General features: G+C 41.8%; 1 protein-coding gene across 5 annotated transcripts; it reads right to left on the bottom strand.

Annotated features, from left to right (window-relative positions):
* Positions 1–44749: 44749 nt before the first annotated feature.
* Positions 44750–120401, bottom strand: trrap (transformation/transcription domain-associated protein). Of its 5 annotated transcripts, none has more exons than XM_020083093.2 (73): positions 120321–120401; positions 119557–119740; positions 118393–118442; positions 118132–118242; positions 117712–117816; positions 117284–117367; positions 116951–117007; positions 116540–116665; positions 115823–115900; positions 115354–115442; positions 114767–114863; positions 114361–114499; positions 113896–113974; positions 113145–113379; positions 112708–113044; positions 112504–112601; positions 112137–112331; positions 111822–112013; positions 111575–111740; positions 111202–111458; positions 110867–111067; positions 107639–107790; positions 105702–105901; positions 105216–105433; positions 104624–104821; positions 104164–104424; positions 103819–103980; positions 103612–103708; positions 103106–103227; positions 101416–101586; positions 100912–100980; positions 99296–99316; positions 98628–98747; positions 98211–98330; positions 97750–97914; positions 97402–97583; positions 96725–96923; positions 93395–93523; positions 91427–91693; positions 90799–91005; positions 88224–88382; positions 87423–87587; positions 86638–86748; positions 85729–85875; positions 83359–83572; positions 83004–83132; positions 82014–82163; positions 80438–80637; positions 79876–79997; positions 78148–78361; positions 77776–77955; positions 77421–77567; positions 76910–77029; positions 75465–75752; positions 74715–74852; positions 74319–74431; positions 73682–73817; positions 70860–71051; positions 68398–68593; positions 67571–67689; positions 67281–67427; positions 66108–66208; positions 63920–64121; positions 62401–62562; positions 59002–59092; positions 58522–58727; positions 56793–57054; positions 51611–51836; positions 50960–51177; positions 50074–50258; positions 49263–49466; positions 47529–47723; positions 44750–45836 (listed from the first exon to the last, which is right to left on the bottom strand). In XM_020083093.2, exons 2-73 carry the CDS (start codon positions 119654–119656, stop codon positions 45552–45554), a joined length of 11580 nt encoding a protein of 3859 aa, XP_019938652.1. In that variant the 5' UTR covers positions 119657–119740; positions 120321–120401; the 3' UTR covers positions 44750–45551. The 5 variants fall into 5 exon arrangements, with proteins under 5 accessions (XP_019938652.1, XP_019938654.1, XP_069373545.1 ...); XM_020083095.2 differs by having other exon boundaries at positions 87450–87587; XM_069517444.1 differs by lacking the exon at positions 120321–120401 and adding an exon at positions 120014–120032.
* Between the last annotated feature and the right edge of the window lie 2253 nt (positions 120402–122654).

Raw genomic sequence — 122654 nt, 5'->3', positions numbered from 1 at the left:
ATTGATGCTAAAACTGGTTTGAGGGCTCATAATGGGTGCAGTATTCCATTTACACTGATTATTGTGCAAAGCATAAACTTCTTCCTGTGTTAGACTTTATCTGTCACCTGCAGGAATTACAATCGAAATTGAGAAAGCCTTCGTGGAGACAGAGATACTAAAGCAGTAATACACCAGAAATGCACAGACATTGCTCCGCTTTGCTTTTTGGCCTTCATGGTCGAGCGGTCACAGGTATTGATTAACAACCCTTATCGACCTTAATCAGGACATTTTGTTCCATGGAGCGAGAAGTCCTACTTGTTGGTCCTTTTAAGTAGAGCAAATTGATGCCAGGACAACATCTTACGCCACCGCAGAGCAGCCATGTCTTGATTCCCTGTTCAGTGTGGTGTACAGCAGGGGCGGGGGGCGTCCAGCCTCTAGACGGAACGCAGCCTGAGAGATCGTTTGATCGAGCTCACAAGGAGAATCATAAATACAAAATATGAAACAGTTCTCAAAACAACAATTACTTATTTTCTGGAATAAAAGAAAACAGCATAAGACAGTAGACTAACATGTCCCTCAGGGGTGAACACATGCACTTAGCTGTCACTGCTGACAAGAAAAGTAGATGCGGATCATCGTTTCTAAAAGAAATTGAAATTTTTTGTCAAACAGACAAGCCAGTGTGTGTAGTTTGAAGGGAAGCACTCTCAGTGATGAAAAGGGCTAATATTGTAGCATCATTACAAATCCAAAGAAACTAAACTAGAGTTGCAAGGACAGATGTTGGATGAATAATACTCTTTAGAGGTGATGGAGGGCCCCAAAAGCAGCTTTCACAAAACCACATTCTGATGGAGACAATGTCATGTGGGCAAGTTTTAATTAACAAGCTGCAATCTTATTCAGAGGGAGAATTTCCAAGGGAAGCATTGCTGCTGCCGTGAAGCTGCTGCTGGAACTGGATGAAGCAAAATTGTCAAGTATGTTTTGAAGAACTAATATTAATTTTCTCTCTTGACTGTGTTAAAATAAAACATTGAAACAATACCATCCAGTCAGCCATTTTGTCTGAATGAGGGAAAATATGAAGGCCTTGGTTTTTGAAAATAGACATAAATAGACATTGAAAGTGCTTGAATTTATATATTGTGCAAAAATACAAATTGTAATTCTCTTAATATTTGTACTCAGTATTAGAAAATAGGTTTTTGTGTCTATATATCACATATTTGTTCTGTCTCTCAGCTCTTGTCATTCAATCTCTGTCTCTAGTGCTTAACATACACAACACATTGCTGTTGCATTTTGCAAGAAAAATCTGCTTAACAACTAAATATGCTGGTGAGTTTACCCTTCAGGTATTTGCCGAGAGGTTTTAAGGGATGAAATGTACACAAAAGGAACTGAAATATTTGTTCAACTGCTTCTTGTGGAACCAGTTGATGAAATAAAGTCACTGAGCTGCAAAACAAGTTCTTCTCTCTTTATGAACATTTTTCACATCTTGAGGAGTTTGCTTCTTTATGTCCTACAACCTGCAACTGTGAAAGTTTAAAAGTGCATCTTACAAAAACTCAGCTTCACTCAAGTCTGACTGAACCAAACCTTGAAAACACCTCACAAAGAGGCAAGCAGTTCAAGCTATCGCATTGCAATTCGTAAACAGTTAACAAACAGTAAGTGCTCAGTCATTATCTTTCAGCTTTTACTCATATTGCCTGTGTCTGACACCTGCTTCTGACCTCTCTTTCCTCTCTGGTTGCTATTCATGACGAGTCTCTCCTCCGTCCCCATAATTATGAGGGCGTGATCTGGTGTTAAAAAAGGAAAGTGACTCGATAACTTATTTAATCTCACTGCCAAGTTTCTCCAACTGCTGGAGGGATATTGCACATGAACATGACTTCTTTGTGTGCCTCTGAAATAGATAATTTTAAACGTTTACCCAGGGTACATAGAATTTCATACGTGGATGATTTGGGTTTCAAATCATTCATTTTTCACTGGCTTTGAATAAAACTTTGAGGCTTTATTTTCTCTGGATGTTGTAAATTAAATGTGAATTATTGATCCTGAGACTGGGAGTCCAGAGAGATGACATCCGTTGATAAATTGATTTACAGATCTATGGTAAACAGTTTGTTTTCATTAGAATGGAGCGTAGACACATAAAACCTGGGGCATCTGTTATTTGAAAGATAGGCGCATGGAGATGGTGATAACATACATGAAATATTGCCGTCATTATTGGCCACCCAGCACATCTGACAGATGGTGCCCATCTCAAAATGTTGTTGTCTTATCTGGACAGTGGCAGATTGAAATGTTAATGAGGCCTTTTGATCAACAGCAGCGCTGTCTGTCAAGTTATAGCCTTTAAACCGATCGCTTTGTTTGTCCAGAGGAGGATAAATCAAGCCTGGAGTCTGCTGCCCTCTTCAGCGAATTAAAAGATACAAATAGTTTTGCCTATAGCAGCCGGTGGTTGGTTCTTTGCTTCCTGCTGTGTCCAGTTATTGATTTGGTTTTGAAAAGAAATACAGAAGAAGGAGGTCTTTGATGGGGGGGAGGAGGATTTGTACAAGAAATCCCAAATGGAGATGAGTTTCAGAGAGAAAACTGGCATCATCAGCAAGCTGAGAGCAGCGACAGCAGAGATTTAAGCCTGAAAGGGAAACAGAGCAGAGAGGATCTGCCAAGAGAGAAAAGGAGGAGACCGAGAAGGAAGAGATGAATATAATCATCTGGAGTTGAGAATGAACAAAGAACAGATCTTTGATGTTTCTCAATCACCCTGGTCACAATGAAGAGTATAATTTCATTATGACTGACAAAAGAGACAGGGATGAATGGTTCTAGCATGTCTCACTATGTGGCAATCATCATAACTGAAACCATCATTTAGAGAATCTACTGCAGTCTTGTATGCTGATTACAATTTGCTCCCCTGAGAGTAAGTTGTCAGACATTGCCAGAAATTATGTTTAAGAATTTCTATACCTTCCCACAATTTGCATAGATAAATTACACAAACCACAATCTAAATATTTCAGTGGCATTTCCTCAAGCACAATGTTATTCTTTTATTTTGTATAAACTGCCATCTTTGATTTAGTTCATGAAATCCCGAGTGACTTCACGTGGAAAGACACATCTGCCTCCTTCAAATAACAATCACTCATTTTTCTCCCATCTTGCACATTGCGCTGACAGTTGATGTAGGAGGTACAGTGACAGTGAGACAACAACGTTTATACTTTCTGTCGAATACAAAGACATAAACAAGTTCGTTTTCTTGCTTTGTAAAATCTCAGCTTTGAGTCAGCTGTCAATCTTAATGTTTCTCCTAGTTTTCATAGTGCCATAATAGCGAGCATTTGCAATGTCATTCATCAACCCGACCAATTATCACTCTTCTTGCCTTAACCCAACCAGAGGCAATAAGAGGGGCTGGGTCTTTGTCCACCTCCAGTGGGAGAAGGATAAAGCACCAATGAAAAAAGAGTTAAACCTTGTGGGAATCTGTGCTTATGTTAGCAAGCAGAAGCATTACTTTGCTTCAATAGCTTCAAAAAATGGGTAAATATACAGATGAATACTAAAGCTAAAATAACTATTTCATTACTTTTTATTATTTGACTGCCTGAAAAAAGGAACAAATTTGAGCTTTCTTTTCACCTGACAGTGACAATAATATATCTCCACACATGCCTGTGGGCTCAAACATGTATACAGCCGCCTTGGGCTCGTCTGATTCTCATGACTCTAATCACAGGTCTGGCTGGATTTGCAGGAGTAAAAAATAAAGCAAGAGGACAACAGTATCATTGCGAACTGTGAGGATTGTAGGACAAAGATCTAATCAGTGCTAAAAATAAAGCAATAATAACCCTAATTATTATTATCATCAGCGCTGTTAGAGCGAGGGTCATGAGGAACTTAACTACTCCAAGTGACCCTCGACTGCACATCCAACATCACTCAATCATTGTTCCAACATGAGATATACAATGTCTCATTTAGCTCACTGTCCTCTCCTCATTAACGATGCTATACTCAAAGACAGTCCCGGGAGGTCTAATAGCTGCAATTAGGGAAAGAGCTGCTTGACTATCATGGCACCCAAGACCCTCCACACACACACATGCACAGACGCAGGGGCAGGAAACCTGTCAGAGGGAATTGTAGCCCTGGTGTGTTGAGTGGGAGTTAAGATGGAGGGAGTGACAGACCCAGCAGGCAAAGGCAAGAGTTTCTTGTGCATTTGCTAATAATGTTGGGCTGTGTGTGCCAGGCTTGATTTTATTGGCTGTCAGGATGAGGACCGCTGGGCCTGGATTAGCACTGGGAGTAGAGGGAGGTAAAAAAACAAAAAACTGTGTTAAAGTCTAATAAGGGCTCTTTTTAATTTCAAGTACCTCCATTAGCTGTATTTAAACCTCTTTATCCGTTTAAATGTAATCTCAGCCCTGGTGGATAAACAATTGACTTTTACGAAGGCTGCTGGTGCAGACTTTCCATCATTTTAGTGTCATTAGTTAATCCACATTTCACTAAGTGTTTTCTAATGTACAGTGAAGGAAATTGACAGGTCTGGGTCGGAGGAGGGCCGTTACATAATCCGATTACAGGAGCCATGGCCTGGGCTTTTAAGCGAACAGCAATTTCACATTTTTATTGTTGGGGATTTGTTGGTTTATCTAATGTTAAACCATTTGTTTTGTGTTGACATCCTACATATAGTAAATGTATCTATGAATGGACTGTAGCGTTGGTCACATGATCCTTTGTTGATATAAAAAAATATTGATTGTAGCATCTAATAATTTGCTGATGTCTGAATTTGAATTTTAAGTGTCTGTATATTTCCTGAATTTTCCATAGCACATACAGAGACAGCGAATCAACAAAAGAGCCTCACATTAAACTCCAACTGGATGATATTTTTCCTGGTCTCCATTGCAGTACACCTGTAAAATGTATCATGGGACCGGGCAGAATGTGTGTTTGTCCCCATCTGAGCTGATGTTCTCTCAATGAGGACAGCTGTCAAGGTCTTATAAAAGGAGAGGGAAAGTGTGATAGGGGGAATAGGAAAGAATGATGAGGAAGAAATGACAAGAACGACAAGGATGAGTGGCTGATTTCCCTCTTCTTGAAACATTAACCATTCTGGAAATGGAGAGTAGTAGGTAGAAGATGAGGAAAAAGTTGGAGAGTGAGCAAAAGAAAAATAAAGAAGGTGACAGGGACAGACAAAGAAGGGTGGGTTTAATTTCTTGCCAGCTGGGGATTAAAACAATATGAAACTGGAGACAAGGAGAAGCTGATGGCTGATGGAAACAGAAAGAGGTCTAGTAATCTTCCAGAGAAGCTCGCATTATCTGCCATGCTGTCTCTGAGCCGGGAGCCCGATCCCGGGGGTGCAGACATACACACACACACACACACACACACAGGTGAACCCACAACTATACAGTGGAAAACCTGACAAGCAGAGAGACACGCATGCAACCGAGCAGACAGACGGCCGTGCAGGCAGGTAGACGTGCAGGCAGTGAGTTAGAGGAGGACAGGCAGACAGGCAGGAGGGCAGGCCAGCCACGCTCAGGCACCCAATGTCCCCAAGCAGCTAGAGATATTGCTGCTCCACTGAGCAGCATAATGACAGTCTCTTCTACTTCACATGGGCCGGCCGATGTGAAAATCTACTCATAGTCGTCTTTTGCTTCAATTTCATCAGGAGAGTACACTGCAGCGGGGGCCCTAAAACGAGCAAATATGGGAGTAAATGACTTCAGGGCTCAGGGGTGTAAAACATTTTTTTGACTAAGTAAACTGGTTCCAGAGCAGGTTAGTTTGGATGGTATCTACATGAGGGTGTATGAGCAGGAATTCTCAGTTCCTTTATTTGAGCACTGCTGGCTGCAGTGGTTATAAAGTCAGTTTGTGTGCGAGGGGTTGTGTAACTCAGATCTATTTTCAGATGAGCCACAGACCCACACACTGCGCTCTGCAGGGAGGTTGGAAGGGAGAGTGAGGTCTTCTGGTGAGGTTGTAACACACACACACACACACACACACACACACACACACACACACACACACAATCAGAAACTTGTACTCTCTTAAAGTTGGAGCTCCTCCTTGATTAAGACAGATGAACACATCTTGCAGGCTGTTGTTATAGCTTCTTTGTCAAACCAGCTCAAAGGTTTGAATTATAGCTGTGGATTCCTGCTGCATTTCATTCTCACACATACACACACACATTTAGCCACCCCCTCCCAGTCCGACACTCTCCTGATTTCGTTATCCAGATGATTCACAAGGAAATTATATCATCTAGCCCAATGATGCAGACTCCGGAATATGATAGCGCGTTTTATTTGGTCTGATAGGATGGCAATTAGCTACGTAATGGGTGGGCAACCTATCATACAAGGCTAATTAGACAAGCGCTCACGCTACAGTTGTTGGGTTTTTAGTTCAGAGAGCCGTCCAACCCATTTCCCCCACTGGATCAAGGTGCAGATACAAGGTGCCACATCATCATTATATAAAATATATAGTTTTCTGTCATCTTTTTTATTTTTGTCTCATACTGAATACACACTAGTTTTTGCTGCTCTGTTTGGTTTGTCTTGTTTGTGTTGAACTTAAAGGCGTGAGTGTTTTTTTTAGAGGAAAGCGTGCACTTGTGAAATAACTGAAGAACAGTGAAATGGATCAATTAGGCTCTATCCAGATAATTGAATGTTTCTTTTTCTTTGCTTTGTTTGAATAAAAATAAATTATGTGCACAACACCCGTAGCCCTTTATTTTTCATTTTCAAGATTGCATGGGGGCTATTGTGGTCTTTAAATTACAGTAGTTACAGGGTAGTGTGTGTGTGTGTGTGTGTGTGTGTGTGTGTGTGTGTGTGTGGGTGTATTTTTGTGCTGCACAGTCTCAAACTTTTAATGCACTATTCATTAATGTGCTTCTTCAGCAGATAGTGAGGTGGAGATAACCTCAGTCACTCACAGCTATGCCTCCTCCTTTTGGGAGAGAACCGAAAAAGACAAGAAAGCAATTATATCTCTACCACCACGCTCATTTTCAGGTGCTCTCTCTCTCTCTCTCTCACACACACTCTCTCTGTTCACCCAGGCTGGTGACAAATGGAGGAAACGGAGCAGAGCTGCAGGTGCTGAAGGTGTGCGTGTGTGGACAGGAGTGTGTGTGTGGAAGGGTCACGCTCTATTTCAGCTCACGTTATGTCGGGGAAGCAGCGCTGACCAAAAGCACTGAGAACTTTTAGTGTTGTTATCTGCCACTCTCCTCTCCCACAATCTTAAGACTTAATGGCGACATTTTGAGTGACATGGTGGCAGTGATGGGGATCCTCCTGAGAGAGACGCATTTTTTTTCTGGCTGAGCTACACGTGTCATAAACTGCAACTGATCCTGTAACTTTTAGATTTGTACACATATTTGATCCATTTCTTCATCAACAGACACATAAGCAGTTGACAAGTACGGGCCAGCTCTTTTTAGGGGCTGTCACTTTTAAAAAAAAAGTCAGAACAAATTTTTATCTGACATTTACCGTTTATTTCATTTGAATACCCCCCCCCACACACGCAGTCAGACAAGGCTGAACACTTAGCGTTGCACTGTTTGTCTCTGTTGGGTGGAAAGCAGGCGAGCTCCCACTTAGAAATGAAGCCAAAATTTCCCTTATACAACATTTTTAAGCCAGAATCTGCGCATCAGAGACCGGGAATGGATCCACACTTGACCAATGGTCAGCTGTGTGATTCAATCTCAGCTGTGAATCGCGACATCTCACCCTGTTTTTATCACATCAATTGTCACCAAAACGAAACATATCAGAAACACTTGAACAGTGATCAGTGAATAATGTGATGAGAACTACCTAAAAGGACAAAAACTTTACATGGAGGAGACGTGGTTTATGACCTACACTGGCCTTGGAGGAGGTATGAGTTCTCAGAGCACCGTTGTTGTTGAATTAATTTACTTCACTTCATCATTGTTATCATGCAGTGAGAGGGAAATAGTGGGTCATATGATGGTGGCATCAACTTGCATGAACACACGCTGTGTAAACCATCTGACACCATATCTGGACCATCATTCAAACTCAAACCATCAAAAACGTTTCCTGAAAGCACCACAGTGTGTTTGTGTAGATCATGGTACCTGACCCCATGTTTACTGTGCATTATGACATAAGCGAGCAGGTGTACAGCAACTCGTGCAGGTTTATCTCGCTGCTTCTTCACTTTTGTTGACATAAAATGCTTCAATCAACCACCAAAGCAAAGACTGAATGATATGATCAAGATCATTTGATTGCTTTCTCCGCTGGCGATGAACTGAAAGCTGATGTGTTGACGCTCGACTGTTGGAATGAGAATGAGAAATCTGCTTTTGTCCATGTCTGCGTGAAATCGAAGATCCATTGTTTGCATTGGCTGCAAATTTCAGGTGGTAAATCAGCCTCTATTTGTAAACTGCGGAAAAACAATTGGGTTTCTTATTATCCTTCTGCAAAACTTATAGTATACAGAGTCTAATAAATGCAGATGCACAAGTGATGCTCGTGATTGGAGCTTTCTTCTCCATCTAAGCTCAGAATCTCTCACAATCAGAGGCAACATTTCGACTTTGTTGGTGAATAATGTCTCCTGGCTGCTTTGCAAACACGAGCAGTTGCTCGTCGAGCTGCTTTTGTTCTCGTCTGTAACCGAGCTCAGCAACAACAGAGAAGAATCAGCCTTTTGGATGCTGAACTTTCATTTTATTTGCACAGACGCCGCACACCAATGCCACAGAATACAAAGCACTCATCCAACGGCAGCCCGGCGTTATTAGGAATGTAAAGAAGATACAAGCTATCACACGCGTGTTCCTGTAACAAGAGCCGATTGCTTTTCATATCTGCTGTGACAGCGCAGTGATACTCCTTGGCTTTCAGCTCGGAGAGAAAAGACGGCTGGAAAACATCTCTCTCGTCTTGAAAGGATTTCAGAAAGCTGAGACGATGACTAAATTAAGCGATATTGTCTTTCTGTGGTTCCTCCACTCTCCCCTTCTCTCTAATCTCTCTCTTTTTCCCTCTATCATCTTTCAATCTGTCTCTATTTTTCTGATTGATGCAGCCATTTCACGAAGATTTCACGCTTGACGAATCCCAAATGGGTCTGCTCTCATGACAAACAGATCAATTTTTATAGACTTGAAAGTTGCTGGTCTTGAAAATTGTTTGACTATCTTCAAGACGCCGTAGAATTTTACGGCGACAGCCTCTTTCTCTCTCTATAGGTCCTTGCTAAGTCATGGGCTTCATGTGCTGTTGTTGTGTGCAGGTGTCATAAACCATTTAGGAAGTGGCTAATATCTTTTTCGCCGCCCAGATACATTTCACACAACCTTTCACACTGAAATGAATTTGCAAAAGGTGAGCGACAAAATGTGTCAGAGGGGGCAAAATGCTGCATTTGGAGGAGGCTGAAACATTGTTAAATATGCTGACACAAAGACCTGCATGCTATGCTTTATGGCCAGCAGGCTTGTAAGGTAAACAGCAGGTGGCTGAGCCTCCGAGCACCGAAGCTGCTGCTGCAAAAAAAGATGTTTCTAAGAGATCCACCTGCCTGTTTGAGATACCATTGGCAGCCTGGAGTCACACGTTCGCCTGCTCACATACGCACACACACACTGAGTCAAACACACATAGAGAGCACCAGAACACACAGCGAGGCACGCACAAACGCAGGGACACGCAAACAATGTAATTAAAATGCCCGTGTCTCTGCGTGTGGTGATATTACCCAGAGCAGATTTTCACTTTGAACAAGAGCAGTCATGTTTCTAAAAACACTTTGATCGCAGCGGGATCCTGCGGTGCCAAGGTGAGCAGCACATTTACATCTCATTCACAGAGTACACGGCAAGGTGAGCCTGCCCCCTGCCTCACTCCTCTGTGTGTGTGTCTGCATACTTTTCCCTCACATACTTTCATTATATCTCTTTTCTTGTACCCTTTGTGTGTTTGTGTGCAAGTGCATCAGCAGCAGTTTAAAAGCAAACCGGTTTTCAGGAGACATTTTTTTTAATGATGTAATATACTTGTGCAGTGGCCGCCGTAAACTAAACCTGCCTGCCTGTCTGGAATGCTGTTTGCTTTGCCTGTGGTAATGTTGGTTGCAGACTTCTTTCTGAAACTGGAAAAGTGACCTGCAGTAACTGAGCCACGGCAAATAAAGACCTGCTGCACAGAACCCCCAAGCTGCACAACCGCTGCACCACCGCTGCTGCACACAGGGCTGTTCACCTGGTAGTTCAAAGTTCAGTTGAGCTCAACTTAGTACGCAGAACCCCGAACTGGAGAGTCAATTGTTGTCAGCGTTGCCAGATGGGAAATGAGGCTTTGTCAAACACAAGTCATATCTAAGACACAATAACAATACGTAAACAGGAAATTGCTTATGAATAAAACAATACTTTCATGATGTGTCTTCTACATCTTCCCCCTGTGTGCCAATTATGATTGGTTGTAAAGAAAAGAGATGTGTTTGGTCCATATTCATGTACATCATCAAAGCAAGCATGTGTATACACTGATGTAGATCCATACCTACTGATAATTCAAACTCCTAATTCTGCCAATAAATTGTACAAATATTGTACACATTGGAAACGTTGGTATTATAGATTGTGCATCGAGTGTATGTTGAACGTATCTGTGCCCAAATTGCACCAAATTTCAACAATTTCCTTTAATACACATTCCAAGTGTGAAGTTGATAAGATCAACGGTTCCTGAGATATCAGTTCTTTATGCAGAACAACAGAGAGACAGAGATTTCTAGGATTAGGAGATAGATTCAGTATATGCTTGTCAAAGCCCCTCTGCCTACACCTGTATTTTATAATAGGATGTTGTTTGTTTCTCTCTGCTACCAACCATGTTTTTGCCGTATTGGTTTGTTTTATTTTTTGTAAAAAATAGATGGTTCAGAGTTGGCACTTTCCTCGACTACAATGGTGCCTCAGACTGCATATTTATTTTCTGATCAAATAAAAAAAAAACACACACCCAGACGAACAAATCTATGGATATATGTCTCTATATATAGAGAGATGCATCACCTGGTGTGAGCATTGACAGCTCAGTGACTAAAAAGTGAACAAGCAAACTCTCGACTTTAAATGTGATTTTTTTTTCAGGCTTGACTCAAAACATCTTATTGTGGCTCCACCTGTGAGTTCGGGACTGTAGCTGTGTTCTCTTGCGAGCGAATGCTTCCAGAATATTCAGGGCTGTAACTCCACCTGTCTGACTAACAGGACTTTTCGACATAAGGCCTTGAGTGTACATGCGCGGCCACTATGGGTGACATCATTTCCCAGTCTACTAAATCCCGAGCAGGCAGCCACATAAGCAGCCTGAATGGTGGAATGGGCTCCGGAGGGCAATGACTCGTATCATTGATGAGGGGGACAGTAGGTGGAAGGACAAGTTGAGTTTGATTTACTTCTTAGCCAATGGAGGAGCCGCTTTGCCTGCTGAGATGTTAACAGCTGTCATGTGCGTATTTGCGTTTGTTGCATTTATTCCAGGAAAAGTGAAATGAGGATGATTGAAAGGTTGTATGAAAAGAGGAACAGTAATGAAGGACAAAGCAGTCACCTAACCAGCTAAATGAAGGAGCGGCACAAAGTTATGATGCGGTTGTTACCTGGCAAAAGAAGCAGGTGCAGAGCCCAGCGGTGACCATATGCAGCCATCCGGGTCTAATCAGACCAGGTAATGAGGCGCTGCTCGGTTTGTCCAGTCCCAGACGGGGCCGGAAACAGGCGAGTCTGATTAATCAGGAAGCAGATACACGGCATTGGTAAACAGCAAGCGGACACAACTCATATATCAACGCGTGATTGTTCTCAGCTGGACAGGATGGAGCCTCACTCACCCATAATCATTTCTGAAATATGTTCCTGTTACAATACGGAGGTGGCCCTTCTGAAAATCTTCTCCCAACAGGATAGTGGTTGTGGAGAGTGATTCTGTTTGAAGCGTTTTCATACACAACTTTTCAGATAATATTTTCCCCTTGTGCAAGTTGATTTCTGAAAAAAAGAAAAAAAAAAATCTCATCAACTGCTTCACAAACCACTGACATCCAACGCCGCCCTTCAAGGCCTGTGGTGCCGAAAAAAGTCACACAAACCTGATCTCATCAGCACTTTTCTTCTCATAATGTAATGAGCTGCAGACAGTATCAACCTGAGGGTATTTTTTATGTTGTTTCCAAGGACGACAGCCTACATGGCATATCAACAGCATCCATCCATCCATCAGCTATAACACTTATCCTTTTGAGGGTCACGGGGAAGCTGGAGCCAATCCCTGCTGACATTGGGCAAGAGTTGGTGTACACCCTGAACAGATCACCAGCTTATCGCCGGGGCAACATACAGAGACAAACAACCACTCACTCTCACATTCACACCTTTGAGCCATTTAAAATCTCCAACTAAGTACCCACAGTAAAACCAGAAGACACGGAGAGAACATTCAAACTCCACACAGAAAGAACCCGGGCGAAACAAGATTCGAACTGTCAACCTGTTACAGTGAGGTCACAGTGCTGACCACCGCACCCCAGATCTCTCAGTTCATCTGTGAGGTGACAAGAGCAAAGGCAGTGGTCAGCGGTCAAAATGTTTAGTAAGACGTGGTCGGGATTGATTTTGTTCTGTATTGAAGTGCACAGTCACACTGAGGGGGTTAGGCCATAAGCTGATGACCGTGTTTTGTTCAGAATCGATTGGTGTGGTGGGGGCTTATGGACACAGGGGTCAGACATGCATACACAGTATAGGAAATTATGGTTGGAATACAAACACTTCACAGATACTTGATCTACATTTTGGCGCGGGTATCACTTCATTTTGCATGGAGGCACAAACCAAATCTGACATTTCATTAGACACAGTAAATTAGGCAACCTGTCGCACATTTCATCTCTCAGTGAGGTGCTGTGTCTGTTCATTTGGAAAGAAAAGGCTTTTGTTCTGCAGCAGGGTACTAATGACACATGTCAGCAATGAAAATCTGAAGGAAGTCCGCAAAGGTAAATGTGAGGGTTTTTTAATTAGATGCATTTTATATTCAAAAGATCACATGAGCTAATGATAATTCTGTGATTCTTCATCTCCTTGTATAGACGACCACAGAAAGACATTTTATGTTTGTACATGTGCGAATCCCTATGTGCAAATGAGGGACAATTAATTTTCCCAAAGGTTCAGTGTGTACGATTTATCGAAAGTGATCTATTGGCAGAAATTGAATACAAAATAACCATAGTGGTGTTTTCACCAATGTGTAAAACCTAAATTGTGTGAATTGTTGTTTTCTTTACAGTAGAATGAGGAGCAGGTCCCCCCATGTTTTTTACTGTAGTTCAGTGTGCAAACAAAAGGTATTGTGATCAAGACACTATGTTGTCATAGATGGTGTATTATAAATAGATATTGAGAATATCTTATCATGTGTGATAACTGTGCTATGACGATGGTGGAAGTAGGATTGGTCGAGCGCTAACAGGAGGCGAAGGCAGATGAGGTGAAGAGTTGATGGGACGAGAAACAGCACCTGAGCCCCACTATCTCTCTGGATGCAAAGCATGTTGCTCTGGTGTGTATCTAGAGGTGCAGAAGCTTGGAAAGAAAAAGAAAACTGCAGGTTGTGACACAGGTTATTATTAAATAACACATCTGGGGATTTGGATTTTTTATGGTTTAAAAAAGCATTTTCAAAGGTTGCATCATCTTTGTTAAAATTAGCAGTAAAATCTCTACAGTGTAACAACAGTGTTCCAGCTTTTCCCAGAGAATTAATTCAATCTATGGCACGTGCAACTGCATCCAAGTGACAAGTAAACAGAGTGAAAGACAAGTTCTTGCATGAAAGAGGTCACCGCATTGCATGACAAACGCGGGTGTGCACACAACGGCAGCTGAAACTATGAGGTCTGACATCTACGTGGAGGGTAAACACTTTAAGGACTATAGCACAAGCATGTGGCCAATAGTGCTGTTCACAGCTGAAAAACTGCATCATAGGATTTATTAAGAGAAATTAAAAAAATACATATATAAAGACGTCCAAAGGCTCATTTTCTCAATGCAATGGTTTACAGTCCAACACTTCCTGTATTCATGTGCAAAATGGTTTAGCCAAGTACAAGACGGTGCGCAAATAGACCACAGTGATGCACAAAAGCAAAATGCTGCCAAATCACATGCAAGTAGCATTTCAGCATCAATAACAAACATTTTCCATGCACTTACTGAAAACTTTGCCACATGATCTCACAGAGAATCTTCCCCACATTGTTCAGATATGACTGTTCTCCATTTCCCAATGATTTTCTGTCCAGGTTGGTGCATAACACGACTTCCATTATCTCCTGAAACTCAAGAGCTCAACCATAAATGCCCAATCGATACAGTAATTTCATACAGGAATATACAAGGAGTTACAAAAAGGGGGGAATGGGGGGGGCTGCGCATGGAGCAATGTCACATTTTATCCCCTGGACACCGTGGATAAAAGCAGACATCATCAGAGGATCTGTCTGGCGGGGGTGAGTATCACTAGGAAAATGGACAATTGGACACTTTTATCTGCAGGCTTTGATGTTTGTGGAGAGACTGATGGAGGTTCAGGGTCCACTGCAAAGCTGGGGGGGGCAGGTGTGGATGATGCATGAGGTGGTTGGAGGGGAGGGGGTATAAAACATTTTACATGTATGCAAAAGGAAAAGAGCAAGGGCTGAGTGGGATAAAAGTGAACCATAACAAGGAGAGTGAAAGAGGAAGAGGCAATTTCAGCAGAGACTGGTCTTCAAACATTTACCTGTGCTGAGAGGAAAAATGGCTGTTTGATTCCATTACACTTCTATAACAGCTGTAGTTAATGGCTGTGTCACAGTCTATTAACTGCATTCATCTCTGCCTCTGATATATAACAGGACATCAGCGTTGAACAAAGACAGATGACTGTGGCTCCCAGCTATGCCATTACCACTAGCACCTTATTTCCATGCAACGTGAAGGAGGACGCCGCAAACACACACACGTGACATTTACCACAAAACAATGTACAGTTTACTGTAAACTGTACAAAACAAACTGAGTAATACAGCCATTCATCTGGCTGTTCTCTCCACACTATCGGAGCCGTGACAGCCAGCAGACAGCGGTGATGAAGGAAAATGGAGCGAGGTGGTTTTAATCTAAATATGTCAGTATCTGTGGGATCAGAACACATAAACAAGAAAAAAGATAGAGCTGTGCACATGACTGACTGTGTGTGTGTGTGTGTGTGTGTGTGTGTTTGAGTTTTCTCTCACAGCTCAGCTCTTGAATGCAGCTTCTACATGACTGCTGTGAATGACTCGATGTGCGTATCTATTCAAGGATGTAATCTACCTAATACTTTGTATACACGGACTGTGATGCTGGAAAGAGGTGTGCAGTACATGACTAACAACTGGTGTTCAGGCTTTTTCTTTCTTTCTTTTCAATATCACCGGTATAGTACTGTATGTATGTAGCAGTGTAGTAGTAATGCATGTATTATATACCACCACCATATGCCACCAAAGATATTACATATATCAGGAGAATATACCACAAAAAAAAAACTTGCTCAACAAAAGATAAGCCAAAGCATCTCAATGGCCACATGGTGACTGGCTGCAGTAAAGGTCATAAACTCTGCCTCCTTCATGTTAGTGGATGGGAGGTGTTTTTTGTCATTTTAAGTAGTTATTCCCACACTCATGTTTGTTAAAGTTCTCATTATTTCGAGTAGGTTTGGTTTTATTTGATGTAAAAACAAGGCGGGAAGACATGGTTGACAGCTGGGCCTGACTCGTGATTGGTGGAGCATGTGTATCAGCAAGACCTCACAGCTCCATCACCCAATTACTACTGCACACTCCAAATTACGTCATCGACCCAAGATGTATCCAGGGTATTTAGGTTTCATTTAGGCTCACCCTAACCCTGCTGATAAATGATCAGATACACGTGCACATTAGTCTGAAAATACTCTAAATACTATTCTTCATACTAACAATGCAATAACTGAATGTAATAATATCTGAGGTATGAATAATGTCCAAAATCTAAAACTACTGCAAGACAATCCACTGTGTGTCTGTTACATGTGGTGAGAGAGTGAAAAAGGGGCTTTGGACACGTAGGTTGTTTATGTAATTATTCCATTTTGGATCCACCGTTCTTTTGGTCCAACATCGGACTGGATAAACTACAGCTCAATGCATCTTTTAGCTTTTCACACTGACGATAAAACCTAAAACATGAAACCATATTGGCAGACTAAGCAGCTCGGTGCTAGCAGCACACAGAATATATGTATTTGTATGAGACAAAGCCAGACATGGATAAATGAGCTCCTTGCACGTTTAGTTAATTTCATAAGGGGATTATACTTGGTCTCAATAGTGCCTTCAAATGAGCCGCTCTGAGATGAGACTCTCACCGCTCATCTCGTCCCTGCTGGCTCTCATTGCCCAGCATTAACCTATTTAGGGCAGCTTTTAGACCTCTCCATCGCCCCTATATTCTTTCACAATTTATGAGGTCTAATCAATACGGAGCGGAGCACCTACATGAAAAAATGGTTCAATGGAAGCCCCAAAGGAGAGCACATCAAAGACAGCCCCCCCCCCCTTTTTTCTGCAAGAGATACCACTCTCTAAATTAATACAACCTAATACACAACGTGAAGAGCCCACACCCCACAGTAAGAGGACAGGGCCCAGAGGCTAATACCCCGTTAAAACAGTTTCATTCTTCCCATCCTGCTTCCTGCCTACGTCCACAGCCCTTTATAAAGCTTTATCAAAAGCTAATTATACTCAAAAACAATGAAATACTCATAGGATGGCAGCCTGTACAGAGCTTTTTGTATGAGCCTCTTGGCAAGAGTACCCCACAGAAATTATATGTCACTTACCTATTAATGAAGACAAGTTTGCAGGCGCTCTTTGAGCCATTCTAATTTATATTAATTCTCTGTCAGCCCTTGTTATGGGCAGTATTAAGCTGCACCCGTAAGCAAAACAAGGCTTTTGACCTGAGCAGGAGTTGGAATAAATCTCTCTCTATCATTTAGTGGCTGTGAGCAGGCAAAATACCTAACAAACAACCTGGCAGAAGGAGGTGTGTGAGGTGAATTTAGAGGAGCCAAAAGAGGTTTCTTCAATATATTCAGGTGTCCATGTTATGCAGATTCAAAGTAGGACGTGGTAAGAAAAGAATAAAGTAGAATGAGGGAAACAACTTGTGGTTCATATCGCCAAGTTAATTATGGATAAATTATTTTTATTAATATATGAATTTATTTTTGTCAAGGCATAATATGACAATTAAATATAATGTTACTAGCGGCACCTGTAATTTCTACTGAGACACGTCAATATGTCTGCGGTGAAAAAGGCCCATTAGGCTCAGAAACAGGACCAAGATGCACCAGTCAAACTTTTATACTATTATAATTGTGATTCAGTCTCAGCTGTCATCATGTTTTTACAGCGCCAAACTTCCTGGAAAGATTACAAATCAAAAAAACCTCAGTGTGATAAGACCTAATCTAAAATGACAAACAACATCTCGAGGAAAAATGTATTTGATGTGTACTTTTTTAGTTTAGTGATCAAGAGGCTTTGCCTTCCCTTCTGGGCACTAATTATGTTGTTCATCTTTATATTTGTATGTTTGACATAATTGTTACAATTCCATCATAGCAGAAATATAAAAATGTCCATGCTTGTAGCCTCAATGAACCACAATGCACTGTTGTATTATTAATAAGGATGTTTGAGGTGAATAACCTGCCTTTTCTACTCTGCTACAATTTCCTTCTGTGCCTACTGCACCAAAGTTACAAAGGTGATCTATTATAAGGATGCCTGCGTTAATGTTGCTGAAGAGAGGGTCATGGGAACTCTGCATCACAACACCTATTCTAACAGAATTAATGGGCAGCGATTGACTAATGAGGCCGAAACTGCACCATTCCAGTCAATTTAACCAAACAGTCGGCCCTCGGTTTGCATGGTGATCACGTAAATTATAAAATACACCTCATAGCATTTGAGGTTGTCACCGTTTTCACTAACTAAGTCAAACCTTCCATGCGCAAACCCCAAGTGTTCATATTTGCAACCTTGCCACCCCCCCAATTCCAGGATGAGGAAGCTATTGTTAAATGATCCGTTCTTTTCCTGTGGCTCCGTTGGCTCAGCCACAGATTCCGGTCAGTGGAGAGTGGCTAATCTGCCATTCTGTCTGTGTTCGAGAGGCTGTAACGGCACTGACTGAACGATATTTGTATTCCCTACACAGCAGCACTACCTACCGATCTCACTGTCCTGCCTGTCTGTCTCTCCGACTGGCATAAATATCTACCGCACTGTCTGCCTGACTGCTGATCTGACCACCTGTCTGAACACCTGATTGTGCCTAACTGACTGCATCAATATCGAATTTCCCAAATGTCCGCCTTTCTTTCTGGGAACATGACTATTTGAATTTCTGAATTAAGGCTTAGCTGTGTGACTACCTGTCTCTCAAACAACTTGTCTGCCTGACTATTTGACTAAAATGACTTGCACATCTGTCTGTCTTCCTGCCTGCTCGTCTCAATAGTTGTCTGCTTGCGTCAGCCCAAAAATGAATCACACAATCAAAAAGAGTGACAGGAAAATGGTTGCGAAAGGAACATCTATTATTGACAGCTTTATTTTGGCAAATGCTTTCACACAACCTGCCATCGCCCATCAAATGGTAAAACTGAAATGGCAGAAAGATATAATACATACGTGAATCTCAGTTCACTGCAGATGTGAATGGACATTCAAGGTGAAAGGCTTAGTGCCACTGCGACAACCAGAGCGGGGGAAACTGGCCAAAGCTAGAGCCGGAATGGATCTCTTGCTAGGGAAAAAATTGCATGTGGTGCATTATTATCTTTTTTTTTTTTTTTTTTTGTCAGGTCAAAAAATGCTTTGTCGAGGGTTTATTGCAGCAAGAGGGAATTGCAGATGAATTTCTCACTGGGATAATGTGCAGCAAAGCTTCTTCCTCCGCGTGTTGTCTCTATAAATATGTCCAGTGGTCATGTTGGGTGAAAGGAAAGTAGTGGTTATCCAAACTGCTGGTATGTTTCATAAGGTCACGGGTCTTGCTGACTCAGTGAACATTATAAACACTATTCAAAAGTATTTTTCATTTGAGATGTTTCTCTTCTCTTATTTCTAAACATTACATCGCTGAATCTATTCACATCTTGTTAGCAACAGTCTCAATATTGGTATGTCTTGGATTTGCTGTCAGAAATGTTTGTTGGGATATTAGTATTTCCTCAGCCTCTCCAGTTGCACACAGATAACTTTGTCACAATTCAACCATGTCTATCCATAAAGTCAATCAACTCCTTTAGCAACTTCCCCTAACCACAATGTCGGTGGTTTGATCCTCCAGTATATATTCCAAAATGTTCTTTGGCAAGATGCTGAATTTCAAACTTCCCCTGAGGGCTGTGCCCACAATGTGTGAACGGGTGAGTGTGACAGGTACTGTAAAGCACTTGAATTGGTCAATAAAACTAGAAGGGCGCTGTGTAAAAAAAAAAAAGTAATATTCACATTATTTTTCACATTGACATTATTGTATAAACTCATCAGCCCAAAGGTTCAAAGGTTGCTACAAATCCAGAGGTGCATTGCAACAAGAAATATCCGACCAAAACATTTAGAATGCTACATTTACACAGAATCATATTATGTCTGTCAAATATTCATGTTTAATGGCTTTAAAGCAGTGTTTATCTGATATCACAAAGGGATTCAAGTCAAAGGCTCACAACATGATGCAGGTTACAGCTCTGGAAAATAACTGATGTCTCAGCTCTCAGTTTGGTGCCGTATTTACAGTTTCTCAGAATCTGCGGTTCAGCTTCCCATAAAAATCTGCAGTATATTCTTACACTCCTCCTCCCAGTCCCATTGTATTTTGTTCCTCCATCACCCTTTTTTTTTCCCTCTCCTCTATCTTCCCTCAGAACGCCCCGGCCTGTTCAATTAACCATCAGCTGGCAGCGGTGTGACCGGACAGTTTGATGGTGCGACCCCGGGAGTCAGGACAGGTGAGTGGGCCGCAATCAGCCGCTCTGATTATTCCTTTAACCACTACAGAGCAGCCAATTTATCATAGGGTTACCACTGAACCTATTAACCTGTTAGCCTGCACAGCCACTGCACGGAAATTGGATGCTGGAGGAAGGATGTAACGTGTGTTTTTTTCAGATGGAGATTGTGTAATGTGTGCCCTTCAGGTGGAGCAAAATAACATCGCAAAATGGTGTGTTTGTGTGTGTGCATGGAGCTCCGGGACACAGGGATGCCTTTGTTACTGTCACCAAACGAACACTTACTGTAACATATTCAAAACGTCACCTCAGCCTCTTTATCTCTCTCTGAGCTGCTCACATTCTATTTTCTGCCCTGAGGCCAGGTCTTCACTTGTAGTCTGGTTGTTCTTGCTATCCAAACTCATTAGATCCTGGCCCCTGTTCACCGCTGCATAATGGAAAACACATTAAGTCACATGTAAGTATATCTTTAACAGGGTTCACTGTACTGACTGAGTTTAGCTCTGTGTGTGTGTGTGTGTGTGTGTGTGTGTGTGTGTGTGTGTGTGTGTGTGTGTGTGTGTGTGTGTGTGTGTGTGTGTGTGTGTGTGCGTGTGTGTGTGTGCGTGTGTGTGTCCTAACAAGGTCGGCATGAATCCTGTCAGCAATTAGTGAGCTGTCAGTAGGCCCCACTGATGATACTGCAAATTGTATTTTCCACGTAACTAGATGTACTTTTACTTTTCCTCAACATGTCTGTTCATCATCTGGCTTCACAGTAATTATGGGTGTGTGGCTCAGGAGTTAGAGTGGTGGTTCGATTCCCCAGCTCCAGTCTGCATGCTCATGCGTCCATGGGAAAGATACTGAAACCCAAAGCCGGCTGTGCCAGTGTGTGAATAGTGTCTGATGGAAAAAGCACAGTATATTGTAGTGCTGAGTGAATGTGGCCTGTAGTGTGACGTCCTTTAAGTGGTCGATAAGACTAGAAAAATGCTGTACAAACACAGCCCATTCACAATGATAATATTACAGGAATTAAAAGTGAACATATACAGTATATCATGTTATATGAGAATCTTACAGGACAGTAGGCTATTGCTCAGTGGATATAAGTTGAAATGTTATACGCTGACCGTATCTGCAAGGTTCCTTTCAGGAATAATAAAAGGGGGCAGAATGAGCTCAGGTCAGGGGGGTGAAACCTCCTGTTATGAAAATCACAGCAATCATCTGAATCGTAAAAAAAAAAAGCAACCACTTTCCAATCCATGTCATTCTCCCAGTACAATACAAGCAATCTGTGAATAATTTCAGCTACTTTGCACTTGGAGTCAATTAAACTAAGCTGCAGTCCAATGGGATAGATGAGCCCACAGAGGAAAAAGATGTCGGCAGAGGGATGAAAGGAAAGAAAGGGATGGATCTGTTGGTTGTAGCAACACAGTCTGTCCTCAGATCAGTGCATTGTGGGATTTCACTGAATGGCAGATAATCTTTGAATGCCGGTGTCCTGGAAAACACAATCCTGCTGCTCCGCTGTTCTAACAAGGTCCTGGAGTGAAGAATGGAGAAGGAATGAAGCTGCAGAGGGAGTTTGAAAGCTGCCAGGCCACCTGAAGTTTTCAGAGCAGAAGAAATGGTTTGTTGAGGGAAAACTTTCCAGAAATGAAGCCAAAGTAACCCGGGTACGAACGCTGCCATCTTGGGCCTTGTAGGAGTTGGTTCAGTAATGATCATAGGATGGAGATGCTGTATTGAGGTTCTGATGATACACTCAGTCGACCAGTCATGAGTCAGTATCAGCTGTCAATCATCAACTATAGCATCATTATGATAACAACTACCTAAAATGACAGAAACCTACTTTGAGAAGAACATATCTGACGTATACTTGTGCAAACACTTAGAAGTCGGATTTAACAACTCAGGAAATGGGACCCTGCCAGGAACATGTGGATGCACAGACATAATAATGAAGGGTGCTATTAAATTGTTTTTGTGTAAACATCTAACTATTCCTTTAAAAATCTGTCTCTTGAACAGTGTGGAGTTGTGATACCTCACAACTAGAGTGCCTCTTAAATTAATTAATCAATAAATAATGCTAAGTTCAAAAATAACCTTGAGCTCCAAGGTCACATGCAGGTGAAGCTCAACACCACTTCAACACAACCCTCAATCCTGATTATACTGTCGACCATTTCCTCCAACCCAGGACACAGATCAGCCTCGATCACTCTGCTTCTTTAACATACTCTCATACATATGCTATTTTGACTTATTAACTCTGAGTATCCTGATTTATACATTCAGAGAGACTCCATCCACTGTATGCATGTCATGAATCCATAAGTGCTTCTAATTTGAGATGGGGGAATGAGAGCAGGAGCAAGGTGACCCCAGCTGTGTTCTTAATCATCAGCTGGTCTGGATGAGGTTAAGAATGGAAATTGGTTTGGCTTTTCCTGAATCTATTATCATATCTCCCCACCGCCCCCACCCCTCCTTCTTTGTTGCCTGTCTCTGACACTTTTTTTTTTACATCTCACTCATTCTCCTCGTCTTTTCTTCTCCTCTTTGTCATTCACTCTTTCTCTTTACATCTTTTTTTGCCTCTATGATGTGAAAACTGCCTCAGCATATTGATAATAATGAGATTTATTTAAATAGCCGCCCCATTAAGCGAAAGGACATTCTCTGTGGCATCTGCAGTTATTTAAGTGAACCAAGTCGGTGTCTGGATTATTCCTCTCCTCTCACTGGTCGGTACAATCCCTCAGAATCATTAAGACATTTCTGGTGGATTTCTATCAGCTCTGTCTTTGTCATTTAATGATCTGCTTTTTTGCAACATTCTGCAGGTAAGACAAACAGAACGAGGTATAAAAATAAAAAAAAACTCCATTCATAAAACTGAGAGACAGCTCACACACACAGAAGAGGTTTCCTTGAAGACAAAACCTTGTTGGTTCATTAGGAGCCTGATTAAACCATCATAATAAGGGGCTGTATTGCAGCTCAATTGCTTTAGCATAAGAAAGACCAAGGAAACATAAGCACTAAAATCCAATGATCTGCCTGACACCTGAGTCGTTCCTTGTAAAGTTCAGGCATTTCAACACCTGGAAGTCCAGACCAATGCTGTGTCAATGTCCTGCAGTCAGTCTGAAAATCCAAACTATCCAAATACGTATTTTCACACATTCCAAATCAGAATTCATTTTGATCTGAATCAAGACCACCTCTCTTGGTTGGACTTAATATTGATCTGTTGGTCCAGACCATGGTCCAATAATACACCTTTCACACCTGCTACTTTGGTGTCTAAAGTACAGCAAGACCTCTTCCTCCATTTGTAGTTGTGCCTGATAATCACCATTAATCCCTTAAGCGTGAACACTGTGGATAAATTAGGGTTCAACTCATCCACTGAGTTTATCGTACTTATCAGTTATTTCCACTTTATACACCTTGTAAACACTAAATGAGATAGAAAATCAACAAATCAAGCAAAAGCAACTAATTATAGCAAGTGAGAGGAATCAGAAACTGGCTGTAGGACCAAAATAAAACACTGATTTTTAAAAACATTTCTTACCTGTGGGCATATGTAAATGTTTTTATACTGACTGTAACTAAGTAAATGAAAGTGATGGCAAGAATTAACCAAATTATATCAACCAAAGCAGCTTTATACAGCAACATAACTCTGTGGCGTGAACTTCGTTATGCTGACGAGAAATTATACCACAGATTCCAGCAACACTTCAGTACTGAATAATTGTGTAGTCTCTGTCATCGAATAGTCAAATCTTCCAAAAGCCCAGGGTGACATACTCATATACCCGTTTTTGTGCGCAAAGAAGTAAACAATTCAATCAAACCATCCGGGCGACCCGTCCATCACAGGACCAACATGCAGAGGCAAAAATCCACGTCCACATTTACAGCTACAGCCAATTTGAAACTAAGCAAGAGTACATGTAGGGGATGAGGACAACATGCAAACTCCACAGAGAAGGACCCAGCAAGCTTTATGTTCATTTTAATATTAATTCATGACTGAGTCTGAATCCATGTTGGGTGTTTCTTCTTCACCAGTGGTGCTGCTGCTGAAGGAGGCGTGTTTAAACGTTACCTGCCTGCTCCGATTGGATCCTTGAACCAATTCACCACTAAAACAACAACATGAACGTGTGACAGAGTGCATTGTAAAAATGTAGTGGAATAGAAAGTATGGATATTTTTACTGATATATGTAGTAGAATAAATGTGGAACGTACCTTAAAATAAATCTGCGTTACTGAAGTGCAGGTACACAACAAATGTAGTACAGTAATTCAAGAAGTGTACTTTGTTAGATTACACCACTGCCTCCATGATTCATTGATGCAATATCCAACAGCTCAGATATACAACAAACAATAAGCCCAGGACAGATGATAATAAAGATCCTTGATGTTTGTGTAGCTTAGACTGCAGATGTTGACTGAGGAAGAGGAAACACTCATCATGTTCAAACAACACAAAAGTGTTTGTGCAGACCCTTGTACATGGAAGGGAAAGAACAGCTGTGTCAAACTTAAAACACAAATCTCACACGGCAAAAGACATCCTCTCTTTTTCTTCTCGAGTGTGTCTTCTGCACAACACCAGAAGAGTGTTCTCTGCAAGGACTTCTATATCGACTTGGCACTCTTGGATGTGATATTCACTTGAGAGGGGCCTTTGAGAGCTTTGTTATAGAGTCTACACCTCTCCTGCATCTGCAGCGGGGTTTCGCAAACGGTTTGGCAGCAAAGCAGCGGGGCAGGAAGTGGACGGAGCGCAGAGAGGTGTTCACGGTGTCAAGTGGAGGCAGCGTACAACATTAACCTTCCGTTGCCTTAAGAAGCAGAGCTCTGGAATGTGAAGAAGGTTACATAAAAAAATTGAAAGCCTAAAATGCAGTCAGCGCACACATGTTTATTTATTTGTTAAACCAATCATCTTTTACTTTTTTTTATTTTTTTTCCATTTGTGTTTCATTTTGGGTCCGAGTGGTTGCTGGGCAGTGAATTCACTTTGCTCCGGTTCTCTGAACAGCCCAGGAATTTAAAAACGCCATAGAGGTACAAACTAGTTCAAAACAGTTCCTAGACATGTTCAAACTTCATCCAGACACATGATGGGATAGCCAGTTAATAAATACTTGACCAGGTATTGTTACAATGAGTCATAGATGATCATGAGCTCCTCATCCCCACACTGCAACGGAATTCAGTGAAAAAGCGACTCAAAAGGAACGTAAAGGATCAAGTCAGTTCAACAACCCACCAACAGAAAGAGATAAAAGGTTTTTACATAGAACATAATATCTGAATGAGATGTAATTGCAAGGAAATAAATAACATTTCTATTCTGTCCAATTTCTGTGTCACTTAATTCATCACTGTGATATCTGTGTAATTGGAAAATAAATGCGCGAAACAAAAGGCAAAACACGGTGACCTTTGCGAATCTGATTAAGTTGACGCAACATGTTTCTCTCTGTTTTCTAAGATGCCACCATATGTTCCCACTGTGAGCAACGTGATCAACAAGTCACTAGAGGCCCATTCATTTCCAGAGCTCAGTGAACAGAGAAACTCAGCCAGCATGATGACAGACAACAGACTTGTTGGCCAAAAATAGTTGGCTGCCACGAGGGGAGCGACTCCATAAAGTTAAATGATAAAAACAGACCTGACGGAAATATCACTGAACTGAAGAGCGCACAATTAGGGAGAGGAAGATGCAGCATTTGATAAATGTTAACACAGCTGTCATGTATCATTAAATATGGTGCTGTGTCACATTGATACCTGAAATGTTTAGGCCAAGTTAGCCAAGCAGCATATTTTGGCAGGTAACAATTATGGTCACATGTTGGAATTGTCACAGGGTACTACATGTGAAGGACATATTAAGACACAGAATACTGTCTTTAATATGGGTTAAAGATTTTTGCAATTCCCCCAACTGGCTAAAAACAATGAATGCAGATTTAACACATTGACAGCAAACACTTTTTTAGCAAATAGGCCTTTTTACACATCTATGATCATAGTAATGGTGGCCAAATTCAATTTAGCTGCTTCACACTGTCATATTTTACTGGGAAACTGACAACAAAGCAGAAACCCCTGAGCTTTTCCTCCTATTAATTAATGATCTGATCTACTTTATTGTTTTTCTGCTTGTGTTCCAGTTTCTTATTTTCATCTTAACTGCCTGTCTGGTGTTATTTCTATGTTAGAGTGTTTTCTTTAAGAACAAGTTTACAGCATCAATCTACAGCATCAGCTTTACACAGATCTTGCGTTCCTTCTTTCGCTGTCACTGACGTAATCCCTCGTACAAATAAACAGTTTCCACCTGGAAAGCCTCCAAAAAGGATGATAGGTTAATTACAGCCTTTTCAAATCCTCCACTCCAGTGTGAGATTACACCTGCAATGCAGAGTCAATAAGATGCTTAGGGCGGGTGGATGCTACACAGGGGGTTGATGCCCGCATGTTAAAATCAAGTAATGGAAGAAAAAGAAAAAAGCGGCAGTAAATGCATGATATGTTGAGAACTGTGTGGCTGCGGACCAAACAGATGAAATTAGAGCATCCCCCACTTTCCCTTATGGCAACACATTAGAGAAGAGTGAATGCACAGTAAGAAATGATCACAATTAATCCATTCATCACTAAACTACATTATAACTGCATCATTATCCAAAGTCTTTTATTGTCCCAGCAAAAATAGTCATGACCCAAAAATTTTAAAGAAAAAAAACTTTAATAAAGAAAACATGATTACTCAAACAGATGCTCCTAGAAGCATCAGTTATGCGCAGTTTTCCTTACAATCTTCTCCTGCAACTGAATGAGCTCGCGAATGAGTCAGTGAGAAGATATCAATAGCAGGAAATAACATGATTCACTGCACTGTAATTAGAGATTCAGCGAGATGAAAAGAGAAGATTTGCTCTTTGACACGGTTCACCCACAGAGAAACACAAATACTATCTAAATGTCATCAGGCACACTGTAGCTGCAGAGCCTTGTGTGGGAACGTGCACAGTGAATTCATTATTTTCATCTATTTTCATCTCGTCGCCATTATAACTCTGTCAAAGGAGTGTGACTCACAGAGGGAGAGGAATTGGAAAGCAAAGTTAAAAGTCATAGCCGAGGATAGTGTTGTTTTTTTTTGCTCCCCGCCCTCTTGAGAAAGAAATGCTCTCTAGAAAAAATAAAAAAAACAAGAGAGCAATATTAATTTGTTAAAAGAGATTTCTGTGATGATCAAACGCGACAATCTCTCTGTTATATTTGACCAAGTGGTAGATTGAAAACTATCTGCTGCTTTATCGCTCCTCCTCAGACTTGGTGGCGGAAGCTATCAGGGCACTGATCAGTAATTACTGCAGGTTGTCAACAATTTATCACCGGGGTCCCATGGGCTCCTGCGCTGAGGCTTGACTTGTGATTGCATGAACACACATGCACACTCACACGCACGTGAAAGTATGGATGCAGACGCACACAAAGTCAAACACGTGTTGGGAGCCTCAAAGACATACAGGTGTCACCGTGACAGGACATTACCTCTCTGTCCTCCGTGATAATGCAGAGTACCTTGAGGAACGATTTGTATGGCTCGCTCGCTCACTCACACACACACACACACGCACACACACACACACGCACGCACACTGAGAGAGGTAGAGAAGCAGCAACACATTCATTTACTTAATTACGTGTGGAGTGGCCAGCAAATTGGTTTCTATAAATATCAACTTTTCCTCCATTATTCTATTAGTTTTCATTTTGCAGGTTAACAAAGCTCTGACTTCTCAGCGTGATGCAACATTAAGATAAAAACCAATCAAACAAATACGTTTTTGTCCATTTTTTAATTATTACAGATGCATATTTATCTATTGAGTGAAACAGAGAGTTAAAGAATGCAGGAATCATCTTTTCCATCAGACTGCCATCAGTCATCAGCAGCTCCAAAATGAATCCCGCTAAAGATGCTGAACAACACTGGAAACCAAGGTCACATCGTAAGTCATATACAAGCATGAACATGCACGGCGATGCTTACACAAAAACCCTCCATCACCATACTGTTAAATTAGATTTATGAAAAGTGACACCAGCATTGGTGCTTTTAATTATTAAGAGGGAAGAGTCAATGGGAGTCATCTCTCAATCCGCCCACAAAGGTAATGGGGTTATTTGTTGTGGCGGAGGCCCTTAAACTTTGATTCATTTGACAACTGTCCCTTGTGTCAAGTGAAACAGCAACGGCAGGTAGATAACAAGGCTATTCCCAGTGTTCTGGTGACATTGACCCGCCCTACTGGAGGGGACAAGCGCTCACACACGTGCACATATGCACATTCACAAACACATACGAGCCCATTTCTTTCCAGCCTGTGATGCAAGTCTTCCTGCTGAGATACTGACACTATTACAGGAGCTGAAGATCAAGGGGTGAACCTTTTTAGATTGCAGCTCAGCTGGACTGAATGAAAAAAAAAAAAACACATTAAGAGGTGAAATGAAAAGGTTAAATGATCCTGCTCACACTGTAATATCCTTCCATAAAATCAAATGTCAACCCTCCTCGTATTTCCTGTTTATTTAGATTTTATAATGTAACTGTAAATGCAAGGTCGCATGTTTGAACACTGTGTTTATCATTCAAGGCGTCGGCCACGCTGCACAGGGGTGGGGAAGACACAGCAATTCAATCGGTGCTAATTACAACCCTCCTGTGAAGGTAGACTGTACTGCAGCACCTTGTCACGGCTCCCCCGTACGACTATAGGGGCCCAGAACAAATTAGTCTAATAGCAGCACACCGCTACGAAGCAAAGACAGAGGTCAGTGCAGCTGGAGAAACCTCAGGGACACTGGACAAGGACAAAATACTATATGGCTTTGGATTTGTCTGAAGAAGGATCCTGAACTAATGATTGGTTACATATCAAGGAAACAAACTTCACTTTGGAGATTTAAGTTAAAATTTGGTAAATAAGGGAAATATTTCCAGTATCCTGCCTTTAGGCCGCCCTACCACTCCCACAGGTTGTCCTTTTAGTCGGGTCCATTTCCCTGTCACTAACATGGAGGAGGTGGGATTTAGGCCCTATTCTGCAGCCAGCCACCAGGGAAAGAGATGGAGTGAATCCAAAAATCACTACTGGGCAACCACTTGTTTTAAAATACTAAGAAGGAGTGGGTGTAACTGCTTATAATATAAGATAAATGACTACATTTAGGTGTCATATTAATTAACCACCTAGATGTTTAAGAATATATGCACACATCACTTATGATGCTCACTTGGGATTGTGAGCTAATGCTCAGTGAGAGGAGAGGAGGAGGGAGGGAGAGTGACCGTGTGGCTGAGGATACTGTTTAATTCATGGTGGAGTTCTCTTGCATCAGTAAAAGACTTGTGGTACACATTGGTCACAAACTGTCACACAGGTCAACAGCTTCTGAAGAGTGTATTTGTGAGCTGGACCAGCGTGTTTAATTTAAGATGACAGCAAAGTACAAACAGCACGCTTGTCCAAAGCTATTCTATCTTCTGTACCAATCTACTAGTGCCCCATACTAAATACACTTCCAGGCATTGCTGTGTGGAATGCATTAAGCCTTCATTAGTCTTGTCAGCTCACTGAACCTCCAGTCCTTGCTTACAAGGCCTCAGGATCCATCTATTCTGTCTTCTTGGGGGAGTTGTTTGCTATTTGTCACCTAGCAGTCAATGAGTTCCTCTCTCAGCCTATCCTCATTCAGGCTCAAGTGAGGGAACAGCTCCCCCAACACAAAATAACACTGTTTTACAGTTGATCCGAACATACAATTATTAATAACACTCAAAGTTTGTCTTGCCAATTGTTTCTGTCAACTGAAAAATGCCCTTTATGTCTACGTGTCCCTGGAGTACGGTTACACACGGAAGCTCTGCATTCACAATGAATTCCATTGACCCTGTTCAGACCTGCTATTGGCATCTGTCCTAAGTGATCCAATCACAAGTGGACAGCGCTAAGCTCAGATCTGAATGCATCCAAATGCATCCTGGATATGTCTGGAGATCCCATCAACACATTCTGAGGTTGTCTGGGACGCATGTCAAGATTCAAGATTCAAGATTCAAGCATGTAATGAAACTCTTATTTTGTTTTTCAATCTCCCAGTATTTAAATATTTTAAAAGAAAGATTAGAGGGGGAAAAAAATAAATATATAAAAATAGAAAATAGTGCAAATTAAAAAATACAGTGTACAAAGTTTTTTCTTTTCCTTTTTTAGTGCAAAATACAAAAACATTTACAAAGATGCAGAGTAAAGTTAGATATTTTTTTTGTTTTGTTTCTGTGACCACATTGTTTTCACTGTGTGAACGCAAATGTGTCCTGAGTAACATACTGTATGAAGGACACCCTACTCAGCTGCTTGAATTTGTCCACCTGTGATCGGTTCTCTTAGGATGGATGTAAATACCAGGTCTGAACAGGGCCTCTCTGTGTGGAGATGCATGTTCTCTGGGTCTCCAGCTTCCCATGTGTCTAAAGACACAAGGTTAGATTAATTGGTGACTTTAATTTGCCTGAAGTATGTTGGCCTGTGATAGACTGGAGACCCTGTCCAGGACTCAGCCATCCTGTGACACCAAATGGATAAGCAGTGTGGCTAATAGGTGGATGGATTAAACAGGGTGCTATGCAGTAATACCACAAACTAAAAGTTATTTTATCACATACTCTTTGACTATTGACATTAAGCATGGTTACTAGCCAGACATGCAAACCTTTGCAGCTTATGTTAATACAGAAGACACTGTTTAACACGTTATTTACACTTGTGTTCACCATTACACTCTTGTTTATGGCTTTTTGAAGAAAATCATTCACACTAATACTGCTCCGCATAAACTGATGCTTCACCAGCTACAGCTTAACAGATGTGTCCGTGGTTACAGTTGTTGGGCAAAGATTGGACCGTCGCTTGTAGGAGGGGTTTCGCAACCAGCTGATAAACCTACCTCATCTTCTGCAGGTAGCTTGAACATACGTAAATAATAACTGCATTTTAAAAACCTCTTCGCATAAGCTTTGCTTTCCCCATCTGGACATGTAGCTGTATTTGAATGTCATTTCAGCAAAAAAATCTTATTACCAGTCTGTTACTACATGCTACACAAACAGGATCAACTGTGAAAAAGAAACCAGGAAATCCATCTCCTCCTGTCAAAGATCAAACCACTATCTATTTGTTTATCCCTCAGCATGCATCAGCAAACCAAATTAAATGTCCTATCTTTGTGCGACAGGCTGCGCAGTATTACTTCCAATCGAGGGGAGAATTATTCATCACCATTTGAGTAGTGATCTGTTATATTTGTAAACGGTGAGGCTGCATTACCGGCATGGGAGGGTACAGTAAGGATAAGATTAAATATTAATTGCATAGTTATTTATACTGCTCATAGTTATAAATCTCACCTGCTGAGATGCATGCTGGGCAAGAGCACTTATTTCCATGGGGCAACTATCAAGCCACAAAAATATGATACGTGTGTGGGTGTAAGGGTGTGTGTGTGTGTGTGTGTGTGTGTGTGTGTTTACTGTAAATAAAATAGTCTCTGGCTGAGTCAAAAATCATCTTGTTTACAGCTTAAAGATATAATTTGCAATAATTCACGCATGAGTCGCTTCAGCTACATTTTGACAATGATGGTAAAGACTCCCATGATCCCACACTGCCTCACAACATCATGAAACTTTTCTTTTGATTGAGACCCCTATCAGCCAAAGTTACATGTAGTGTCTGTAGAATAACGTCTAGTCTGTAAGATAAATAATCATTTAGAAAGAATTTCACCCACATGGTCCAGTTTCTATTCGATCAATATAAAAAGAAGTGTCAGTGTTACTCAAAATAAAATAAATTCCACTGCAGGTCCACAAGTCTGTCACTTTCTCATTATTTCCACATTTTCTTCTCAAACTATTTTTTGTCAGAGCCTTTAAAGGCTGAAGGTCTCTTTTCATCTGCAAATGTCAGCATGAAGCGTATTGTCACCACCTGTTCTTTTTCTACGCTCTTCTCCTCACGTCTCTTGCGCTCTCTCTCTGCTTCTCACTGCACTTGCTTTGAAGGGCTGCTGAGCCAAAATTATACACCAGGTCAAGACTAATGAGTGGGTTTGAAACATTTTCTCATATTTATCAAGATGAACTTGCTGATCCTCAGGCCCCCTTCTTATTCAGCTTGTTGTCTCCCTGGTGTAGACGGGGTCGTGGCGGTGCTTGCTCTCACTCAAACTGCCTCACGGTGACACCCAGCCTTCAAATTTGTAACATCACAGGCAATGGACATTTTGGAAGTATATATAGTATAATATATAAAAACAATGGGCCTTCTGGAGATTTGCTTCATCCACGATACGAGTCCAGCATTTCTTTGGTCTCTACTGCTTTTACAAGCACGTAAAAGTTTTGATCGAAATAGTGAGTATAATAAATATTAGATTCAAGCCTCTTGGCCTCGTTTGAGACATTTTCCATGTTACTAAATTTCTCTCTGCCCTACTTGGTGAAGAAGGGCCCCCCCTCAAATGAATAACACAATTGTCTTATACGAGCTGTCTTGCATAAGAGACATTCATTGACTAGCCTAACATGGAAATCTTGTAAAACGTTTCACTGAGAGAAGGGAAATGGGATTTGAGCGAGAAGTGAACATTGGTGCGTATATTTGTAACATAATGGATGATATATCTCTCCACATATCAGGGAGATAAAGGGATTTGCTTTCACTGAAAATCTTTCCGACCTCGTTCCGAACGCATTTGAAGGTGTAAATTCACCACGCTTCACTCTCACAAGTCAGATTTACCCCAACTCCCCTGATCATTTCTTCTGATCCATTACCCAGCGTGCTGATGTGTTGTGTTGTTTGTAGCTACCGTGCAGCTGCGGCTGCCACAAAACATACAATCAACTGGAGGCACCCTAACAGACACAGACGAATTTATTTGGTAAGCCGGGTTTTATTTGATTTCCTGTTGTGCTGCGGAGTAGAGTAGTTCAAAAACGAAATTGTGTTCATTAGTTTATGTGCATTAGCAATGGAATCTAATGGTTTATGCATACAAGGCCACCAGCTGAGCGCTCGGATGATTTAGGATGATGCTCATTTTATGGAAATCAAAGCAAGAAATAAGAATAGTTCTCATGGCGCACAAACACTTCCCCTCCTTCTGTTTTTTTTTTTTCAAGACAATTCTGCGCCTTCCTCACGCTCCTTCTCCTCCGATCTCTCTCTTTCACCTTCCCTCCATCCCCTGTTCTTGTTGCTGTCAGAACGCATTAGGACGTTGCTAACGAGTGACTTAAATTAGGATCCCCTGCAGTCCCAGCCAGGTGTGGGTAATGAGGTGGGAAGACAGGAGATTGGGGCTCCTCCTCCATTCTTTTAGTCATGAAACAAGAGAGGAACATCACTCGGAGTGTGCGAGCAACACATCCCTAATGGTGGTACAAGGTTATAAGCTGGTAATATGACAGAATGACAATGAGCTCAAGTTCAGTGATTGAAATATTCCTATGGAAATAAACCTACAAACAACATGGGGCACTGGATTTGTGACAGTTGTTATTTGTTATGTATCACTGTGGCTTTATGCAAACCAGCACCGAAGTGCACTAACACAGACGCTCCTAATGATATGGAAATTGAAGTCGTACGTTCGTGAAATGCAGTCATAAGCTCTCTCCTCAACGCCATCAGTAAGATCTGAGCTCAGACGGCGGATGGGCTGTGATCTGTTATCGTCCCTGTGGCCTGGCCTCTCACAGACGGGCTAAATAGGTGGTCTCCCTCCACTGGAGGTGGAAATGAATCTGGCCTCAGATCCCCACTCTTTTCTGCTCCCTCTAACACCCTGCTTGTCTCCCTGTCTACCTATCAAGACTTTGTTTGACGTGACATGTGTGATTGGTGTGTGTGTTTGTGTCTTTCTATAAATCAAAGCTTCAACTTTCCAAAACTCCAGATTGATCAATTGCAGCAGAAAATTATTGAATCCAATTACCTTTAATTCTTTCTGTGGCTGATCCAATGCTCTTGAAGCAGCAGAGTCAGCTAAACACTCAGGGACTCACACTCGTCCAGCTCTTCATCACTGTCCATCAAGCCGCCGTGACTTATCAGCAGCAACAGGGGCTTTGACAGAGTGACATAGTCACAAATGATGGCTGTCTGCCTTGCATGAAAGTTTTGGGAAAACTAATCTGATTACCATCTCTCCTCGCTGGCTCAGCATGTTTCGAGTCCAGGAGCTTTTTCCGTTTGAGTTACAGTGGGAGACGCAGAGACACGGACCTGGACTTTCCATATATACATGTAATAAGGTTCACTGGTTGTCGTGTCTGTCTGCCGGGTTGTTAGGCTTTCTTTCCAGACATATACACGGCTTCTGCTCTCAGCCTCTGCACTATATTATTAAACCTTTATTAAATAGGATTGCTATAATAATGCTAAGTCAACATGGTGGGTAGCACTCAATGCAGATGTGTGGCAACTGTGAACAAGTCCTGGATCTGAGAGAATCTGCTGAGAATGGCCAAAATTAAAATGCCATCCAAAAACTAAAACAAATTAAAACACAAATGAAAATTAATACTAAAGTAGTAATGTTGTTGGGTTTTTCACCACTCGATCTGATTTTATTCTTTTTAATTAGGTAATGATCAACAGTTGTTTAGAGGTTTTAAAAGACTTTGAGTTAAGTTAAAAATTATTTCCAGCTGAATTAGATAAATCAATATTTTAGCCTCATTTCTGGATAGTAGAGATACTTTGTTCATCTTTGTATACAGTCTATCAAATGATTATTATTGAACCTCAAGAATGTTCAATCTTGTTTTAGACACAACAAGTTTAGTGCTGTAAAATTCCACTGTAAATCTGCTCTCGTTACGATTTTTTGGACATGAATCGTTTGCTAGTTGCTAGTGGATACAGAGTTTGGAGGCCTCTTGGCTTAGCTTCACATAAAAGCCTGGACACGGGGAAACAGCTAAACTGGTTCCTCTCGCTCAAAGACTGAATAATTAACATGTTATATGTTGTTTTTGAATGAAATACAATTGCTGCACTGCACCACAATGCTTGCAAAAATCTGGTATTGATTCATGCTACTCACGGCAGTCAAACTTTGCCATGTCAGAAATATTCTCGGAGTAAGTTGTTGAGCTCAGCAATTAGCATAAAATGCCACCAGTTCACGTGGATGAGTGAATACACTAGCATTAATGAGCTAGGCATGCTGCTACCCCCTGCTTCCAGCCATCATACTTGTTGCCTCATGGCTCCATAAACCGGCTAAATGCTTAAAATAAAGACATGAGAATGCTTTTTGATCTTTTCAGTTTTACAAGAAAAAGAATAGTGTGTTTCCCAACATTTAAAGTATTCGTTGTACGATTCTCTTAACTCTCCTCACTTCCAGTGAACAAAAGACACCTGTCATGCTTTGAGAGTACCACAAAGACACAAAAACAAGTGGATTTGGGGAAAAAACATGGATTTAAAAAGCAAATAGAATCCTTCCGCACCTACACTCAGAGTTTGAAGATCTGATTTGACAAAATAAATGTGACAAATTACATCAAGATCCATCACACACAAAGGATGAGCTGTCTTGCCAGTCTCCTTGGAAGCTGATTGGACAGATTGGACGAGCTCCAGCATGTTGTTGTGAAGCAGATCGAGCTCCGGTAGCACCTGGTGCTTTGTCTCCACTTTAAACAGTTTCCGTCTTGGTAGCTGGCTCCCTTCCTGACACAAAAATTCCCCAGTGGAAAAGAGAGAAGGGAATTAGTGTCTGCCGTCCTCTCAGGTACATCCTTCATCCCTCCACCTTATCCTCGCCTCCTTCCTCCACTCCACAGCAATCCGCTGCCCACTCAAGCAGCTGTCAAGGTGAGGCGGTTTTACATGGTGAGGCTCCAATGCCCTTGTCCAATTTCACTTTGGAGTGAAGCTGGGCTGAACATGCCAATCCTGATATTACCAAACAAATTAAATCACGCGGTTGGCCGCAGAGAGGAGTGAGAGTGCTGAGGATGCTGAGGATGGTTGGGTGGAGGGCAGGGAGGGGGGAGGGGCAGGGGAAGCAGTTGTCAGCTCTCTGCTTGGTCTGATCAGGACATCCGAGGAGGGGAATCATTAATAGGCCTCTTTTGCTGTCGGCCATGTCAATGACAAAGTCATGTCTGGCAATTAAAGGCCTAATCAGGGCTGAAGTTGCGGCACAGGATGCAGGTGAACTACAAATACCACGGTTCATGGCATTAATCATCATCTGCCTGACCTAGGTGTAACACAACTTAGTATTTCTGTTGTTTGCTCGTCCAGTCTTTCTTCTCCTCTTTCATCTACAGCCCAAAACAAGCTGGAGCAATGTGCTTTTTGCTTACCGTGCAAATCTACTGTGTAAGCAATTAGTAGGAGTCAAATGTATCCACTGAGAGACACACATTTCTATTCATGTACTGGTTCAGACCTGGACCAAAATAAAAAGTTGAAGAACATGTCGAATACATTTTTCACAAAGATTTCACATTTTAGATAGTTCCTATCACAACTGATGTTTGTTCAAGTGTAAATTGTTCTGGTAAATTTGGTTTCAACTAGTTATTTGATGCTATAAATAGCATGAAATAACCCTCTTTGTCAACCAACAACCGGTTTGTGGGGCAGAAAGTCAGTAAGATTCAAATATCTGTAGGACATCTCAGATTGAGATGGGATGTTTCAGTCTGGAACAAGTGGTGGACTGACCTAATGCCCAGATGATGTTGTCATCTCTGAAGCTGTGCAGCTAGCGTGGCTCAAATGTGATGGACTATATATAATATGTCAACGGCACAGGGCATCAGAGCCTCAGAGCCTCATCAGCATAAAACAATGTGTTCCTGCCAATATCCAACAAATGGGGAGAAAGCCATTACCCAAGAAAGAGAGCTGCAGGTTTCCCTACCAACAGGGTCCTTAGTTAACTGGAGCAGAGCCTCCTGACTCTAGTTCTGCTGCTATTCCTTTGACACCTCTAACAAGGAATGATTTAGACCAGCGACACCAGGTCAATGCTGTAGCTTCTCAGAAGACTGGAGATGGGAAACAACACAATGTAGTGTTATCTTATTCAGGCTGCATTTTGAATCAGAGATCCAACATTTTCTTGAGTTAGAAATATTCTCTTTCACCGACCACCATCAGTTATGTACAGTGTAACAAGTCCAGGCCTGGTGGGCCTTGTTGTTATAGGAGAAATCGGTTTACCAAAAAGTATATTACAACACTTCATCACAAAATGACTCCTGTAGAGGACTGATCACAACATTTCGAGTATCGAGTTTGCTGAGTTATTCCTGTTGGCGTTTTAAATTCTCTGTGGTGCTTTTTTTTACTCATCTTCAAAAAAAGCTATGAAGTTGATCTCATCACTTGGGAGAGATATGTTCTTTTAAATTGATGCTGGAGAATATGTGAAGTACTCACTGAGTGAAGTTTTAATAGAATTAGCTCATGGGAAAAATCTAAAGTGAAAGCAGTCAAGGGTAATACGTGTACGTATCCTGGAGAAAGACCCATGCTTGAATTTTCACCTGACAAAATAACAGCAATAACAAAATGTCTGTGGTACTTTTCATGTCTTTCAGAGTTTTACACTTATATTAACATGCTAAAATAACATGGTGAACATGATTACTAACATGTTCTGACTTTAGCATTTAGCTTCACAGAACTGATGACAGAAGTAGACGTAGGTTAATGTAACCTGTGCTATGGTAGGTGGTCAAAATATAATGAAGAATTTAGGTGATGGCTGTTTAAACTGATCTTATTACATAAAATATGTGAGTGTACATGTTCTCATTTACACCAGATCATGATATCAAGAAGTCAGTTTAGGCTGCAACACCATCAGATACCTTCCCATGTTCGTTCAAATCCAAAATCCATCATTATAAATTGACTTGTTCTCCTCACACGGTGACATTAACATTGGTCAGCACATTTCCAGCTTTGTAGCACTGGATCAATGAGCGAAGCTGGCGGTTCACACTGAGCCTTATTGCACACAAAGTGATTTCTGAAGCACTGTGATGTGCTGAATACTGTTCCACATCAAAAGTCATGTGAAAGCCTCCGAGCAATCGACTTGTGTCATTAGAACAATGTCTGATTTCACCAGGAAAAGGACTTTTCTACTCATGGACATAAAGGGAACCCATTAAGTGAAACTGAACAAAGGAGAATATGATGTAGATGATGTTACAGAAGTACATTCTGTAACAAGTGAAAGGTTTAGAAACATGTGTTTAGTACTGCTACAAGTTAGAGAGTCATTTCTATCTCTGTCAGTTCAGTTCAGTTCCAAAGCTGTCAACCTTTTTTAAAACAAGATACATGAGAGAAAAATGACAAGAGTAAAGACTTAACTTAACTCAAGTATCGGGGCTAATGTAGTAGATTGTGATGAGAATGTTTGTGACACTTTTTCTCTCAGTAATATGACCAATAACACGTTTTTCAGTTTACACCGTGGATGAGCCCCATGTTTGAAAAAAGACGATGTGAAATAGCCTTAATCAACACTTCATGCACACTTGCACTAATACCACTTCAGCATTTTAGTCAGTGCCAGTTAAGTACTCCATAATTAATCACGTTGCACTGATCCGCACTCCACTGCAGCTAATGTTGCCAACTGGCAAAAAAAACAACAGTGTAAGAGAATGATGTCATCACTGTCACTCAGAGATGTTCCTTTGCTGATGCTGTGGAGTTTCAGAACGTTTCAGTGATAGCGCTCTGATATTTGGGGTTTCCCATTAAAGTGTCAATCGCCACAGGTTCATTTCTACTGCAACGCACCTCTGCACACACACACCAACACAGCGGGAGGTTCTCTTCAGAGACGTGTTCACAACACCATCAAATCCTCCATATTATTCAGATGAGAGGTGGAGCAGCCGGGTGCGGCAGACAGAGGCAGAAAGTGACCTATTAACTCTGCTGCGTAGATCACATGATTTTGTTTATAGCACCCGGACACCGTCATCAGCTCTTATCACCCCAAACCCTCCAGACACCCTCATCTGTGTCTTCTACGTGTGTGTCACCACTTTTCTTTTGGAAATTTAATTGGTCCCTGAAGTACCCCTGTACTCTAATCATCTTTTTTTTCTAAAAAATAAACTAACCACTTACTAACAATGCTAACAATCTCACGTTTGTTAAAGTTCTAAGCTTTTTTGAAATAACTGTTTGATCAAGAATAATGATCCAAAAATATTAGGTGACATGGGGTTTTCCTCAAAGCTGTTGAACTAACAGTAAACAGCTTTACTGAAATAAGGAACTGTGCATGGATGCTGGACATGTAATTGGCCCCTGATGGGAAAATTGTGGACCCTTGTGGCCCCTGACTAAGAAAAATCCTAGTTCCACCACTGTCACAAACTAAGACCTGTTCCATAGACGGAGGTGACTGAAGTCAGAATGTGCACCTCAACCACTAAATACATTCTATTTATAAAAGACAACAGAATAATATCACGCACTTACCATTATGATCCATGCGGCTTTTTGTTGAAACTCCTCTGTTGGTTCCATGATGTCTGCGAGTGTTTGAAGAGCTGCTCAGTCAGATCACTGGCTTCATGTTGGTTTTCTGTCTAAAAATAAATGTGTATTATTCATGTATTTATTAATTCTGCTATATAAATATATATATATATATATATATATATATATATATATATAGTATCAACACATTGAAAATACCTTTCAAAACATGAATAATAATAATACTACAAGTAACGATACTAATAATAACAATAGCAATAATACTTATGAATAAATTAATAAATACATAATACTTCTAAACAAAGCAAATGTGACTTAAAATATATCAGTATAACTGAATGCTTATATGTGATAATAAATACAATAATAATAAAGCATATATATATATATATATATATATATATACACAATAGTAAAAAGAATAATGACCAATTATGATTAACTAATTATAAAATTATATATAGTTACTAAAGAGGCAGGCATTGAATTATATTTTTCTAGTTGTTATCATTGGATTTATTTTTGATTGTTTATGCATTGAATAGAAATTCTTTTTGAAAATAGAAAAGATGAATGAGACCTTGAAAATGCGTCGAATGGTCTTGAGTCCATTTTAACCAGGTGATGACATCATCAAACCAGGGTGCATCAATAGAGCTGCAAACACAGAAAACACATGAGCAGCTTTTCTAAGATATGTGAATCTTGATTGTTGTGCTTGAGAATAAAACATGAATTCATCCAGAAATATTCCAGAAATTAAAAGTGAAGTGATGAAATGCACCTTTAGAGGTCCAGTTTACATCAACCTCAAAGTGTTTATGAACCCAGGTTTATAACTAACTACAAGGCGGGCAAAGTAGAATACTACTGCATGATCACCTCATTCAATTTTGTATCCATCCATCCATATCCTTTGAGGTTCATTGGGGAGTGGGAGAAAATGGGATTCAAACCAGGAACCTTCTTGCTGTGCCAACCACTGCTCCACCGTGCCACCCTCCAAAAAGTACATGTATATTTAAAATAAAATTGTGTGAAACGGTGTTCAACAAGGGATCGTGTGTCGTGGGTGCTCAAATGACACAGTTTCCATGATACATCCAATCTCCCAGCAGGCTGTTAGCTTAGCATAAAGAGTGCTATAGAAAGCATATCAGTGCAAATTTCGATCAGCATGCGAGCGGATGATGCGCTCCTTCATCATTGTCGCCGAGAAAAAGAAAATGTGACTGACTGCTCCCCATACTGCTGTGTGTACAGCTCGGGCAATTAAAATCATAATGGCAGATTTTAGACACAGAACTAATGAGCTCCACTCCTCTGAGTGGAAATGTCATTAGACGTCCTACGGGGCTCCTTCAATGAGCAACAAAACAAATCCTCAGCTGCTCGATGTGAGATGTACCGCTTCCCAGACGAGACATCAACACACACTCATTATTTGATTAATGCTGTTTGTTTACATACAGATACAAAGAAGCTTCTCCCGTTACTGCGCTACATGGCCTCATACGATGGGACGTTTAATTGGATGCTGGCTGTGAAAACTGGGGGAAAAAAGAGTCAGTGGTGGAATGATGAATCACGAGGAGGAGAAGGAAGTGGATTAGGGACTTGAAGCACCTTTCCCCTCAGTTCTCTCTACACTCAGAACAGCTAACTCTAGTGATTTACTTTTTAAAGTTTGTGTTACACTGTACCTGCTACATCCCAAAGAAGAATTATTATGTTGTATATGCTGTTTAACAACTAAAGACTCTGAAGTAAGTTTTTAATGGTGATATGAGTCGGAACTCAATATTCAGACATAAAGATCATCTGCAGGATATTTGGTCACTTTAATAAAATTCCAGATTTTTTCCATGTATGGAAAAATACTCTCTGAATTTCCCGGTTTTCCAGGATGTGTAGGAACCCCATTTATTTACTGTACATATGTACATATATGCACACCTCAACCCCCACCCCTTAATATATTGTATATATCTTCAGCTGAGGAAGAGGGTCTTTGAAGGGGGGAAAGATTTCATCATCTGCTTCTGCCAGGATCTGTCTTTGGAGTGTCCGCTGAGATCCCTGCTCTGTGCCAGCGCTGATGATGATCCAGCCTCTACACCTCCACTCCCACAGGAGTGCATCAATCACCTGCACTCCTCTCACGCCGGTGCAGAGACAGGCAGGCGGGTGTGGGGGTGAGGAGCGGAGTGGCGACGCCCTCCACTTCGCTCAAAGCAGGCACAAAGGGGGAAGAAAAGATGGAGGTGGGGTTGCTGCAGCCGTCACCTCTGCTGATGTGTCTGCAGGCACATCTGTGTGTGTGTGTGTGTGTTCTGCTGTTGTGGATTTCATATTTCACCTAATCTCTCTGAAATCAGAACAGACACCTGAGGCGTGAAATGGATGCCTGTGCCAAAAGACGGCACCCACAACTTCAAACACAATCACTCTAAAAGGACTGAACGGATTGGATGTGTGTCTGTCTCTCTCTCCGTTTACTGAGGAATTGAATCCCTCCATCGTGCTCTGTCCCTACTTGAAGTGAATATCACTCCTTGTTTACAGAAGACACACTGGGTGCAGGTCGCGGGGTCACGCTGGCGGCTGTTGAAACCAGTGGGGCTCTGCTGGGGAAATGATGCATTCAGGAACAAGCTGGTCGACCGAGTCACTGAAATCATTCACTTATTTATGTAAATACTAGAAAAGGTTGTATATTTATGTCCAGAGAAGTGTATCAGGCCAGAGGATGAACGAAATCCCAAAATTGTGAATCTTTGCAAACACTCTTGGAGGAGTTGCTTTGAATTTTTCCACAGATGTTCACAGTCCCCAGGGAGCAAATCTTGTCAATTTAGACCATCCTATGAGCTTCTCTCTGGCGCCACCAGCAGGTCTAAGTTTTCACAACTAGGGCTGGACGATACGGCCAAAAATTCTATCACCAAATTTTTTTGACATATTTTGATCATTTCTTTTATGTCTTACTCTGATTGTTCTCCTTCACACCGACAACTTTTAAAAAAAATCTCTTAAAACATTTTACAAATTTGAGGAACATCTATTATCTGTTATAATGAAAATCATATTGCAATAATTATTGATATTCTTTAATTTACCAGCCCGACATTTATTAGCTATTGAAGGATTGCCATGAATGTTGGATACTCAACATACATCGAGTAGAAACCCCAAATATACTTTACTAAGTACATATATATAATAAGTTAACAACCATGATACGTTTTCTACAACTACTCCTTGAACTGCATCAACTGAGGACCTGAAAATTTGGTAGAATCAAATTCCCCAGATGATGATTTCAACTCTACATTAAACGACATGTCTGCCCTGGTGTGGAGAACGTTAGTAAATATTCAAATATCTTAACTTTTCTGATTATTCGTATTTCTGGAAGAACATTTACGAAGGTTATCAACGTGATGTCATGTACAGTACATATACAGCACCTCATGACTTCTGCCTGATGAAGACCCTGTAGGGTAAAAACTCCAAGACTCCATTTGCTTTCCTCAAGACGTGGTTGGTGCTTGTGACCGACTCCACAGTCAAGATACTGCAAACGGACATGATACATTTTCAGGAAACCAGCTAACTTGAAATATCTTCATACTTTCGGACAAATCACAAAAAATACACAGGAAACAATCAAAATTATATTTAGTTAAGCACCTTTAACACAGCACCTGAAAAGACTATACAAGCTATACAACTATAGAGGGTTAGCATAGGGACTAATATAAATATATTTTTAAATAAGAATAAGGAAAGAGAAACAGATGTTGAGTGTTGGAAACTTGCTTTAGACTCAAATGTTTTTCTTGTGCAGCTCAGGGAGGAAGAGAAATGTGAGGGACAGTGTGTAAACATGTTGAGAGGCAGACTCCGTGTATGTGGACTGCACAGAGGCGAACAGAGATATAACCTTTGTTTATGAGTGCAGGCGGGCCGCCTGACAGTGTGTATAAGTCAAGTGAGGCCGGCCCACTCGGAGATCTACTGGCACGCATTAATCAAGCACCAGGGGAGGAGACAAAACGCCTCAGCACACCTCCGCAGGACTTTCTAACCAGAGGGAGGGAATGACCACAAGGTTATTGTACCTCCGCGAGACGGGAGTCGCACTTTGATTCAACACCGCTGCGCTGAAATGCCTCTCCATAAACGTCTACTAACTGTGAACCGAGAGGATGGCGGCAATAGACTTTTTAACGTCAGAGAGCGCTTCGTCTGGAGCCATTCCGCAGCATGAGTTATTACCGCAATAATATCCAAGAGTGTGTCCTTCAGGGTGATTATGGCTGTGACAGTGATGCAGTCGATGAGAGGCGCAGATGGAGGAGTGCTGATTATTATTGTTGTTTTACAACTGAAAAAGAAAGAGAACTGAGTTTTTATCTTATGGTGATTATGAGTTGTGTTACTGTTGTGTTACAGTTGAAATGCATTGAAGATTCATTGGTGTGTGTCTGTGTGTGTGTACATGTTTTTGTGTTACCTCTGTAGGAGCTTTTCCAGCAGAAACAGAGCTCATGGGGACCAAAGCCTGGTCCTAGTGAGGCTAAACTAAATTCCAGTTAAGGTTAGGGATAAAACATGAATTATGGTTAGGTTAAGGTTAGGAATGAATTGGTCATGGTTAAGGGGAGGAAAAAGGTTTTGGTTAGGCTGTCCACAATGAATGGAATTCAATGCAAAGTAATAATAATAACAATAATAACAATAAGGAAGGCTGTATAAAACTGTGTTTGTAAAAAAGAGACAGCAAGAGATCAAAACAAACAGCTTCTTAATTAAAAAACAGCATTTTATTAAAACAAAATGCTTATTTACAAGGCAAGAGATAATACTTCTGTCTGGAAAAGTCTTTGTACCTTAACAAACAGGTACAAATATGTGTACACAGCCAGCTCGGGAATGATATTTGCATTACAGCAGTTATTCCGTCCTGAAGTTTGACTTTGTCGCAACAGGACTTATGAGGAGACGGAAAAAAAAAACGGAAAATGGCTTTTGACATCTTAATCAGTAGGTAAAATACAAAAGAGCATCACCTGTTATTCACAGATCGATTTAAGTCCTCATTTGGCAGGGACAGACAATAGGATACATGGTTTTCTGTTTAAATAAAAATATACTGTTTGTGAATGTTTGAACATGTTTTAAAAGTGAGCACTGGGTGCAGGAGAAATACAACACAGATGCAGCTATGGCTAAAAATGTCTTTTTAAATAGAAAAAAAAAAATTCCCATTAGCTTGAGTGAGTGGCTCATTATGACACCTACACCAATATTTGTACAGACTCCTTGTCCTAATTAACACAGGGCGACTGGCATCACAGACACTCCTTGTCATTTAGTCATAAAAAATAAATATAAGTTGGTAGAGGAACAATGTGTCTGTAAGAAGATATTGTCCAGATATGAGTATTTAACTTAGTGGCAGGCCTGTTTCATCTTGGTTCCGCTTATCAAACTGTTCAACACGTCCAGCAGGCGTCTTACATTTAACAGCTGGTGTCTGTGTTTGACAGATGTAAACAAAAACAACTTTCCTAACCCTGCACATCACCTCTCACTCTGGTTCCTTAGAGCCACGGGTGCCAGGCAGGATCCATACGACACAGGTTGTCCAGGCTGTTTGCCGCAGCCACCAGGGTGTTAACTTTACTCTCCCCTCCCTCGAACTGAGCCAGGTTATGGAGGCGGGTCATGATGGCCGTGACAGCCTTCTGGACCAGAGAGACGAGCTGCTGGGAGTCCATGTTCTCCGGCTGACCCGCCGGGGACAGGGGCATGGACGTGTCCTCCTGGGTCTTCTTGTGCCACGCGATGATCTCATCACGGAGGACGGCCTTCAGGATGCCATCCACCTATCAGACACAGAGGAAATGAAGATTGAAAAAAATATTGTTGTGGAAACATTAAGTTCACTGTTGACCTTTGACCATTGGGGACGTTCACCTGCATCCGTCAGTTTTTCTCAGGGAACACAGAAGGTTTCATTTCACAATTTCTAACTTATGTAGAGTAGAAGCTTCTTCCTTGTATTTTATTCACATGAGCTGTTTTTAGACATGAACTCAGACAATTGGACACATTTTTGGGAATTTGACTTTCACACATGAAGAACGCAGCAGGAGTCAGACTGGCAGGAAAAACTCTGACTTGGACATTTGCTGTTCTTACATACAGCCCCTCCGGAAATATTCTGAAAAAGGTGCAAACTTTTTTGTCAAATAATCAAAGAACGTTTCCCAGACTTTGTTATATTTTTTTGTGTTTCAACAAATTCTGCAAAACTCCAATGTTGTATAAACCTTTTCAAAGTTCTGCAGTATAACCATATAAGTGATAGCTAAAGTTGCTCATGTGTCAGTTGAATGTTGTTTGTATCTACGAGGCACTTTCCGAAGCCATGTGTTCATAATGTCCGTCATGGGAACGAGAGCAAGGAAATACGATAAAACCTCAGTTTATATGAAGCCGTCCTCAATCTCAAACATGCACATAAAACAAAGCTGTTAACTCCAGTTGAAGATGTGTCAATCAACCTAGAGGAAATCTCTGTGTCGTTAAAAACTCATTATGGTGATACAGAGCTGAAATAAATAACCATGACGGGGCCACAACACCAGCCATCATCACCCAGCTAGGTACACGCTGCTCTCTGCTCTCAGCTGAAGTGTTTATATGGTTTCACGAGACACTCCATTGTTAATGTGGTTTAAGGCTTCACTATATTTGAGTGGATGATTGGTGCGTGTTTGTTGTGCTCCCTGGAAACGTCCATTTTCTTTGACCACAAGAAACCCTGGGCCTCTGGGACAAGTCCTTAACTAGTTCACATCCGCAAGTGTTTTGTTTATTTGCATTTGAAGCGCTCCTGTTCCTCCTGCATCAGTCAGACTAAAAGTATGAGCCAGAGCTATACATAGACACCACACGCCTGTCATTACTGCCCTGGTGCACATACATTATACAGGCCTCTGACTGCTCCGTTTTTCATTGCACTGTTTTTGTTTGGTTGGGGCCTTAGATAAACCCAGAAGCAAGTTCACTAAGTTTAAGTGCAAAACAAAAAACACATGTTTAAAGCAGCATTATTACAGAAATCTAAATCTTGCGAGCCTGATTGAGGCTACGATTACAGAAAGGCTTAGAGTAGACAAGCTAAATGTGAAACTTAAACAATGTTTAAAAGCCAGTATCTCCTGGTAAATGTGTAATATCTCCACAGGTGAGACTGATTCTACGCTTTATTGAATCTCCATTATCTATCTATCTGAGGTGGGGCACACCGTGGACATGTCACCATTATATCACAAGGCCAACAAACAGAGAAAAACTACCATTCACACTCATATTCAAACCTACGGTAAATTGAGATTCTCCAGTTAACCTAATCTGCAAGTCTTTGGACAGTGAGAGGAAGCTGGAGTACCCAGAAAAAGCCAAGCAGATGCAGAATGGTGAACGTGCTAACCACCGCACCGCCCTCTTTTTCTTATTCCGAGCTGTGGCATGTTTGAAAACACAGAAGCTCTTGCAGGAATTTAACAAACCTTAAAGTTTGGCTGTGCAAAGCATCGTGCCACAGCAATCATGGAGGCGGTGAGAGGGCCGGAGACGCCGATGGTGGTCAGGAACTCAGAGATGTTTGGCGTCAGGCGGAACGGAACAGGGCGATTGGCGTCCAGGTCGCCCGTTGCGTCGTTGATGTCAAAGCGGAAGTAAGAGACATTCAGTTTTCCCGTGTCCTAAAAAAACAACGAATAGAGTAAATTTACATGTTGGAATGAGTGTGTGATGTGTGAGGGTGGCTCAATGTGAGGAGATTTTAAATAAAGCGTTGGTCAGAATATAAATATTCCTTTTGCATTTTATCCAGAACTAAATGACTTCTTCAGAGAAGCTAGGTAACAAAACGAGCTCTCATATACAAAATGGCTGCTGTTATTGATCTGTGTGCCCCAGACACAGTAACATGTCAAACTATCAGCAGCAGAACATCTATAATCCTCAATTCACTCCCACTCCCCTCTTCCCTGCTGACTTAAATATATACAGCCCGGTTTTCATCTTTAAGCCTGCATTTATGTGCGAGAGGGCCGCTATACAAGCAGCCATTCCAGGGAAGATAAGCTCCCTTATATGAAAAGGTGAGTGGCTCTGACAGCTTTATAGCAGAGCGTTTCATTCCAGCTCGTACTTCCTCTCATCCTCTGTCTTGCCTCTTCCCCTCCTCTCCCCACCCCTACTGTCATTTGCTCCTCCAGGCCCCAGTGGAGGGCCTCAAGGCAGTGGGCTGAGACGCAAGCAACCCCCTGGAGGCGCTGATATGCCCGCAGACAGTCGGATGTGGAGGCAGCGCTCAGAATGCTAAATGACCAGACTAGTGGCTGGAGATGGCTTCATTTAGGGGCTGGTGTGTGACTTGGATGACGCAATGTTAGTGTGTCACATAGAGGGCTGTGAACTTGACTTGACAAGAGACTGAGTTATTTTCAGAACAAATGTCAAAGATATCAGAGCAGATAGAGAAACTATACCAGGAGGCAATTCAGGAAATTCTCAGTTACGTCTATAAGTGAGTTAAGGCCTGAAGGAGGTGTCGTATGGACTGAAGCCTCACAGCATCACGCAGCTCCATCTTAATGGAATATAAGGTCTCTATTTAGGAAGGGTGGGGCTACTGCTGTGATGTCCTGTCCTTGCACTCTCTCTTTCCCTCTCTGTTTGTATGTGTGTTTGTGTGTGTGTACACTCCCTGCACTGTAATCCTCCTGTGTCTAATGGGATCTGCGGAGTGGAACAGGCAGAGAGGGGGGGCTTAATACCAGCGCTTAGCTGCCCGGAGGAACGCCTGTCAGCAAAGGCAGATTAGGATCAGAGGGGAGGGGTGGCCCACTGACACAATCATCTTTAATAATGACTTTAAAAAAGCTGTCTGTGGAAGCTGAGCACCAGACGGACGCACGTGGACTCACTTGTGCGCGCACGCACATAAACACGGCCTCTTCAAATTGAAACGTCTTTGATAGCTGTAGAGCAGAGGAACTGAATATAACATTCTGTCAAAACATCATTCGCATTGACAGCAACCGGCTGACTGATAGGCCCAGCGTGAATGTCATGGGGGAGGATAGTAATTCATACGGCCAGATATGGAGAGGGGTAATAGTGATCTCTTAATGCATCCATGACAGCCTATATCTATTGAATTTGCCCCTGTCTTATGGATCCCGTATGCCCTTGACGGAGAGAGCCCAACATGTGCCTGGTTGTGCGTTTCCTACCTGTGCTATCTGCAGCATCTCAGGGTTGAGCCGGTTGAGGTGGAGCATGAATTCGGCCAGGCCTATGAGGGCCAGCTGAATGGTGAACATCTTCCGGAAAGTCCAGTAATCTGTGGCATTGGGGAAGGTGTGGAGGGCCCACTCCTTCAGCATGCTGCGAGGGACCATATTCCCCTGCACCTCCTTCAGGATGTCCCGCAGCACCTGGTCAGGAAGAGGGAGTAGAGGTTAGCAGTGGTTGAGCTATTATTGGGCATCACATGCCATATCCATTTTATTCAATATAATAACACCCTCCTTAATCTGAACACAGCAGTAGTTAATTTATGGTGGATACTTCCAGGGGCCTACAGTATATACAACACGAGAGCACATAACTTTCTAGCTATCTAGCTATCACCAATAAATATGTCAGGCTTTTGCGTTGAAGCATCAGAGTGCAAAGGCTCTTTATAGAGTACCACTATCTTTCTCTGTGGTGAACTATCATAAAAAATTGACATCCATTACGAAGGAGGAAGAGACACCGACCATTAGTCTTTATGAAACAAAATGCAGCCAAAATGTGGAATTAAAAGTGAGCAACAGACCTTGTAAGCAAAAACACTTTTCCTTTTGATTAATAGAGAATACTTAGACTTCAAGCGAGAACAGCCAACATTGTATTCAATTGGAGAAAACTGAATTGTTGATAAATGCGGAAGCAAATTTATTTTTATTTTTTTGAGTTTGCAGATACAAAGTTGTGACAGGACTTTGAGAAAAGTCTCCAATTACATCATACTATACATTAATGTGCTTGTCTTCATACCTGGTGACTGGCCTGTGTGCCTCGGGCCTGTACAGTGGCCAGACGATCGTAATATCTGGAAATGGGGTTGTCATGTTCGATGCCCTTCTTGGCACAGCGCTGTTTATAGATTTCCACCAGTGACAGAGATGAAGGATTGTCCTCCACCAGCCGCATCTGAGGCGACACTGCCACCACTCGGGGCACTAAAGAGATGGAGTGAGGAAGACAGGATACAGGTGGAGAGGAGATTGGGAGGGGGAAAGCAGGAGAAGAGGAGAGAGTGGTAGAAAAAGGGAGGAAAACTTTACTTTACTGGAGTATGAACCACAGACCTTAAACTACAACTAAAATACTCTGGAGTGGGGAAAACAGCTGCACTGAAGGCATGCCCTGGATCAACACCATGCAGGGTCAAAGAAGATAAAAGGTTTGTCCAGTGAAAGCAGTCTCAACATTTACATACACTGGCACACCAAATTTAATCAATGCCAGCCATTCCAGTTGGGAGGAAATGGGTTGGAAGGGACTGTTGAATTCCCCTTCTGTATTTCCCCTTGAACAAACCAATCAAGTGCATAAATGGAGAGTGGGCAAACATCTGGGTGTAGGCTAACCACAGGGGAATGACTGGAGAGGAAATAGCGCTTGAAAGCGAATTAAAATTCTGTTTGGTGTGTGATTGTGACCGAGGCAGAAAGAAGAAAAATGAAAGGGGATGGTCAGTACCAACTGTTCTGTGGACAGACAAGCTGTTTAAAATAAAAGAAGAGCCTTTCCTGTTTTCTTGATCACAAGCTGGTGAAATGGGTAAAATCAAATAAGAAAAATAACAAAAAGGAGAGAAATGCTCCTAATAGAATCTTTGTGAAAATACAGCTCTCCTGCACATTATCTGTAGTCGTACCAGTGAAGAAGAGGTGCCTTTTGGTGGTCTCTTTTCTTTTCTCCAGACAGGGGTTGAGGAGGCGCAGCAGCTGCAGGACTCTCTCCTCCCGGCGTGACTCTGTCAGGCAGGCATCGTTCATCACCAGGTAAGGGTAGATTTTGCCATTGTGCCCGCGAATATAGAGGCGACGTGCTGCGGTATTGTGTTTCTGTACAATTTCCACTCTGGGCATGAACCTGAAGAAAGATGTGGAGGAACAGGATTGAAATAATAAACAGTGTGGGTGGAATGATATGTGGGCACAATGTTCCTGTGTGATTCAGTGCTTCTATAGAGCGCTTTAATGGAAACTTCAATTTTTCTGACACAAAACTATTAATATTTATTAAATAAGGACTTGAAGTTTGGAATAAATCACAAGGGATTTCAGTCTTACCAGAACATGAAAATAAGCATTTTAATCCTCTTTGCCTGTTAAGGTATAACATTCATCTGCCATTTTAGATTCTTCACTGTAATAAGAACTAATTATCTGGAGAACAGACATCTGTAAACTGTAATGTGTGCTTAGCAGAGCACAGCAGTTAAGAATAAAAAAGACCAGGTTTTTGGCTAATGGCTGGTTCAAATTCATCCTCCTGAGGATTCCTTCTGTGGGAAAGACTGTACCTTGCAATCTTGATGTAGTAGTGCGTAGGTTTGGGCATAAGGAATTCCCCTGGGATCTCCACCTCAGCTGTCTGTGCAGAAAAGTTGCTGAGGAAGCGGCATTTCTCCTCAATAAGGAAGAACTTGGGCAGCTGCTTGGTCTTGGCCTCCAGGATCTTGATCCATTTTTTCAGCTTGGAGATGAGATTGTGAAGCTTCATGGAGCCTGGCACGCTGAAGTCAAAGTCTGGTAGAAGAAAGAAAAGTCCTCATTACAACAAGAATCTGCTGTTTTGTTAACTCTTAGTGTCTCCCGACCTTTTGGTCTTTCACAACAATAAGAAGTAAAAATACACCGAAGTGCAACACTGTCTTCTTTTAACAACCCCCCCAATGCCCTTAGGCAAGCCACCTACAGTAAATGGCTCTACAGTTAACAGCAGCTCCCAGGTGTGTTTGTATTTATGTGACCTTTAACCTCCCCTCACCTGTATGCTCCTAGACTTGTGCTATAAATACTCATATGTTTCAAAGTAACCTTGCCAACTAAAATACTCTATGGGGCTACAACACATGCAAGCAGGGAACCCACAAGGGAGAGTACTCAAAGACAGTCATGTTCAAATAGAAGAAAATAGAAGAGAAATAAACAGGATCAAAGGAGTTGGTTAGCTGACATTTGGTTGCCTGTTTGACACCACAAATGGTTAAACTTCATTAAAGTGAGATCTACGTGTTTACTTTACAGTTATTTACCTGTTAATATGTTAATATTGACCAAGAAGACCTTGTTTTGCACAGTGAAGTCTAAGGGAGGGCAGTGGTTACACAAACTTACATTTGGGTAAAGTCCATTATAAATATTGTGTCGCACCCGTTGGGTCAACCCACTCCACGAAGTGTGGTGCAATGCCTTGCTTAAGAGAATTTCACAGATAAGTTATTCATGTCAGGCTGGCAGCACGAGGAGAGCGGTCTGCTCTATCAACTTAAAACTCCCTGGTGGAAGCTGGGAGCTGATTAAATTAGAGCAATAAAAATGAGAGTCTTAAAGTATTAAATTTCTGTTTCAAGTCACAACTCATATTGCACATAACATATTGTGATGAGCTGTAGCAATAACAACAGAAGGAGGGGAAGTGAGCCAGGCAGGTTTTCCATTTTAGAGTAAAGCCCCTAGGACACACACACAAAGACACACACACACCTCTCCTATTTCAGTACACCCTGTTGTGCTGCCTGTTATAATGAACCCATGAAACTGCAAGGCCTTGCCATTTCAAACCTGTTCAATCTCTTCCAGAGTGAGACCACCTAATACTTTAAATAAGCCCTTTAAAACAGCCAATGTTCTTTTCGGAGTGGCCCTATTTTGCCATCCGTCTGCCTGCAATTCACCTGCCTTGATAGCAGAGGTAAAATTGAAACAGTCCCAAGAAATTGCAACCCGACAACAATTCAGCACCATAAAAGTGTATAATGCCAACAAATAGAAAAGGCGAGGCATGCTCCGCTCCTTCTGAGCAGCAGAGCAATGTAGTAATATCATTTCATCTTTATCAGATATAAAACATTTTAACTGCTCCTCAGACACAGGCATTATGTTATTGTAACTCATAAAAATACCTGAGAAACAAACACATTTTCTGAGAGAATTAGTGAATAATATTTAACCTTGTTTTGAGCTCAAATTGTGTTATTTATAGGGTCATATGCAACACTCGAATTCCTTTTATTAAAATCGGCGGAGTGGCACATTCTGCGTTATAATCAAATTATTAAAGGCACTGCAAATATCACACATAACACACAAACTGTAGCTACTTTAATAACAGTATCTTTCTTTCAAACAACTGGTATTCATAAATTGACTTAAACAAGAATAGAAACAACAACAATCATAATTAACCTCTAATAAAACATTTTCATGTCTTTCTTATATTATATATATAAAAAAACAAAAACTAAACAAAACAAAACCGAGAACAGCTTCTAGAAACCACAGAAGTGCTCTGCAGCCAGTGTAATAGAGCCAGTGAGACTGAGGAGAGTTATTTTCAGTGCCCCTGAACTCATCTTTGACCGCTGCTCTGTCAGTGAGGGGAAAAGGATGCTGAGAAAAAGAGTGTGGTGTGGAAAGTAGCCAGGCTGCTCTGACCTGTGTGTAGAAACCTGGGCTGCTTTTCTGCCCTATCTGGCTTGTCCAACAGACCACAGTAGACAATAAACACCACTCTAACAAATAACATATCCTGACTCAGGAGGTAAGACCACCTCTGTATAGAGAATCATTGTTCCCTGATGTACTGACCTCTCACTAACCCAGTGTGGGATTGTACATGTCACACCTCTGTGTGCAGTAAGACTGGGTTTACCAGATTTCACTATGTCTGATTAGTGGGCTGAGGTTGTGAGCATTTTAGAAATTACCACAGCAACGTGCAGGTTTTTCGGCAGAACTTCCCAATTAAACTGACTATAGATACATAGGTCATAGGTGCTAAGCCAGGGTTTTATACAGAATTATAATGAGTCTCATTTACGTATGTTAAATATCAATTTAGCATGACAGATGACTATTCAGACGTGGAATAAAAAAGCCAAGAAACTTGTAAAATGTTTTTAGAAAAAGCTCTTCTGACAAAAATCTCTGGAACAGATCCACTGCTAAAACAGTAACTCATGCAAATAGCATTCACTGTAATTGGATTTGAATACCTCCCTGCTGCCAAATGTTATATGTGCAAACATAAACCCATATTTTCCGGCCCACAAACCCTGTGAAAGCGAGTGAGCCACTAACGTGGTGCGAGGAATGCGAGCTTGGCTGCTCAGCAGCTCTGTAAACCCTGTTTGTTCCGCTCTAGAAGGCTTGTGTGGTTTCAGTCTCTGTCGGCCCTGCTCCCACGTCGCCGTAGGGACAGCTGCGTAGCGATGGTCGGCAGGCACTCTGCGAGGCAGAAGCCCTGGTGACGCCTGGCTGCGTCAGCACAGCTGGCACTGCAACATCTGGTAAGATTCATCAGCATGGCGCTCATCGAGTCTCACTCAGTCTTGTTTGTGTTGTTCATTCAGTCCGTCGATGTGAGGGTCCCATGCTTTCACTCACTAATGCCATCACATCTGTCTCCATGACTTCTCACAGGCTCTCGTTCCTATTATGGCTTTTCTTACTTGGTCAGGTGAGCATTTTTCTAAAGCTGCTTTTCATTCACTTGCTCTCCTTGTCCTCTATCCCAGGGCCAAACCCATTAGCTCTATTGGTCACTCTCAGGACCAGTGAAGGAGAAAAACACAGGAGGCTCTGCAGAGTAGAGCAGGGGAAGAGGAAGGAGAGGGAGGAGGTGCTTTGTGGAAATGCAATAGAAAAAAGAAAGAAAAGACACCGGGGTATTACCAGAGAGAGTAATTCAGTGCACACGTATGTGCAGTCAGTCTGTAGGAGAGGAAAGGAATCAGCAAAGAGGTTTATTTAAAAAACGAAACCTGTGGGAGCTGCAGACAGCCCTTGTTTAAACCAGGTCCAGTGAACTGTGTTCGACTCCCTTATGTAATGCACGAAAACAGACACGTGGCATCCAAAAACAGGGGAATGATTGTTTTGAGAAAATGTCTCGGAGGAGGTCTTGGCTCAACAAGAACTGCACCTGTCCTGTTGGATTCTACAGTTTGAATATGAATGTGAACATGCGCAACAAAATGACTGCAGGCTTCATCACTGCATTACAAGCACACATGAGAATCACAGACTTTTTTGCTTTGACATAAAAACTAAGAAGATCAGAGAGCAGTGTTGACTATCCTCCAACTCCTAATCTTTGATGTTGCATCAGCTTACAACACCTCAGAGAATACCACGATTGGAAATGTAGAAAATGTGCCATCTATACTATAATTCAACATCAATTGAAAGAAAGTGGGGTTTCTTTAAATTTCTCATGATAGCTCAACAATAGAATCCTTTAGAAAGCAGAAGAAGTTTTTAGATACAGTTGTACATCATCTTACCATGATGATAAAATACAAGGATATGGAATTAAATTTGCCCAAATCCACCATTGGATTCTATGTGATTGTGCAGCAAACAATCACAATGCTTTCAATGCACTACTTTCCTGGCAAAGAAGATAATACAGTAGTAACAACTTGACTTTTGGCCGGTAGTGCAATAACAATGGATAGTTAAAATAAATTTACATGTCAGTATAAACTGCCAGAAATTGCAAAAATTGTGAAAATCACTTTACTCAGCCTCTGGTGGACAGTGAGTCTATAAAACTTACAATGAGAATCTATTCCACTAGTATAAAAAGTTGCCAAGAAATAAAGTTATTTTATTGGAGTGTTATAGTTTTAGATGCTGCAAAGACAAAAAACTTTCAGCTTCATCGTTTCTTTAAAGGCAGCAGCATAATGTCATCTGCTTGAGATCATCAATGCAGAGCTGCACCAGTTAAGATTAGAAATACTGCTGACTTGTGTATAATTAAAACCAATGTGGTAGTGTGCACATAATCAGTATAATAAAGACACAAACAGACACACACCCAACTCTGACTGGTCACCAGCTCCAACCCCTCTCTGAAAATCAAATCATCTGGTTGAAAACCTTAATTATGCTGCACAACACCCATGCTACAGCTGCTCCGAGTTACAGTACAGTCCGTCCAGGCGGCACTGATATCAGCAGCACAAGTGTCCATGTAGACGCAACGTAACTTGTTCAATATATTGCAACAGAGGCCAATCGAGCACCTGTCTCGCCATTTAAACTAGTGTCGACGTGGGGTAACAGCAATGCTGCTCTTGTTTGCTGAAAGGTGGCTGATGTATGATGCGGGGCCTCAGGGAGAAGAGCTCTGAGCTGCTGCTGGTTTTGCTTCCTGGCCAGTTGTCGCACCTTGTCAAATATTCTCAAAACAGCTTTTCTCGTAGCCTGAATGCTTAAACCTCACATTTTATGTCTCTTCCAAGTGTTAGAAGTTAGAAACAAGTAAAACCAGTGATGCCTAAAGTTAAATTGGCTGACAGCCATAAAACTAAAGTGAACAAACAAAGTTCAAAAAGTAAATACAGGGGAGCAAGGACATGCATTCTACAGAACAACCTGAACTGAAAGGGCTCTTCATTGCTTGTTTTTCTTTTGGTGTATACATCTATATTTACACTGGCAGGGGAAAATATATTTTAAAAGCCAACCAACCTGTTGTGAACTGTCCCTTCATCTTCTGGAAAACGGGGTCCTGGGCTGTGGCCTGAGCCCGGCGGGCGAGCGACTCAGAGGCAGCGCTTGAGAACATGGTAGAAACATTGGAGACGTTCTCCAAGCCGACGCCAAAGGTGCTGACCAGCTTCTTGACAAAGTTGAGTGTGTGCGGAGTGATCTTGGCATCAGAGACAGCACCACTCTTTTCAAAGGCCACTGAATAGCACTTAGCCAGGCCCTGTTGGAGCTGCCTCAAAACCTGTAGAGTACAGAGACAGAGTTATATTAGTTATGATTAGGTTTGTCCAACAATGTGGCTGAGGGGGTAGAGCGGTCATCCTCATACCAGAGGGTCTCAGACTCTCATGTAGCAGTGTAAAATGGTCTGTAGTTATATACTGCTTTTCTAGTTCTGACTATTTAAAGTTTATTGCCAGTGACCCATTCATACACACATTCATACAGTGCATCTATGGGCAGATGGGGAAGACTGGGATCGAACTGGTGTTCAAGAACCTCAAAAGTCACATGCACTATCATACATACGCAAATGCAAAGCAAATGTTGTGGGTAAAAGTTTAACTGCACATGAAGCCACACTGCTGATTTGCTTTGCCACTGGAAGCTGATATTAAATTTGCCCCGCCGCTCAAGCTGATTGGAAGTGACCCAGGGAGGCGAAGGTTCACTGCTGATAGATTTACGGAAAAATAGAACAAGCATGCTGCTCCATTCTGTATTTGTAAATTTTATTTAAAAAAACTGTAAGGCAAAACAAACACTCAACATCCCTGCCTCATAAAGTCTGTGTAAAAGGGGCTGAAAGTAACAGAGATACACAAACATTTCTTAAGGAGCAAAGGTGCAGCAGCATGATTTCATACAGCAACCAAAGCAAGGGAAAGGGTGATGTAGTGATGTGGTGTAGCATGCCTGTGCCCCCGCATGCCCAGTGGAACGAAGCATAGAAGCCTGCAGCTGCTGCCGTGTGCCACAAACCATCACAGATAATCACACAGACACACACACATCAACAAACTTCCAGCCCTAAATCCCTTAACCCATCCTACATGCTCACCGAACCCATCCATCACCCATCCCAGTCTCTTCTCTTCCTGCTGTCTCTCCTTCTCCCAGACCTCCCCTCCACCCAGAACAGATACCTTGTGTGGATGCTGCCTTGCAACGTTAAAGCAATTTACAGAGATAGACTATGGAGTCCGGCTGCTACCTCCTGTAGTGCCACCAACACAATATGCTAGGTTAATAAAAAACATGCTGGGTGAATGGATAATTCAAGTCGACATTTGCTTCAGCAAAAGAGATTTGAAAACAATATTGGCTGGGACATAATAAAGTTAAGGAAGAAATCTAGAATCTAAATGTGTCCATTGGCCTTAAATGTAATCTGCCGTTAATATAGCGGCCAGGTCTCTGATCTGCTTATGGCAACACACTAGGATGTCACTGTCTTCCATCCCTGACTGAACTATTCAAAGAAAAGTCATATCACCATAGACTAAACATGTGTCAGGCTGTGACGGAATATGCCAAACTGTGGTCTCCTGGTTGGAGGAGTGATTCACATATACAAGATGTGCAAAGCTACTTGCTTTCACACATATAAAAAAAATGCATGACAGTTCTTACAAGCTGTATTACTTTCTCACATCCGATCTGCTAAAAATACACGCACATCTGAAACCAACACCTTTGTTCCTCTCACCTCTTCATGCCAGTTCTCCCTGAACCACACCATCTGGTCCACGATGCCCTCCAGGGAGGACAGAAGGGTGGGGTGCAGCTCGCGTTGCATGTGCATGATCCGGCTGCAGCGCCACATCGGGGCTGTGGCCCGTATAGGCCCAGGGTCGGAGGCCCCTGAGTGAGGCTGGGCCCCCACTGAGCTGGGCTGCTGCTGTCCAGATGCATCTACAGAGAAGAGTGGATAGGAGGAGGAAAAGATGGAGAGGGATGCGACGGATAGGAGAATATGGAAGGGACGGTAAAAAAAAATAGTACGAACCATTTTAAAGAGGATATAAACAGACGTGCAGCAGAAAGTTATATGGCCAACAACATATTTCATACTACAAAACAAATTTGTTTACATATATGTACAAATAACTCAGCATGTTATCAGCAGGAGGAAGCGTTAAATGTTCAGAGCATGTAAAGGAAACACACTACAGCCTTGTTTACTTACCACTTTTGTAGCGCTCCCGCTGCTCAATCTTGAGCGTCAGGTAAAGGGTGCGGATAGGGAAGTAGACAGCCTGGGGGTACACTCGTCCCACCTAGCAGATAAAAGGGTCACAGATTACATTTCAAAGACTCCCCCTCAGGACCGCAAAAGAGAGAGACAGGAGGCAGACAGAGGTGGAGATGGGGGAGATGGAGAGAGAGACACTGTTTGTGCATGTGAGTCAGAGAGAGAGCGATACAGCCGAGACCTCCGCTGTAACAGAGGGAGTGTTTGAAGCTTTGAGTCAGGGGAGTAACGGAGGTTAAAACACATCATGGCTGAATTACAAAACTGAATGTGACTGATGATGAAATCGCCCTTAAGACTTTCAAGAAAAGTCAGACATTGAAAGGCTTAATGGTTGAAGTCGGAGCATAAGATGTTTCAAGTTTTAAACACAAATTCACCTCAGACCTAAGGGAATAGTAGTCCTCTGATAAGTAATGGTGAATTCAGAGTTTATCTTTGGTTTATATTTAAGGAATCTGTCTCAGATAAGTGTCAAAGATTCCTCATTTTCTGCTTTCACTGAAAATCTCTGCTCCGAAACCAAGAAACTTAAGCTATCTTGAAAGCATTCCACGTAAAGGCTACTGCCAAAATCAGCTACGGTACACACCCAATGAGCACATCCGAGTGCAGCCCCACAATATGTGCTGACTGTACACAAGGACTGCACATGCTCCAGGTACAACATATCTACATATATTCAACATTTTAGATATGCATACTTTTCAGCTGCAATTACACAGCTACTTGATCCCTTCTAGAGCCACTCTTCAACTGCGGGGCAGAAAGGGATACCCCACATCTCAAAAACACAACTGAGCTGGATATCACTGAAGGCGCATGGCGGTGGAGGATACAAGAGAGACATAGAGGAGGAAAGAGAAGAAGCTTTTTTTCCCACACTTTAACCTGAAGCTACATGGGTTATGGAACCATTAAGCTTCTTCTGACTCACTGTCACACTGAGCATAGGTTGTAAGAGGGATTCTCAAACTGCACAAATCAAGATTACACAAATTAGGTCGGCAAATGGCTAACTAGAACATACTGTAGTTCTGCTTCAACTATGGGTCTACTAAAGCAGCGATTCCAAATCACAGCAGGTCTAATAGTCTTTGTGTGACTAAGTTTCCCAAAGGCATGGAGATTCTACATGGTCAGTCAGTCCGATAACTTTAAGTAGGTGGTGAATGAGGCTGCTGCCATTGGAGGTCTGAGCCTGGGCAGCGGGAAGATGATACAAAATGGGAAGAAGGAAGAAAACTATTGGGAAATTGAACCTTATGTAGTACAACTGCAACACTTCCTTAATAATGAGCTAATATAGTAAATGAGCACTTTTAGCTCTTCTTCTCTTAAGCTCTTCTATATGACTGGACCAAAGGGGCCAGCCTTCGCTCCCCACACTCATCAATAAGCCTTGGGTATCCACGACCTGTTCACTGGTTCACCGGTTGTCCTTCATTGGACTAATTACTGTGGGTACTGAAAACTAGAAATGCTCCAGAAAACCCGTCGTTATGGAGATTGTGAGGCTTGCCCAATTTTCCTGCTGTAAACATATCAAGTTCCAGAACTGACGGTTTACTTCCTGCATAATATATCTGTGTATAACACAATAATTAATGTTAGACACTCAACCAGTGGTTAGGACTATGTGAAAACTGTGTACTTTTCTCTGTATGTTTCATTAATTCATGTAAATTTAATAATTTCACATTCACTTACCATGTATTTATATAGTATCCAGTAAATGTTTAGACTCTGACTTTTCAAAATCGCTCATATTTTCCATTTTTATGTTCCAATTATAATAAAAATGTTCGGGGAAAAAAGAAGACATTTAAAATGAGTCAGGAGTAACGGGAAGAGGGAGTTCTAAGTGGCAGCTAACAGCAGCATTAAAGATGAAAGAGGAAGGATGGCAGAGAGGAAGAGGAGAAACAAGAAATCAGCACGCTAATGGGAAGATAAGAAATGTCATATTTTGGCAAAGCAAAGGTGGGCCAAAGGGAAGCAGGGTGAGTGGTAGACAAGGAGGAGGCAGCGAGGGAGGGTGGAAGTGCGCGTGGGGGGAGGGGGAGTCGAGATTCTCTGTTAACTTCTGATTCATCTTCCCGCCAGCCCCCAGGCGATCTTCTCCTCACCTTCATCAATTTTTCAACATACGTTTTTTAAACATCCCGCCGCCGCAGAGAAACTCTAAATAATTCAGGCGAGTGGCAGAGATAAAGCCTGCCGTGCATTGAAATGTGGCTTCTCTCTTTACATAAAGAAATGGGATGAAGAAAAGAGCATCAACCTTTTACACTTTAGTCATTACAGGGTGACGAGGCAGACCAAAGGAAGGACCCTACAACCTGTCACCCACCGACATCCATTCATATACACAAACAAGGCTGTTCTGTTTTAAATGAGTGACCTATTACTGAGAGGCCACAACTTTGTAACAACCAGATGTCACTCTCAATGTATCCTCTGGAAAGACCAAACACTTGAGAGGATTCACATCACACAATAGCTAAATTCTATAAAGCCACAACTCTAAATAGTCTTAAAACCAAACATCAGTGCGATATGTTCTCTTCATCTACATGCTAAAAAGGAGAATGGACCTCAACGTAAATATGACTTTATCACAGACTCTTTCATATTACTAATAAACCTACCTTTTACATTATGTTTCAAAACCCAGTCTCTTCCCAATGTTTTCCTTCATATCCTCTTTACAGTATCCCTGCTCTGCTGAGAGGACGGTTGTTTGTTATAGCAGACTACTCTTTGAAGATCTCCCTCTTCAAATTGTGCGGAAATAATACTCCATTAAGCAAAGCAAATTAGTCCTCAGTTTAATTACTAGCTCTGTTCCCGCAGTGCGGATGCGTGCAATATTAACTTTATAATCATTTCCTGAACAAATAATTTAAAAAACAATTCACCAGGGATTGGTGAAAGCCAATACATTTCTGTAAAAAGGGACAGTGATTGAGCCTGAATGCTTAATTTGGTAAATAGAAAGCAGGAGAGAGAGGCCACTTTGGCGTGAATGCAGTTAATTTATCTCGATTAGAATGACATGCATGAGCACTAATGCTAACACAGCAGCCAGATGTGCTGCCCCAAAAAGGATAAAAGAAGCCGAGGGGAAAGGAATATGAATTATCGGTGGGTGGAGCAGACGTTCAGACTTTAAATTGAAGAAAACAAAACAAGGGTTACAGCATGTGATGATTCCAAACTTAACCTAAGCGGTAAGATTATTTGACTGAGCTGTTTGACGGATGTTTTCAGTGAGAAGTCAGTAACAGAAACCAAGAGGATTTGCTTTGTTTCGTTTAGCTAAAGTCTCACCTGGCTGATTAGGTTGAGCAGAGGTTTTCCCTCTGAACCAACCAGGCAGGTCAGGAGCTGTGGTATCCATGCCAGCCACTGGATGGGCGGCACTCCAATGCAGTACTTGTCCACGGCATCTGCAAGGGAGTTCTTGTCATCAAAGCTGAGTAGCCACAACACCTACGGATGAAAAGGGAACATTGATGAAAATGTGAAGAGGAAGGGAAGACGTTGATGTCAGAAGGAATAACAGGTGTGAGAAAAGGAGGAGGAATTCATTTCTTAAAGACTTGTGTGACTTTATGACGCACATTCGACTTTCGAACAACGTTTGTGTTCTTACTGTTTCTCATTTCTTGGGAACTATGTGAAGCAGAAATCTTTTTCTTTGTATCATACACGATGCTGTTAATAGATGTTAATATTTTTTTTGTAGTTTTTCCTTACTCTTGTCAAGGGTTAAGGACAGAGGATATTGCACATTGTTAAGCCCTATGAGACAAATTTTGATTTGTGAATATGGACAATATGTATAAAATTTAATTGACTGAATGGGAATGGAGTTAATTGTCTTTTTAATGGATTTACCCACGTTTTAAGACCTTGCATCTACCTGCTAATTTTGGTGTAAAAGAGTTATCAGAAACCATGAATCAGAGCAGTGCTGCCTCCCTGTCTCTGTTCACAGCAGGGGGAGGGGCTGCAGAGGGAAGAACGAGTACATCTTGGCAACGCTCGCTACGATCAAAGCTGAGCCGGTGTGGAGGTGATCTCTCCTCCCCTGGTGTGCTCATGTGTGCTTCTACATTATGATGAAGACATTAACCCCACTCAACCCCCCCAGGCTCTCTTCAATGAGCCAACGTGGGTACACAGATTGTGTATAATTACTGATAATCACTGGTCATCTCACTTCATCCATCAGGTCTAAGCACTGCCAACCGAGCTTGGCAGCACAACACCAGAGAGGGCCACCAGGAAAAAAAAAATCTAATTGGAATGTGAAGTCGGTAGAACCTATTATTAAAACAGATAATCATAGTAATGCTTGATGTGAACAATGGACGTGGTAAGACCACCGCCTGACGCAGTCTATCCAACCTGACACACCGGGCTGTCTCCACTGTTCAGTGTTATAGCATTGGTCTGACTGTGTGCCTGTAGCCTGTTAACCCCGTCAAGCCAGAGGATGGCCTTCACTCCACCATTGATCTGCCGTGGGAATCCTTCCACAATGTCTACCCCTGGACTGTAATCGATCATACGACCACCCTCTTTGCTTGTAACTGTGATTCTGAGAGAGAGGTGGGAAAAGTAGCACCAATAGTATCCTGTATGGGCTGGATAGAATCAGGAGGGAATTAATGGTGTCCTTATTCAAAAAAAGCTCCAACAGAGGCTACTGATTTTATAGAAACGTGGGTTGTGGTTGCTGACAATCTCTGATATTAGCATCCGACATCACAAAAAGTCTTCAGATTTAGCCTACCACACTTAAATACGAAGAATCACACAAATGCCCTATTTCCCTTCTCACCTTTGCCAGGTATTTGCGGGACTTGCTCTCATTCTGGTGGCGGCAGGCGTGGAGGTAGCAGGTAATGGCAGAGACTCCCAAGTGGAGCTGGCGGTCCTTCACAAAGATGTTCTCCAGGTAGTCACCCCACATGGCCCATGCTTTCACAAGGACATCGTGCATCTGTACTGCTGCTGAAAAGGCCTTGTTGGCCTCCTCAGACCTGGAACAAAGAGGGAGCGTTAAAAAATGAGGGACAGAATGAGGGTGAACAGTCAAGGGCAGGAGAAAGTATTGAGTGAAAGAGAAGACAGAATAAAAGATAAGAAATAGCGAGGGACAGTGAAGAGAGGGGGAGGTCTGAATGAGAGATAGACACGGATGGAACACTTGTGTCAAGAGTGGAGAGGAGGTTGAAGGAGCACAATAAAAGGAGAAAGATGGAGTGTGCAAGAAACAGATTATGATGATCGTATTCTGAATTATGTGCGACACATCAATAAATACCATATTTCATTTGCTGTCATAAACACGGCTTTTACACTTGGCATTACAGTGTAAGCATTTAACCCAGCATGGATTAATGTCACAGGGGTTCAGCTGTTCTGATACAATGTACTATGAGCTGAACGTAACCCTATCGTTCAGTGCAGATCAATCCATTTAATACTCAGCCATGTGTGAGCTTAGCATATTCCTGATTAATCAGAAATGACAGAGCCACAGTAAGGTAAGGGCCTCACTGTAGTGGCTATATCTATCTGTTTAAACACACATTGACCGTGAAGAGCATAGCTACAACTCAGAGAAATCTGCGGGCTGATAAACCTGAGGATTTGTGGGATTTTTATCCCAGTGTTGCAATCTAGCAGTCACACTTAAAAGTATTTGATATGGACACTGTTAAAATAGCAGGCAATGATATGGAGAGGTGAAAACTGGTAGGAGACCCGAGTTTTGACTGCACCATTTATGCTGACACAGAAATATATCCTGAATCATCAGCTGTTTTCACCACGCCAAGCTGTTTCTAACCACCCACTGGCACGCAGTTGGAATAATTTTTTCACACCTTTCAGCCTCTGATTAATAAACAAGAAGCAAGAGGCACCCTGAGACGCGCTACCTTGCAGTCAAAACAAGGAGACAGGCGTGTCAATGCAAAAAGGCCTGGCTGAGCTACAGTTGGTAAATGGACCTCCATTTTAGGAGCGCTTCCAAAACTTCTCTCCCACTTACTTACAGTGAAATGTCTCCCAAGTCAATCAATTAAAATGCATCATTATAAAAGGCATTTTGGCATGTGATTAAGAAATGGGAGCTTGATTGCTATGGGAATGGGAGCCGAAGACCCTCTAGTAATACTTAATGGGGTTGCCTCAGTCACTTTGCCAGTCTTAAAGTACATTAACAGTTTCTTCTACCCAGCACCAAGCAGACTGTCAAATCTCTGACACCTGTTTAATTGAATGATCCCAAAATCCTGAGCATATGTGGCTGCACTTTTACACATACACATACATACACATAAACACACACTCACACCCACTCTCAACCCCTTACCCCCACTCTGCTGTTAATTCTCCCCTGGTGTAGGGGGAAGTTAATGATTGCAATAAACCCTGCTGAGGTGGAGGCAAGTTCTGCTGATCCCATAGATTCCTGCAAATTGCCTCGAGTTAATTATTGAGCTGCATATACATTTAATAAGCCTTCCTCAATTTGTCTTTCACCCCTCAGGGTGCCATGTCACGTCAAAGATGACGGGTGAAACAGGGGCTGCTAAAGGGGAAGTGGTGAGTACGAGAGCAGAGCTGTGGTTAGGCACAGCCCAGCAAAACATGGAAAGAGCTGTAATGTGCTCCACAGGCAACCCCAGCAGCCTAAAACTCATTACTGACACTGTCACAAGCTGATGACACAGATGAACATTAACATATAAACTACATCATGGGGGTTACCTAGTAACATAATCACAGAGATGTGTCAGTGAGAAGTGCTTATTAAATATGACTGCTCTATCCTGAAAGAGGAAAACACCCACGCAGAGTTAAGAGACCAAAGACAGTTTGGGGACAACACAATAATGAACAAAGGGAAGACAGTGACAGTCAGAAGGATAGATTCAGACTGTCAAAATCATAAATTGATTGATAAATACATGTGTGGAAGTGGAAAAGTAGTCAGAGAAGAACACTGGAAGACATACTTGTTGATTTGGGCCAGGAACATGCCCTTCAGAGCGTAGAACTCAGCCGTCATCTCCTTAGTGAAGTACTTCAGATTAGTCGACTCAATCACCTCCAAACCCTAATGGACAGAGCAGAGAGCACCAGAGGTTTAACTTCAAACAAAACTGCAGAAACAAAACTCTCTCTGATGCTGGAGGAAAATGAATCGTGAAGAAGATAACACAACATTATTTTAACCCGGGCCATAATCACAGGTGAAAAACAAACGGACTTCTCAGTGTTCATTAAGAAGTAAAAGAAGAGGTGTTGAGGGAACAAAACTTCCATTATGGTGAGCCTCTGATTAGGTGTCCCTTATATACTGCTGTGACAAATGATGTGCAGCAGGAGAGAGAGAGACAGAGAGCACAAGAGGATATGAGATAGAAGAGAAAGAGAGGGAGAGGAGTGTCTGCTGGTACTTTTAATGACTTGTGGTGTGCTGGACTGCATCTATTAATCAGAGTACTCCATGGGCTTAAGAGCAAGCTCCTGAGTTACACTCTCTTATAAGTCTCCCTGCTATAGCTTGTCACCTAGAGCCACACCAAACATTTCTTGCTCTTACTACTTTTCCCAATCAAATCACCGATAACTACGCTTCCAGCTACTGCCACCAGAAATCAAACCAAGCACTTAAGACACACTAAATGCATCAAATGTGTTGCTCTTCAGCAGAGACTGGAGTTCTAGTCGGAGCGTTCATTACCACGGTCCACGTCTCCCGCAGCTGTGCAGCATTATGTTGCAGGTGCACTGGTGCGATATATTTATCATGTTTTGATCACACAATTAAGTCTGTACAAGCAAATTGATTTTTGCCCTTTCTGGAGAGCGACTTTGTCAATAAAATATTTCATGACTTATTTACAAGATGCAATAACATTTATGTATAAGATAATAAAACCAAAAGCAATTTTGGACACAACAAACGATCATTAACACATTGATATTTGCAATATAATATTAATTACAGGAAGAGTTTTACATTACAATCTGTTGCAGTCAAGTGCAAGTGTTTTAATGACCATATCACACTTACTTTTACTGGAAGTTTTAATTTTCAGAACAAATGTTTTTATCAATATAACATTAAAAAATTTGAGAATTAGAGTCTGTTAGTTTTCAGAGAAGGTGACACTCCATCTTACCTGCATGCATTCATTCTTCCCCATGACACCAGCCAGCTGCAAGTAACATTTGACCTGTTGTCTGATCTTCTGGAAGCAGTCAACAATGGGCACAGTAGGGATGGTATGGATACGACTCAGAATGTCCAGAGCTACATTCACCAAACCCTGGAGAAACAACAGCGGATATCATTTCATGAATACGACTGAAATTTTCAAAGAAATCTGAAAAAGACACATGTTTGTCTGTTTTGTTTTCTGAGTCATTCTTGATTTAAAATGTATATGATGACAGCAGATTGAAGCATTACCTGTTTGCGTCCTATCTTGCCATACTGAATGATAGCAGAAGCTGAGGCGTGAACTCCCAACATGGCATTGTTGTTGTTAGGGTCATGCTGAGTGTTTGTCTCATATGCCGTCACTATGGCTGCGGAGAGAGACAATACAGTCATTAAAGCTGCTTTTCTCTTTGCATAAGTAGCATAGTTAAAAAAAGTGAGCAGATCAAAGAGGGGGGAGCTCCGAGCAGTGTGAACATGGGGATATCAATCTGAAAAAGCTCTGCTGTCATAACGCAGAGGCAGGGCACTGGGGACACTAAATGTATTGAACAGTAAATGGGCCATGGTGATGAAATTTCATCACGAATATTTCATTTCACTTTAACATAAGTTTGAAGGCTGTCATGTATAAATGAAGTGGATTTTATTGGCATGGTGCTGCGGAACCAGCGCTATTATTATTTCAGCTCTTCACAGTGCGAGCTGGAGCTCAAGTTGCATGAGACATCACATTTTGCAGTGGCTGCCTCTCTGACTGGTTTCAAAGTCACCACGGGAGAGAGCTGAGCACTGAAAAAGGTGTGTGTGTGTGTGTGTCCTGCAGTGAGAGAGAGTGCTTTATTGAGCTGACATTAGAAATATACAGAGACCCTGAGGTGGTTCTGTACATCCTGGCCTTTTAGAGAAGACTCCTCTCTGGGACTAGTGTAAACCTAGGCAGCAAAATAAGAATGTGTCTGCAGAGTGGAACCTTATAAAACACTAAGAATGTAAAAAGTCATGCATATGAACAGGAATATACGTTTCACTGTTCCTGTAATCAAACTTTTAGTCTGTCAGTGTGTGTCTCATACCCTGGTAGTGGTGCTGCCGCCACATGAAGATGCTGCTCCAGTGTGACAGGTCATCAGAAACGATGGGCAGGCGGTTCCTCCAGGTTTTCACCACCGTCTTCATATCATGGAGGCTGTTGTTACGGCCCAGGTTTGCTGGCTGAAGCCCTGCATTAATTTGGGCTGCTTCCTGTAGCTCGATGATCTGCTGTGCAGCCTGGGGTGAAGTTAGAAATGTGTTAAATCTTGAAACTCTCTTACAATATCACAAGTATCTTGTCTACACTCACTTGACTCTTTCACCCTAACTTTTCACAAAACTTTTATGGTGCTTGCCAGATGGCAGACGTGGAGCCGCAGGCAAATGGAAAATGCTTCTCTTGCTTGCAATGGCAAACTTTTTTGTTTACACTTAGAATTTTGTCTTCCGAGGCCTGCCCCCCAGTTTGCTTGAGAGGTTTGGTTCAGACAATATACCAGCTGCACTTCATTTTGCCAATATTTTGCCCACACTAAACAAATGTGTGCACCTTGCCAAGTTCCCTGCTTACTTTGCACTGCATTGCACATGACTGGTCACTTATTTTAAGTTTAAAAAACTCTGATAAATCATAATTATATTGTTTTTTGTATCTCCTGAACATAACAGCATTGCTTCATTTGTGTGTTGACATTAAAAACCATCAGATGAATTTCTGACAAATCTCTCCACTATTATTTGTGTTCTTCAGTGTTTGGGGGACAGCTCATGAAAGCTTAAGATCCCTAAAATATCTAAATGGAGATGATGTCAAAAATAGAATGGCACTCAGTGGAGTATACCTCATGAAACACAGTTAAATTCACTAGATCTTGATGTTTACCTGAAACAAATTTCACACACTCAAAGATGGAGGAAGGAGGGTACTGTTACTACTACACATTACTACTAGGGTATTGGCAGAGTATGAAGAAAGAAAAACAATGATGGAGCTGCCCTCTCAAAGGTCACTTGCTTCAGACTCGCACTCAACAATCCCCTGGACTGAAAGCCTCTAAAACGAGATGGATCAACGTGTCAAAATATATTTATCTCTAAGGACCATTAGACCAGAGGATCTCTAACACAGCCAAGAAGGATAAAGCAACACCTTCTGCACATTTTTGTTCAATCTTTACACAATTTGATTTGGATTTCCTTTTTCAGAACAATTTGATTAATGATCAGAAGACACTCCGCATGTAGCTAAAATGTCACAAAGACAAAAACACACCCCAGATAAACAGTTTTCTTTGCATCAGAAATAAAGTCAATTTTTATACCATCAGAATAATTTTGCAGAGAAAATCATTATGATTTCCTTCATTGCTTCAATACCTCACCTGCTCCACTTTGGCTCAGAAAAAAGGGACAGGGAGATGGGAAAATGTGAAAATGATAAGTGAGGGCTTCTATCTCATTCTGTGAGAAGGAGCCTCATTGATTGGCCCAAAGCCGCCTTGAGAACATATAATCAATCATTCCATTATAACTACTCATCAATCAATATTAATGCCACCCCTTATAAATCGATAGTGTGGGTGATAATCCATTGATCGTAAGTCAACGCTGGGAGCTGAGATTCTGATGATAACTTGATTCAAATGGTGTTTGAACCCTGGTGTATTTGCGAGGGTCCGGGTGTCTCATTCTCTGCGGCTCATGGAGTCGTGAATGTGAGATATAGAGTTTGGAATGGAGATTTACAACAGGCCGCTTGGCTGGGTAGAGGAATGAATAGCTTGTTTTCCCACAGCTAGAGTAAATTAATTGGACATGGAACACATAGGCATACCAAAATGAACACACACACACACACACACACTAACAAAGAGTGTAGTCACCCAATTCAAATATCCATTTTTAAAAGATAAATGTAGTGAATCAGTGCTTTGCTGAAGACCCACTTCTCTGAAATCAAATCTCCTTAAACAAAATAAATTAGGCAGTACAATATTTTTCACAATTATCTGTTAATATCAGCTGATGGCCCATTTCTAACCTTCATTCAGTGCGTCCCATTCATCATGTAAATGTAATTCTGCTGCAGGTATTTAATCAAATGGTATCTGATGGCAGGGAAGTAATTACAGCGGTTCTAAAGTAACTCCCTTTCTTCCCTCCTTCTTTTTGTCTTTCTCTCTCCCCATGTTCCTCCTTACTCTGTTCACTTTACACCTTTTCAATTCCCAAGACTTTAGTCTCTCTTCTCCTCAAAACAGTTTTTAATCATCTATCTCAATTTTACAAAATGGAGTGAGAGAGCGAGAGATAGAGGACGTTATCAGTGTCGCTCAACAATACAATGTCTCAGGGCTACAGGCGATCTCTCGACATGCATCTCTTCAGGGTGCTTATTACAATAAAATGACTTCCCTCCACTTCTGTTCCTGGCTTCCTGACTGCAGCACGACTTTAAATAGAACAATATAAAAAAAACTCCCCATGCGTGCCGTAGACTGACCTGAAGCAGGGGTGTGTGCACGTGGGAAACGATGTGAGGCAGCCTCCTCCACTCGCGGATGGCCAGGCTGGAGGCCATCTCCACCAGCCGCTCGATGAAGTTGAGCTGCTGCTCCTCCGGGTGGCAAATGGCCAGGTAGCCGCGGTGCATGTTGACCTTCCAGGCCATCTCCTTGGGGCAACTCAACTCCACCTGGGAAAATTCACACAGAAAGTTCCAAATCGAAATATACGTTTTCTCACAACAGTGAAGACTGTGGCTTCAAAACCAAGTGTTTAATGATTTTTAAAAACTGGCAGTATGCAACAGAATTATTGATTGCTTTTGGAAGATAATAGACAGTGAGTAACATTTTTAGATAGTGTGTAGCTCTGCCTTATATCAAGATGATCCACAAGAACACTGCTGCTTTTTTGAAATAGTTTTTCTCCTTGTCCTTGAGAACAGCATAATTTCACCCCACATCACATCTTTCTTTTTTATATTCAACTTGTAATTTTGAATTTTTGTGACTGCAGTGGTAAAACAGCTTCTACTTTCCCTTTCATGTTGTCAAGCAATCCACCAGTGTTTGTGTAAAATTCATACAGGCAGCACCACGGGATAATACGCAGTGCTGAGGAGGCTGCAAATCTCCTCAACAAAAGTAATTGCAGTAGTAATTTTAAAAATTTGTATTTTCCCTACAGTTTCCTTGTTGACAAAACAGAGAGATTATCTTGCACATATTTGTGCCTGTAAAGTAACACATTGCAGAATGTCAGACTATGTCATGGCACATTTTGCAGTACACTGGAAAATGTGTAATTCAGAGAACAGCTGATTGACTGAATGATGAGTTCACAACAGCAACAAATCCTCTGCATTATTCAGGTGAGAGGTGGAGCAGCCAGGTGCAGTATGTGATGTATAAACTCTGCTGCAGAGATCACGTGATTTCTTACAGACACCGGGGTCAGTTCTTATCACATCAAACTCTCATGACATCTTTGTCTGTGTCCTCTACATGTGTGTCACCGAGAGATATTTGGAGAAAAAAGCAGAAACTGCAGACCCGCTAACTCGGATATTTGCGTTCACACATACACCTCCTCTGTAGGACACAGAGCATCTGCGGAGTTCAGTGCATGTCTGAAAGCAGCTTTAATGACAGACAGTTGCTGCAGCCAGAACAAGAAAACTTCACTACATTTTAAATTAGTGACATATTCTCTAGATGTATTCCACAGTGTGTCTCTTTCACATCAAGCAGATCAGTAAACACTTCTTGTAAGAGTGGATCTTCCCTTGCATAATTTAGTATTTGCAAGGTTTCCCCTATTTTATAAAATGTAGGCACTGTGCCTAAGCATTTTGGCGCACTACCTAAACCCAATGAAATAAATAATGATGCAGAGAAACTTTGTACCACATTAGACGTATCTTTTTTCTACAATGAAATGGAAGTTGTGTAATTTAAGGTAACCACAGCACCTAAGCCCCGCAGAAACCCGGGGAAACCCATGATTTGGACAAATGCAACACAATACTATTTCCAATTTATTTTCTGAATGGTTGCAGCAGGACTTTTGTGCTAATGACGAATCAACCTGACAATTCTGACACAGTGGAGGCCGAGGAGAGGAAAAGGCCCTGCTATTGATTAAAAGGCTGAGTGCATTAACAGTAAAACAACAGCCCTGGGGAGTCTGCTACGTCAAACCTGTGGTTCACCTGTTTGTGTGTTTACAAAGGAGTAAGAGAAAGAAAGAATAAGAGAAGTCCAAGAAGAGGATTAGTGAAAAGAAGAAGAGAGTGAGAAAGCGTATTTGTGAAAGCTCCGATCGCTGGAGAAAATTACAGTGATCGGTCAAAGCGTACTTATCGGGGGTGACGCTTGATGAATATCCTGGAGACAGAGCTGCCCTTATCAAGAGCCGGCTTTAATTGAAAGCAGGGACATTTGGACTTTGTCTCTGAGCTGGTGAGCTTTGGGCAGGCAGGTAACTGAAAGCCCAGCTTCTCTCCTACGCCATAAAACAAATCACCCTGCAGCAGATGCCAGGGTAATTATTCACACACGCAGCTGTCGTAAATATTAGCTGCTAGAGTTAGAGCTGTGGAGCGAGGGATGAAGAGATGGAAGAGGAGGTAGAGAGGGTGGTAATAACAAAAACAAGACCAAGAATAGAAAAGATGGTGGAGAAGTAAGAGACAAATTGAAAGAGAAAAGGATACAGAAAGGAAGGAAGGGATGAAGCAAGGAGGAGGGGATATAGCAGAGCTCGTGCTGCCATCCAGACAATTTAATTAGGTGTCACCTCAGGACAGAGCAGTTCAATTGGTTCCAAGTCTCCTTGAAAGAGCAAAGCAGGAGTATTTGTTATATGTCCGGGACTATCATGCACTCGCCACCCATCTACACTTTGTTCTAGAAAACACAGGCCAATAAATTAAGGGACCAAACAGCTGAACTGCATTTCCACGGCTTTACGGCTGACTCTCTCATTTCCCCCAGGGTTGTGAGGGTTTTGGACAGTATCAATATTGAGTTAGTATACTTCACACAAACATAAGGCATGGGCTTAATATACAACTGTACTGGAAACCAGGTATAAAATAAAATAAAAGTGGAATGAAGTCTGGTTGACTGGGTTCAAGCCTACAGGCTCCAGTGCATCTGAGATCGGTTAAGTGAGGATTAGCTCCCATTTTTTTGTTAAATTGTTAGAGGTTGTTGCACCTCTAATTATAATGTGAGAGCAAATATGTGTTGGTGTGTGTTTAACAGGAACAAATCCAAACATGAAAAATGTGTTACACGCTTAATGTGCACTTCTTACCTGTACCAGAGCCTCCTTCATAGCGGCCCAGTTGGACACCCTCCAGGCACACTCGAGCACAAGGTAAGGGTTTGAGTGGCCTTTAGATTGGCCGTATTCTGTCAACGGTTCCCATTGGTTCAACTCCTTGGAACATCTGGAGACACAGACAGGAGATGAAAAGTTCAGGCAACTTTAATTTAAACTTTTAAATGTGTTTCAGGGAAATAATTTAGACTTTGTATTACTCTAGATAACAGTAACTGACTTGAGATGTATCATGTGGACTTGATGCAGATTTTCCTGCTGACCGAGACATATTTTCCAAGTAACAGAATCTATGACACATCTATATACGGACAAAATAATATTACCTGTCTGCAAAAAGAAAGGTGGCACAGACAGCTTTATAGAAAAATAAATAAACATATATAGAAATTCAATTTGTTCATAACATTCTTCAAATTGTGTGATTTCTGGATGATCTGCTGTATAATTCACAATGTGATGAATGTCATAAATATCTTGGTTTGTGGTGTGTGCAATTAATAGTGCACAGTGTATATATATGAAAGTATTAAAGTGCTAAAGCTGGCTCTCCCTTGATGATGTGCAAAGAAAGGCTGTAACGGTATCTTTTGGGTTCCAGAATTCTTACCGTATCCAGTGGTCCTCCCACAGCTGGTACTCGGGGAAGATGGCTGGGGAGACATTACTCCTCTCGTGCTCTTTTCTAGCCTTCTCCATCGCTTTTTCATAGCTTTCCTGGGCCTAAACAGACGTAATGTTCAAGTTTTAATACTTGTTTTAGGCAAATAAAATTATTATAAGTGCAACATGATCAATTTGATGCTACTTGATGTAACATCCAGTCTACACACACTGATAGAAATGTAGAGAGCAAGATATAAGAAACAGACATTTGTATAGTACTTAACAGTTTAATAGCAACACATATTATTCTCAAAATGTCCATATAGATAAACAAAACAACCTTTATCAAAGTATTGAAGCTATGAGATTATATTTGATTTTCCATCCAACGTTTTCTAACCTGTTCAAAGAAGCCATGCTGCTCGTAGGCAATGGCAGTAGCCGTCTCGGGGAACTTGCACCTCTTCTGCCACAGACCTGCCCACATGTCCTCCTCTTGGAGCAGAGAGTAAAGCTCCGCCAGGGAGTCTAGGATCTCCTGCAGAGAAGCAGAACAAAATGTGGATGGCGGCAGAACAAATTGGAAAATTTGCAGTGATCAAACTGCAAATTGAATGAGAGCAGCTTTTGCTAATGAGTCTAGTTCTATGAGGATAAGAGGCAGATTTATCAGCTTTAAAAAATGAGGTTGTTCAGACCACAGTGGAAGAGAAGGAAAAATAAATAGACACATTAACACATACAGGGCTAGTAATACAATAAACTCTATTAATCCTAATTTAAACAGCCACCTATAAATTGCTGGGCAAAATGATAGATATGCTGAGACTCAAACTAATTGATATCATAAATGTAAATAGATTTAACAATTTAATTTATTCCACTGTCTTCTGACCAAGGAGGTGTGAAATTATTTTTTATTTTGTGATAGTTTCTTCTCAGTAACATTGCTTTAAGGAGCTAATAAAACAAGATACAGCTATCTGATGTCAGTTTTTACATTTAAGGTATTTGCATGAAAATGATCAGCTCTCAAAATAACAAATAATATTTTTAAGTGATTCTAAACAAAAAAGGTGTCAATGTCTATGAAAGGGTATCAATGTTAACACAAAACAAAACTGCTAGGGTTCAATTTAAAATACGCTACCTGCTGAGGTGGTGTGATGCTCTCCTGCTCATAAAACTCTGTGCTCTGTTTGGGTTTGCTGTGCAGGCTGAGGCCCTTTTCGAAGGCCTGCTGCTCCAGCATGAGAGTGGAGCGCAGCCAGAGGTTATGCGTCTTGCCCAGGTACTTCAGCACACAGGGGCGGATGGGAATGGGAGGCACACACTGGGACATGGCCTCCACAAAGCAATTCAGGGCACTGGGCTGACAGTCCCGTTGGGCCTGGTGGCTGCCGCTGCACAGGAAAGGACTCATTTCTCCCGATAAAGCCTGTTGACGGGAAAGAGTGTTAGTTACTATTTTCCCCGGTTCATCTAAGACGTCCTCCTTTCCTGTTTTATTTTCAATGAATGAAACCTATTTAGCACTTTACCTTTAATTAAGCGAGTGAAAATATTGTGAAAAAAGCTTTCTCTTGTATAAATTGCAGAACTATGCAATCAAATCCACTCTGAATGCTCACAAATGGGCAGAATTGACTTTGGGCGAGACCACGGGGTTAGTGCTCCAATAATCATGACTGGCACACACTCAGAAATAAATTATGTAGTGGTAATGAATATAATTTCGCTGCCTGTTGACAGCATGGAATACTTAATGATTTGATGGTCACTTTAATTGGGTTGGTAGTGGAGAAGGCCAAAATGCTATTAAATTTCTTCCTGTGAAAAATAAGCTTCTCTATCATCCCCATGAAATAATCAGTCCGGAGATATAAAGCCTGACGAGTAATCATTCTATTTTCACCATAAATTCATGTGGTGGAAACGCAGCATTAATGCAGAGCCGAGGCAGGCATCGGAATAAACACATATGACATATTTGTCACTTCATGCCTGTCTCATGAAGAAAATATGACATTGAAGCCATCTTTCAGATGTTTAAGGGCTCAATCAGTTCAAATCGAGGCCTTTTCACGACTCTCCAAAAACTCTATATGCATTTGGTTCATTAAATTCATTACAGCTTTCCTCCCTTGGCTTTGCCGTTTCCATATTTAGCATGAATGAGTCTGTCCTCATTAAGTGGAAGTGCACATTTTGAGACAGAAATGGGATGGCCAAGGTCAGAGTTAGTGTCTGCTTGTTAACATCAATGTTAAGATACGGAAAGGGATATATACTGCATAGATGAGGGGATTGTTTGCAAATAAGAAATGTGCAAGTCCCGCAAGTTACACTTGGAGAGAAGAGAAGAAATAAGTCTGTGTTTATGATTTATAATGTGAAAAATATGTAAGCTGTGTACTGCAAAGATAAAATATTGTTTGCCATTGCGTAACGTTTAAAATGACATTATATATTTCCTGACAAAGCTGAATGGACATGTCAAAAGAACTTGCATTTCTTTTCCGTTGATGAACATTCACAATTTGGAAAATATAATAGATTGGTCATGTAACTATAGAAGAGGCCACTTATACTCACATGCTGCTGCCGATCAGAAAGGATCTTCCAGAGGCGCGGGAAGAGCTGAACCCAGGTCCTCTCAGCCAGCGGTGTGGCGATGTGACAAAGCTGGACCAGAGCATTCTGTAGTGCCCCCGTCTAACACCACAGAGAAAAAATTACAGCTGCTGACTTGGCAATCTTAGCTGTCCCCCAGAGGCAAGACTACTGCTTATTTACCATCCTACTGGGTGGTTAAATTCTATTTGACTGATGTGCCAGGTCTGAGTCGGTTCCTGATTTTATAGCTTGAATAAAAATCAGCAGGGTTCTGCATCATGAAAAACTTCGGCACAGTAGAGTTGAGGAAAAATGCTTGAAAAATTTGATTAAGTTCAAAATTTCAAACACTGCATTCTCCAGTAGTTACTGCTGAGAAATTGGGTTTCCTAAAAATACATTAACATAAGTGTTACATACATCATTTCCACAGCCCCTGTCAAGTTCACTGTGAACTGAAGGACAGAGTGCATCCTGGTTCGAACCTTACCTTGACTTCCCTTAGTGAGTCAAGGAACTTGTCGTGGCGGTTGGTGAGCATGTGCAGTTGGTTGCCGGCGTCTCGCTCAGCTTGCTCCTTGCTCTTAGGAATGGTAGTCTGGTCGCCTGGTGCCAACTCTATGTCTATTTCCACGTCCTGCCAGGGACAACAATGAAGGAGAGAAAAACATTCACTCTGGATATCGGCACAAATGTCATTAACCATCAAACTTATTTTTACAGACAGTGAAAGAAGCTAGATTTTTCCTCAGATTACAGTATTTAAAACACTCCTAATAAGATAAAGTGCTACTTTGCAGGAAAAGGTGCCTGCTGATGCATTGTGATATGTGCGTTTGTCCTACCTCCTCCTTTGTCTCGCTGTTCTCCCTCTCACGCGGCTCCTGCTTGACATGTGTTGCCATGGCGAAGGCGGCACGGTCATGGCTGTCAGCCAGGTTGATGACGTTGGTGATAGATGGCAGCATGGATCCCTGGCAGCTGGTACCGATAATGGTGTTCCGTTCACACACTGCCAGCAGAAGCTACCAAGCACAAACACATACAAGTGCAACATACAAAGTCAGTAAGAGTAAATGACAAGTGATGGACATTGTAAGGTTGCCAAAATAAAAATATAAGGCCTGGACGAGACAGACTTATTCTATGACTCACACACATTCTGGATAAAAGGCTCAACAGGTCAGATGAAAGATCAGAAGCAGCGCCCTGTTTACCTCGATGCACTGTTTGATCCAGAAGTGGCTGCCCATGGCCTCCCAGTTCTGAGAGCAGCATATGTAGAGTAGCCTCTCATAGACACGCCGCTTCATGGAGGAGTCAAACACCTCAAAGAACTTGGCTCTGATTAGTGGCTGAGTGCAGCGAAGCCCCGAGAGGAACGCCGGCTCCAACTTGGATGTGATATCACTTCCTGAAAGGCTCTCATCCCTGTGACGGACGAAACAGTTATTTGAGCCGGTTGTTACCCATTTGACTTCTATGATTCATGAAAGTTATGTTGATGATAAAAAGTTAATGCACTTGGATCGTCTATTGTAAAAGTAGTCGTAGTCACAACACTGATGCAAGAGCTAAATGTGACAGCAAGGCAAGTGTGAAAAACAAAACTATAACAACCACACTGAGGAGAGAGAGAAATTAGAGCACACTGCAATAAATCCACATTTTTGAAGCTTATAATCACAGATGTGTCGATTCCACTCAGTAGGAAACTGTCGCCTGTGCTTCTGGTTAATTGTATTAAAGTTGTTCAATATTTCAAGTAATAACTTTGACTGTCGATACAATCTTAAAAATTTGAAAGTAATAAATAATCACAGCTTAATTTTTCTGGTATTTCTGTGAAGTGTAGACTACCAATAAACAAAAGGGGTCATGTTTAAATATGACATACAGATACGATTTCCAAACATATTATGAGCACAAACAGTAATCTCATAGAAGCATTCAAATGCAAGGTGCCAGGAGATTTTAATAGCCTTGTCATGCCATGCTGAGGAGCAGTGAAGTGTGAGTAAAAGGCAGTTAACATCGAATACTGGTTGGAATTAAATATCTTTGATGTGGCGACTGCAGTGATAGTAAGGCTCTAACAGCCACAAAATAAACACTTGAATAACAAATGTAATCATTTCTGCGTCGTCCTGCTGCAGTGAACGCACCTCATGGGCATGATTCACATAAACAGAAGGAGCGAGGGAAGGTGGGATAAAAGCGTCGACAAATATGAGGCTGCCACAGCTGCACATTGTTCCGATTGGTGCTATTCTCCTGATCACATATTGTTGTGGAACATCTGCTTTATCATTCCATTATCATTACTTGCTGTCCATCATGGCTTCACTGTTTGTTTTGAACCTTTTGACATGAAGAGCAGATGGTGCGGAGGGATACAGCGTACATCGGGCTGATTAAATGTGTATGTGTCTAAGACAGAAAGACAACGAGAGCTGTGGTGTGATGAATAGCAGGTGGCGGGACACTCTCTCCCCTCTGGCCCCCACCTGCTGGGTGTCCTGTCACGAGTTAGCCGAGTCCTGACACTACTGTAGCCCCGTGAAAGACCCAGACACAATATCTATCTCTATCACTGCCGTCGTCTTTCCCACCCCCTCTTCTCCTCCTTTTTCTATCTACATGACAATTTCCACTAATTTATTCCTGTGCTTCCATGTACCCCCTACTGATTCTAAACATTTCTGTCTATCGTCATGATCTATCTCTCCCTATCCTAGCTCCTATCATTTAAAAAAAAAAAAAAAGAGAATGCTACACCGCTCATGCTTCAAACCACTCTCCTCCTCATCTGCATTTTCCTTTCAGTTCCGTGTCTTTCCCTGTCTCAACCTCCCGACCTTCAGCCCTCCTTTTAAGATGGATGCAAGGGCAGCATGGCATCAGTGGCACGGCCATTTGGCCATGTGATGAATAGCAGTAATTACCTGTAGACGTAATTAACGAGGTCCAGAAACTGGCCGTTTAACTCAAGTTCATCTGGGAAACGTTTCTCTATGTAGGTCATCATCTTCACCAGCAAGATGGACTTCTCACGTAGGTTCGGCATCTGAAAGGAAGAATTATGGTGATAAGAAAAGAGAGACAGTGGGAGAGCATATCAAAATAAAAGAAGACATGAAGAGGACAGAGAAAAAAAACAGATGATGTATTCAGTTATTTTCTTATAACTGAATCTCTCTGTCCACCTCAGCCTTTCGCTTCTTGCTCTCCATCTGCAGCTTAAAAAAAAGAAAAGAACAAAAGACCCCTCTGTGGGTTTTATGCTAATGTTAACCTGACTGGGTTTTAAAAATGTGCTTTGCTTGTTGTTTGTCCAAAGGATTCACACCTTTTAAAATGGACGTTGCTGAATCAGCTTGAATTCACTCCTGCTATTATAAGACAAAGAATGCAATTGTCTACTGCATTAACATGAGGTTATAAAAGAATGACATGTACGGCGTGTAAACTTCTGAACTCTCTCACTTAGAAAAGCCTCTTTCTTACCTGGTTGGCAGCCATGGGTGAATTGTTTTTCACCCACTCCTCCACGATCTTGACGACGGCACGGAGGATTTTGGGGTCAGCTGACTTCTCGATCAGCGATGTGAGAATGACCTGGATGAAGTTTTTCCTCATTTCCATGCTCATGACGGACAGTCGAGTCTTGACCAGGTCAAGACTTAGCATTACCAGCTCACTGGTCACTGTGAAAACAGAGAAGTTAAACGGTCAGAAAACAAATATGAAATAAATGATCTGCCATGATTATTATTAATTCTGTTGGAAGTGTCTGTTGACATTTATGAATAAATTATTGTTTAAATTAAGTTTATGTTTCTATAATCTCAGCTGAGCATGTCTTCAATGTCAGCCAAGTAAGAAAACCACTATGCAGGTAATGTCTTTTGTTCTTTTTCATTTATTCTAATGCTTTTCCAAAATGTAAGGGCTGTAATAGAAAATAAAGTTTCTCCTCGTGTCCTATTTTCTGGCCTTGCACACATTTATGCTCGCATCACCAATTTAACATTCGCGATGTTAATCTTTTCTTTAACGGTGATAGCAGACAAAATATAACAGTTTTAAAATAATCAGTTTCTCTGTTAAGATTATTCGTTTTGTGAGACATGCACAGACTTTCGAGACAAAGGCCTCGCTGGTACGATAGCCTTTGGTCTTAGTGGCTTTAACGGTTCCTAGTGGAGAGTAAATGTCTGTGTTTCCCGATATAGTCATTAGGGGCCCATTTAAAGCACTGATAACATCTAACAACCATTACCTGCCGTCTGAAGGAGCAACAGGAATTATATACGGCCTATTTCTAGCAACCTGGTGAAGCCAAGCTCAGAGAAGAAGGTGAAGAGGAAACCTTTGTGAAATTTGTTTAAGTCATGACAAAGCTAAAAAACTTTAAGGACTTAAGCAACAAGCTTTAAACTTTTAAAACGTTTTATCCTTGCTGAAAGAGATAAAAAGCAATTTTCCAGCAATTTTTCAGAGGGAATGAATGTGCAGACATTTTCTGGAACCTGGCTTTCTGTTTGAACAGAGTAACATTTCCAGTGAAACCAGACTATCTGTAAAGTGGATGTCTCAACAAAGCAATTGAGAACACAGCACCAGGCATTACTGAGACACAGAGGATATCTGAGTCTGAGGAAGATCAACGTGTGAATGTGCGTGTATGCTTTGTACAGCCGACCTCACATACAGTCAACAATTTGTTGGATCAAGTTCAGAGTAAGTGTTTGTGTGTTTGAGATTTTATATAGCTAGGGTTGATTAACCAGGAAAACAAGAGCAGGCTACACTTACAAACAATACACCCTCCTCCCATTGGCCCTCTCATCAAAGGATGTGAAGAGGCTTTCAACAAATAAGTGTTTTAGAAACATCTTACCAACCTGCCTTTGTGTTTTTCAGTATTTGTTTATAAGTGACTTGAAATATGTGCAACCCTTCCTTGAATTATAGTATGTAGTATTGTAGTATGTATTTATGTGCTCATTCTGCATGTTGCTTTATAAAGTATATGGTGTATGTGTTCGTATGTGGATCTTTCCACAGCATTGGACTGCACCTGTGTTGGTCTCCGTCACCCCTGGATTAGCCTGCTGGGGGCTCAGGTGTTCTCGCACCATCTTCTGAAGTGAACGCATGAACACAGAGATGAGGCGGTCGATGTAGCTGGCGTTGTAACTGCAGGCTGACTTCAGGATCATCAGTGTTCCTGGAAGACAAATGAATGGAGGAAAATAAAAATGGGAAATACAATTATCTTGAAAAGAACCTCAACCTCTGTGGGGCAACGGATACCTACACCTACAGTCAGCTTGTGGTCATTCGCAGACAAGGACTTTTTTTTTTTAACTAAATCTAACAAAAGTTCCAGTGTGTCAAATAGGCACAGGTAGAGATAGGTATGAGTAATGTCCCTCTCTGGTGTTGCTCCCTGGAGGGGAGACAAATGTTAAAATGTCACCCCCTCTGGCCAGAAGGATGCGTCACATCACTGCATGTCCCCCCAACAGGACACCAAAAGCTTTCTATTGACCACAACTGCCATTTTGGGAAAGCATATCGAATAGCGTTATCTTAAGACTGCTCTCCAGAAGCCATTCGGTCACCTTGAGGGCTCTTTATTTCAAAAGTTAACATACAGTTTTAAGATTGTCGAGGAAAAAAATCAGAAACAGTCCCCAAAAAATAAGCTTTAATGTATTTTTCCCCATAAATACTCCTCTAGAGCTGGGTGGATAAGAGCAATGTTTGCTCAGGGAATGTGGTCGAAGGCAGCAATCCTTCCCAAGACAACCTTTCCCCAACCCCTGGACTGTGGCCTCAGTTTAAACAGACCAGATGTTCCACAATGCAGCAGGGCCCATCAGCCTGCATTTTAATGACCCATTCGTGGGCATAATTGCTCAAATTGATTGAGAGGTAGCTTGGTTTTGTAGAAAAAAGAGTGGGAGTGTAAAAAGTAAAAAAAAGAAGACAGGGTTTATGAGCAACAGAGGGTGAAAGGGATGAACGAGAAGAAAAGAGAGGAATAGAGAGCTGTAGGTCTTACCAAAGAGCTGTGTGGGGTTAGTGTTACTTGTCGCTTTTTCATAGTTGGTAAGTCCCTCATAGATGACTTTGCCCACAGCAGCATACAGACACTCCAATTCCTCATACTTAGATGCCACAGTGGATGTGCCTGGAGAAAGAAAGAAATGTTTGCTTGAATGGCTTTTAACACAGCGCAAAATAAGCTGAGGCATTTAACCATCAACTATTCTAACAGAACAGATGTCCAACTATTTTGTCACTCCTTAATGAAAACAACAGGGAGTGGACGATTTCTCAGAGATGCAGTGCTTTCCTGAGTTTTAAGTCTGAGTCACCCCCTGTTTGAATTTAGGTATTGAGTACCACAAACTTACTGGGCTCAGTGGGGAAGATGCTCATGAGGCGAGAGAGGAGGGAGTGGACAGCCCGCAGGACTTTGGTATTGCCGCAGGTCATGCAGGCAGCGATGCCCCGCTGGAGGGGCTTGAAGTGGGCCAGGATGGCTGGGGACTGCAGCACAGTCAGCAGGAAGCAGAGAATCTCCAGCCCAGTGCAGATGTTGGAGATGTTGGCCTGCGCCGGTTGCTCCTGAGGGGACACAGAGGACAGCAGTGAAACAAGGAGGTCAGCTGAATAAAAGTAGTGCGGCCATGAACAGAGCACAGCAGCGTGGTTCCAGAAGTATAAAGCCCATTTATTTCATGTTTAGAGATTTTGATTGACATCCATTATATTGTAAGCATCCAATGTACACTTGCCAGAAGCTACGAGATTTTGTTATATGCTCCTGTAGAAGCGACAAGTCTGTATGGTATCAACTGCTTTTTAAGAAATGCATGTTTTATTCGTAATGTCACGGAAATTACAACACTACCCACAATCCTCAGGTGTAAAAGTGCTGTCTCTGATTGGTGGACCTGCTGTTGCCATGGAAATTTTAACCACAAGAGCGGAAATCATGTTGAACGGTAAATTCGAAATTAATGGTAAATTTACTCCTGTTTTCTGTTTTAGCCCTAGGTGTAAACAGCTACGGTGCAAATTCGTCAGTAGATACATGAATTTATCTTTTCTTATTCCATAGAAATTCCATTAGAAAAAAAGCCCCAATATCCAACATGCAGGTAATTTTCACACAGAAGAACACAGGCGGCTAAACCAAAGATCAATGTGCAACATCAAGTACTAATTTTGTCTAAATTACAATCAAGGTTTACAACTTTGGCAGGGTCACGAGTATAATCTAGTGCAGATCCATAGCACTAATCTTGGCTAATGAACAAGGTGACTCTCGTGATAAGACCGTTGGTAGATATTAGGGTAGTATTGATTTGGCACTGTATTAACAGAATGGAACCTTGTCTTTGGAGCCATGCAGATAGGGCACATGGAATTTTTGTGCTTGAATGTGTGATTGTGTGCATGTCCTCTGCTCCTCCTCATTTGCCCTCTCACACCACTCCTCCTGGCTCTTAATCACTGTCATCGCAGTACAATGAAATGATAAAAGGTAATCCGATTTAAAGCATTGTTCGTTCGGCTGAGTAAGCCTGCTGGACAGGTAGAGCATGTTCTCAGGGGGGCAAGGGTCCATGTGTGTGCATCTGCACAAGACCGTCATAAGCCTCGTTCGTCAGGCGTCCCTGTGGGATCTGCAGGGGCTGATTGGGTTAGTGTGAGTGTAGGCATAGAGACAAGGTGTAGCCCATGCAGGGGTCCCCAACAGAGAACAGGGGGAGTACGTGACAAATGCGGGCACATGGTGATAACCTCGTCTGAACAGTGGCGCCAAATCAGCTCAGAGATATGAGGGGAGAGGCGGCGAACAACAGATAAAAAGAGGGAGAGAAGAGAGGCCCTGATAAGAAGCTGAATATAAAAGAAGAGATGAGAGGAGGAAGTAGTGGCAAAGGACAGAGAGAGAGGTGAGCCGAGATGCAGAGAGGCACAACAGAGCGATACAGAAGTCAAGGCATGAGAGGTTTAGGAGGAAGGGGAGTGGGGGTTTAACGCGAAGGCACAGGCCAACTCGGATAGACTCCTGTTATCTCACCACTGTCATTATTTTGTCATTATGGCGGTTTGCGCCTCACTTCATGTATTACTGATAACAGACAAAGGACTTGGAGGCATTAGAGCAAACACTAAGACAGAGCTTAAGGAGGGAGAGGGAAACTTCTGCTGTCTCTGGGTGGGCGAACAGCAAAGGCACATTAGTTATCCTTTAGTGTCTACTTCTTATTGCTTTGAGACGTAACAACAACAAGTCTGCGTATTTTGAATTTTATTAAGCATGTTTGCTTAAACACTATTGATGACATACACTTTCTCTTGCAACTTCAAATAATCGGGGCACAGTCACATAAACAAATGCTTCTTTATGAGTAGAATAACAACAAGCGTACCTGTCACCGAAAAGTAAAGATAAGTGAGACACTTTCAGGGAGTAAATATTCATCAATGGGGAATCCAAAGAAAAGTCATGACAGGTCTGGAGACAGTGATGGACAAGTGATCTCAGACAGAAGCTGTAGAGAAACAGCTGTTATGACATAACTGAAAAACCCACTAACATCCACTAATATCTGGCTTTTAATGTAGGAGACAGGAGACACTGGCCTTGTTTTAGGAGGGTTTACCCAGCTATTTTGGTGTAAAAGAGGTATATGAAGCGTAAAGACGACAGCCTGATAACCAAAATAATGACAAAACAGAGATATTCTAAAAGGAATATGCCGTCTTACCACTGTCATAAGCAGCTTGTCAAACCACTGTAGCTTGAGCTCAGCGCGAGGCCACATGTCAGGCCTGAGGGCGGTCTTCATCAGGCTTACACAGCGGCGAGACAGCAGCTCCCCTGGAGACCCAGCCACGTTGGTGCTGTCGTTCACCTATAGACACGAGAGATGCAAGACGATTGGTATAATTTTCTTTATCGATGACATCACAATGGTGCCCTGATAAGGTCAGATATCCCTGTAGGTATTTGCAGCATGGTCAACAGTGGCATAACCAGGAATGGGAAATGTCCTTCGATTACAAAGACTGATTCAAGCCCTCATAGCAACAAGCATCCACCCTGCATGAAAAACCCTTAGGAGAGACTGTGAGCTCGAGGTGTGGTTTTCTTTGGTTGATAGTAAACCCTGGGGGCCAGTGGAAATACACTTTTTTTTTTCTACAGAGATCAATTTAGTATCACAATACACTGTTATCAAGTGGAATACAATGAAAGGATTATGTTTCTATAGACTGTTCTGTGAGCAGTGACTGATCCTCACCAGTTATACAGAGGCTGAGATGCTTGGATGAACAGTGAGAATTGAATTTGTCCCAAAAAAACTAAAGTAGGAAAAGTCAAGGTGAGTGAAAACTCAACAGTCTATTTTAGGCTTGAAACCAAGGTCATCACTGCCACTAGACCAAGGGACAGCAGTGAGAGGAGACACAACGGAGTGTGTGTGTGCGTGTGTGTGTGTGTGGGTGTGGATGCGTTCAGGACAGCCACCAGGTGTGTCCTACCTTCACCATTGAGGGGTTAGAGGACTTGTGTCCTACCTGGCAGGCGCTATGGATGGCAGAATTGTACCTGCGTGTGTGTGTAAGTGAGACGAAGTGCTGTGTGTGTGTGGTGGTGACAGTGGGGGTGTTACCTGGCATGCAATCCTGATTAGGAAATTGACCACGGTGTCCGTATGTTGTTTCTCAACAGGCTTGGTGAGCATGGTCTCTGTACCTGGCATGGACTGGCTACGGCCGAACACCTAAAACAAACATATAAACATAATTAGTAATATGTCACGGTTGTTTTGTGATTGATAACTAAAAAAGACAACGAAAACTAAAAATGTAATTGGCTAGGAAAATATTTTGGATAGAGTCCATAATTTGGAAGAAATATCAAAGTCTTTTTGTCTGCACTGCTTAAAGTATAAGTAGGCTGGAGTTATGATGCCTGATAATTATCCTGGTAACTTTCTGGGCAAATTCCATGTAGATCCAGCAACAACAACAAATGCTGCTGTTTTTTCAATTTTTCTCCAGACAACAGATAAAAGAAGCTAAAATTATACCATCATTACTTCCACAACTACAGGGACTTGTGTTTACAGAAAGCAACAGAGCTTTTGTTTCGTGTTACAATCCACCTTAAAAAGCAAATTCTGTGATTTGCAACGCTGAATGCATGAAAAGCCCAAATGACGTCATGTTGATTATGCTGCTTTAATAAGAATAAAAATCTATCAGTGTTGGTAGAGTAATACATACAATAACGGCACTCTTTTCATGTGTATCAGACTTTGACAGTGTAATATAAAACAAAGACCACAGTGGGATTCAAGATAAAAATCCTGCAATTCTGCATTCAGCAACATTTGTCTTATCAAAATGTCTTTTAAAATGTTCTGCAATTCAGCCAATGCCACATTGTACTTGCATCTGAGAGGTTGTTGGTTGAGCTCACCGTGGAGGCAGCTCCAGTCGCTGTACGGAACCTCTTGACGTCCTGTCCGGCGGCAGCACCTTCCAGAGACATTCCTCTTTTCAAAGCTCCCCCACTGGTTCCTTCACCACCAGTGGCTGCTTCAGCCTCAGACTCCGGCTACCAAACCCAAGAGAGGGAGGGACAGGGTTAAGTTTGATGACGGTTTAATTCACAGTTAAAAAAATATATATACATATGTGTATATCTTGTCAAGCTTTCTGACCAGCTCCTACAAGATTATAAATCATGGGTAGTTATAAAATATGGAAGAGAAAATGTTTTAATTTCTATGATTGAATGGCCTTATCTTGTAAAAGAATCAGTTCTGGGACTATCATAAATAAGCTAGGAAATTATTTTATATAATCAACTGCCCATAGCGATGAATTTGAACTGGGACAAATGTAATTTCCACCGTAGAATTAAGTCGGGAGGAGGCGGCACGAGATTTGACGGAGCTGCCTCGCAATTCTCTGTTCTCTCTCCATTTTCTTCTTCCGACAATGAGTAAGACCTGATCTATCAATCAATGAAAATCTTTAATTTATTATCTAGGGCAGCAGGGCTACATCTGATTAGCCAAATATATTGACACGCAGAGCGTGAATGCATGGCAGACGAAACTTTTATCACAGTTCAAGCGATACGTATATCACACATGTTGACACATTTTTTATATATCGCCCTAATGCAAAACAGTGTCTCTGGATTGAGGTGTGACTGTGTGTGTATTTAAATAATCCAGTTACACACCTGTTGGTCTTTGATTCTCTGTAATTCCCACTTGATGACCACCTCAGCCAGGTCAACAGCCAGTTTCCTTTGCTCTATGGTCACACTGGGGGTGAAGCCCAGACGCTGCATTGCACTGATCATGTGCTGCACCAGGTGATGGCGCACTGGATAGTACACCTGGAAGATAAGAATTGAAGCAAGACTGTGTAAAATTAAAAAAATTGACGATGAAGCAGTGAGTGTAAAAATGCTGAATATCTTGTTCCCTTTAATCGTCTACACAATAACAGACTGTTTTCTTTTTCCTAAAGCATCCATGGCAGACGGTCACTGATGCCAATGCAGTGAGCAGTGATAGTCAAGCATGCTGAGCAGATGGAAGAAGGGTACATACAGAACTCAAACTTTAATATAAAATGACCCTGTAGCTTCAGGCCTGAGTTTTTTTTAATCCTCTACTTTTATCTGGACACTTATGAATTGAATCTACACTCTGCAGAAAAACAGATGCAGAAAGTATGGACAAGGGGAAAATGAGTGATACCTTTTTTCAAGATTACAAGATAACAAAGAACCCCCTATCTTTGTGACACTACCATAAACATTTCTCACCCTTAACTACTCTTAATTACCAACTGGCGCCTACATGGTTCCAAGAAATGGAACCAAAACATTTAGACCCATTTAAAACCCAAAATTGTTATGTGAAATGTAATTAAGCATGAATGTTTTGCTTACTTATTTTACATAGTTTTTTATATTAAAGTCTAAATTTGGTTTGCATAACATCTGAGAGCATCCTCAAATGGAGAGGAGAACCTCACCTCAGAAGAGTGTTTTGCCTCAATGCCACTGTTAAACTGTTTATCATGGTGTTAAATTGACTGCTTTGCCATAATAAGCACATATAAATGAGACTGGTTCCTGTTGCCTTAGCATCCAGACAAAACAATCCTGACCACAAGACCTGTTGCTGGTCTATGTATCGGAAAAGCTGGGTTTTTTTCCCATGTCATTTTGCTTTTCTCACCCTAGAACAACATTTAATGTTTCCAAAGACCCTGTTTGTTTTTTTCTGGTCAACTGAGACTCCCATGAACCGACCACAGCCACTGTCTCACGTCAGCTCCACCTGCCTTCAACTAAAGGAAAAGTGTAATTTCTTCTGCGTTGACTACACTTTGCATGAGTTATCGTCCCAAAATCTAGAGCAAAGTTGAAATGGGTCCTAAGTCTTTCTGAGACACGTCAGAAGAGGCAAACTTTAAAGTCGTATTCCCACTTAGTCTCAAGGACATGATGACACACACTTAGCCCCGAGCATTCAAACTCAAGAGTCACTTAGCTTCATCACAAACTGAACTGGGACTCTGAAACACAGACACACAGGCAGACAAAAGAGCAAGAGATGAGATGTCTATCTGAGGGCTGTTGCCAGTGTCAAAGAATATTAAAGCTTCACACTTTGAGGGTAATTATAGTCAATAGAGCAGGACTTCACAGCCCCTTAATGACGGAGCGGCTAAGCCCTGTCCATCATGTGTGCACACAGAAAAAAAAGCATGCACAGCATCTCTATATTTCTTGATATCTAGCACACGCACACACAGACACGCGCACGCACACGCACACACACACACACACACACACACACACACACACACACACACACACTCATCTGTCTGTCATTATCTCCTCCCCAGTGTAATTATGCTGATGTGATTACATTAGATTAGTCATCTGGCCCAGGGAGAGCAGCCTGTCAGTGAGATAGAGAGGGGAGCTGAGGAAAATGTCAGTCTTCTGCTAAGAGACTGTCGCGCTCTGACTGGCGAGGCAGCGAGCATCAGATGGAGGAGCGAGAGGGCAGAAAGTGTTTCTGAAATTTAAGGAAGATGGCGAACATAAAGGCCAACGATCCTTTGCTGGTGTTGACTCGTACACAGGCGAGACGGCTCTTTGACTTCGCTGAATACTGTGGAGGGTGTGTCTGAGGATGTATCTGTATTAGGGGGATTACAGGCAACAGGCGGTTACTATCAACTTCACTGCCCAGAGTTAATGATCCATCTGTTGACAAGAAGACAACAGAGCACAGCACTATTGTTATGGTTACTGCCAGTATAGAGAACTAATATCATAAAAACTAGTAACTGTGCCAAAAATGATAATCCAGATTTTATTTTCTTGTTTGAGGAGTTGCCATATGATTCAGTTTAAGTAAAAAATTGGCTCTTTCAATCTTTACCCATGTGGTTTCCTACAGTTGTTGAAATCACAATAAGCAGTGAGCTGTCAGAAGCAAGAAATTACTGTGGATGTACACAAGAGTTTCCCTCACTCCTTGTGGCAAAAGCTTCCCTCAAATTACCACAAGATCTAAACTACATGCTGTCAGTAATAAGTCGACCTCATAAAATGTGTGACTCACCAATTATTTTGAGACACAGGGAAAGACATCGGATTTATTTAGACTGTTCTGTCTACACCACCCAGATGAATATGAATATGTTGGGAATCAATACATTCAACTGTGATGGATTTGAAGGAGGATGTTCACTATTGACCAGTGCACTACTGTTAATGTTCTTACCCTGAAGTGCTGCACGATGAGATGCAGTATGTGGACCAGCTGCGGGACTGTGTGTCCCTCCTCTACAATAATTTTCCGGGTCCAGTGGGTTAACATCTGGTGGCCGTCCTCCATGCGGGCGGGCACAGCTGGGGTGAGGATGGCCATGGCCTGCCGTACAATGGCCCGTGCTTCCATGGTGTGGGCCTTCAGCAGGCTGTGAAAGACCTATACAAAGGAAACATACCATGTTTAAAGGAAATGTTTTCTCCTTTTCGTTTTTTTCTTACCCTTTAAATACTGTTCTAGATTTCATTCATATTTCATTGGATTCCAGGCAGTACAGACAAGCACACATTTATTTTCTTGCTCTTTTGTAAAAATACAAACACATACCACATTCTCAATTCCACTATAGTATGATCAATTTCTCCATAGCACCATTCACACAGTAAGTGTCCGGGTAAGTATCTCTATTATGTATTCAGCTGTTGTCATTTCATTTCAGTTGAGTCTTTGTTATCTGGATGATTTTCTTGTTTTTATTTTTTTCTGCATAGTTTTACAAATTCATTGGGTGCATTTTATATCTGCTGAACAAATCCGCCATGTTTTATGTTTTTTCTTCTCTCTTTGAAATCCTCCTCACCTGCAGGACGATCTTCTTGTGAATGGCAAACTTGGCGATGATGTGGGCCAGAAGTAAGTGACCACTGTATTTACAGGCAGGATCCACGCAGGCTTTGGGCAACAGGCACGGCCAGGCAAAGGTCATGAGGCGCCGCAGCTTGCTGTTGCGTGACTTGTTGTTGTCATGAATGTGGTGGGGAGCGTGCTCCACCAGCAGGGTGGAGAACTGCAGCAGGCAGATTCGCAGAGAGTCCAGAAGGTCGGCCTGCTTCTCTGGGTCCAAAACCTGGAAGAGGAAGGGGCCGGGTTAAAAATTGTTCAACAATTAGTGTTTCCAGAGGTGATGAGATGTTTGGTGATTAAAACAAAAACACCTCGACCTGTTATTGTAGCTGTAATTCTTACTAGAGGAAGAAAGTACACTTTCATTCACCGCCGAAAATGACGGGACAGGCATCGGCATCAATGTGAATCTATGTACTGACCAGATATCACATCTTTAAAGTATATTACTTTCACCCAGATGACAATGCAAGATGCAATTTTGCTTTCCTGGAAATCACTTCCTCTTCAGTGCTCCGAAACAGCAGTTGCACTGAAAGCCTCCAGTTTTTAGAGCAGGGAAGAAGTCGTAATTCCCAGAAGTGAAGTGTTAGCCAGAGCTAGTTACAATGTCAGCAATTTGGCAATAATTTTGCTGGAAAGTCCCACAAGTCAAACGGCAACGTGAACCATATGCAAGTCTTCAGTTTTGAGGGGTGGCACGAATGTTGCCAGTTATAAGACTTGCGATAGGTCAAACAAAAATGAAAGCAAACTTCACTTCCATACAGGGGTAGTAGCAGAAAAAGATGGCTGCTGTTGTTATGGAGAGGTCTGTTGAAACTGCTACCGACGCTGTAATAAAACTGGATGGTATATTTTCTCCAAAAGAAGAACGAGCAACACCTGCATGCTGTAGTTTATTTAAGTTCTGAAACTCTCAGCTAAGTCACACTTTTGGTTCATTGCACTGTCTGGCTTTAGGTTTGATAATGTCCCTTGGAAATCTGAAATGAACTGAGAGGTTCCAGAGCCATTCACAGATGCGAATCGCTCTGGCGATGACAGGCTACAAGTATACTGCAGTTGTGAGTAATGTTTGCTTCCAAAAAAATTACATATGAATAACACTTCAGCACAACAGCAAGCTACCTTTTAAGATATCGAGAACCTTTTAAAAAAAAAAACAGCCCTTCAAGTACACACATCACCATCTGAATTCCCTGGAGAGGAGATAGAGCAGACTGAAAGAGGGAGGTAAGTGAGGAAATGAGGTTTAACCAGACCATAGAGGAGCCATTAGCAGCCATTAGGACCGGTGTTAGTCAGTGATGAGATCTGCCACAGCACAAACAAACACGCTGACCTTTAGCATGGTCGTACCATGACATTTACAACAGGAATTATAGTCTGGCCTGATGAATGAAACGTGATGGAAAAGAGGAGGCGGTAGAATGGTTGGAGGGGAAGAAAGAAATTAAGACGGATGAAAGAGACTAAAAAGAAGAAGAGAAAGATAGGATGTCAGCAATTAAGAAGAGGAGAAGAATCAGACCAAGTGGGACGCAGTTGATGATGACGGAGTATGGAGATGTTTTGTACTGATAAAAGATTATGAGAGGAATTGCAGCAGGTAATGAAATCAGAGAGGCTGATGGAGAGACAAAGTCAGCATTTCCGCTATGTTAAAATTATCACCGCTGCTTTCTCTCTTTTTCTCCACATTAGTAACAACAGTCGGTAAATGTGTGTGAACATCTTACGTTAAAACAAGGCATTTGATTGGCTGGTTTACTGCCCCTACCTCAGGAGACGCCACCACTGAGTGTGCTGTGCATTATAACAGACCCGACTAATCGATTACTAAATTAGCTGATTTTTAGAATCGATTATAATGAAGAAAGAAATTGAGAAGAGGAAAGACAATGTCTGAAAGTGTGCATACCTTGGTGATGAAGACACTAGTGATGCTTTCGGGATTGTCTCCTTCAGGGTTTGGCGGTCCAAGCAGCTGCTCACCTTCCCCCTTCTCGAAGCTGAACAAGAAGGCTGGATTCAAGATGTGTTGCAGCACCTAGGAAAAAAAACACATTGGAATGATTATAATGATAAGAGAACCCCAAAACTGTTCTAGTTAATTAAAGGGAAAATGCAACATTCACGCCTTTTAAAATGGATGATTTTACTGAAAGCACTCCTTCAAGAAAGGTGAAACTAATCAGTGAGATCCCCCGGTGTGGTCCTTCCAAAGATGCATTAAAATAAAAATCTGCACAGCTCTCAACGGCGCATTATTAAGTGATTAAAGTTAGAGGGATGCAGACAGATTTATAACAGCAGGAAAAAAAATTGATACATCAACGGGGGGAAAATTTACTCAGAAACATTTAAGACAGACTTCAAGAAGAGAAACATCAAATGCAAACTAAAATGATGGTAATAAAATGTGTGACAGTTAAAAATCTTACAAATTGCAACTCTTGAGAATACTTAAGAAGAGAACATAATTATGTTTCCCTAATTAATACATGAGCATTGAAAGATATAAATCTAAACTACTGCTGAGGGAAGGATTAAAATACTATTTAGTACCCTGTGGGACAGTTGCCAGGTATTTGGGAGTGAAAACAAAGGCCCGATTAGCCAGTAAAATGTAGAATAACCCCACCATGGTACAACTAACGACTGCATTTATTAAAGAAGCTGCTATCTGTTAATGAACCCCATTTCCAATCTATCATTGGGGAGGACAGGGCATTGCTCAGTGCAGAACGAGCTGTGGTAGCATATGTTCCAGCTCCTTCATTAACGCATTACTCACACACGTTCTGCACAATGTATGGGTTGATAGGACTCGTGCTCAAGCAGAAACACACATATACACAGACACGCCCTTAAATGAAGACACAATGCATGTTCATGACTCTTTAAGTTCTCTGATATCAATCACTGTTGGATCACAGAAATGTTTTTGTAATGCCATCCCATTAGAGGATGTGATCCCGCAGGCTGTGTGTTGCTGCACGTGTGCACACTGGGTAAGTAGCCTAGAGCTCTTTCTGTAGGTGTCTTAATTATCTTAAATCATTCCAATACTATTAAACAATAACACACATGGGAGTATGTGTGTGTGGGGCAGTTCTACAAGGGTTCCTAACCAACCACAATAGAAGGCGTAGTGGAACTAGAATAATTTAATGCCACTAACATCTCACCAGGGATTGGCAAATAATGAGTTTTATTGTGAAGTAGCCACAGGAAGTCTTAAGTAATGGTCACCACCAGCACTAAAAGCATTTAAAAACATTTTATTTTGGCAGTGGATCATTCTTAAACCTTGTGTAATGCAATCAACGTTAAACCACTGATTTCAATGCTTCAATAATGTGTTTTCCTTCACATGGATTTGTGATTTGTCTAAATCTGCTTGAAGAGGCTTACTAGTGACTTGAAAAAATTGATTTGATGCTTCAACTTTACATTGATGATACTAGTGCTGCATGTAGATACAGTCCGCTGTTGTAGAAAACTTCTGCTACACTGAATGTCATGTCGGAAAAACAACCAAAAAAACTGCAGAATGTGAAACAGAAGCTCGATGCTCCATGAATTTCATCCACGTGTTTGTTTGTCTGCTTGAAATCTATGAATAGTAGAAAGTTTTGGACCGAAAAAGCAGCACAAAGGCTGTTTTCAGTAAGAACAGTTTGGAAAGAACAAAATATGCAACACAAGACCAGCATGAGGTTAGTGTGTGCTATCACACATAATTCATTGCTGCTATCTCATATTGTCTCTCTCCTTCTCTCTCTCTCACACACATGTTCACACACTTTATTCTGTGTCTTGCTAAAAGTAATAAATTCTTAATCTCAGTGACGCTACACAAGAACACGAACACAAAATACAGAGACACACATGCCCCTATGTTATTATGCTTCTGGGAAAATGCGAAAGGCAATTATTCAAATGTCGGTGGAGGTACCACTCACACTCATTCACCAATCAACACAAACATATTCACAGAGAAACATATCATCTCTCTTACACACACACACACACACACACACACACACACACACACACACACACACACACACACACACACACACACACACACACACACACACACACACACACACACACACACACACACACACACACACACAGCATCTGTTGGGCACCAGAGGAGAACAATTAAGGGAAAAACAACACAGTTCTGTTGGGGTGGTAGTACTGAAGGCTCAGTGCTGCTAAAAATTAAAAGGCAGCATTTGGGCCTGGAACAACAGCAGCACAATTATTCAGCTGGACTCTGCCTGCCTTTTTCCTCTCTCTTTTTCTGGTCCATATGCTGCTAAAGCCACACAAGCTGAAAATTTGCAGGGTGGACTGAGCAGCATCATAGACACAACTGTGTCCTTGGATTGGGAAACATTCGCCAGCTGTAGTGCACAGTTTTGTGTAGTTTCCACGCAGCCATTTGGCTCTTTGCTACCGAGTGCCAGGGCAACCCTTCCCAACTGACCCGTTTTGTACTTAACAGCAGCACTGTTGCTCCTCTGTGCCAGGTCGTGTGCCTGCTACATCTGTGCAAAATATGTGTGTGTGTATGTGTGTGTATGTGTGTGTGTGTGTGTGTGTGTGTGTGTGTGTGTGTGTGTGTGTGTGTGTGTGTGTGTGTGTGTGTGTGCGCATCTGTCTGTGTGTGTATCGGTTGAGCACATGCATTCGAGAGAGTGAGCTTAATTAAAAAGCAGCTCCAACGACTGTAATGCTGGCAGCAGCAGGTCAGGTGGAGGACAGAAGCATTCATCTGTGAGCCTCTGAGGGTCTACAACCAGACAAAATGACCTTCCTGACTCCATCAAAAAACTTCTGCTACAGAATACACCAACCATAAAAGTCACACAGATCAGGTCCCTCAACACCTGCATTTCCCACACTGAAGAAGCACAGAAGGTAAGCTGAGGTGATGCTTGAAGAAGCTACCAACATGTTTTATAATTCATTTTCTAGCTCAGGAATGGGCAGAATCTTCAGCCGGTTGTCAAAATGTGTATTTTTCTATTGCATGGCCAAAAATAAGTACTTCTCTAGTACTGCCATGCCAGAACAGTGGATAAATATAACGACAATGCTGCCAATGTCATCACACATCACAAGTCCCTTGAAATGTTAGTATTTCAACAGATATAACGACAACATATAACATTTTAAACATTGTACACAAACATTCATATCTATCCACCAATCTAATGCTCAATGTGCATACCTTTGCTTTGAGCTCATCATTGAAGTGTGGGTCATTGAACTCGACAAAGCGGAAGAACAGGGCCCGTTTCTGGGCAATAGAGTAGTTCCTGGGAATCTCCTCCTCCATGTATTCCTTCAGGAAGGTCATGTTGCACAAGAAACGACCCGTAAAGGCCCGCAGCAGCTGGAACAGCAGCTCAATCTCGGAGTAGTTACGCCTATGGAGGAAATATAGAGTGCACAGGTGGCAGGAGATATGTCTCATGTGAACATGTCATACTGTGTGGCATAGTTTTCAAATAGACGTTGATAATAATGCGATTCTGCTAATGAACATTAAACGAAGGTTGACTGAACACATGCAATCTAAAATGAATGCCTGGAGTGATTGGGGGTTAATTGCAGGGTCTAAAATAAACTGCTGTGTGTCTAGTGTCAGTGGGGGAGGAAGTCATTTGTGATTGGAATAACACTTTAGTTTGTTTGAATTACTGGCTTGTGGTCCTTACACAAGCTAATAATGTGTTTTACACTCATTAATACTGTGTTAATTTTAGAGTAATGCTCAGTCCAAAGTTTCATCTGCAGTAGGGAGGACAGACTCGACAGTTCCCCCGTCATCTGATCTAAAAAAACAACTTTGGGTGACATTTAGACGTGTTTCATTCCCATTAAAATTTAAATGACTGTACATACTTGCAGTAGCTCAGCAGGCAGTAGGCCAGCAGCTTTGGCTCCTTCCAGTTAGTGGCAGCCATGTTGTCTTTGCGATGTCTCTCCTGGAAGGCTTCGCTGACCCAAACTCGTCTGAGCTGGCTGACCAGGGAGTGTTGCCCTGCCAGCCAACCTTCATCATTCTTCACAATGATGCTGATGATCTACAAAGACAGGAAGAAAAAAAAAAGGGTAGAGGTTAAATGGTTGAATGGTTGAATTACTCAGAGTTCACTTTACAAAGATGTACATCTGACCTGCCATTAAATGTGTGTAGGTGTGTGTGACGGATGTTTACCTTAACAGAACTGTGAATGAAAATGTGTTTACCTTAATGGCTTGGAACTGCAGGTCCAGTCTGGCTGTGGTGGTGGAGGGAGACCCAGGGCGAACAGTTGCTGCAGTACTGGCAGGAACCAGCAGGGGGACGAAGCGATTGGGATTAGAGGCCAGCACGTCTCTTAGCGGCTTGGCATCTTTGTGTTTCAGGAAACTCTGCATATGAACAAACACACAAACTGTAGCTATAACACAACATTACAGTACATTCACTGCACTGGCTCAACAACTGTTACAACACATTCAAGGAAACATGAAAAACTACAATTCGAAACAGGGAGTGATCCGTCTAGATTTGGTTTAAAAAAGGACCACTGAGCCTCACAACAGCCAATATATCCCTGATTATAGCCCATTACTGAGGCAGCAAAAAAAGCAAAATGCTGTTCTAATGGCAAGTGTGTCATTGAAATGACTGAGGGGGCTGCAGCTAAGAGCTGCCGGCATCTGACCATGAACATGCGGCTCCACTGGGGGTCGTTGAGCGTAGCCTCCATCATGAACAGCTCTACTGTTTGAGACGGGTGACGTGTCAGAAACTTGATCAAGGGCTCCCTGAATGGACTGCCGGCCTGGCACAGGAGGGATGAGAAGAGAACCACAGAGGAAATAGACAGAAAAAAAGGAAAGATGGGAATCAAATCATGAACACAAATACAGATTTAGATCACTTTCTCTTGCAGATCTTTGTTCGCTGTGACATCCATTAAAGCATAACTATGATCCTTTTCATTTTTATCAAGCTTTTTCAGCAGTGCTGTAGAATTTACTTGCTTCTCCTCACACTCTGCACATTTATGACGTATTTTAAGCCACTACTTCTAAAGTAGGGCTTTAAGTCCGTATAAAGAATGAAGCTGCTGTCCTACCTCTATGAGCATGGCTCTCTCTGTCTTCATGACGACCTCCAGAAGAGGTTTGACCAGAGTCTGCGGTGCGGCGGGGATCAGGTGGAAAAGGTTAATGATGGCAGAACAGATCTTCATCTCCTACAGAGAGAGGCAGAAAAAAAGAGAACAGACGGGAGAAGGGAGCAGATGAAACTTTTGGAAACATGATGGGATAAGACATGGACATAATTTCTGACAGACACTCTTGATGGACAGCCACTGTGGAAAGACGAGGATGAATTTTAGTCAATAGACTGAAAATGACATCTGTCATCATTGGGTTTTAAACTTCCACCATGAACGGTGCAGAGGACCAGAGTCACATGAGTTCTTGTATTAAAAGCACAGACTACAAACACATAAAAGGACAACATGTATTACTATCTTCATAAAACTTGCATTAGCAATATCTAAAGGATAGAACTGGACATTTTAATCAGTCAAAACATGAGGTTAGATCAAAGCTGAGATGGCGGTAACATTTCTGGAGACGACAACAGACACACGGACATAGAAATACTGGGTGACTTCACCAGCACTACTACCACAACATTGCTTCAGTTCACCAGCACAACATTGGTTAAACTACGTTTCAATCACTGATAGAGAGTCACCAACAGAGGGCGCAAATCCAGGTCACATCTCACCTCAACGCCCTCCAACGCAGGCTGTACCGGAATGGGAGACAATGATCAAAGTCAGCAAAGCAGTATGTGTGCATTTTTGTGTGGCTGTGTGTTGTCTGTCTCTGTTCCATATGGAAGGTGAAGAGATAAGACAGGGTGACAGTGAAATGAATGGGACAGCAGCAGCAGCTTTTATCAATGACCACGGGTGGACAAAACAGTGCAGGGCCATAGTGGAATGTGCATAAAACTAGATTTAGGTGCACTGAAAAAAAAATGCATTGCACCTTTTGGCACCACAATAATACATTTTTATACGTTTTATACAGTTCTGATAAATGCTTAGGTAATGTAAGGATATTTCATTGTACAATAACAATATGCCTGGATATAAAAGAAATGATCAGAGAACTAAAGCTGTAAACTGAACAAGGAAACCTCTAACTGCATTATTCAAAATATTAGAGTAGGCATGTCACAATTCCAAATTTTGTTGGATGATATTTTGTTCTACTGGTATAATGATAATATTATAGCATAATAATGCAAATTCACCCTTTCAAAGAGTAATAGACTTAATTCGAAATAAAATTCAGTCTGACATTTGAATTAGAGTTAAACATATTAAAATATCCTAAATAAATAAAACATCAATAAAATAAACCACAGACAACACAAGACAATAAATAAAATGGACTCTCTAGCTCAGTTAACAAAAACGGATCCTGAATCAGCGGTTTAAATGTTTTTTGTAATTGCAGTCCGTCGTGGAAACCCTCTATTTATACTTTTTGTCACCACTGCATAACAAACAGCATCATTCACGCTAACGAACTTTCCTCTGTTCTATCTCCACTTCACCGTCTGCGTGTGAGTGAGTGGGGGCGGCCCCCCCCCCAATTCCAGCTCTATACTCATGCTCATTACTCTACTCCATATTCCCCTCCTCCCTGTAAAAACCCTTCATCATGCCTACATGTCGTCCGACCATCCCTCTCAGCCCTCTCCATCCCTTGTTCTCCAGTTTTTGCCTTTATCAGGCTTGGCTAATTGACCCTGTGACCCTTGCTTTGTTGTCACTGCCAGCATTGCTGTCAACAGGCACAAAGACCACGAGCTGGAAGGAGGGAGAGACAAAGGGCCAATTTGCATCTAATTAAGCCCATCATTTTGAGATGGGGTAAGAAGAAAAAAATGGCTTTTATTTCTCCTAGGGGGAGGCAGCTGTTTTACCCCCCCCCTTTCTCTCTCACCTTTTCTCTGCCTTTACAAGGTTATCTGTCGGGAAGATAATGAGACGACACAGCGCTGGGCCCACCACCGCCTGCCTGGCGCCTAATTAATCATTGATTGTAATATGGCCACTCACAACTCATCTGGGAGGAGGCCACATTGAGGAGGTGTTGCATATATGTGATTATGGCTTTGTGTGTGTGAGGGGCAATTTCTTTCCCACTTTTGTGCAAGCTATTTGGTTTAGGCAGAATACAGCTGTACTGCAGTAAAGCAGGATTTCAACTGATCACGCTGAAAGAAACAACACACATCCTCACGCGTGATGAAAGTTTTGCGTTTGTAATACATTTCTCGGTGATGTAAAGTATTGGTATAGGGCACAGTAAACAGTGTATACTTACACTGCCATCGCTGCGCTGGCCTCCCTTGTGTGTCATTACAACCACCTCCATCCACTTCCTCAGGTGTTGCTGAGAATGACAGAGGCAACAAGATAAGATTTAGACTGTATTTGGACTTTATGTAAGTAGTAGTAGTGGTGTGTGCATGTGTCTAGCTCAATAAGCAGAACATGGCACCAGCAAGGACAGAATAAGTAAATAACTCAAGACATCCAAGTAATAAATAAATAATCTTAAATAACTATTCAACCCCATAAGTATTAAATTATGACACAGCTGTATTTCCATCGATTTCAAATATTTACTAGCATATGTTACACTGAAATAAACTGTGGCCGTCCACATCTTTAGCCACAGTCTTGTAGGTGTTGTATTTATAATGAAAGTATTGTTTTACTCCTGTCTGTTATGGTTTTGAAGACAAACATTAATGCATTTTTATGATTTAGCACAATAATCTAGTAATTGCTCATAAACCAACCAACAGACTTTGGGGTTTCTCACCATCATCTGATCACAGAACTTGTCGTTGAAAGAGTTGGGGAAAAGGCGTGTGACCGAGGTGAGGCGGTTCACCACGTTGAGCGTCAGGCTGCGGTAGTCCCCCAGCATCATTAGTAAGGGGCGCATGTGAGTGTGGATCTGGTCCACCTCAATGGTAGCACCTTCCAGGAACTAAAATAGAAGACAGGATTTGCACTGTTAAACATGTCAAATAAACGATTCTTAAATTAATTATAATCCAGAATATGCTTCTACTGAATTGACAAATTATTTATCTCTTAAAATCATAGCTCAAAATACAGGCTTGTGTTGTGTGTGTGATGGGTTATGCGTAAATTATTATTCATATTAGATGTAAAACTATAAATCAAATCTTTTTAATTTGCCATCCACACATTTTCCTCCACATCAGACCAGGCCTTGTCGGGTTTTCTAGCACCCATGAACTGCTCACTACCCCTGTGTCTCCATTAAGGAACTAAGGCCACTCAAATGAGGGCATTGCCAGACTTAAACAAGCACACATGCCATCACTGAATGGTGATGATGCACACCCACAACCTCACAAAGACGTGAGGGGAATGATGCATGGCAGCCACATTCATTTTCCTCTCAGTGCTGAGAACAAACACTCCATCCTGTATCGATTGGGCCATGGCAACGCTCATTAGCGCTAGCAGGGCAGAGATGAAAGAATGGAGGGAGATCAGAGAAAGTCGGGGCCAAAAGAAAAATAAAATAAAATAAATAAATCACAGGATAGTGAAAAGGAGTGACAGCAGTAAGGGAAGAAAATGAAGGTCGCAGAAATAGAAGGAAAATGGGCATGAAACTTGGGGCTAAATGGATAGAGGTTGCGATGATATGGATACTTTGATGAATAGCGGCCGGCCTGGTTCAGGGAGAGTGTGATAAAGGAGAGGGAGGTCTATATGAAGACAACTGGGTGGGGAAATAGTACGAGAGTAGGATTAACAAAGGACTTTGAAGATGGCACATGACCTTAGTGATATAGATAAAGGCGCTAATAGAGCAAAAATGACAAAAAGCAAGATCATTTAAAAAAAATCTATGCTAAACAACTAACATAAAGACTCACAGAAATAAATTAAGAGATGAAAGCATAGGGGTGACATGGGAGAGGCTTTAATCCAGATTTAGAAAGATCATGTCAGTGGCTCTCAGGCTCCTCTTGCTCAAAAGGATTTGCAATTGAAGTGAGTGATGTAACACAGGTCTGAGCTTTCTAAGCAAATGAATTAGGAGTCTTGAAATGAATTCCCAAACAATTGAAAACTGGGAGGAACTGTAAAAATGTGATGCTCGAAGTGAAGTCAAAGTAAAGATGGTGTTGCCTGGCAACAAACAACTTGCAAAAGCTGGTAGATTGTGGATCATGAACATTTTTTAATTTCAAAATGTGGTCTCCCTGAAGATTTCACCAGCTTTTGTGTGAATGCAAACCATACAAAAAGCCAAACTACACACTGCCCTCTTGGGTTTTGTGTAAGATGACATGATGATAAAATCATTTTAATGATCTTGGAAATATGAGAAATGATTGAGTTCTTAAAAAGTGTCTATACTAAAAAACATTGCAGTGGTGATACCTGGTAAGATTGGTTTGAGAGGCTTAATCCGTTCCCATGCATCATAATCAAATAAGTTTTCACTTAGTTGTGACACTGACCTTCCTCATGCACGCCTCTCCTGCTTCCTGTAGTTCATTGTTGGTGGAGTTGAGGGCTTTGAACAGAGCGGCAATAATCTTCTCTCTGGACTGTGGCAGGTAATTACAGGCTGCCAGGGCATCTACAAAGGAAAGTACAAACAAAATGATAAGTCAAATCAATAAAATAATCCAAACAAAACAGGAGTCGGATCAGTTAATAAATCACTTAGTTAAATAAACTAAGATTTTGGTGAATAAATCAATAATCCAGTTTCACAGAGGTGAAATAAAGATACAGTCAACAATATTATCCAAACAAATCTCAGCAAAGAAGAAAGTCAGTAGACAAATAAAAATGTATAAAAACATTTATTAAAATCTATTTCACTAAGATTGAAGATTATTCTTTGCAATAATTACAATAATTAAGCAAAATTTCTAGTAAAAACATAACATAAGTCAAAAAAGCATCAATCACAAAACTCCAGTAATAAACCACTTTAGGTTAGGTGGGTTCTACTCACTGAGGGCAGCGATGCGGAGGGGAACCAGGGAGGGAAGACTCTTGTAACATGGCAGCTTCATCAGAGCAGCATCCTCTGCCTCACACAGGTTTAACAGCTTGAATGGGTGGGGAAAAAAACACAGAAGTTAATCATTATTATTATTATGATGTATTAAGAAAGAAAAGGAGGTTTTCTTGATGACAATGACTCCTGCGTCTTGCATACCTCTGTGTAGAACACCTTGTGCTCCATGACATTGAGGTCCATTGTAAAGAGGCGGGGCTGCAGGGTGGTGCAAAACGTGTTGCCCTCCATCAGGCCAATCTGGGCATTGGCAGGCTGGTGGCGGAGCAGGTGTTTCTTGGGGGGAACCATATCTTGCAACACCTGGAGAGAAGGGAGCCCCATTAGAACAGAGTTAATGTGGATTAAAAGATATTTTGGATTTGATTCCCTGGTTTTGCTTCAAAATTGACAGAAAATTATTCCCTTATTGTGAGCTATTCTTTGTTAATTACTTTTGTTAACTGGCACTGCATTAAATCACAATAAACACTTCCTTGGTTTCACCTCTTTGTGTGGTTCCATGATGACGGTTACACTCTTGCCAGTGACCTGTGCCAGCACCTGCAGGGAGTGCATGGCCTGCTTTCTGACAGTGGAGTTCGGGGAGGTGACCTCTCGGACCAGGTCGTGTGTGACCATGTGGAAAGACTTGTCCTGGGCAGCCAGCAGCTCCTCAGTCTTTTCTTCGTCTTTTAGTGGCGTGGCACAGCGCACCAGCAACTGCTCCAGGGTGGTCTTCGCCATGGCAACCGCTCCGTTTGACACCTGTGTGAAAATCGGTTTGTAAATGCAGTAAAGAGCAAGGATCGAATTGTTACACAGTTTTTTTTTTAAATATCATGGCAGGGAAAAAGGCGACAAAAGATGGAGGTATTTTTCCACTCAGTTATTAACAAAAGACATAACTTATATTACTTTTGGAATTATTTGCTTAATACTTGATTATGCATTCATTTTCTCTCACCTCTCCTGTGAGGTCCATCATGACAAAGAGCAGGGCCTTAAGAAAGGTGAGCTGGTTCTGTAGCACCCAGATCAGAGGGAGTCTCTCCATCAGGAACTTGATGGACACCACGCCACCAAGCTTGGCGTACCAGGCCTGCTCATAGCAGCAGGCGCAAAGACGTTCCACAATGTACGAGAACAAGGGCAGCTGACAAGCCTGCAGGTGAAGACCAGAGGCCAGGATGATTTATTGATTCCCATTGAAGAACTACTAGAGCAGTGTCAATCAAGCTGAAGGAGTCACTGTGTGCCAATTTTCTTGACACCTCTTCCAAAAAAACATCACTGTCGGAAGTGCACTTCCTTGGGTCACAGCAATAGCAGTTGTCGAGGAATTATAAATACAGTCAGACACAAATGTTTCCTGTTTGTTACATATATAAATGCAGCAATTAAACATTTTATTAATTTAAAAGTGACATAACGTCTGAAGTTATCTTAATGGCCAACACAGTTTATCTCAACTGCAAAACAATGGGTACAATCATCCTTAGTCCAAATGTCTTTATTAAATCACTGAACTGTCCAACATCCTCCTACCAGTTACTTACCCTCTCCTTGGACCCGAGGATGATGCTGGCCACGTCAAAAATGACAGCCAGTGCCACCTCTCCGATCTTACACAGCTCTTTCTCCTCGTAGGCCATGCAGATAGCTATGGCATCAATCAAAACCAATGGATCCATGCCCTTTGAGCCATTCTCCTCACTGTGGAACATGGCAGTGCTTGGCTGGCTGCCTAACTGGTAGCACTGCAGCAAGAACGGACCTGGGATGAAGGGACAGGACAAAATGTTTTTTATTATATTATTATTATAAATTAATGTTTTACATTTTTAAAAAAGTAAGAGATTTAGAAGTCCATGTAACTTTCACATTTAAATGCGTGAATTTGTAAAAGAAATTGTAATAAATTCAGAGAAAGAACAAAATTGGAAAGTGATTGATTTTCCTGCGCAGCTGGGGAGGAACACCAATGCCAGGGTAAAACAAAAAAGCTAATATTAGATGAAGAGAGTACAGCAGCAGAGCCTCACCACACTGCTGAGCCACAGCGACCATGGTGTAATGGCGAATCAGGCTGGCTACGAAGGGCAGCGCGCTGGGCCTCAGGTCCTTTATCACCGCAGACATGAATGCCCCAGTCAGGGCCTGTTCAAACGTTCTGCGGGCAGGCGTGTCTTGTGCTTTGTAGCGGTGAGAGATGATGACATTGGGGATCCACTTCTCAGTGAAGCTAATGGGGGAGAAAACACACAATGAATTAGAGGATTACATATTAACAAGGACAACATATTAATATATGACAGTTGCAATGAAACTTTCTTTGAACCCAACGCCCAAAAATAATTCAATCGTTTGAGTTCAGCCCAAGCAAATAATATGTCAAAGTAAAGATCCATTTCCAAAGCCTGTCAGCAGCCCCCAACCCTGTATCTCTGATTCCATTTGTCCTTAAATTTCCTCCGAGTTCCCTCCGCCTATACTCCTTTTCTCTACTCCTAATTCTGCCTCTCTCTTTGTCCCCTGTTGGTATTTTTGTTATTTACTGCAGCTGAAGGCAACTGGGCCGTGGTGTGATTGAGCAGCTGTTTTCTCCATGCTTGAGCTTGTGTTTTATAATGCCACACGCCAGGGGCAGACCTGATGGATCACTTCATTTCATTATTGCCATTTAAAAGACTGCTCTTTGGAGGAAGAGAGAGAAGAATTGGGCTGGGGGAACGGATAGGAATAGAAAGAGGCGAGCAAGGAACGTGGCGGGTGGAGAAAGTGTGGTGGTATGGTTGACAGAATGTCAGCTCAATTGCCCTTCATTCATTCAGGGGCCTGCCACTCCAGTGCTGCTACGTTTCCCCCAGTTGGCATTTAATGAATTGCTCCGTGTCTCTTTCATTTCTAAAGCTATATTTACAGTGACCAAACACCGAGACAATGAGAGACAGTGGGAGGAATATGAAGGTGCAGAAAGAGAAGGAGAAAAAAGATCCTTTACGAGAGAGACACTGCAAATCGAGACATCTGACAAGATGAGGCAGAAGAGCAGCCCCCCTGATCATAACTGACACACTTCATTATCCCCACAGAAATGTTCTCACAGACGTATTCATGTTCGTGTGTGTGTTAGTGCGTAATGACAGGAGAGTGTAAGGGGCATGGTGTAGCGTAAACAGACAGGGGAAAGTCAATTAGCTCCTGCCCAGGGATCAATGATGGTAATGTGTCTGACCCACCAGACAACCACCCCCCTACGCCCTTCCTGTTTGTCTGTTCATGTATGTGTCTCAGCCACTCAGTGAAGTCTGCCAGAGGGTGGGTGGGTGAGGCGGGGGGTCTCTGCAAGTGTGTAATTAGCAATTCCTGCTTCCGAGACAGAACTATTGAAGCAGTTTGTGTTGGGGGGAGAGAGTGGTGAAGACTTGATGCAAGAGACTGAAAAGTAGGGCATGTCAGCAAGTGGCAGGACAGGGGTGGAGGTGGTCAGGAAGCGATGTAGAGCTGGTGTAGTGGTGGGTGGGGTTGGGACATGACAGACAGGAAGGAGAAGGGGTAAACAGTACACATGGTGTAGAGGTGAAATTCAAATTGAGCCAAGGAAAGGTTAAAGAGGGGAATGATTGAATGGAGATCTGGTTGTTTACGGTTGGGTGCGTGACACCTCCTGTCACTCATGTAGACTCAAATCTAGGGTTGGTAATCCTAAGAAAAACTAGCATGTGAAGGCTACACTTCCAAAAAAGGCATCTGATACATCCCACCCCCTCCCATTGGCCCTCCCATCAAAGCTATGCCCCCGAAAGACATGAAAGCACATTGCCTGACAACTGATTTAAGCCGATTTTTCCGTGATTCACTGGCTAACCAACATTTTTACTGCCCCTTTTGGCACCGGAATAATACACATTTTCATGTCAGTTCCCATTTATATTGGTTATTTTCTACATATTATCTTTAAACAAGAATGCTGACTTACTTTGGATGAGACAGGAGTTGGTAGAGAGCGTGCTTGTTGTCATCCAGACTGGTCATGGCCACCAGGAAACACTTGATGACCTCCCAGGCCTGTCGTCTGTAGTAGGGCTCTGTGTTGGCGCTCTTCAGACAGTCAAGAGCTGTCTCGATTGCCTTGAGAGGTATAGCAGACAAAATCTTAATTAGTTTGTTTGTGAAATTAGGAACGTTTCCATGATGCAAACTGATAATACTCCATTTCTAACATGGGAATTGGACTGCAGTATATGAGATTTATTTGCACGAAGTAACACGGGTACCATCTGGCCAAGAAAAGGTCAGTATGTTTTCTATATTATGGGCTGAATAGCCACAGGAACCAGGCAATTGAAAGTGGGGAAAATGAACTAATTAACGCCACTCAGAACAGAGAGGAGAAGATTAGGAGAATGCAAGAATAGATGGAGAATGAGAGGAGAGATGAGAGCACAGCATAATTGAATTGTAGACCTGTCAGTGTATTAGGATATCAGGGTATTTCTGTCAGGGCTGGGACTCAGGAAATCTATTACAAGTACATGCAGAGTTTTCAGACAGTTCCCCGGCTCTGTCAGTTTTAACACACTTAATTGTGTTATATATATTTAAAAATGGATACAACTGGCATTTTTTCAAAAATCTGGAGTGAGCCCATGTCAGATTACAGCAGGAGAATGACTGGAAAATTGACAGGAAGCAAGTGGACGTCTGTAACACACAATGGATGCGAAACTGGAGGAATACAAAAAAAAAAGATGTGCTGTACACGTAGAGGACACTGATGACAATATCAATTAGGAAACACAAGATTCAAGAACTTTTGGTGATAAGGAGCGATGCCGAAATTCTCAAACAAGTTTAGGTGAGGCAAGAGACGGTCAGAATTTATGTCACGTCCTGCCTCCTACATGCTCTATCCAGGCAACTCCCCTCACCTGAACACTCTGGAAATGTTCCTGGTGTTAACATGTCGAACTCAGACTATATCCTGCTGCTTCAGACAATCTATGTGTTCATGATTGAAATCCAAAATGATCTATAAAGTATATTTAAAAAGTTGACCAAAGTGCTGTACAACAATAAATAGATAGGACACAGCATAAAACATAAACATGACATAAAACACTGTTAACAAAGCAGTAATAAACCACAAGATAAAACCAGGTCAGAAAGGTAGGGTGGAGGGAGCCTTTAGAGTTTTACAAGCAAACAATAGGATCTTAAAATTTACAGGGAGCCGATGGAGAGAAGCCAATTCAGGCAAAATGTGCTCTCGCTTGCATGTCCCACTTAGAAGTCGAGCAGCAGCCTTCTGAACTAACTGCAAGCGAGAGAGGGAAGCCTGGCTAACACCATAGAGGGCATCGCAATAATCAAATCGGGTGGAGATAAAGGCATGTATAACCCTCACTGAAAGAAAGGAAAGGATTGACTTTGTAGAAGCTTCTTTGGCGGCATTTACAGCTTTAAGTCACTACAAGCATTGCACACCTGAATTTGTGCAGTTTATCTTCCTCTTCCTAGCAGATCCTCTTAAGCTCTGTCAGATTGGATGGGAAATGTCTGTGAACTGCCATCTTCATGTCTATCCAGACATGTACTTTTGGGTTTAAATCTGAGCTTTGGCTGGGCCACTCAAAGACAGTCAGAGACTTGATTGGGAGCCACTCAAACGTTGTCTTGGCTGTTTGCTCCAGGTCATTATTGTGAAGAAAGGTGAACCGTCGCCCTAGTGGGTCACATGCCCTTCTGGGGCAGGTTCTTTCAAAGAGCTCTCTGTGTTTGGCTGTATTTATACTCTCCTCAATTCTGTGCATTTTGTTGCCCCGTCAACAAGATAAACCCACACTGCAGCATGATGATGTAACCACCATGCTTCACCATAGGGATGGTTTTAGCAAGGTGACGAGCAGTGGGTCACAGTATTTGGAGTCTGGCCTAAGGGGTCAACTTTCGTTTCATGAGACCGATGAATCTTTTTCTTCGTGCACTCAGAACTCAAAGCAGGCTGTCGTATATGTTTTAACTCAAAGTGGCTTCTCTCTACCCATTCTACCATCAAGGCCTGATTGATGCAGTGCTGCCACGATGGTAATCCTTGAGGCACGCTCTCTGCAGAGGACTGCAGAGAGACAGTGGCATTTTTGATCAACTCCCTGACAGAGGCCCTTGGTTGCCTGGTGACTCGGTTTGGCCAGAGTACGAGCTCTATGGGCACCCAACATTGTCGAAAATGCCACATCGGACAACGGAGGGTAATGGAAATAATTTCTTCTTTGCTGCTCCCACACAGCAATTTTACTGTACTGCCACTGACAAGTATTGTGTTAGAGCAGGGAAGAAGAAATGATTTCGAGAACTGGAGGAAAATGTCAGCAATTTAGCAATATTTCATTGAAGTAAAACGGCAACATGAACCATATGCCAGACTCCAGTTGTGAGCAATTTAAAGGAAGTAATTGTTGTGTATTTCTAGATTTATTTATTTGTGTGTGTCTGAAAATCTAATTGGGTGGGACAAAAAAAATGTCTAAAAAAAATTCTGGGATAAACGGCTTAAATTCTACATGAATGTTTTACACAATGCTCTACTTTGACTTGATTTAAGTTATTCAGATCATTGTTAGTTGATCTCTCTGCTTACCTTACAGCAATTTAAGCCGTATGTAACTCCATGTGCCATCTAACCATATGGCTGCATCATGACCCTGATTCATGCCCTCAGCCTGCGCATGTGGGTGTGCAGCATGCGAGTGTGCGTGCGCTGCCTAATCTCACGATGACGGCAAACACACAGATGGATAGCCAGAAAGAAGGAGCAGCCATTAGTGAGAGTAAATAATGCCGTCATGGTGGCCCGCACTAGATTGATGATTACTGACTGGGTATGAGGATGAGAAACAGGAGATGAATTTAATTACCTGGAGGACACACACATCTCCTCCCTTGCTCACTAACTCTCCTTCTCACACACACACAAACCCCAGACAAGGATATATTGCTCTCTGAGGAGAACAATAATGAGGAATGTCAGCCCCTTTTACGTTTCTTACTTTCTTTCTTTTTAAAAGTGAAATACGAAAGAAGTGAAAGGGTTTTGCAACTGGTTTCAAGCAGAGTGTGTGAAAGGGAAATCTGTCCCAAAAGCTTCCCTGAAAGCTCTAAAAACAATATCACAAAGGGAAGGACGTCATGTCTCATCACAACTTACTTTCTCCATGGGTAGCTGTATGGACGCCTTGCAGTCAGTGAATTCAGCCTTGATGCTCGGGCCCTGGACCTCAGTCACCACATAATGCAGCCTCTGAGACTCCTTCAGCATCTTCCTGTTGCTGCCTCCAAACTTTCCCAGCACCCGATAAGCTACGTGGGAGATGCTCTCTGCAGGATTACGGAGGGTACGCCACAAGGCCTGGAGGTGAGAAGGAGAAAAAAAATTGTAAAAAGAAAAAAGCGGAAGAAGGCACAGCACTAAAAATTATATTTATCTGTTTGGCTTTTGCCAATTAAAATCTGTATTAATCTAATGTGAAGAACCCCCCCCACCTGCATGAGCTCAGCCCTGACAGGTTGAATGTGGTCGTAGAGGAAGTCAGGCTGGAGGTTGTCGACACACAGCTCCAGCGTGCGAAGGCCCTGGCTGACCAGAGTCTGAGAGCCGTTGAGGGCAGATACCAGTGGGTCCATTAGCATGGGTAGGTAGGGCAGCAAGGAGCTCAGCCGCACTGGCACAGTCAAACACAGCTCCACAAACAAGTCCTTCATGTGCTGCTTGTGAAGGCCGCTCTGCAACATGTTCAGACCTAAGCCCATGCAGAGAGGAGAGTAGAAAAAGAAAGAAAGTGTGGATTATGTACAACAGATTTTTTTTTAACCTTATCAAACACTTTACTTAAGAATAATTTGTGAGAGGTTTTACCTTGCAGAAGGTTAGGGAGGAGGGGTAAGAACTCCTGGTAGAGTAAGTCATGGCTGCCTCCACCAATTGAACGGAAAAGAGCGCGAAGAAGCAGGAAGTAGTTGTAGGGTTCCTTAGCTGATTGGGCCAGTTCCATAGAGCTGTTCACGATCTTGTGGAGGTGGGGCTGAGGAAAATGGGACAGCCACACTAGTAAGGATTACCTAACACTAAGGAGGAATAAGAGAGAAGATAATTTTGTACATACCTTCAGCATCTGCTCATTCTCAGCAGCAAATAGTGACACTGAACCAAAGACTAGTTTGAAGAGCTTGAGGTAGAGGTTCGAGAGCTCGACATTGGAGCCCATCTCTGGCAGTCGTTCGAGAAGATACTCCACAAGGATGGTAGCAAACAGAGCAGACGTTGACAGGTTGGCCAGAAAAGAGTTTGCCACAATCTGGGACACAGCAGAGAACAAGACATAAACTTTAAGCACATGTGATGAAGATTATCTGAAAAATCACATCAACCCTGATATCAAAAGTAGCATATTTTCATGTATATGTGAGCAAGCATGTACCTGTAGTGCATAGTTCTTGGAGATCCTCTCCACCATGTAAGGCACAGTGGTCTGAAAAATCTCCTTGAACGTGAGGGGGTTCATCATGGTGAAGACACCTGCAAAGTGCTCCAGAACCTCCTTCTCCTCCTTCATGCGTACTGTCTGACAGTTCGCCACCCTGATGTACGTCTGCTGATTATTGGCAACCTGGACCTAATCAGGAGAGCATGAGAGTTTATACAACGAACTGTTGAATGGCATTAAAACAGTTCTGTTTGTCAGAGTGACGTCTCACTGACTAATCTACATTTGTTAGATTTCAGATATGATTTCACCTGAACAAACTTAATTTCATTGTACACACAGTCAAGATCTGCAGTCATACCTGGTAGATATCCAAGGCCTGCATGGCATACTTGACCAGCTTGATGTAGATTTGTGTTTCCTTTGGCTGAAGCTGCTTGTTAGGAATGAACTGAGCCTCTGGAGAGAGAAAAAAATCCTGGACGTTAGTGTGCGTCGACAAATTGCTAGAAAGCTTAAGTGCCAAATGGCATGATGGTAGTTGCATGGATCTGTGTCCTCTCACCTCCTGGGGCCTTGCAAGAGCTGATGCCCCAAGTTATCGTCTTCACTCCACACACCAGGGTCTTCACCAGGCTGCGGCAGTCGGACACCTGAAACGTCTGCTTGTCTTCCTTCTCACCGGGTCGGTCAAAGGGTGTTGTTGGCGCTGGAGGCGCTGCAGCAACAGGTGTGGGAGGAGCAGGAGGTGGAAGGGCGGGTGTGGTGGACGGAGTGGGTGTGGCCGGTACCCCAGGTAAAGCCCCTGGGTCGACTACACCCATCTCTGACTGAGGCTTACACTTCTTGAAGATGGAGACAAGCTGGTAGCGTGCAATCGTGTGAAACTTCAGCACAAACACCTAATTTATAGGTGGAAGAGAGGTAAAAGAAAATCAGTCAGTATGTATCAAATACTCTAATCATTGTTTTTCCTGCTGATCCCAGCTCCGAGCTACCTACCTCAAGCATCCTCATCAGGATGTCCCGTCCATTGCCGTTCTCCTGCTCTGACTTTAAGCGGATGCAGTCCACCAAGTTGAGCAGTAATTTGCAGGACATAGTTTGGATGTTACTAGGGAGTGACTCATCATCAATGTTTTTGGCAAAGAGCTGCACAGCAAGGGATAAATCTGTCAGGGGCAGGTTCTGACGAACGTGGTGCACCAGGTCTGCTAGTGTGCTGTAGGCCAAGGGTCTGGAAAGAAAAGGGAGACATGTCGCTGTGACATTTAGAACAGAATTATAATCGTATTTTATAAATAAATGGAGTGGAAACCGAAAAGCATGTGCTCCACTGAACTGACTTTTTTTTTTTTTAAAGTAGAAATCACAAAAGTTGGGGACAAGAGAATCCTGACAGATATTGAAAGTATCTGCAGATGCAAAGAAGGTGAGGTAATGAATGACATCAATAGTCCTGGCAGGTCTCATCCGGCTGCCTTGTTTCATATCTAGCACTAATGTGAAATGGCAGCTATTTTGTTGATGAGGAGTTTGGCATCTGAAGAGGGTTCAAGTGAGTCGAACACAGCCTGAGTTGTGGGTGAACATGACAACTTGACAGTGCAATCTGTGCTTCAGTGTTGCAAATGCAGTCAGCTTCCCTGAGAATTTTGGCAGCACCGACAACCACCTGATTAATATGCACGGACACTTAACATGCACCTGGCTGAGTGGCAAACAACCACGAGTGTGAACACACAAGACTCACCGTAGAGTCTCCCGGGCTGTGTAGCCAGAGCCGATCAGGATGGATTCATCAAAAAGTTTGTCCATACAAGGAATAAACTCTGAAACACAAAGAGATTTTCATGGCATGATTCCAAAAGTCACGGCTGACATGGATTTAAATTTCATTGATCGGAGCACATCTTTGCCAAATCAAAATTAGATGCCACAGCCACAGTATGACAGTTAATAAAAATATTATTTCAGACGTGTAAAATGTGAAAAATTAGGTGTGAGTCTCAGAAAATTTGGGCTGCTAATATTTTGACCAGGAAGAACACATTAAACTACGATTAGCCTTAAAGTTTATTTAGCTTCCTCTGTAGGGGGAAAATAACTGTATCGGGAAAAAAATATGACCCAGTGTTTATGTCACCCAGCTTTCTCATTTTCCTGTTTTATACTAGTTTATATGCATTTTTTTTTATGAGTCCGTGTGTTTACGTACGGCTGCGGAGGTCCGTCGTGAGAATGTGCTTGGCTGCGATGAGCAGTTCCTTGCGGAGGTGAGCAGTCTCAGAGGGGCAGTTGGTCAGCAGCTGCAGCATGCCCTTTACCATCTGCTGAGAGTATTTACCCACCAGGTCCTAAAAGGATGGACACAAACACAACATCAGCACAGTTAACGTTACACATTTACTGTATACTGAGACAGGCTAGTTTCTCTCCAGTAGTGCTTGACTAAAACATTATATTACACTTCCTGCCAATAAACTGACACCCACAGAAAGAGATAAGTAGAAAATAATTCTTCAAAACAAATGCTACTTGATTCAAAACCAAACATAAGATGACTCGGTGAACCTATTCAGTGAAAGTGGATGAGACAACGTGCAGCCATCAAACAGGTGTACCTGGTAGATGCGGATGATGTAGGCTAGAAATGACAGAGTCTTGATCTGCGCAGCAATGAAGTCGGCATACAGCTCCTTGTTATAAAGCTTGTGCTGCCTGCAAAGGAAACAGCATCATTTACATACAAAAGCCATTTAGCTCCATCAAAGACATTAATGATGTTGTATACCTGCAGTAGGTGGCAATTACACAGGCTGAAATTGTGCGTCTACATGTTGGAATAAATTCTACATGGGGGGGTTGTTTCACACAGATGTTAATGCACATCAGAAAGAAACTCTCTCTGCACCTGCCAGACACTGCTGAGGTATTTTTTTTCTAAATTAACTCTGCTCCATTTACTTCCCATTCAAAATGCTTAACAAAACTCTCCAACCCTGAGAGATTTCACCTCCCACTAAGCCAATTCCTACAATTTTAACTTCTTCAAATGGATTTTGACTCCAGCTCTGGCAGGTAAAAGTGCAGAGAAACCGAACCAAATAACTGAGTGCTACCAGAAATGAGGTGAAAAATAAAAATAAATTCTCTTCAAGGAGACTTGCACATATGAGAGTGTGAGAACATACGAACACACGCATCTTACCTGGCCTGTGGAGACACCTGGAGCATGATGGTGTTCATGATGAGGGGTACAAACTCCGACACCACGTTGTGAATGTTCAGCTTATACAGCTGAGGGGATACAGCAAAGACACAATCCCAGTCAGTGAAATTCATTTTCATAAATACACCCATTTTCCCAGCTGAAGGTTTTCATTCCAAAACACAATATGTGCTTTTAGCAGAGAAAGTGCTGGGAATTTAGGAATCCAATTACATTGTAGATGAGCTATTTCAGTCAAAATCATGGTAATAAACATTGAGTTAATGTCCACGTCCACACAGGAAGTGTCTTTCACAGTAAACCTGGTAACACACAGTCATTATTACATTTCCTCTGCATTCCAAGCAGATCTCAGAATTTCTTGTGACTCATTTACTTATCCCGTTATCCAACCACATTACCAAAAGGTAAATGAGAGGAAATATGGATCTTAAGAGCGGTAACCCACCTGATACATCAGGACCACTATGATTGGCAGCTCAGCCAGCACCTTGAGAGACAGAGACCCCCGAGGGATGATGGTGTGCTGGAAATAAAAGGAGAAGACTGTGATCTAACAGAGTCATGCAGCTGCTAGACACACAAAGTTATTAAATACACCACTGCGGCAGTAAAGAAGAGTTTAACGGGTCATGTTTAAATTATTATTATTATTATTGATCAGAGAACTTTTGGCCACAAGGTTGCTCTATTGAATAATGTTGTCTCAGATGTTTCCAGCACAAAAATGAAAAAAACGAAAATCTTTTTCGAGGATGTTCAATGAAGGAACAAGGTTCTCAGTGAGGCATTAATTATGTACAGCATCACCTTTATAACATTTTTAGACGACTATGACCTGGATGTAGCACACAACCTCCATTTTAGCATCCCAACTTGAACCCTCAAATCCCAGGTTTAATCTCACTTTTACATTTACTTTCCATATGTTTATAGATCTCCCTGTGGTTAATAATTATGAATCTACTAATGTGAAACAAGCCACAGCTGGAAAAAGAGGATAAAATACATTCTTGATATTTTTTATAACTGCAGCTTGTGGTCACTCCTATTAATGTGCCAACACAGTGCACTACTACCACCTAGTGGTTAATAACAGTACAGTAAAACTATGCAGTAATGAGCACAGACAATTAAGTGAAGTTATCAATGTTGGTTATCTTACTGTTCGTGTTTCGCTGTCTTCCCTCTCGGGTGCAGTCTTAACCAACACAGAGGTGATCATCCCCACCATTTCTGGGGAGGGAACTGTGTTCTCTGCAATCACCTGTGGGTTCTCAAAGTACCTGGCCTGGAGAGAGCAGAAAGAAAACAATGGTTAGAGGCAACAGAGCAAAATCAGGAATTTTGTCAAGGTAAGAGAAAGACACAGACATGCTTGGAAAGAAAACCAAAGTGAGAAGAACAATGGAACCGTACTCATTTATTGAATCAGATTTGGCTAATCAATAGGAATGTAATTTTCTGTCCCAGACATCTTTACTGGGGATGTAGAGTCCACACAAAACGACCCAAAAAATAACGTGCACGACTTGAAGAATCAGAGTTGACTGAGGGGAGGTGGAGGTATACTTACTACAACTTTGGGAAGGTCTTTATAAATCTGCTTCACAAAGTCCAGAAAGTGATGAATCTGAGAAAAGAGGATTATTGAAAACACGTTAATCCAAAACTCTCAGACTCCAAGATGTTCAACACCCTGAGAAAATGTTCAAAAGTTCGTCTCTCCACGAATGAGAGGAGAACAACAATTTTTGATGTATTTCTTTCTATTACAGGAATGATCGCTGGCTGGAGAATCAATCTGACAGATTATTTTAAATCAATGATTCATCACCTAAGAATTCCTTAAACTGAGGGCAGCCTGATCAAAATCACTTTCAAATCCTTTCACAACCCAAGAACTCACCTCCTGAGAGATTGGAGGGCGGAACTGTTTGTGCAGCTCAATAATGATGCGAAGGCATATCAGCACATTTTCCTCACTTTCAGTCTGGAGAAAGCAAAGGAAGAAAATTCTGTGAAATAACCATGAAACAGCTCCTGTTGGTGTGAAATACATGGATACATAACTGTGTTTTGCCCATTTCCCACAGTGAAAAGTAAATTTTAAACATCATCAGCAATTTCACAATTTTCCATTCAATATAGTTGTGTCACAGCAAGATATCAACCAATATACTCAAAACTACAAAGCCGTTGCCACAAAAGGCAACATTTTGACACTTAATGTGCATTTACTCTTAGAAAATAAGGAAACTACAAGTAGCAAAATACTCAACACAGTTTTAGAGTAATAGAACAAAATATTGTGCTGTAAGAAAATAGGACTCAAACCTCCAGGAAGCGAAACATCAAAGACAAGACGTTCTTGGTATGTGGACGCAGGTGTTCATTTGTTGGGATGCGGTGGATGATTTCCAGCACCAGCTTTCTCAATTGCTGCACAAATGAAAAACATTTTTACTTGAATTATCCAGCCTCACAGTCACTGTGATCTAATGATGTTCGTTAATTACAAGACGTGGGTTGTGAGGAATTTTCAATGACCAATTTATCAAATAATTTTTCAACAATTCTGACAGAAAGAGCAATAATTGATCACTTTACTTTACAGTGGTTGCTATTAAACGTAACAGGTCCTATGGCTGTAAAACCTTGTTGTCTCCTGAGACTTTTACTTCTTCTACCCTGAATTGTTCTTAGACACAGACCCACAGAAAAGGATTACCGATGCCCTTGTCTTCAGTCTCATACCTGTGTGGGTTTTTCTTGAAGGAACTGCACCTCTCCATCCTGAAGAAATGTGAGGAAGCGAGGGATGATGTGTTCCAAGAAGGTGGAGTATTGAGGTGAAGACGTCACATTCTGAAATTGGGAAAAAATCCAAGATATTTTATGATATGAAGCAAATCAGTACAAGAAATGTGTCCATGCTGAGTAAACAAATAGGTTTAACCATAATTGGGTTCCATAAATGTTCTTAAAAGACCACCTGAGAAGATTCAACAAACTCACCTCAAAGTTCTCGCTGACCTCCTGCATCATCTTCAGCTTTGTTTCATCAGCTGGAAGTTGAAGGACAGAGCACCACCATGAATCAAACGTGCTCATGATACAATTATACTTTTCATGACGGTTTCCATGTGCTCAGCAGGGACTTTCAGATCTTATCAGTTTTACTTTCAGCGTCCAGATTGATCAAGAGGTACATCATGAAACACACACGCAAGCACACACACACATTCATTCAGCAAGCACTCTCTCACACACACGTACCTTTGACTGGACTAAAGTGTATCGCTCTCATCACATCGCCCCTGCTAAACACAGCTGTCTAACCTGACACCATGCTGACATAAAATGGCCAATTGTGTAATAAATAACATGCATAAGAAATCTATTATTCAAATTTGTATGAACTGTACCTATTCAAATCCAAACAATAACTAATACAAGACCCAAACTATTTTTTATTTAAATCGTATCATTCTTTAACATATTTACCTTTACCTAGTAATTGAAATTCTGATTAAACGTTATTGATAACTTGCATCTGTATGTATCTATACTGCATCTGATCATCTGCTCATGTTGTAAAAGACACCAGACCAAAAGTTACCATGTAAATAAAGGTGATGTGGAAGGAAATGGTGAAACGGAAAACTTCCAGATTTGACCAATGCAGATACATCATCCGTGGCTGGAAAATGATATCACCAGACCCATGAGAACATCTGTCAAATTACTGATCTACAAACACTCTTCAATCCCCCTTTCTTAAAGCTCTGTAAAGGGGACAGAGCTGTCTCTCTTGCTGCCCCTAAGCTCTGAAAGAGTCTCCTGTCCTACATTGGGTACTGTCCCATTATCAATCATTTAAAGTCTAATTTAACCTTGCTTTTAATTCAGCCTAGTTCTGTCTTATGATAATGTATCTCATTGACTTTTACTGCATCTTTCTCTTGCATAATTTTTTCCTTATCCATACTATGTCTGTATATGTGCTACTTCAATAATTTTGACTTAAACTGACACTGTAATTAATAACTGTGACCTATCCTAAAATCTATTTTCTGATAGTGCATAGTTTGGGGCCACCTTGTGCCAGCAGACACCTGACATTACTCTACATCACTGCAGGCAGTGTCTGAGAGAACCTCGAGGACACTGTGTACTCACGTGTGTTGGCGTCTGTGAGCGCAGCCACGAACTGCAGGTACTTCTTCATGAGGGTGGTCTGGTCCACCACGGTGGGGCTGGGAGCGGGCACAAAGGCCATGGTGACGGTGGGACAGCCCGGGCTGCGGAGGGGCCGGGGGGGCAGGCAGCGGTCTGCACAGCTCTCAGTGGGAGCTCATGAACACTGCAGCAACCAGCAGAGAAACACTCAAAGTGAAAGCGGTGCTATGTTTTTATACAGAGATGCATTCGGTGAGTGCATTTTCTCAACAATCAGGGAAAACTCGGGCTCATCGCAGGGACATTACGGTGTTTGACAAACAAGCCAGCAACACATCCACAAACAACACGCCTCTTCGGCATCAGCTAGCCCAGTTTAAACAGCATGGATGAATTAAAAACTCAGTTCCGTCGTCAATACTGTGGTTTTTGTGAACAAGAGACATTCAGCGCTTACCCGTTCGCTCAACAAGCCACAAATAGTCACGGACACTTTGTTTTGGCTGCGCACAAATCATGTTAATTTTGCAAAACACGTTAACAACTGTTAGCTAACAAGCTAGCTTCCCCCCCAAAGAAAGAAAGCGCTCGCGCATCCCATGACGTTAAACTCTGTTAAAATGGATACACACAGGCCACAGAGAAAAGCACAAGGTTGTGAATGAACGTGCCAGTGTTCCAGAGCCGCTCGTATAAACGTGGCTGAGGGAAACATCCAGTATTGTGCCGAAGTTTTAAATTAAAAGCGAAACATTAGCACTTACCGAGCGCCACAGACCGGAAGCTGTAGCTCTGTATCCGCCGGGCTCGCGCTGTTTCTGCTGAGTGATATCCCTGCGCGATCAGTTTATCGTGCTCTCACTATTAACATGTGAAACAGTTTAATATATTTTACTTATGATGATACTTTTAGATAAATTGTGAAATCGAGGTGAAACTTTGTGAGGACAGCTTATGTTGTTCAAATCGTTTTGTTCTAGTACGTGCGGAAGGAGACACTGTGAAAATCAGTCGATGTAAGACCATCGTTTTCGATGGTCTTCTCGCTCCTGGAGAGAAAATGTGCGGAGGACTGCGCATGCTCAGTGGCGGCAGCTCCCTCTGTTACCATGGATGTGTTTTAAAATATAATTTCTATCCATGAGTGTCCTGGTTTGATTCCAGTCACGATAGAGTAGATAAAACATGTCAACACACACTGGGATGATGTGTTGATTGTATATATATTTATATTAATAATATATCATAAATGTTTGGTTTATTCTTAAGCAACAGTTAAAACAAGGTTTTGCATAGATAGTGTTCATTTTATAAGGCTGGCTTGAAGCTTTATTATTATGATTGTAGAATAAGTCACTGTTTATAAATTGTGCTCTTGTATAAGTTATAACTCATCAGGTTAATGGGTCTAATTTTTCTAAGTCATTAATTCCTGCAGTTACAGTATTAATAGAGTCATAAATGTTGGGTCACACTTTCTAATAACTCATCGGGTCTGCAGCTATAAATGTCAGCAAGTCGTTAATAGACCCTCCATCAAGTTTCTGTTTTTAATGTTTCAAAGTTGTAAAAGTCTTTGGGGACCGTTTTCCCTGGGGTTCTTTTTTTTCACAAGGTCAGAGGTCAACTGGTTCAGACGACAGGTTTTTTTTTCTTATGAATTAAAGATCTTAGATGTCACGCTGGAGGAAAATAAACATCAGTGAGAGGAAAATATTCACGACCCGCACAAGAGATCACCATGAAAACAGAACTTTGAAGAATTATGGCCATGAGACATAACAATGGATTGAACTGAGGTCATTCATCACAGTGATGGGATGTAACAAAGACATTCACTTACTTATGATACTTAAGTACATTATTAATGGATCTGTACTTTTACATTGTTGCATATGTTAGGAAATATCTGTACTTTATACTCCACTTCATTTTGTCTCTGCGTTGCTTTAAATTCACATTCACAATGTTTTTTTTAAATTGAATTGGTCCACTGATCCCATCAGAGTGAGCAGGTAACACCAGAGTCCTGCAGCAGCAGCAGAGATGCCCCCACTGAGACTATAGACTGTTGCATTATGGAACAGGCTACATCAGCAAATACTTATATTCTTAATACTTAAGTACATTTTCCTCTATTTATATGTACTTTTACCCTCTGCCACTGTTGAGACTCAGCTGTACCCATAGACTGTTGCATTAGGGAACAGGCTACATCAGCAAGTACTTATATTCTTAATACTTAAATACATGTTTATTTATTTATTTGTACTTGTACCCTCCACTACTGTTCATTCATTCAGTCGCTGTTTTCTTTAAGATCCAGTTAATGTGTTTTGTGTTGACCACGAGATGGCAGCACACTGAGGGCGACAGTGGGAGATCAAATTGTACAATTTCCCAGTAAAACAAGCGTAATAGCAACCTTCGATGAATTAAACAAAAGGAACTGTGTCTCACATCCCTTTGAATAAAATGAGTGGACGTTTGCATCAAGCATTACAGTCACTGCACTTTCACATCATGTTCTAATCTGATGCCTGGTGTGGGCTTAATGAGAACAAAGCATCTTGATCTTCAGGGCTGATTTTTTTAAATAACACACTCTCATAAGATAGAGACAGTGACAAAAGATGTGCCACGTTGGTTAGAGACGTACCAGGAGTCTGGAGTAGAGAGTTTTAATCATTTTTTAAGGAACGAGTTGAGATATTTCTCTCTTTAGTTCAGATGCCAAAAAACTGTTTCAGTGATCTTGAATCGAGTCCTGTATTGTCTAAAACCTCAGTATATCACCCTGAGTGATCATTTTAAACACTGCCCAAATCCTCACCACCAAATTCAATCGCTGTCATGTCCGCCTCTGTACTTCACAAATAAAAGCTTGCATACAAGACATGAGATTTTTTTCCCTTTCTTTTTTTTTACATAATGCTTATTCTAATAGCTGTGGGAATAATGAAGTCTGGTTGAAAGATGGTCATTATTTATCTTGTCTAATCTATCAAACATGTCTCCTACCCACATGCTCTGCTAATGAGTTTTAATTCACAACTCTCTGCTCCACAGCCTCCTCCGTCCAAAGAGCGAGCCCGCTG

The sequence above is a fragment of the Paralichthys olivaceus genome, chromosome 21 (genome assembly GCF_024713975.1).
Source record: "Paralichthys olivaceus isolate ysfri-2021 chromosome 21, ASM2471397v2, whole genome shotgun sequence".
Lineage (NCBI taxonomy): Eukaryota > Metazoa > Chordata > Actinopteri > Pleuronectiformes > Paralichthyidae > Paralichthys > Paralichthys olivaceus.
Note: the sequence above shows the minus strand (reverse complement) of the source record. Positions and strands in the feature narration are given on the sequence as shown.

What these genes read in the sequence shown, in the direction of transcription:
- trrap (XM_020083093.2), bottom strand. Translation starts at nt 119,656, where the DNA reads ATGGCCTTTGTGCCCGCTCCCAGCCCCACCGTGGTGGACCAGACCACC. An exon ending in CGCTGTGGCTCAGCAGTGTG is followed by an intron (nt 105,434 to 105,701) that starts GTGAGGCTCTGC and finishes CCTTCATCCCAG; the next exon opens with GTCCGTTCTTGCTGCAGTGC. An exon ending in CTCGTTAATTACGTCTACAG is followed by an intron (nt 78,362 to 79,875) that starts GTAATTACTGCT and finishes CGTCCGTCACAG; the next exon opens with GGATGAGAGCCTTTCAGGAA.